The sequence below is a fragment of the Salvia splendens genome, chromosome 2, assembly GCF_004379255.2.
Source record: "Salvia splendens isolate huo1 chromosome 2, SspV2, whole genome shotgun sequence".
NCBI lineage: Eukaryota > Viridiplantae > Streptophyta > Magnoliopsida > Lamiales > Lamiaceae > Salvia > Salvia splendens.
Genome location: NC_056033.1, coordinates 39998462 through 40138690, shown reverse-complemented (window position 1 = coordinate 40138690; position 140229 = coordinate 39998462). Strand labels below are relative to the sequence as shown.

Below are 140229 nucleotides of genomic sequence, written 5' to 3'. Positions count from 1 at the left end.
ATTCGCCGCTTCATTCTTGTAGATCCCGCAAATTTTTTTGACATCTCTGTCGACTCGGACAAAATGACTGCGGAGCATCTTCAAGGTGCGGCGGCGGGCCCCTTTGGCTTATTCTCGTTGTAGGCGTCGGTGACCTTTTCCCAAAAACACTTGCAGGTTAGTTGATTCCCGACGATGAGATCGTACGAGACGCTGACCCAAGCGTTAAATTAATGTACTTTTTAAATTTTAATAGTATTATTCGAATTTCCCGTATTTGTCTCGTAAATTAAATTCCGTATGTTGATACGATTGTAAATTAAATTATATAATTGTTATTAGTGATGTGTATAGGTAGTGGGAAGGCTATGTGAGGGCTATTTGATATCCAGTTGATGTGGCAAGCTGATGTGGCAGGGGAATTTTAGTGCTGATGATGTGGCAGTGTGAAAGCTATGTGAGGGCTATGTGAAGTCCAGTCTCATTGTGGATGCTCTCAAGTAGTATTAAGCAAATTCAAAGATTGAGACATTATTGAAAACTACTTTATATCAAATCCAATTTAGAACAAGGTGCAAAGTTTGGAGTTTAAGTATCTATAATTAAAATAATCTTAAAATTGTTAGTCAGGTTAATCTTTTAATAAATTACTAACCTTCATCACTCTTGTATAAAATCCATTCGATGTGTTAGGTCTCGTAATACTAATCCGGGTCAAGACCCGAACCATATCCATTTGATAATAATTACTCAATAATTAATTAGTAGAAATATAAAGTTAAGAGTAGTGCTAAATGGCCATAATATGCCAGCCATAAACTTAAAATATTAATAAAAAAAATTAGTGTAATTAATGCTAATTCAACAAAATTAATTCACCTAAAAAACAGCAAATATATTAGGACAATTGTACCCTTTTACTTGAAAGGTAGTACTACTTTGATAATATGTGAAGGGTCCGGAGTGTTGCTAACTGTATGATTCTTTTGATGGTGAATTCCTAGGTCCAGATGATTCGCTAGAGCATAGGGTCTAGGAGATCATGAACTTTCAGAATGCAGTCGTTGTCGCAGCAACCTCCGCTTCAAAACCTCAACCCTCTACACTATTGGCTAGTATAGGGAAGTCGGGATCGAATCCACGAGGACGGAAGGGTTAGAATGCATCGAGGGAACCTTTGGATGGTTCGGTTGCTGCCACGTAACATGAGGGTTGGGTTTTAACTACTAGGCCTGGGAAATTTAATCTAATCTATTCTAACTACCAGATCTGGAGAATTGAAAATACGTAGAATATAAGTGCATGCATGGTTCTGAACAAAATTCAACTTAGAATATTCACCAAACTTCCTGGGTCAAGTAACTGAGTTTCCTAAAATAGCTAGGCACAAGACATGCAAAAGTAACGACAAAACAGATTTCCCTAACTGGCTACTGACAGAAAGCTGCAATTAACAAACTAAAGCAAACTCGACTATAACTACTGATCGACTTCATCTTCTTCAACAAGCGGGCACGAAATGAACAAAACAGAACATAAAAACAGAGCATACTTCAAATCAAACAACGAACGCTAAGATTAAACTAAGAACTATTAGATCTAATCTATTGGACCAAGTAAATCAGCGACAACAGAGATTTCCATGCAGATCCAAACTCATGTACTCAGATTCGAACAATCAGAAGAAAATCTAAGCTAGATCTATCAGATTCATCACCAACTAAACCAGATCCATAACGTTCTATACCATTCCGACTCCGATTTAACCTCAATTCAATAGATCAACTCCGATCTCAACTCCGATCAACAATTTAATTGCGAAAAGCATCCAACTCAGTAAACAGAACAGTAAGCATCAGATCCAAAATAAAACTGAAAACGAAACTAGATTAACCATAAACTACAAATCAAGTCACAAAACAGTCGCCGAATTTCCGGCAAGGAAATTGGCGAGAGAGAGTACGTGCGAAAAGTAAATTGTTTCTTCGCTCCTTATCGGAGTGGTGTTACACTTCCAAACTGAACAAAACACCACACTATACTACCCCAGATCTCCCATGGAACCAAGTGCGCGAGCTAAGTGTGTGAATTCAGAGAGCGGGCCGAAATACCCAAGGAAATTTTCTAACTAAGAGTCTCTCTCCGTATCGCAAGCTTCCTTGTATTCATAGACGTGGCTCAAATCCCTAGGGCAACAGACTTCGTGAATGGACAATTGTGCCCTTGAGGATTTGGCTATTTTTCTTCACTTTTTCTCTTCTATTTCATCTGCCCTGGTGATTGCTCTTCCTTACTGGGTCTGGCAGATTTTTCACGCACCTGGACCTATAAATGCACGTTAGCACTGTAGAAAACACAAAATTTATATCTAAAATAGATGAATGAAACGGGTCTTATCAATATGTATACGTGTAGCTGCATTCTTTAAATATATTTAATTATTATAGTTAATATTGGTTTTATTTTATTTTATTTTTAATTTATTTTTTAAACCATTTTATAGTTTGATTCCATTATTCAGTAAATAGTACTCCCTCTATCCCGGATAATTCGTCTCACTTTGACTGGACACGGGTTTTAAGAAATGTAATGAAAAGTGAGTTGAAAAAGTTAGTGAAATGTGGGTTCTACTTTTATATATTATTTTTATAATAAAATGTGAGTAGGAATGAGTTAATGGAATAAGGGGTCCACTACCAAAAATGGTAAAAGTGAAATGAGACAAATTATGTGGGACGGGCCGAAATGGAAAAATGGGACAAATTATCCGGGACGGAGGGAGTACTTAATTTCTTTTATTATAGCATCGTAACATAATTTATTAGTAATAATTAAAAATAAGAATATCTTAAAATCTATTAATGATAAACTAATGCATTTAATCCATGTTTTATACTCCGACCGATAGTGTACTTTAACTTATCTTAAGTTCAAATGAAGGATCAATTTATCTCTGACTTGAGTTTAATAAATGAAAAATTAAATTTGATATTGTATTTATTTAATTAAATAATTTGGGATTTCGGTTGTTATTAGATTCAATATATCTTCGATTTAGTTGAATAATTGAAAATTTTAATTATGTATTAAATTCGATTGGATGATTGGGTAATTCAATATATTTCAATTCAACAACTGGTTCAATTGATTTCAAATTCAGTTGAAGGATTGAAGATTTTAATTCATATTTGATTCAATTTAGGAATTGCAGATTTAAGTTAATCCCTAAATTCAGTTGAGTATTTAATTGATCAATTTGTAGATAAATCAAATCTCTAATGTTTTATTGATAATCATATTTCCAGTTGATACATCCATACTTCAATCATTTGTAAAATTACTCGAATATTTATTAAAATATTATTATTACATTATTTTTATAGCTATTTTTATTCAATAATAATTCGAAATTATAACATTGTACGTATATAATATTACAAACTATAGCTATTTTTTTCTCATTGGTAATTATATTTACTGAACTATTCATCAATCTAATTTACAAAGTATAATATTCGTTTGCCACTATCTAAACATTAAGATGGTTGGTTGCAATTGAAATTATTTAGTAACAACTACCCATGTATAATATTCGTTTGCCACTATTAAAAATTTTGAACTTTACATATAGGCAAAATAATTAACTTCAGTAACAACTACCCATCAACCCATGTATGCCCAAGAATAAAGTAGTGATTCAAGACACTATAAAAGTCCCTTCAAACAAAATTTGATGATGATATTATGTTTTTTTATTTTTAATAAAAAAATGATGTGGTAATTACATAGTTTATTAAGTTAATTTAAATTATTGTGAGATTATAATAATTTAAAATAAAATAATTAAAAATAGAATAAAACCTTAAATTACACTCCATAAAATATAGAGTTAAGTATTTGTTTTGAAATAAATTAAAGTTACTAATTAATTTGATATATGCAAGCACTATAATTTAGTAATAATTGTTTTATAAGTAATTCAATCATCATCATCGGCTAGCAGCTCATTTTGAACATAGGTGACTAATTTATACTATCATCATTGTCATTAGTAAGTATTATTTATCAAAGTAAAGTACAAGTACTAAGCTTATAACTTATACTAGTATATGTCATTATTAATAGTAACTAATACTATTAAGTTATGTGGAGTATAAAGCAATAATAAACTCATAATATTATATACTAGCACATATTGTAATCCATGTTAACAATCATAATATTAGTTGCTATTATTATAAGATAATATCACACCTTATAATTGGAAAATATTTTACTTTGTAAAATATTATGTATAATGTTATATTTTGATACTGTCATTAATTTTTTTTATATGTATTAGTATATTATATGCTACAAGGGAAGGATCTTGATTTAGAGAGTGGGAGATTGCGGCAAGGAATGAAAAATTTCATATTTTTTCAAATAAATTACTCTATTTTGAGATTTTACTGTATAACTTTTATAATAAAATTTAAGTTGGAAACTAATTATCATACTGTGTTTAAAATAATTATGTAAACGCTACTATAATATTCAAAACAATAGTTATAGTATATTGATTTATGAAACTATATTAAAATACACTCTATATTTTTAATATAATTAATAATATTAAAATACTATAACATAATAATAATTTAATAGACTATATGATAGTGTTACAACTTATGAATTATTATTCACTTCAAATTTAGTATAATTGATAATATTAAAATATAATATGATAATATATAGTATCACAACTTATAAATTATTATTGACTTCAACTTTAGTATCATATAATAGTAAAACATTTTTTTAAATAATAGTTAAATCATAAATTAAAAAATCAGTGTAAAATAATTACTGAAAAAATTACTATAAAAAAATAAATCTAGAAAAGAAACATTAAAATTGGATTAGAGAAGTTAAATTAATAAAACAACAATAATTAAATAGAAATGGTAATAGTGTAAAGTTATTAGATCATTAAATGAGAAATTTGAATTATTAATATCTATGATATTTAAATTTACTAAAATAACCTGAAACATCTAAATTTACTAAAGAAACAGCGACGTGACTTCATATCATTATCCTAAAAGTAAACAAACAGCGACGGTCGTAAAAAGAAATTCAGAAAAAGAGAGCATTGATTTCTTGTGCCAATGGCTTCGTCTCACCCAAATTCATTAATCATCATGACCCAAGGGAAAAAACTGGAGAAAATTTGTCGTTGCATGGCTCTGCCCGCACATAAATAGGCAAACAATTTTGTGCTTTTCCATTCTCTTCTGCATTGAATCAGAAAATCGACGGAAAGTGCCCAGTGGTTAATACTTTATGGTCACACCAAACTCGCTAGAGTCCTCCGAAAATCCTCATAAAGGTACAAAAGCTCTCGCACCCAAAAGCAAAAGAAGAGTAATTGAGCTTTGATTTTGAAGGGTTTTCAATTTCGCGATCCCTTATTTTTTTTTGCATCTGATTTTGAGGTTTCAGACGGTGGTGGCGTAGATGGAAGGAGGAGAGAGAAAGGAGGCGGCGGCGTTGCCGTCGGACTACGTTTCGCTGGCTCAACTACAAGAGCGGTGGCTGCAGAAGCAAGAAGAGACGAAGCTGAAGCAGAAGCGGGAAGAAGAGGAGAAGAGAGAGAGGGATGCGTTGGCGCTGAAGCGAAAACAGGAAAGGGAGGAGAGAGAGAGATATGCGCTGGCCCAGAACGGGAGGAGGAGTCGGAGTCGGAATCAGAATCAGAATCAGAATCAGAGAGGGGGGGCGAAAATTGGGGGCGGGTTTGTGAGAACGACTGGTGAGATTCAAGAGAAGGGGAAGGAGATAGTCTGTGGTGGGCCCGGTGATGGAGGAGAAAATAATAAGAACATAGGTAAGAAGGGGGGAAAACGTAAAAAAAAGAAGAATTTCAAAGGGGCTGCTGCGATTGAGGAAAGGGAGAAAGTTGGTGCTGGGGCTGAGGTGTTGAGTGGGGAAGGTGGAAGTGGTGTCGGGTCAAGTGCGGTTGAGCTAGTAGGGTGTGTGTCTGTGGTTGAGGTTTTGCCAAGAAATGGAGAGGTTGCTCATGTGAATAGAAGTGATTTGAGAGGTGGATTCAAGAAAAATGGCAGAGATAAGGGTTCACATAGAGTGAATGAGTTGAAGCAGAGTGAAGAGGAGGATGGTGGTAAGAAGTGTAGTGAGAGTGAGAAAGGTGGAGATGGTGGGAGTGAGAGAGGTGTAGATAGAGTAAGAGGGAGTGAGGAAGAAGGGGAGAGAAGGAGAGGCAGTGAGAGGTGGGGAGATAGAAGGAATGGAGGGGAGAGATGGGGTGAGAGAGGTGTAGATAGAGGGAGAAGGAGTGAGGAAGAAAGAGATACAAGGAGAGGGAGACTAGGATGGGGAAGGAAAAATGGAGGCAATCCAGAGGGGAAGATTAACATTTTGAAGGAGTATAGGCCTGATATTTCAAAGGGTAACGAAGTTGAACTGAAGTTGCAAAACAAGGCTGATCAGGATGAAATTTCCGAGTTTCATAGTGGAATAGCTAGTTTAAGAGTTGGAGATGTAAATGAAACTCGGGGGAGAGACAAAAGGGCGAAAGAGGATGGAGCTGAAGGGGGAGGCTCAAATATGGATAAAGTGGCAGTTGAGTTTGAGAAGAAGGAGGATCGTAAGGTTTTAGCTAGAAAAGGAGAAAACCGGGGGTCTTGGAAGGGGTATCGAGCAATTGGAATCCAGGGCCATGACAACAAGGTAAAAGAGGGCGGAGTTGAAGGGGAATGCTCAAATGGTGAGATAGTGGCAAAGGAGATTGAAAAGAAGGTGGATCATAAGGTTGTATCAAGAAAAGGTGAAAACAGGTGCCATGGGAGGGGATATCGAGAAAATAGAATCTGGGGGCGAGAGAACAAGGCCAAAGAGGATGGAGTTGAAGGTGGAGGCTCAAATGGTGAGGAAGTGGCTGTGGAGATTGAGAAGAATGTGGATCATAAGGTTTTACCAAGAAAAGGTGAAAACAGGAGCTATGGGAGGGGATATCAAGAAAATGAAATATCGGAGCGAGAGAACAAGGCCAAAGAGGATGGATTTGAAGGTAGATGCTTAAATGGTGAGGATGTTGCTGTGGAGATTGAGAAGGAGGTGGATCATAAGGTTTTACCAAGAAAAGGTGAAAACAGGAGCTATGGGAGGGGATATCGAGAAAATGAAATATGGGAGCGAGAGAACAAGGCCAAAGAGGATGGAGTTGAAGGTGGAGGCTCAAGTGGTGAGGAAGTTGCGGTGGAGATTGAGAAGAAGGTGAATCATAAGGTTTTACCAAGAAACGGTGAAAACAGGAGCTATGGGAGGGCATATCAAGAATATGGCATTTGTGGGCCAGAGAACCGGGCCAAAGAGGATGGAGTTGACGGGGGAGGCACAAATAGTGAGACATTGGCAGTGGAGATTGCTAAGAACGTGGATCATAAGGTTTTACCAAGAAAAGGTGAAAACGGGAGCTTTCGATGTGCATATCCAGCAAATGCGAACTGGGGCAGAGCTTTTGGGAGGGGAATGAGCCACACGAGGCCGAGAGAGAGATTATATGATGATTTCAGTATGAAACCGAGAGAGAGAATTAGGATGTGGGTGAAAAAAGAAGACAAGCTGAATGCATGATGCTACTGAACTTGGATTCTTCGGTAACTCTCTCTGATCACTCATTCCATTGTGAATAATTCTGTTGTCAGTTTACCATTTCTGCTTCATTATTTGCTAATTGTGCTATTGCTATTTTGCTATAGCTGCAATTTTTTTCTTTGATTTATCTTTTTAAGATGTAATTTTGTGTATTGAGTATGCTTTAGGGATCATGTACAAGTCAAGTTAGCTGTGTTTCTAAATAGATGTAAGGTGCTGAAAATAGTAGACACAGCTTTTCAATCATATAGTCGAACTTGAGACGAGTTGAACAGCGTTAGCTCTTGAAGAATGTGATCTATAACCGTTCACACTCTGCTTAATTTTGGTTCAGCATCAATATCATGTCTCATCTGTTGCATCATAAATCTTTAGTTTTCCATGATCAAATATATACTAATTCTGCCGAAATAAACAGTTATGCAATACTAAGTAGTGGTCGTTGTTAAGATTCATTTTTCTCCCGAGTGGATTAAAGTGGATGATATTGGTGAATATGGACATTGGAGGTGATCGCTGTTTGCAGAGCTCGTTTATTCATAGAGGTTATAACGATTGAATACTTCTTCCACCCTCACCAAAAATGTTGCATTGTACGGTTATTTTAGTGAAAAGGAAATGCATATTCTGACCAAGACATGCTTACATTAACTGTGGATATTATAGATTGGTTTGTCATGTAAAACTCTTACAATCATATCTTAAATCTTTTTCATTGCAATACCTCGAATGATGTTTCCCGTGTCTGCTTTCAGCCGTGAGGAGCTTCAGTACATACCAATCAGAAGAATGACGATTTCTATCAGTGCGACTGTCGTAGTTCCAAACGGGATGGCTACTTTTTGAGGCTGAATCTGCCTCTTCTATTGTTTCTTAGCACAGTTAGGGTTCCAGTATATTCTTGTAATGCCATTTATGCAGTAATTATACATCTCCTTCTTGATGTATTGTTAAGCTCAAAATTGCCCCCTGATGTACATTAATATGCATTTCTGGTTGTGTGAATTCATTACACTTCCAATGGAATGAAGAAATATTCCTAAAATAGGACACTTTTACATTTTATATGTGCAAATATGTTAACAGTTATTAATATCCTGTCAATAAATTAATGAGGGTAATTGCCACAAATTAAAAACAAAATGTCTTAATGATCAAACTATTCTAACCAAATTGTTTTTTTACACTTTTTTTTTGGAGTTACGCACGGAGAAACGTCTTAATAATCGAGCTACATTGCGCCTCAAGAAATATTTACTGTCTCAAACGTTCATAAAATAAAATCAACAATCTACCAACATATGAAACACAATAAACCCATGAAAATTAAATATTCCACGATAGACTACATAAATGCATAGATCATTCATAAACTTGCTATTCATGTCTCTATTGTAACGGTTTCATGTTTTGATTCCCATAACTATAGTATTCATACCAATTTAAAATTTGTGATAAGTTACATATCATTACCAGATTCTGCCATCACTTCAAATTCTATATACAAGAAACTCAAACACATGATCATCTCCACCTCTTCCCATTTCCCCTCTCATCTCCAAACATGTCAAACACACCCGCCCCCACCGCCACACCCGCCCCCACCACCACTACCGGCGATCAGCATCCGCCTCCTCCGCCTCCGTCCCATCCGCCCCTCGAGCAACTCCCCGGAGTCCAGTTCTGCGTCAACAGCCCACCACCCCTGTGTAAGTTCCCTCATCCATTTTTCTCTTTTCTTGATTTTTATGTAAAATAAAATAAAATAAAATCATCTTCATTTTGTTCATGCAGTGGAATCAATCTTGTTGGCTTTCCAGCATTATATCCTCTCCCTTGGCTCAGCTGTCTTAATCCCAACTTTGTTAGTTCCTCAAATGGGTGGAAGTGATGTAAGATTAATCCCATTTTTTTACATGAACTTCAAACTTTTTTCCCATTTTAATCAGCTTACTAATGAATTAATGTAGAAAGACAAGGCAAAGGTAATACAAACCTTATTATTTGTTTCTGGTGTGAACACTTTGATGCATTCCCTTTTCGGGACGAGGCTGCCTTCAGTCATAGGGGGCTCCTACGCCTTCCTCATCCCCGCGACTTCCATCATCCAGTCCAGGAGATATGCCACGTTGCATCCACCCGAGCTGGTTGGATGCTCTCCTTACTCTCATAGGTTGGTTTTTTTAAATAAATTTTAATTGATTTGGTTTTGTCTCAGAGATTTGTACTAACAATGAGGGGAATCCAAGGTGCTCTGATCATGAGTTCTTGCCTCCAAATGGTATTCGGATTCACTGGCTTGTGGCGAAACATAACAAGGTATACCGCTCGTTGCTGATACTAGATTTCCTCCCGTGTGATGTGTGTTGAAATAACTTCTCGAATCTCATCTTATTAGGCTGCTTACGCCTCTGTCCACCGCACCTCTGGTTACCTTCACGGGGCTCGGGCTCTACTATCTTGGATTCCCACAGGTAAACTTACTTACTATTTTTATCATGTTTTAAGGAAACTAGATAGCTTTTAATACAAAAATAAAAATAAATTAAATTGAACTATAGGAAATTCTTTCTGTGGGATTTAAAATTTTTTTACACTCCTTGGTATTTGACTTTTTTTATTTTTGCAACGTAAACAATATTTTTGACATATAATTCACTTAAAATATTAAAATGATTATATTTATAGTGATTGTTTACCATCATGCATTTTCATTTTCAAGTAATTATTTAAAATTTTTTAAGTGAATTATAATTCAAAGGAAAATGTTATATACTGCAAAAGTACAAATAGTAAGAAATACTAGTGTTATTTTTAAAAAAATATTTTTTCCACACAAAGAATTCCCTACAGTTCACTAGAACTCTTTGTTAAAAATGTTAATTTTTCCTTACAAACATATTGACTGCTTTGTATTATGCTTAATAACATTGTTTGTAGATAGCTAAATGCTTTGAAGTAGGCATACCAGAGCTTGTCTTAATCCTTGTTATCTCTCAGGTAATGAATTCACTAATCAAGCATGAAAAATGTGATACTATAGTATAACACATGATCACTAAAAATGGTACTTGTTTTCAACAGATTCTCCCAAAATACATAAAGCTCAAGAGGCCAGTTTTGGACAGATACTCTCTGCTCATATCCCTTGCATTCGTGTGGATCTACGCAGAGATCCTAACATTAAGCGGCGCATTCAATAAGACGAAGCAATCTAGCTGTCGCACTGATGGCTCCGGCCTCATTAGCTCCGCGCCTTGGTAATTTGAATCATCTTTTTTTTTTCCTCCAACTGCGCCATTAATGGTTTGTACATGAGGCCGTAGTTTGAATTTGGCAGGTTTTACGCGCCATTTCCATTTCAATGGGGGCCTCCAACTTTCAACGGTGGAGAAACCTTTGCAGCGATGATCGCTTCATTTGTAGCTCTCACTGAGGTCTTGAAACACTCCCTTTACATCCTTAATACTTACATTTTTAGCGACGTTTCTCTTCATGTTTTTCATGTGGCTGCAGTCAACTGGCTCGTTCATTGCAGCAGCCAGGTACGGTAGTGCAACGCCTGTTCCCCCTTCAGTGATCAGCCGAGGCGTCGGTTGGCTGGTTAGCTATATATATGTGTGTGTGTGTGTTAATTCATTCATGAAAAAACTCTACATTTTGCTTAATGTGTGTGTATGTTTTAGGGGATTGGAACTCTGCTCAATGCCTTATTTGGAAGCATCACTTGCTCTACAGTATCAGTGTAAGAAAAAAACATATACATAAATTTATTAAACATATGTATAAATTTTAACTATTTCAACATATGTATAATTGAGGGCATGTGTTGTACTTGTATATATGCAGGGAAAATGTTGGCCTTTTAGCCCTCACAAAAGCAGGGAGCAGAAGAATCATTCAATATTCATCCCTCTTCATGATCTTCTTCTCGATTTTCGGTAATTATCCCACATCGACTTGGTAAAATCAGAATAAGATCTTTTAAGGGGGATTATAATTTCTAATGCAGTAGTATATCTAAGTCGATGAGAATTTGTTAATTCTAATCGAACGTGACATTGTTCCAGGGAAATTTGGCGCCGTCTTTGCATCAATGCCCCTACCGATCATCGCAGCATCCTACTGCATCTTCCTAGGCTATGTTTGTAAGTAGATCTTTTCACCATCCGTTATAAAGCAGTGGTGGATTCAAAACATAATTTTGTCGAGATTCATTGAGTGAAAACAGTTTATAATAATGTTGACGCAAAACAATATTTTCTCGACTTTTTTATCTCTCGTTTTATTAGTATTATAAATTTGCAATCAAAGATAACGCAGTCGAAAAAAAAACATTTATTTGTGCATGAATGCAGCATCTGCAGGGTTAGGCTATCTCCAGTTCTGCAATCTCAATAGTTTCCGGACAAAACTGATACTCGGATTCTCCTTCTTCGTTGGAATCTCTCTGCCGCAGTATTTCAGAGAGAATCACGCGACCACGGGTACCGGCCCCCTCCACACCCCTGCACGATGGGTACGTGATAAAACAGAGTTCAAATTTATTTTTTTTTAAGAAAACAAGAAAATATCTCTTAATACAATTTATGTGCAGTTCAATGACATGATCTCTGTGATGCTGATGTCCCATGCGACCGTGGCCGGGTTGGTGGCGCTTGTGCTCGACTGCAGCCTCGATCGTAGCTCTCAGCAGGCGAGGAAAGACAACGGTTCCTTCTGGTGGGATAAGTTCGTTGCGTATGCCAAAGATGTTAGGAATAATGAGTTCTATAAATTGCCTGGCAAACTCAATTCATGCTTCCCATCTTTCTAATTTTTGTTCATGGTTTGTTTAGTCTTTAGATGTTTTTCTAACTTGTCATCTTTTGTTTAGCATAGTTATTACTCTCTCTGTCCTCAATAAAATGTCATATTTTAACTGGCATAAGTTTTAAGAAATATGAAAAAAATCGATAAAAAAACATTGTCACACTTTTATATTAGTGTCAGTTTTATAATGAAATATAAGCAAAATAATTTAATAGAATGCGACATCTATTTATCTCTTTTTGATAAAATTGCACTATATTTTGTGTGGCTTGAATCATCACTATTGTTGGTGGACTTTGCTCGCTGATTTCTAGCTTTGAGCATTATTTAAAAAAAAAAGAAGTTAAAGGTGTCTATCATTTGATAATTTAGTAGGTGTGCCAAAATGTAGGTCACGTGCGTGCATGGATTTATTGAATAATTGTTGCACTAAGTGTTAAGAGAAAATAATAATTGGGGCAATCACCATGGCCAAATTCTTGTTTGTTTATTATGATGTGGACAAATACATCTATCAACGTTTGGCCAAATATTTGACTAATGAAAGCAGTCATGCACTAAAAAGAATTACTACCAATTATTTATATGACATATTTTAACACGATTGGCCTAATTTTGGAACCGAAAGTATATGAACAATATCCCTGTACTACTATTATATTCATCATTGAGTTTGAAATAACCACAAATTCACTAGTAGTATTATTACTATTTGCTTGTACAAGAGAGAATGATTGTACTACCTCATTCCATCATATATGACACATTAATGTCCAAGTGTACAACTAATTATTGAGTTTCTACATGTGAGAATGATTGTTCTATCTTCTTCTGTTATTTATGACACATTTTTTTTTCGGACATGAATATTTGAAAAAGTTAATATATGTGACTATGTGAGTAATAAATAGCTAGTACATATAGAAATGTACTCATATTATATGAGACTCTCTAAAAAAGAATACATGTGATGAATAATGGAAATGAGGGAGTATATATTACTCCACATGGACAGAAATCTATACAAATCATAATGCTACACATGGAGTAAATCTTTATCTAATACTCCATATTCTAATTCTAAATATTAAATTTTATTACACCCCTATGATATTATTCTCAATTATTAGAAGTACCATGTAGTGAGAGATTGAGAAGACTATACATAGATGTGATCTCTTGTCCCTTTCTCAAAATCTCTATCAATTTTTTCTTCAAGATATGGACTTCAAAACTCTCAAGTATGGCAACACTTCATCACATGATTAAAAAGAAAGCCTCCATTAATATTTCACTCTTGTTATGCAATTAATTCGCCTCATACTTCAGTAATATATCTTGCATTTTATTTTACAATATTAGACAGGTCAAGATTTCTCGCCCCGTGTGGGTGAACCGTGAACGTGACATAAACGCACGCACGCACCGTGTTGCTGTCATTAAGTGGTGAGATGTCACTTTTGGAAATTGGTGTAAAGAAAAAATTTGTGGAGAGTTATAACAATTTTTTCTCATTAAAATAAAAAAAAAAACTTTTTTATCTCCATTTTTAATGTTGGGGGAAAGCAAGATTTGTTCAACCTAAATTTGTTCTTGGCTATTCTCTTTGTAGAAATTGAGCTTGATGATTATTTTTCTTATCTCTATCGTCATTATTTTTGTATTTATTAATTTGTCGTCGTGCCCTTTTCATAATTGAGATGTGCCCACACGAGTGCTCAAACAATGTAGCCTACTGTTAAAACAAAATGAGCAAAGAAAATCAGTATGTTGTGTAGAAAAACATCCTTTGATTTTTAGATGTTTCTTTTTCTGTAAAAAAAAAAAGAGTTAATTATTATGTGTAAATTGTAATGCGTGTGCAAGTCTTGAAGCTAATGGAACAATATTTGTTACTACAAATTTTTTTCCTATTTTTTTACATTAATGAGAGCTAGTTGTTCCCTGCTGCATGGACAGGAAATAGTAACCATGGAGTAGAAATTAATTCTATTAAAGAAAAAATAGAAAAGGGGAGATAGAACATAGCCTTTTTATTTGAATTGATTTCTTGAGACATTGAAGCACAGAATAGACATAGAGAGAGAGAGAGGGGGGAAAGAAAAAACATATGGCTTCTTAGTTACTGCCTTTTTCTTCCCAGCAAACTGCCTGCAAAAATGCACAAGCCAAAATCAGCCTAACAAATTTCATGTCACAAATAAAAAAAAATCAACCCAAATTCCCACCTGAGGATTTGAAGAATCCCATCTTAGTTTTTGGCATTCTCTCTTCCTAAACATTGTAAAAAAGAAATCTTTACAAAGAAGTGAAAAAGAAAGGGAAGAAAAAATGAAATGAAATAACAAACAAAGCACCTCAAATTGGGCTGTGGAAAATGAGTGATGTTGATTTTCAGGTGGAACTGCATTGCCCTGAAATTAATCAGATGGAAAATTAAAATTTTTGGGCTTAAATATAAAAAAATGATATAAAAAAGATGTTGGACTTGCCTGCAAGAAAGGGGAGCTGGCAGTGTCATCAAGGCAGAAGCTATGTTGCTGCAGCTTCTTGTTCTTCTTCTCTTTTGTCTTGCTTTTCTGCTTCCTGTCCTGCTGAGGCGGAGGTGGACCGTGTAAATGAGGAGGCCCGGACGAGGCATCCGAGACCATTGAAAGGTCCTCATCAGCTTCTTGATCATGATCATGATCATGCACATAATTGGCTCCTTTGCCTTGGTAGTCTTGGTGTGTGTAGTGTGTGTACGGATTTGTCGAGCTGGAGAGATGATCCAAGTACGTAGTCCACCCGGATTCGCAGCCACTGTTGCACTCAGAAGTGGATGTGTTCATTATTCCTCTAGTGATTGCTTTGTGAAGATGTGTGTGTAGATAGATAGGTGAGAATACATGTGTGTGTGAGATGGAATATTATATATAATGTGTCTTTATATAATGATAGGAATTGTGTGAGACCAAATAAATCACTCTCAAAATCTCAAATCCCTTGACTATATTTCTGGTTGGCTCTATCCCTTTGCCTTAATTTTATACATATGTTGCTGTAGGAATCAAACTTGCCAGTTGTCTAGTCTACTTTGGTGTTTTGTTTTGGGAGATGACAGAGAGAGGTCCATGGACAATGATAGTGTATGGAAGAGCAAAATTATAAGTAACTTGGAGTAAAAAAGTAGGAGTAACTAAAATCAAAAGAGATGTAGAATTCAAACTCAAACGTTTGCAATCATGTATATTTAGTGTTTTTGAGTGAAAACAGGTGAATCTATTGCAATAGAATGTGTTGTGCTATTTACATGTCAAACAAAAAAGAAAAGAAAAAAGAACACATATATGCATATGGCTGATAACATCAACTCACATGTATATACATCATGACAACCATGAATTCTTGAAATCAATAACAAGGAAGGAACAAACCAAGAAACGTGCAATCTTAATTGTCAAGCCTAGTCAAGACATCATTCATTTCAAGTTTTCCAGTCATGAACATGTTATTTTTTTTGCTGAGTTCTTGAAATGTGTAACATATATACATGCTTGATTGGAACAGTTGAATTAGGCCAGCAGAGATGGGAACAGTAGTGTATGATTGATATACATTTAGGCCCATTCATGTGCCTCTGATGACAAACACAGACACATACTAGTACTAGGAAAACACACAACACACACACTCGGAAACCTAATGTGACACCGATGAGTGGCTAATCTTGGATTAGGGCATGCAAGTTGTGTTGAGGGGCTGAGGAGATGGGAAAACACCTCAAAAAGAGGAAACAAACATAGGTGAGTGTGTGGTGTGGAGGAAAGGGTGGTGTTTATAATGTGGCTAAGCATGTATAGGTGCAATTCGACGTTTTAGAGTCTTGCAGCAGAAGTGGTCCTTTCACCCCTTTGCACATGCTGTTTGCAAAGCCATGGACAAGGTTTAGAGGCTCATTCTCTTCCAATCATGGCCTTGGATTTCATTTCTTGCCATGCCTTGATTTGGCAAAATAAAAATCCAGTTCACACTTAATTTGATACCATGTATGGATTGGTTTAAATTGGCCATGTGATTTAGTTTTAACTATGTCACATTTGAGATGATCATGATTCATGTGTAGGTAAAATTTTTGAAATAGTTAATCCATTTCTTGGCTGTCATCTTCCATGAAATTTGTGAAGTATGGGCTTTTCTATGTATAAGTTATACTAGTGGTGGAGTACTACTATTTAATTAGCTTATCGTATTCATATGGTCCCTTTGCAAATGTCAATTTGTCAAAGATGGCAATTGGAAATCACCTTTTTTGAAGAAAAAAAATCTTGAGTTCACTCTTGCTATAGGACAGTTTAACCATCTCTTTCAGTGATGGAGTAGGTTTTAAGATCTTGGAAGTAAATGTCCTTTTTATATCATTATATTTATATACATATGATTTTATACATTTACAATTTGCACACAATTTAGAAGTGTTTCAATAATCTTGCCACCTTTTAATTTCCCGTTGTAAAATATTATTAATATTATACTCCTATTACAACATTTAGAAAGCAAGGCTAAGAATTATTGCAAATCGTACAATTAGAAAAATAATTGAAATCGTGTATTAATTTAACAATTAGCTATTTCACCAATAATAATATAGCACCCAAATGAATCATATGGTACCGCCTCATTTTCAATATTTGTGTGTTAGTAATAATAATAATACACATATAGTGTCTAGTAAATAATTTGGGGATTGATGAAAAATGATTTTCTGAAAAAAAAAATTTAAGTAATTATTAAGTTTTCAATTATGGACGAAAATTGAAAAGGTGAAATGTGGACTAAAATAGAGGTTTTAGCTTCAATGGTCCCTTGCAAATTCAAGAGTCAAAAGGACAGACAGAATCATTTTTAAAATTTTCATAAGAATATGACATTTTTTACCATATTTTTCTTGAAAGTTTTTTACCATCTTTTTCGTTGCTATATTAAATACTTCTAGCGAATAAAACTACCCTTTCACATCAATCGTGTCTACATGTCTCCCTCAAATATTATTTCAAGAATCAATTGGCCCTCATATTTTAGAAATTTTAAGTTCTTGAATCAACACTAAACTTATACTCCATATGTCCCAAAAATCATGTACATATCTAATTCATCAAATTTGTTAAACATAGTACTCTCATTTCGTTGATGGCTTAGTAATGAAGTTTATACACATGGTTTAAAAAACAAATCGATTCGGTTCGTTTCGTTTCGTTTCGATTATGTATCTGGTCCATGTGGCCTTCCCTAAGACGGTACAGTTACAACCAATCTCGACAACTTTTGTGGTTACACTCATGTGAGAGGTTGCATGTTTAACATGATATTAATTGGGATTTTAGGTGGCAATTTTAATATGTTGGCAAATATTAAAAGGTATAGGTCTGTCTTAACAGCTCAACACATACAAGTATTAATTACCAAAGCCTCACTTGATCCTAATTTGTCACAATCAATCACAATCTAATTTCTGTAACTTAAAAGTGATGTTAAGAGGCAGGTCCAACTTCCTTATCCCAATTTAGGTATTTCTAAGTCTTGTCAATGTGACTAAATAGCATTTCAATTCATTGAATGAGACTTAAATATGTTTGTAAACTTAGTGTCAAATCTCTAATAATAATTGGAATGATACTCCCAAAAAAACCTACTATTCTTGCACAGCTTGCATGGTACTTTTGTTTAATTTTAGATTAAGCACATAATAATTTTTTAGCATATATATACTTTTATATAATTGAAAATAGCAATGGGGTTTTGAAATTCTTTTCTTTATGGAAATAACTAATTACATCATTAAATATATATATATATATATATAGGGGAGCGTTATTCTCCTATTCATCCCTTAGATCCTTTATTCTTCTTAATATGGGTCGTTAGATCTCATTCATCTACGGTCCAGATGATCTGCATTATTACACTATAATGGTGCATTATTAGCCGGTGTGCATTATTCAACTGAAAATCTGCATTATTAAATGACACGTGACATCAATCTAACCGTCGGATGGCAAAATCGTGGGGCTGAGATTAAAAAGAACAATAGAACAAAAGATACAAAAAGGAAATGAATACATCCCTATAATGCAAATTTTTCGTCAAATAATGCAGATCATCACAACCATCCAATTCAAGGATCCAAGGGCTGTGATTAAAAAGAACATTGGACTGAAAAGTTGCGAAGGACTTTAACACGCCCCTATATATATATATATATATATATATATATATATATATATATATATATTTGGTTGTGTTAATTTTCTTTGGGGATTTTGTATGCTTCAAACTTTCTTGATTGTCATCTTTGTTGCAATTTATACTTAATTAATCGAAGAAAGAAAAACATAAGTCGTGTTCTTTAGGTTAGTTGAAATCATTTGCCTATTTTTAAAATCCTAAAAATTTCATACTTTTCACTTCTCTTTTTAAAATAAAAAAGATCAGTCTTTCTCATGCAGCTAATTATGTTATAACACTGTCCCTATTCATAAAAGAAGTGATAGGGATTCATCGAAGTGAGTTAATGCCATCTTTCTCACGATTTGTTAATTTTAAGGTGGGCTATAGATTTCTCTTTCAAGTCACATTTCGGCAATCATTCAACTAATACAACTATTGGTATATTTGTGATGTCATATAAATAGTAAAATGTGAAGTAACATAAAATTTTCATATGGAATTTCAATTAGGTAGCTAGTTTCCGACCTAGAAGTAATGTGCAGGAGGGCCCGATTAATAATACTATCCTCGTACAATATTTTTTTCAGCAATGGTCGATATATATTTTAATTTAAAATTGTTAAAATAAGAGAAAATAGAGAAAATAAGTAGTTGAAATATTGTTTGGAACATCTCATTAGAAAGTATAACTTACTATAAATAAAAATGAATATTAATTTTAGTGTACGGATCAAAATGAAAAAAAATAAAAGTGAAGTAATAATTTTAAATGTAGTACGTCATTCAAATTGATAATTTTTGCCTGGTATTCCAAAATTGATAATTATAAGTACTTTTATAAGCTATTCTAAAGTAAAATGTTTCTGGTAGGGGTGGCAAATCGTGTGTGATGTGTCGTTATCTTGTCGACACGATAACGACATGACACGATAACAACAAACACGAACACGACCCGTTAAGAAAACTCCAAGCACGAACACGACCCGCTACTCTCAGACACGAACACAGCACGAACTCATTAACGACACGAACCACTTCGGGTCAACACGACACGATAACAACACATATATGACACGACACAATAACAACACTATAATAATACGAAAAATGAAAAATCTATTTTCACGCTAATACTAAGTGCTCCATTAGACTAAACCTAATTTAAATTTTAAAATAAATAAAACAATAATAATAATATTATAATATATTAATATTATTTCTTAACGCGTAATACGAACACGACACGAACCCAATAAACTTTGACACATACCCATTATTTTCGTGCTGGTTCGTATCGTGTTATCGTGTCGTGCCAAAAATTGTCGGCTCTAGTTTCTTGTAATCAAAACATCCTCACCGGAAGCCAATTTTTCTACCCGGAAGGCACATTGCGGAAAATATATTATAATAGTTATATTTTACGTAAATGGTCACTAAGTGAATACAAACTAACGATGTGAATAAATAAATGTAATTTAATCCCCTAATAACACAACATGTTAGTATATTCACATGATAAAAGTGAAGATATGATATGCCAGAAATATTATTTTCCTTCTTACCTTTAGTGTTAATAGTACTATGTGTTTCTCTTTTGCTTTTCGTTTGTTGTTGATTGTTGGTTATTATTTTTCTTTTTAGTTGCCGTAAACTTTATATAGTTGTTCCTCGCCGCTTGATATGATTCAAGCCTTTCGTCTAATATAAAATGTAAGAAAAGAGAGATACCAAAAACTTCTTATTTTGGTCCCAATCCAGCTTCTATGATATTTCACTAGACAGTCTCTTAGATTCCATCCTATGTAACAAAATCATTAGACATAATTCATCATTTTGTGTTACTCAAACTATAATTTCCAAATTAGTTATAACACAAAGCTCGAGTATAATTAATTTAAATTGGTAATAGTACTGTCCAACTTTATGCCTCCAAATTCTAGACCACAAGTCCACGACCACTTTAATTAATTAGGAGTACAATGTGAAAAATAACATCACCTAATAACATACAAAATTCCAAATGATAGTATCGATAATTCAAAGGAAGGCATCTAAATGTTACAAAGTGGACCTAACATAAACATATCACATAAAAGGGACTATCTTTCTCCCAGTGACAACCAATGTACATCCATATATTAACATTAATTTCCTTTAGTGTTTTTCTTTAAAACAAAAAGAAAAAGAAAAGATGAATGTGTGTGTGTATGTGTGTATTTGAGAAAGAGGTAGATTCAAGTTTTGAGTTTTGATCCATGTTAATTTAAGCTATCAATTATACGTTCAATTATATTCAATTTTAGTTCCATTCTCCACATATTTGAAGTGGTTCACTCATCTTGACTATAGCTTAATTTGTAGTCGGGCTGGGCCGGGCCAGATCGGCTTTGATTTGGGAGTGTTAGAAAAGGAAAGATTGTGATTAGAATCAATTACTCCAATTAGATGATTGACAGAATATTTTGTAATTAAGGATCTTACCATGTACATTGCTTCCTACACCCTATTTAAAGGGTCCTCTATACAATGGAATAATCATCATATTCTACACAAAACAGTTTCTTCCTTTCTTCCTTTCCATAATGTTTTCTGCACCATTTAACAGGGAGACATAGACCTATCCTGATAGATTAATTATTTTTAATTTGTTTAACTAGTTTATTCTTCAAATTAAAAACTCAATCATAGTACGATTTATCAATTTGTCATATTATTCAAAGTAAACCCTCTCTAAAATATAATTTGTTCTAATGTTCTAAGTTATAAGCCTTCATTTATCATGCGTGAACATTTTGTTTAGGGATTGAACTTTTTCACGTTTCGCACGTTTAATTGCTGAGATTATGCACTAGTGTTTCATTTAATTTATTTTCATTATTAACATGTTTGATTTAGTTCTACGTATTTTGGGAAGCTAAATCACGACTATATAATCGAAGATTGAAAATATATTAGAGACAGTGGCTCGGAAAAATTAAAGACATTGATCTTCATAGATTTCTATATCAATAATTGTAGTTATGAAATAATGATGTGTATAATTCGAGTTGTAGTGTTTGGAGAGAAGAGGAAATTTGAATAAATTGTGTGGACCAAGCATTATTCCCAACGTGTGATGTTCCATGCCATGTGATTTAGATTTTTGTCCCCTTTCTTCCTCTATCACTTCACATCCTCGTTAAAGCCACTCCCCATATGAAAAATATAAAGCTTATTAGAGCATCAACAATAGTATAATAAATACACAGCATAATATTTTTTTATCAAACTCAAACACTTCATGCTTACAATTCTAAATCCAACTTGTGACATTCAAACCTGATCACGACTGGTTAGCGACATGATTCGATTCATGTTAACAAGACCAATAACAACACAAACCCGACCTGACATAATAGAAACATAAACCCTTTAGTGACATGATTCAGTTTGTGTTAACACAAATTGATAACAACACGTGTCCGACATGACACAATAGCTATATGAACTTGACACCATAACCTAAGGCGACATACGAAAATTGGGAAAATGATAACCTAATTTTAACTCTAATAAAACTACTAAATAAATAAATAATTAAAACATTCAAAATAATACTATGATTAATTGAGAATTCAGTAACCCATTATGATAAAGCCCATAGATGATAACCCAAGTCTACTAGCCCAGCCCAACTATTCATGTAATGAATGAAAGGCCCAAAGCAATCTCTCTCTCTCTCCCTCTCTCTCTCCTCTCGTCATCTCAGCTCCAGAAAAACCTTCGAAAACCCTACCCCCACATCTCAAAATTTGCTGCAATCCGCTGTCTGTCTTCCGAAATGTACAGCTTATCGAGGCGTTCCGTGCCGGCTATCCTCCGAGGCGGCGCTGCGCGCAATCGCGCCATTTATTCCATCGACCATCAGCTCGTATGCTCCTCTTTCTCCTTCTAAATGTCAGCATTTACTTAGTATTTGACAGTTTTGATTGTGCTTCGATACTACTATGCTGTATGTATATTTTTTAAATTAAAATTTCATGAATTGCATCTTTCTTCTTGAAAATTGAGTTCACGCCCTACGCCATTGTTGTTTGTTGTTGATGATAAGTCCTCATCTTCTATGCTGATTAGTCCGGAGAGAGTGATCCAACAAAGAGATGGTCCTCTGTGCTGACAACCGGCAGCAGCAATGCTATTGGTGGCACCACGTCATTTGATCTGAAAAGGGGGCGTTTTATGGGGTGTCGTTATGAGACAACTGCTGCTTCAGCTAATCCACCTCCGCCACCTGAAAAAAATGAGTACCAAGCAGAGGTGAATATACGTAGAAAGTTATATATTTCTAATTGTTTTATGGAGTAACAATTATGTGTAGCGGGTGAAATTTTTTCTGTTTGTGATGTCACAGAAAAAGAAGAAGACCAAGAGTGTAGTTGGAAGGGATTGGGATTGGGAGCTTACAAATGAGAGGCGGCCAATATGGGTTAGCCTTTTGTATCTGTATTTGTTATGTTTGCTACCAGAGCTGCTATCTTTCAGATTTTAATAGTTCCTTTTGATGCAGCTGCGTAACCCTGATGAAGTTAAAAAGGAGGAGTACAATGAGTTCTACAAGAAAACATTTAACGATTATTTAGAACCCCTTGCCTCTTCACACTTTGAGACAGAGGTTACACATTTTCCTTCTGACAACATTCTCTTTGTTGTTTATAAATCTTCCATCTGATGTCTGTTTTGCACCCCTTTTATTGTGATGCTACTTACTTCTGTTATTTCTCCGGTACAAATTATTGTTTGTGTGGGCTATATTAGTCCGAGACTTGTATAAAATCACAAATACGAGATGTTGTCTTTATTCGATTTAGTTGTTTTCAGGGTGAAGTTGAGTTTAGGTCTATACTATATGTGCCATCCATGAAACCCTCAGGGAAGGATGACATTATCAACCCCAAGACAAAGAATATAGGGCTGTTTGTAAAAGGAGAATTCATTTCTGATGGTTTTGATGGTGAATTGGTGAGAGAAAATTAATTGGTCTTTATATCCGGATTGTTTATTTAAGGTATTTGTAACCCATATATGTTTACGCTCTCTATGTAATAGTTACCACGGTATTTGAGATTCGTCAAGGGTGTTGTTGATTCAAATGATCCTCCTCTAAACGTCTCACGCAAAATCCTTCAAGAAAGCCATATTGTAAGTATGCAGGATTAGTGGTTGTCTTGATGCCGATATAAAATATTATGTTGTGTGTGTAGGTGTGAGTATGAATGACCTAATTCTCAAGTTCATATTGTTTTAGGTTCGCATTATGAAGAAACGTCTGGTGCGCAAGGCCTTATACATGATCCGTGGCATATCTATGAGTGAAGATAGAGAGGTATATATATACTTTCCTGATATACTTTGTGTTTTGATTGTGCTTCATTCAGTTAATATCTAGAGAAGCATAGACAGTTTGCTGCCCAGTAAATTCCCGGACTACTGTATGATGTATCCATTGGTAATTTAACTTCTTATGTGCAGAACTATATGAAACTCTGGAGGAATTTTGGCAAACACTTGAAGTTAGGTTGCATTGAGGATCGTGAGAACCGCAAACGCATTGCTCCATTACTTCGATTTTTTTCTTCTCAAAGCACGGAGGATGTTATCAGCTTGGATGAGTATGTTGAGAACATGAAAGCTGATCAGAATGATATTTATTTCATTGCGGCTGACAGCGTAACTAGTGCAAGGAATACACCCTTGCTGAAGAAACTTGTCAAAAATGGTATTGAGGTATTCTAAATCCGACTATCAATCTTGCATTTGCCTACATTCTTGATGTCCATAATTTTCTTTCTGCTGCAGGTTCTGTTCTTGGTGGACCCTATAGATAAGGTTGCTATCCAAAATCTGAAATCTTACAAAGACAAGAACTTTGTGGACATCACCCAAGAAGGTTTAGATCTTGGTCAGTTATTAGGTAAGCTCATTGTGATTTTTGTCTCCTTTATTCCTGCTATTTCTCTAAAGCTCTCCTGGTTACCTTCACCTTTGTTTGTAAGGAGTTAGATGTAAACAATAGTATGACGACATTTCATTTTGCTGTATGCATCTTTAGCTACTATTGCCTTTTGTGTTTGGATACCTGTCTATTCTATACTATGTTCTGTTGGCTGGTTGGAGATGTATATTCCTTGGTCAGTTGCTAATGTTGTCTCAAACATTAGATCATGTGATTAGTTTGTTTTTGGATTCTCACAGGCAGCAAAGATGATGACAGATATAAAGAGATGAAGCAAGAGTTTGGTACTTGTGACTTGATTAAGAAGGTTGCATTGCCCGACTCACGAGTCTTATATACTGTGCTACGATCACCTCATATTGATAAAAAGTCCAGAGAACAATTTCAAATGATAGTCAAGAAAGAATATTATGTCATAAAAGCACAAAGGCCGTCTGAATTGCGCCAGAAGTTCTTTTGGTTAAAACGCCGTGCAACTTGGAGGACATAAGACTTCTCGATCACTGAATGGATGCTCCTACCCATGCCTGGCCCTTTACCGTACCTTAAGAAGAAATACGAGGTGTGTCAACAGCTTTTTAAGAGAGTTGCCAGTGTTCAAGTCTCAAACCGTCTTATTATTTGTAGTTGCTTGATAGCTAGTTCTCTGCCTCTAGGAATTTTGGTGATTGGGATGGAAATTTTGGAGGAGCTATTTTATTCAGTTTCATATTGATTTTTGTTTTTCTATCATCTTCACTCTTTATCATTTCTGTTGCTCCATATAAACATAATACTAGACTGTATAAGGAGTTCAATCTGTAATCCTTTGATGCCCTTATTTCTTTCTAGAGAAGACATAGTTGCATTGAACCTTTGACATGTCTCTCTTTTCCATGAATGCCTTCTTCATGATTAATAATCCAACTTATTGAAGGTGTCTTCATTCCAATTTGTAACATGCCAAATGAAGTTTCTCTCTCAAATTTGGTTTTGTTTCTCCCTCAATTAATCCAATTTCATCGTACAGCATCAAGAAATAGGAGACCTATTATTACAGGCTCAGTTTCCAAACAAAAAAAATACAAGATTCAAAATGGCAATGCCAGATTTGCTAGAGTGAATTCCAAACAAAACATTTGACGCTCCAAAACGTGCATCCATTTGATGATTCAAAGCTGGTTTTATGGTAACAATCTAGTTCCTATGATGCAATTTCTAGATTTGTGGCTGATGCCTTTTTCTTGCTTAGCAATCTCAGCATGAAGTCTGGGTTGGCTTTGAGTCTTTCTTTCATGTCTGAAACTCGAGCTTCGTGCACCATCTCTTTAGCTTTTCCAGCCTCCTCAATCAAAGCATATAGAGTTCTGAGACAATCTTTTCTATTCTCTTCTCGATGTTCGAATCTAAGTAAAAAATACCATGGTCAAATGTTCATAACACAGTGATGGTATTTGATCTTATTCAGCTGAAATTAAGCAAATGTAGATCAAATATAGATGTTCAGATACCATAAGTTCAGATGGACAAGCAAATGGACATACCTTTCACTGGTTATCATCAGTTCATCTTTCCCTGGATTGTAACGCTTTCCAACCAATTCTCTCAGCCGCACAAGTTGATGCTTAGATAAGCCAAGCTCCTTCACAGTTACAGACAACTTTACTTTTCTATTTTTCGGGTGCCATGAATCACCACCAGGAGATAGGACCACCCGAGATCGCCATCTGAGAATTGCTCCCCTACCTTGTTGGCCATCCTTGTACAATGGCGGATTTACATTGAACTGAGGGAGAACAACTGTACCCCAAAAAAATTATTATAAAAGCCCATTTATCTAAACTTCACAGCCCATTCAAAAGTAGAGGGAGGGAGATGGGAGTAATTCGACTGAGAGTGAGAGATGAAAAGTAGAAGAAAAAAGAAAAAAGAGGTGACACTCACACTGCTGAGAGTACCGAAACTCACACTCCTGCTGCGCTGCGCCACTGCCTGCGAACCAGGTCAAACGCACCCTCATTTCACAATTCATGGATTTGTCACTGTCGTTGTCAAACTGAGGGGGTTCTTTTTCTTTCATACATTCCAAAACCATCTGGTCTTCAAACTCCTTGAAAATCTCGTAACCTTCTTCATCATTAATCTCACCTTTTTCAATCCTATCAGCTATCTCATTAAACTTGACTTCCACCTTCTTTTTTATCTTATCTGAAACAAGTCCATTTTCAAAATCACAGATTGATAAATACATAAAGTAATAATCAATAATTGTTGACCAGTAATGAAAAAGAGCACAGTTCCAATCAACTCATGTTAGTAAGAACAAGACACATAATTTGCGAAGTTAAATCCTGAATTGATATTTAAAATGCAAGGGCTCTAAAAGAAAGTTAGCATGTCTGGAGGTCTGTTTGACAATGAATAACATTTACATCCACACTAATGCAGCTAGAGATTGCCTTTTACATCCCAAGTGTTTGACCACCCTATGTAAAAAGTGAGAGGTCATAGGTTCACTCCCCACTGCTTCTCCCTCCCCAGACTCAAAGAACCCAAAAAAGACGGGCCACTAATTTGCACAATCTAGAATGAGTGCCTCAAGTGACCCGTATCCAGATTCCAGGATGACCAGTGGTTAATAAAATTACTCCCTCCGTCCCTTATAAATATGAACTTTTGGTGAGGCACGAGTTTTAATGCAAAATTGGTAAAGTAAGAGAGGGGAAGAGAAAAGGTAGTGAAAGTAGTGTTAGTGGATATTGGGGTCCACATTATTAGTAGTGTTTATAGTATTTCCTAAATTGGAAAGTTCATAATTTTCAAGGACGGACTAAAAGTTCATATTTATTAGGGATGGAGGGAGTACAATTTTAGGATATTATGTGTTAAAGGTACTAGTTAGCATACACACTAATCTTACTCTATGAAGGGGACAGAAGCATTGCACGCAGATTTATCACATGCCCAAGTTGACAAACTGTAAAAACCATGTTGAAGTTATTCATGCAGACTCCAAGAACAACACGCAGGTATAAATGCAACTTAGCTTCTTAGAAGTATATACGTTAAGGTAATTAGGTAAACAAAATTGGGAGATCTTACTGATTATTATCAACAGTTCATTCCGTCATTTGAATTCATACATAGTCAAATCCTGTAACAGTTTGCATTCAAATAAAGTGGTAAACTATCCAAGAGCATCTAAATGAGAAGATGAATGACCATCATGTCCAGGAACAACTTCATCCGACCATTCAAACTAAGTAAGCACAAAATCCATGATGGAGATAAAATAAAGAATGAAAATTTGCCAGGCAACACTTAATCAAATTATACGATCATACCTGGTAAAAGCTTGTCCCAGTTAAGCATATCCTCTAGTAAGTCTTCACATTCCTTTGTATCCTGAAGATGACCACGCTCAGTAGCCTCCTTGATCATCTCGTTCCATTTCTGGTCAGTCATGTTGAAAAATGGATCAGACGACCTTTTCTCCATCACATAATCCCTAGCATTGCATAGATCATCAATTTCATCATCAGTTTCGAGAGCATCCTCCAAATCTGATTCAAAATCTTCATCAGCTACATTGTCTATTGGTGCTCGACAGAGCTCATCCAGAAATTCATCATCTGTCTCTTCATGCTTATCTGAAAGCCTTCTCTTTAAAATGGACTCGAAGACCTTCGGGATTGCCTCCTCATTAGCGTTTTGTAAATAATCCTCTACCTGCGCTTTCAGTTCTGCAAACCAATTTACAGCCAACGAAGTCGCATAGAATCAGAAAACAAAACCAACCCTAACATCTTACATCGATAATAAGGTTTCAATCGATAATTGGAATAAAACATATCAAAGCAGCTCATAAAACATTTTGCATTTAGCAAATAGATTAGACAAGTAGGAAAATTGATCTCAATAAAATCAATTAATTACTATTTTGCACAAAACAGAAGGAAAGAGCAATGAAAAATGTAACAATTAATCGAATTCAATTTTTCGTGAAAACCACCTTTGTTATCTACGTCTCCTACTTCAACCGCCGCAGTGATCTTCTCCTCAGGTAGGGCGACGGGAGATTCGGATTCTGGATTCGCGTCGGGATCTTGGGTGCCATCTTCGGAAGAGAAAAATCGCATTATGGATGGGAAATGGTTGAAATGTTGCGCATTGTCGGTGGCAACAAGCTTACGATGAAGAGTGGTGCAGGCATTGGAAACGATGGCTGTAGGTCTGTGGTAGAGAGAGAAATGGCGACTGCGAGTGTAGAGAGAGAGATTTCTGAGCAGAGCTCCTCTCATGGTGAAGGTTTCTCTCTAGGGTTTTTGGTTGAAGGGGAGTTAGAGAAATAGAAAGAAAATTATAAATAAATATTGAGATAAATACATAACTCATACAAAATGTGTCACATTTGTTTCATATTAGTATAAAAAGTTTAAGTTGATATAAACCATACAAAAAGTTTTATTCGTGTTTCAGTTTAGTACATTCCGTTATATGTATTTAAACAGCGTTAACTCTTTGTCTATGCAAAGTACAAAATGTTTCATCATTTTTTCATGTTGGTACAAAAAGTTTTATGATTGTTTTGTATTGGTACAAAATATTTTATCTTTATTTTATGGTTTGTACGTCATATAAGTAAAAAGTTAACAAAACACGAATGAAACTTTTTTTTATATGATTTATGTCAACTTCAAACTTTTTATACTAATATGAAACAAATGTGATATATTTCGTAAGAGTCATGTATTTATCCCACAAATATTGCCTTTTCAAATTAAATTAACTATATAATAAAATAAAATTAACAAACCAGACTAACCCATCTTCACAATCTTCTTCTTCCAATTCCGGCGAAGAACTCTGATTCTTCAAATTTCTTCTCAATTCCTTCCCACTAACCATCCTCATCGATCGCCGCTGGCCGCTGCTGCTGCTTTTATCAATTTGGTGGAAAGTGGTAAAATTGCAATTGCTTCTCACAATTCAGCTTTTATTTATGTAAGAGATATAGATATAGACTCGAATTTCATATATTTTTTTTAAAATACGCTATTTTGTCTAATTAACTCTGCAGAAATGGCGAAGTCCTGCAAAGGTCTGGCTACGGAGCTCGTCAAATGTCTCAGCGAATCGGATTGCATTAAGGTATACTTCCACCACCATTCGTTAGCATTGGAGATCATAAAATAAGATTGGGATGTAAAAAGGTTGAATTAATCTTTTTTAGGTGGAGAACCGGCCGTACAGAGAGTGTGCTAAAGAGCAAAGCCCTAATATTTCGAGCGAGTGTGTGGGGCTGAGAGAAACGTATTTCAACTGCAAGAGAGGACAGGCATGTATTCTCTCTCATCAATTATCTAAGTTAGTTGGCTTGCAGATGTGGTTCTTCTGTTCATTTAAAATGACAGGATTTGGGGGAATTTGAATCTGTTTGTTGTGAACTGAGGCTGTTTTGTTTAAGTTTAGTTGATAATTGGTTCTTGTTGATTAACTGTGTTATCTGTCTGGTGAATTTTGTGGAGTTAGTGAGTGGTGGGTGTTTATGGTTAATTAACTTGTACTCTTGTAGTAGTATGATCTTCATTTTCATATGAATTCGGAGAAATAGATCCTCCTACCTATTCTCATTTCCTTATTTCTTTTTTCTGATGTTAAAAAATACTGTAAGTGTTCTATCTTTGAGTTATGGCCATTGGCTGCTGTTTGTGAAGCATGTTAAAGGACTTGTTGATGGCATTTTGTGTTACTGGTCTATGAAAAATCTATGGAGGATTATCTCTCGATTTAGTGTGTCTAGTTTCTTCTAATCCATGTTCTCGGCATCAAGAAATACATTATGGGTAGTTAGTTGCCCTGCACCTGAATATATATGTTTGAGTAGATTGGCCCATGCGATAACAATGCTGCCTTGCTCTAGGTTGTCTTTTTCCATGATACATCAAGATGTAACTATGCTCGTGAACACTAATGGCAGGTTGTTTTCTGTGTAGATTAAATATGAAGATCCACAAAAAATGATTAGGTGCTCTTAAAAGAATTGTATACAGGAAAGGATTAAGTTCTATTTTGGTTGCTTCACTGTCTAGTGCTGTAGTGCAACATTTACACTGGTTTTGCAAAACTAAAGTCAATTTATATACTCTAAAAGTTTCGTCATAAATATGGAACTAATAGATCACATATATGATGATTTGGGGTAAATTGTTCAGTCGCACTTTTAAAATTCTGTGCACCAGTAAACTTGAGGTCTATATTGACAGATTAATACATTAAGCATGAGTAGGGACTATGCAACCCCACACTTGGGAGAAAGTGAAGGGAGTCTTAAAAGCCTTGTTCTGCGTAGAGGAATGTAGCAGGGAAGAGGGAACGGGTAAACTAAAATAGCTCCCAGGATCACTATGTCATTCTTTTATGGAATTCATACTTTAAGTTGGCTTTTGAATAGACTGAGAAGAACTATACAAATCCTTGGCTTTGTCATTCTATGTGCTTAAGGTGTATTTGATTATTTGGCTTATCTCATTTCCATATGCACATGCTATCTTGACTTCACTTCACTGCTGAATGAATGAGCACCACATGAAAGAAAGATTACTTGCAAGTTTTGGGATCAAATTCCTACTCCTCGTAAAGTATGCACATTTTTTTAAAGAATACTATAAATGTGGAAGTTAGTAAAGTTTTGACCCTTTCCTTCAGGTTGATATGAGAGCTCGAATTCGTGGAAACAAGGGTTATTAGCTATAACTGGATTTCACTTGTCTATGTGAAAACAGAGACATTGCTGAAGAAGCAGTAATGGAACTGGATGCTGAAGCCTAACCATCAGTGAGTCCTCCCTGCATTAGCCACAGGAAAAACGGGTGATTGTGTCGAATTAATTGTAATGAGAGAGCAAGTTAGGATTCTTGTTCAAGCCTACTTTTGTTTGAAATTGATTGAATCTATATTCTGGGGTTGAGTTTTGTCATCTTAGTTAAACATCCAGGTACTATAACTTCATAATTTTGTGTCAGTATCTTATTGAACATCTCATCAATTTTTTTGGAGGAAGTCAAATCTGCAGTGTGTCTATTTTGTGTAACAATAAGCCATATGCTTCAATATAGTGTGTATGTATGCACAAGTAATACTATGTACTAATGTATTTGAGGAGCACCATATATCCTGTTTTGAAGTTCAACACCCAATTATAAATTCTTATGATTCTGAAAATTCGATTATCCCCATTCTGTATGTTGTTTTAAATTTAAAGCATTTCCTTTCTCCAATCTATATACCAACACATCTTTTTTGTTACACCAATTATGCAACAATATTTTCCAAACCAATAGAAAATAGAAAAAATTCAAAAGGCTGGCAATCTTCTTGCAGAGACGGCATGGCTTCTGCTTCTTGGAAACTTGGTACTAACAAAATCACTACCATCTTCTTCCCCAAAATAGACACACGCCCTATCTTCATCGATCCTCCCCATCGCAACACTGCTGCTCCTCGGCAGCATCCCATGCGGGCCAGACCGGGCCCCTGCGCCCGGCCCCGCCCTCATCTTCATCTGCTGCTTGATGAACGACTCCACCTCGGCCCGATTACCCATGCTCCGGGTCGACGAGGCCCGAAACAGATCTGGCTCGACCTCAGACCTGCCCGAGCTGACGCTGAAGCTCCTCGGCAGCGTCGTCACTTGCGATGTCACAGGGATCGCCATGGCGCTGCCGTAGTTCATCTTGTCCGCGTAGTCCGAGAGGCTCCTCACGTAGAAATCCCTGGCCCTGCTCAGGGCCCGAACCGGAACCGCGATGATCCTCAAGAACCGGTTCTGCTGGCTCACTTTCGATTTCATCTTCGTCGAAAAGTTGGATTTTTTTTCTTGAAAAGGAGAAATGTTAGCTTAATACTTTTGCTTGGAGAATGAAGTGAAGTAGTAGTATATTGTTAGAGATGAATAAAATAGGATGAGCTGTGTGTATAAATATAAACAAGAGAAAAGAGAGAGGTTGGTTCTATCATCTATGAAGTGATGAAATTGAGAGTCTGAAATGGTGGACTTTTTCAATGGCACACCAGATAAGATTAAGAGGAATCTAAAGGGAAAGCAATGCTTGAAATTCAAACAAAAACATGAATAATAAATGTTTGCTTGACTTCAATTGAATGTTTTTTGCATGCCAGCTTTGTATTATTTAATTCCTGTAGTTTGGAATATTACTTGAAATTTTATGTTATCTATTGTTAGGTGGTTATCTTTGACAATGTACACAATTGTGTAGAAAATAATGTCTCAACAGATTTCAATTTTAAATCCCGAGCCATGGCGTTTCTTGTATTTTACCTCGCTTAGGAGACAATGTATACCCAACATTATTAAGTCGACTATGAATAAAATATAAAATCATGGATGCATTTGGTACCATGAAATTGGAATAGTGTTGAAATAAATATTTATTCAAATTTTATTTTAAATTCTTTGTTTGGTATATAAAAAATCAGCTAAATTTAGACATTAAATTTTGATTGAATATTTTATTTAAATTTCTGTTATTTACATTACGTTTCTCTATTTTTCAATATTCTACATATGAATATGTATTATGTCTATGTGTATTGCGTGTGCGCAGTTTGCATGCGCAATGTGTATTGTGTGTGCAGTGTTTGGGAAGTACCCAATTTTGTAACTATTAATTTCAAATATTTACGTTGGTATGATATTCAAATGTAGACTTCAGATTATTTGAGAATATAAATCAATTTCAAAGATAATATTTTATGGTATTAAATAGTAATTGGCTTGGTTTCTAATCTACTTTCTTAATTTTATGGTACCAAGCGAACCCTATATGAAAAATGACAAATATTTTTTTATAAACAAATGAATATAAATTTAAAGTCTAGCTAGTACCATTTTACCATTAGACTAAGTCACACACATAATAACACAAATGGTGAACTTTCTCGATTATTTATTGAATAAGTTTGTTCGCGTTATAAACTGAGTTAATGTTTATGGTCCTCTTTAGCCCAACTTGAAATAATAATGAATGTCGTCCAAGATGATAAATTTAATTTTCTACTTGGTTTATCGTATGGAAATGTCAAATGTGAAGGTAGATCGCAAAGGAAGTGGGCCTCGGTGTGCATTGTGGGCTTCATTGGAATTGGGTTTAATAAGCCTAACATTTTAAATTAGAATTAACAATGAAAAATAATTAGAGATTATAGTTTAAAAAAATTAAATCACGTGCTAAATTTAACATCAAATCAAATTTGAACAAACAATTTAAGAACTCTTAAATAAATGTTTAGAATAACACTCACGGCTTCATACAGAAAGGGCCGAATAATATAACCCAAAATAGAACGAGATTGACAAATACTGGGATAAGGTGGAAAAAATATTTATAACCCATAGTTGTTCATCTATCTCGTAGTGATTTGAATTTCTGCCTTATCGATTAGAGGGGAAGCAATTGATAGAAATATGCTTCATCGTCTCTATTAACAATTTGGATGATAGTATTTAAATTGTGTGGTCTGATGCGACTTTCTTTTCATCATTTTCGTTTTGTAAGATTATATCTTGAGATTAAATCAGTATTATTTTTGGTTGAATCACATAACTTAATCTTAAATTAATAATCATGTGATAATAATCATAGTCATCTAGCTCTAACTAAAATAATTTCATAATTCAATCTTAGATGAATTCTCATATTAATTAGTCATGACAACCGAATAATACTTAATTTCTTAATTATATTCAATGTGAAATAGGACCATGAAATTAATCTATAGTGTAAACGTTGAACATGCTAAACAATTTACTACTATGAGTCTAAGTTAGTTAAACACGTAACCTTAAAAGTAATTCTTTATTGATTCTAGAATTGCGTGGGACATAAAATCAATTACTTGACGTTCAATTCCTTTGAATAAAATGAAATTAAATAGCTCATCATAACATGGATAATTATTAGGTATGCTAGTGCACCTGATACCCGAATTCTTCACGTGAAGGAACTCGATACCCGCTACCCATTTTGTCACCTTAATGAATGAGTTAGAATTTAAACTTGACGCTAATTTATTTCAATTTCTATAGCCACTTTAATTTCTTTAAAATAATGGATTGAGGTAATAGTAAAGTACATTAAAAATATTTAAAGAAAATAACGTTACGTAGGTTACGTGCTATGTAACGTTATTTATATTTCTATTTGTTAAAATTGTCTAATTTAAATTGACTTCAACCACGTCAACAAGTCTTCCCCACTCAATATGCTTCACCAATACATGTCCTTCGTGATACGGTGCCCTATTGTTCAAAGTTTTTTTTCCAACTTGGTTTATGGAATCCTATTGTTCAAAGTTTATTTTCCAACTTGGTTTATGGAATCATGGTATCTGAAAAAGAAGACAAACAATGTGTTTAAATATTTAAAGAAAATAATGTTACATAGGTTACGTGCTATACTTTAATTAATGCATACTTTAATTCAATTTTGAAAAACAATAGAGAGATAATTCAAATATAAAAATAAAAAATTGAAAATGAGACCAAAGACTAATAAAGTCTTTTTAATTTGTCCACTAACTATATTTATTATTTTAATGTGTAATTAATACATCAAAATTACTAATATAATCTTATTTTGATTGTACAAAATTTGGTTGTTTATCATTACTCTATTAATTTATCTCTTGAGGTATCAAATTACTACTTTCCTATGTCCTATTAAAATTGAAATATTTTCATTTTTGAGTTGACTTATTTAAAATGAAACGTTTATAAAAATAGAAACAATATCATCTCTACTTTTTCATCTTTCTTACTTTATTTTCTCCTTATAAACTCATAAAACAATATTACATAAAATCTAGTGCCGAAAAATAAATGTTGCATTTTTAGTGAGACGGACGAAGGAGTATGTAACCCTATTAATACTTATTTAGGAGTACATTCATGGTGTGAATAGGAAATGAAAATGTGACGTGACCTTCTCTGATACCCTACAAGGCTTAATCCTTGAAAATATGATTCATATACTACTGTACTATTTTGGGGTGTTCGGTTGGCAAGATTAAATTTCATGATTAAATATGTATCATGTTTGGTTCATAAGATTGAACCCTTCAACTTAATCCTAGATGGATAGTCTCATGATAATTAGTCATAGCCTCCCCCTCCAACTAAAATAATCTCACAACTTAATCCTAGATGGATAGTCTCATGCTATTAGTCATGGCAACCGAACGCCACCTTTATAGACAAATAACTAGAAGATCAATTATATAAATTAAAAGCCCCAACGTGAATTCGACGGCCGTGGCTTCTTCACCTATATATATAGTCCACTACAGTAAGAGCTCTTTCATCCTAACCAAACACCAACACTCTTGAAATGGCAGTTAAATTAACCAAACTACTAATCCTACTTGTAACTTTGTTACCACCTTCTTCCCCTTCCACAACCTACACAACCTTAAACCAAGGCTCCTCCCTCTCCTCTCCCGGCGACGTCTTGGTCTCACCATCCCGCATTTTCACCGCCGGCTTCCACCCCGTCGGTGACAACGCCTACTGCCTCTCCATCTGGTTCACCCGCGCCGACACCGTCGTCTGGATGGCCAACCGCGACCACCCCGTCAACGGCAAAGCCACCAAACTCTCCCTCCTCCACTCCGGCAACCTCCTCCTCCTCGACGCCGGCCTCCTCCCCGCCTGGACCACCAACACCTCCTCCTCCGCAGCATCCGTGTCCCTGCGCCTCCTCGACAGCGGCGACCTCGTCCTTCACACCCAAGACAACAACAAAAACAACAACTCCTCCCACGTCATATGGAGAAGCTTCGACTCTCCCACAAACACCCTTCTCCCGGGGCAGCCGCTCACCGCTAACACGAAGCTCACCTCATCGGCAAGCCCCACCAACCACTCCTCCGGCCCCTACAAGCTCTACTTCGACAACGACAACGTCCTCCGCCTCCTCTTCTCCAAATCCGACCTCACCGCCATCTTCTGGCCCACACCCTGGAAGAGCAGCTGGGAGTCGGGGCGCTCCACCTACAACAACAGCAAGACCGCCGTCCTCGATCACAACGGCCGATTCTCTTCCTCCGATAATCTCACATTCAAGACGTCAGACTTCGGCGCCGGGCCACAGAGGAGGATGACGCTGGACGCCGACGGCGTCCTGCGTGTCTACTCGTGGCGGCGAAAGTGGGAGGTGACGTGGCAGCTCCCTGTGCCGTCGTGCAGTGTCAGCGGCGTCTGTGGTGCTAACAGCCTCTGCACTTACAGCTCGACCGGCCTGGGGCGGCGCTGCGCTTGCCTGCCGCGGCACAGGGCTAAGAACAGCGGTGACTGGTCGGAGGGATGCGTGCCGGAATTTGATCGGATCTTGCGGTGTGGCAGTGCCGACGTCTTCCTTTGTATTAGCCATACTGAGTTTTACGGTTACGACATTGGATTCATGCAGAACAAGACGTTGGAAGAGTGCGAGAGCATCTGCTTGAGTTACTGCGACTGTAGAGGGTTTCAGTATAAGTTTGAATGGAGCTCCGGTTTCTACAACTGCTTCCCCAAAACCCTCTTATTCAACGGATATCAATCAACTGGATTTGATTCCCCGTTTTACTTAAGATTGCCACCTGCGTCCTCGAACAAGACGAGGCCTCTCCAACTCCAACTTCAGTGCAACAACTCTGTGGTGAAACTAGAAAGAGTATACACGAGGGAGAGCAAATACGGTTTGTTGAGGTTGAGGTTGAGGTCCCTGGCTTGGTGCGTGGGCGTGCTTGGCGCGGTTGAGGTTGTATGTGTGTTGGTTTTCTTGTACAAAACGCATGCGTCTGGTGAGAAGCTCCGCCACCAAGGTTTCATCCAGGTCAGTGAGGTTTTATGTGCTTACCATGCTTAAAGTTGTCAATGGGCTGGGTCCAGGCTTGGTTTCTGATGGTCCTGGGCCTAGATTGGCCTGAGTTTGACAAATGGCCTAATTGAAGCCCATTTCAGTATATGAGTCTAGCCTAGACTCACTTCATTTTGCTGATGGATCGGGTCTAAGCCGGCCTATGCTGGGCTTGTGCTGGACTGGACTGGGTTGGCCCGACCTAGTTGACAACTCTAATCGTGCTCTAAGGGTGTCATATATAGTTACAATTTATCGCTTTTACTTATTTTTGTGTGTGCTTGGTTTCTTCCAGGTTGCCACCGGGTTCACGAGGTTCACATATGAGGACCTCAAAAAGGCGTCGCGCAATTTTAGTGAGGAGATCGGCAGAGGAGGGAGTGGTGTGGTCTACAAAGGCATGTTGGCAGATAACAGAGTAGCAGCAATCAAGCGCTTGAATGAAGCTAGCTTAGGAGGCGGAGAAGAAGCGTTTCTTGCTGAGGTAAGCCTAATAGGAAGGTTAAACCATGTTAATTTGATCCAGTGTTGGGGCTATTGCGCACAAGGGAGGCATAGATTACTCGTTTACGAGTATATGAGGAATGGATCCTTAGCGGAAAATCTAGGCTCAAACAAACTTGACCGGTCAAAACAGTTCGAAATCGCGCTAGGGACTGCGAAAGGGTTGGCATACTTGCACGATGAGTGCTTGGAGTGGGTTTTGCACTGCGACGTGAAGCCTCACAATATACTTCTTGACGAGAATTACAATCCCAAGGTGGCGGATTTTGGCTTGTCAAAACAACTCAAGAGAAGTGATCGAGTTGCGAATTTGGATATGTCACTAATACGTGGGACAAGAGGGTACATGGCGCCGGAATGGGTTTATAATTTGCCCATAACTGCAAAGGTGGATGTCTATAGCTATGGGGTTGTTGTGCTTGAAATGGTCACCGGATTGAGCCCTAAAGAAATTGATTTTGATGGTGTAGAGGAAGACTCGGAAATTGTTACCAACGAGATTGAGGAGGGTGATGGATTGAGGAATCTAGTGAGAGTGGCATTGCAATGTGCGCAAGAGAAGAGAGATGCAAGTAGGGCTGACAAATCGTGCGGATTGGGTCGTTATCGGGTCAACCTGATAATGACTCAACCCAATAAGGCCTAACCTGAACCCGACCTGTTAAGGAAACTGTAAATCCGAACACGAACCCGACCTGCTACCTTCAAATCCGAACACGACCCGCACCCGACACGAACCCATTATCAACACGATATAATATCGGTTGACACGACACGATAACAACCCGAACCTGATATTACACGATTAAAACCTAATATTACACGATTAAACCTTAATTTTTAACCTAATTTACACAATTAAAATTCGTTTTATACTATTTAAACCTAATTTATAAGAAATTAAAAATTAAAGTAATATATATTTTTTTAAATAATAATAAAAATAATAATATTATTTTTAATGGGTTACCCGTATCCGACCCGCATCCGACCCGAACCCAACCCGAAATTATCGGGTTCTTAATGGGTCAACCCGATAAGGACACGGATCCAATAAGACTTGACCCCAACCCAATAATTTCGTGCGGATTCGTGTCGGATTATCGTGTCGTGTCGAAAATTGCCAGCCCTAGATGCAAGGCCTAGTATGAGAGAGGTCGTTCATATGTTGCTCGCTCATTAGATAAAATTGAGTCTTATGAATTTATTTAGTTGAATATTTGAATAAATATAATTCAGTATATCTTGAATAATTCCGTCACATAGAATTTGGCTAAAATTATGAATTTTTGTCACTAGAAATTAATATGGGAAACATTTCATATAACAATATGAAACTATATGAGCTTCGTGTTTTGCCGATTTATTTTTAGATGAAAAATTGCTAGAAAAATCATGTCAATCACAATAAAAAAAGGACGGATGATATTTTGATTTTGACATTTTTCTTAATCATCCATTGATACGACAAACGTAAAATACTACGTGCACAGAACATGAAATTTGACTACTTGAAAAGAAGTTGTTAAATATACTCAATTAGTCACTTCTTTAATTTTTATGGATGTACGTGTCATATTAATAAATCCATATACTAGCATGCCATAATTTTTCATCATGTAGTATCAGTTAAAGAAAATTTTCAAAATTACAATATTATAATTATTTTAAAATTATGAGATAAACTAAAATTTAACTAAATTAAATTAGAATTTTGGCAAATTGACGTTTTTAAAACTTTTAGCACGTGAGCATTTTTCAAATGGAGAAAGGGACAAAATAATCTCCACGAAAGAAACATTATTATTATCACTTTGCGCGAAAAAAAAACAGCCAATTTCAAAATCGAGGTCGATCCGTCGATATCTCAATCACGAAAAACGACGTCGTAGGAACATGTCTTGGCTGGCTCGCTCCATCGCCGACAGTCTCCGCCTCGACCACGGCGAAGAAGATGCGACGCCGGCGGTGGAGGATGTCAATGAGCCCGTAGCCGACTCCGTTCCACGTCCCACTGAGAACGACGCCGTGCTCCGGGAGGATCAGCCTCGCCACTCCACCTTCTCAATCGATGATCGCCCGCCGGAAAGTGATGGCGGCGCCAGTGACAATCACGGCGTCGACGAAGATTTCGACGCCGATTTCTATCGCCGTGGGGTAAAAGAGGATTTATCGGAATTTCGGGAAAGCCTCACGCGTCAATTTTGGGGCGTTGCTACTTTTCTCGCTCCTCCGCCCCCGCCTCTCCCTCCGCCGCCGTTTGTTAATAAATCGAGCATACGATCGAAATCTGATCCAGCAGGTACGGTCAATGCTGACGATGAGGAGGAACAAGAAGAAGAATTGTCGGATTATGATGAGAGAGGGTCTGGTGAATTGGGGGAATCTGCGGGATTTTCTCCACCGAAGGATGACGATGCATTTCATTTTGAGGATGCAGTAGGGATTACTGAGGAAGTGTAGGCATTTGCGAGGAACATCGCGCTTCATCCAGAAACTTGGTTGGATTTCCCAATAGAGGAAGAGGAGTTTGATGGTAAAGAAACTTAGTTTTGGGGATCCATTTTGTTAATTAATACTATCAAGTTTGATTGACTTCAGTTTGAGCTATCCGTCATTGTTTGCTCTGACTCTGTTTTTTGGGCGTTTGCTATGATTTCGTGTAGAATTGAATTGATTGTGGATGGCTGATAGAATGAGAAAGTTGGACTACCTGTGAATGCTGTATAATCTGGTAAACTATTTTGAGGAGTTGTTAGTAATCATTTCGAAACATTTGGAAGAAATGTCCTTTGTTTCCCTTCAGCTATTCAAGCCAAGAACTATTAGAAGTTATCATATAGCTTTTGGAATTTATCTTTGTAAAAAGGTTTGATATTTTAGAAGAGAATGCACATGACAAAGACAAATTTGGAGCAAGCTCGGTTTATTGAGTTTACCTTGTAGCACTGAACCTGAACTAGGGATGATACATACAGTCAATAAAGAGAAGATTTCGATGACTTGTGATTCACTCAGGGATTGTCACGTACATTATATAGTAGTAAGCTGATTATCTAGCTGACTTAAGTGTATGGATCTATCTTTCTTGAGTAAACGTTTAGTGTCAATCTGCAGACCACATACTTCTGACTGAGCTGTTTCATATCATCATAGCTAAGGTGACTATATTAGAGCGTGTGCTTGATTGTGTTTGAAGCCAATCTGGCTGGTGGTTACTTGGTTTGCTGGTCATTTGCATGCTAGTACAAAAATGAACCATTTATGTGCTGAACTCTGTGAATTTTGGTAGAGGGTTTGGCTGATCTTCATTTATCTCCAGGGGGAAGAAGTACGTTATAATTTGTATATATGGTCTTTGACGGTCTGAATGATTCTCATTCTACATAATAGCAAGTAGACTTTCTCCTTTAAAAGATGCTTCATTTTTGCTTTGAAAATTCTATAAAATTAATTTTCGACTCTTTCTTGTTCCAAGATATTCATTTTGTTGTCGCTATTCAGGACCTCTGTGAAACTTTACCTTCAACTTTTCTTTAGAAAGAACAATATTTTCCTTAATATTTTAATTATAATATATATTTTGTTTGTGTTCATTTTTTGCAGTATAAGCAGTGAACTCATTTCAGAAGATTTCGAGTCTTTTGCTTGTAAACTCATATAATGAAACTGCGTTTGTAAAATGTTGGCACCTTTTATCCGTTTCTCAATAATATAGTGTAGAAGGTCTGTATATGTTCTCATGTGACATAATCTTTCGATGAGTGTGTCCCTGAAAAGAATACTGGTCAAAGGCTCATTATTTGAATGCTTGCACACATGGATACATGACATGTATCATTCAGTGGTTGCTACTGATTATTTCCTATTTTGAGCTGGAAGGGAAGTCTTGATTATGTTTAGTCAACGACTGCAACTACAGCTATTATAATGTGCATAATATTATCCTAAATGTAGATATATTCATAAATTTATATGTTGATGGGCTATCTAATCTAATTATGATATCTCTTTTCATCTTTTACAGATTTTGATGTATCCGAGGCCCAGTACAAGCATTTGTTGGCAATTGAACATTTAGCGCCAAGATTAGCAGCTCTCAGATTTGAACTTTGTCCAGTCCATATGGGTGTGGGCTACTTTTGGATGGTCTATTTCGTTCTTCTACACTCAAGGTTGAATAAACACGATGGTACCCTGCTGTCTTCGCCACAGGTTGGTTGTTACTAATGCATAGAGAGATTAATATATCCAGATATCAGAACTTTGGTTTTTTCGACAAATTGTAAGATGTTTTGACACGATGGTAACCTGCTGTCTTCTACATATCTCATTAATTTTGGAAGTCAAAGTTGGTTTTTGTTGGTAAAGTGTGTCAGAGTGCTACGGCTGGCTTAATGTTATTGCAGATAAATCAAAACATCTGCTATATAAATGAATAATTGAATGCAATTAGTTTGCCTAATTTTTTTATTCATTTGCAGCTTGCGCAAGCTAGGGCCATGTGGATACATGAGCTACAAAAACAAACTAAAGGGGACTCCTATTGGTCAGGAATAAGTAGTTTCCAATCCAAAGGTAGCATGGACTCACCCCTTGAAAATATTGTCTGCACTTATGATGATGTCCAGTATGGAACTGAGACAGACTGGAGGTCAGTTTCTGAATCTTCAACGCATCAAATGACCACTGAGCATGAGATTGAGAAGCATGTACTTGACGAAATTCAGTTTGTTGACAAGTCTGTTATCAAGGAAGATCCACCAGCCATGCTTCTGGATAAGGAGATTGCTGTGGGTTCTTCTGTAGAAATTCCTGTGCCAGTTGTGGTTGTTGTTGTTAATGATGATGACGATGACGATGATGATGATGACTGGCTTAAGGATGACTCGGACTTAATTGGGTATACTGGCACCCAGTGGCGGATCTAGGGGGGGGCAGGAGGGGGCGGTCGCCCCCTCCGTGCGACTATTTTCCCCTTATCGGGACGTAAAATTACCATGTCCGCCCCCTCCGTTTGCCTCCGGCGTCACCCCGAACAACGAAAAGAATAGCCATGTCCTCACTCAATCAAGCTAATACTATATATTCCGCCCCCTCCGATTCCGGATCCTGGATCCGCCACTGCTGGCACCTCACTTAGTTTGAACGAAGATGATATATCATTTAGTGATTTAGAAGACGTTTTAGACTCTACTGTACCATATAAATACAAAACAACCACAGCTGAAAGGAATAGAATAACCAAAACTCCATGAGTCGATCTGCCAGGGGAGATCGCTCTAGAGATCATCTCTCGGGGGGGTGTGAGTGGAATTTGTGCTTGCCTTTCTCAGTTCACACACGTAGCACCCGTATTCATCTGGTTTTCCAGATTGAAGGAGTCATGAGTCGCTTGTGGATCACTCAAATACTGGTTTTCGAGATTGAAGGAGTCGTGAGTCACTTGATCAAGCTTGGTTGGTTGTGCACGATTTACTACACTTCTGGTAAGACCATCCTTGAACCCTAGCTGCTGAAGTTCGCTGCACACGATGAGATTATAGCGGAGGTAAATATTCGATGATGTCATGGATTTAGTATATTGTATGATCGCTAAAAGCAGTGAGCAGGAACGCCCTTTGTGTTAATTGATATCTTGAAAAGCTGAAGCCAACAGTTTTTGGCTTAGCCTTTTGTATTTGTTGTTAGACAACTATAGATTCAAATGTAAGATGTCAAACTACAGCTGTTTGAATGTACATATGACAAGGAAATGCAAAAAATTATAAATGTTTGAATGAGTTTGGTTTGGTCTGTGGTAAATTGATGTGAATATTTTCTTCACAACAACCACCAAGTTAATGTTATAGGCTGTGGTTAGTTGTAATATTCAATATTTTACCAACTGTATCAATTAAATCCCTATATTTCAGTTAAATATTTTTTTTGAAAAATATAGCATAGCTTTGATTTTGTCTTATAGTTGTTGCTTGTTAGTCCTATTTTGTTGTGGGGTAGAATGGTTGGTTTTTATAGTAAACGAAGCCGTACAAATTAATAACTATACATTTAATTCAAAAGTGACCTTACATGTCTAGTTAACCTTTAGATGCCTACCAAATATAATCATGGCTTTGGCCATAATTAGATTAATAGTACAAGATCTTCATTTTCACCATGAAATTAACCACTGATAGCGCACTTTCCAAATTACTTCTGACAATCTGCACGTAACATAGCACTAACTTTTTTTTAATTTATGTAAGATTACAAAATTTAACACATAAAAAACATGTTTCGAATTATTGACGACGCCAGTTCATTTGAGTGTACACACTTGTCTAAGTAAAGTAATCCATCTGTTCCACAATAATAGAGACATTTCATTTTGAGTACTCATTTTGAAAAAATGATAATAAATGGTTAAAGTAGATAAAGAATAAATTAAAATAGAGAATAGGATAGAGAATATTATTATCTATTCTATTCTCTATTTTACTTTACTATTTCTCTACTTTAACTATTTATTATCATTTTTTTTAAAATGAGTGCTCAAAATAAAATGTCTCTATTACTGTGGAACGGAGGGAGTATATTAAAATAAATTAAATATAATTTTTGTACACTCTCTCTAGTAAAGTATCTTAAAATAAATTAAATATAATTTTATACTCAACTTAAAGATAACGTTATGAGTATGTAAACAAATTTCTAGTTGTATGAGAAAATTTGCACCAAAAATGAAATACTACGTGACTATCTAAGCTTACTTTCAACCCATAACAAATCATGCTCAAAGAAGAATGACCATTTGGAGATTCATAGTTACACAGATGCAGACTGGGCGAAAAATTCAGTTGAATAGACAGTCTACCGTTGGGTATTTCACATTTGTTGGTGGAAAGCACAACCCAGTGCAGAGACCGAGTTTAGGGGGATTAAGAGTGAATTGACTAAAGTATTGTGGTTGAAGAGATTGGTGAGGGAATTACATCTGTTGTCACCAAAGACTTGCCAACTCTCTTGTGACACCAAAGTTGTCATTAGTATTTTAGAAATTTCAATTTAATATGATTGAACAAAACACGTGGAGGTTGATCGACACTTCATGAAGGAGAATATTAAAGTTGAAATCGTTGCATTTCCATTTGCTCGATATGAAGATCAACTCGTGGACATCCTAACTAAGGCGATGGACACGAAGAAACTACTAGGTGGTTTTAGTAAGTTGAGTATCAAAAGTCATGTTACTAACTTGAGGGGAGTGTTAAGCAAGGAAGAAGATTATACAAAATATCACATAAAATCATGGAGAATATTTTACCTTGTAGGATAGGTGATATTCTTTTTTTTTGGTTTGACTACAAGTGTACCAAACACGCTTTGCGGAATTCGACTAATCCTGCTCGACTGGATTTGCGGATTAAGGCCGAAAGTCTTCCAGCGGGGAGCGGGGTTTGAACCCCGACCTCAAGGTCACTACAGCTCCGCGCTGCCAACTGCGCTGCGACCCGTTGATAGATAGGTGATATTCTGATAGTACTATTTCTTTCCATTGTAAATAACATCCCATACATTAGGATGGACAATACTATATAGCAAAATATCAAGTAATGAAAAACATTCATTCCTCTCATATTATCTAATTCAACAATATGTACATTATTCATTCGTGATGAAGCATATAATATAAGTATATAACACATTCTATTGTTGAAAATTGGAATACCACATCTAAATAACCAATACACACATACAAATATACAGTATACTACAACAATGAGGGAGACTAATATAAGTATTACAGTAATATTTAGATGAGATAAATAAAATAAATCACGTGATCATCAACGCAGAAGCACGTGGCAAATTTCAACAACCATACAAGACTCGAAGCTATGGATATTGCAAAGTCACCTATCTCTTCATTTTTACAAACAAACAACAAATATGCCAATCTTTCAATCTGAATCCCTAGAATTAAAATTCCTCCCCCTTTTCCCATTGATCTTCCCTCTCTTTCCTCCTTCCCTATTTTATATGCACCACAGTTTTGACTAGCCCAGTTTCTCCCCCTCTCTCTCTCCGACGACTCATCCCCCCAGGTGCGTATGATCAAAACCCATCCCGATTTCTCGTGCATTCTGTTAATACATCGCGTCGAGGTATCGATTACGTGTGCAAAAAGGGGACATATACTGTCAAGTTGCAATTTTTGGGGGGGTTTCTCTGAGTAACCATTAGACCAATCAGAGTTTAGCGAGTACCGAGGACGAGGGTTCTTGGTATTTGCAATTTTTATCCTGATTTTTCGATTGAGGGGAAGAGCTCGGTTTCTTTCTTTTTGGACCCCGGGGTTTGAATTTCGGTGAGCTCTGGGGTTCATATTCATATCTAGTTTGTTTCGAGTTCTTCAATTTAGGTTGTTTTTTATTTGTTTGAAGCTCTATGGATAGTGAGTTGGTAAAAAGGGGTTTTGATTTCACTAGAAGGAAGAAGAAATGGTTGGTCGCGATGGGATTGGTTGGGGTTTCGAGCTACGGTGTGTATAGGGTGTATCACATGTCGTCTGTAGCTAGGAAGAGAAAGAGAATCTTGAAGTTTTTAGGATCCCTGGTTTCAATGGCTGAAATGGTTTCTGATTCCGCGGAGATGATGACAGTGGTGTCTAGGGATTTGAAGGAGTTTTTGGAGTCGGATTCGGACGAAATCCCGAATAGTTTGAGGCAGTTGTCGAAGATTACTCGCTCTGCAGAGTTTTCTGAGTCAGTAGCTCGTCTTTGCCAGTCGATGACGGTAGGCGTTTTGAGGGGTTATAGGGTAGAGAATAGCGCGAGTAACGTTCAAGAAAATGGTGATTCAAGCTTTTCTGATAGGCTTATCGATAAGGTGATGTCGGATGCTGGTGCAGGATTTGTCTCGGTTGTTGTTGGTAGCTTTGCTAGGAATCTGGTGTTGGGATTCTATGCTAGTAGTGAGAATGGCCACTCGGGTGTGATCCATGAGAAGTCAGGTTCCTCATCGTGGTTAAGTGTGGTGTCGGATGATAAATGCAGAGTGTTGGTTGCTGATTGCATCAAGAATTTCGTTAGCTCTGCTGTTACAGTTTACCTCGACAAAACCATGGATGTCAACGTTTATAATGAGATGTTCTCTGGCTTGACTAATCCTAAGCATCATACTAAGATGATTGAGTTCTTCGTCTCCCTTTGTAATGGGGCTGTCGAAACTCTTGTAAAGACCTCTCACCAAGTACTGACAGCTTCTCCTAAAAAGGAATCAAGTGAAGCTTCAAGCTTCGGAAACAAGATAGGATTTGAAGCAGAGACTCATTCTAGAAAGAACTGGAATGGTTCTGTTGATCTTCAGAGTAACGGATGGGTCAGGAGCGTTTCATCAACACTGGCTGTACCGAGCAATAGAAAGTTTGTGCTTGATGTCACCGGGAGAGTGACATTTGAGACAGTCCGATCTGTCATTGAGTTTTTCTTGTGGAAAGCATCCGAGGCCTTGAAAAAGAGTGCTAACGTGGTTCATGAAAATGTTGTGGAACGAGGATATGAAGTTGTGAGATACGTTGGGGCCAAATCCACCCTTATCCTCACCATTTGTCTCTCGTTGTTTCTGCATATCATAGGCAGCAGTAGGGCATTGGTGGCTGCTTAACGTGACCGCGTTCGTCTATCATCTCCAACGTCTTATCTCCTCCCACGTCTCTGCGTACGTGGTCTCAGATCCTCAAGAACTCAAGGAACTTCTTGTTTTACATATTGGTTGTGTGTGAAAGCAATTCTATATACTACTAGTTCTTGGCTACATGGTGAAAATTCATAGTACTTATTTACATGTTTTATAAATTCGTCTATTATATTTACAGTGTAGAATATATATATTTTTTTTAACAATTTGAAGTGCCTTATACTGTCAGTGGACATGAATTTGTACAGAAATATTTGATGACCACTTATGCTTATTTGTAGATATAGTAACGTTAATTTAGAGATTTGATGATGATTTTCCCCTTTTGCCTACAATGACTAATCAGCTGCATTATTGCAACAGCAACCTTTAGTTATGGATTCTGCCAATGTTGCTGCCATATTTATCTGTAAAGAAATAAAGAGCTCCTTCCAATCACACTACTCCTCATATAAAAGGAAATTTGTCTTTAATGATGAAATATAACTTCGTTGCTAAAACATTCTCTTCTCAACCTGTAATAAGTTGGCAATTCGAGTCATTCTAAGATTGTAAATCTCAGAGAAAAGTTAAAACTTACGACTTGTTCCCAATTTCTCAATTGAGTATTTTGGCTATCTATCATAAATATAATTTATCAGATTTCTGAATTTACATTTAATAATAATTTACTACTTTTGTATATCTTTCTTTGTGTGACCAAATGCAATAAATACACCACAAATGATGATAAGATTAATAATTACTTAAACTGTTATACACTTTTTAATAAATTATTTATTTTTCTAATGTGAAATGTCCCTTTGACATAATATTTCTATGTCATAATATCTTTTTTTTTGTAATTATATTTGCATATTGATTAGGAGTACAACTTATAGGTGTTGTTTTGGATAAAGATAACTAATTATGAAAAACAAATTTAATCTGACCTTCTTATCGATCGAAATTGGCTTTTAATAATGAAGTTACTTAGTCACGGGCTTTCAAAAAATTGCTTCGCCATCGAACAAAGTTAAGACGATATTTCATATTCTTCTAAAATAGAGAGTTGGCATATTTTATTTACTCAATAAAAATAGAATTATCGACTAAAATAAATTTATATAAAATAAATAAAATGGTTTATTCACTGTTTTTGCTATACCATCCCTATTAAATTGCTCATATTATATTTAAGAAATATATAATTTTATTTGAAAGATTTACATTAGCTCACACATGATTTTTATAAATCTTTTAATTAGATTTTGAGATAATTATGCAGATATCTATGAAATTTAATTTAAAGTTTAATCTTTTCTTTTATTACTGCACAAAAAAATATGTAATATATTAAATTATAATTAATTTAATTAGTCTTCATAAATTTGTTTTAACTAAAATACCCGAAAGATTAATCATGTATATGTTCTCTTCCTAGTTTTAGTAATAGTAACAAATTACCACAACTGAAAAAACACTAATGTGCATGTACCATAAATAAATTAGACAAAAATTTATGTGTTTAGGAAAATTGTTTTAAATTTCAATTAAAGTATTAAGACCCTTTTCGGAATGGTAGAATGAAATGTGAGTGAAATGACACGAAAATATGAATGAAATGATTATTTTGCATTTTCTTTTGTATTTTCATTTCATTGCATCCATCATTTTACAATACCAAGCAAATCAATAGAATAAAAATAAGAATCACATTCATTTCCATCTTAACAAGAAGAGTGTAAATTCCTATCAACGAGTCCTTCGATTTTCATAATTAACAAGGAGATTTTGGCTAAAAAAAAGAGAGGAAAATCATACATTTCATGATGTAACGTATAAAATCTGTTATTAATTTTAACATTCTACTCTATACTAGCTGAATTTTACAAAGCCAAATCACGGTGATTAGCAATAAAAATGAGTAATTAAACAATTGAAGATGTAGTGAATTCTATTTTACATAAAGAGATTAATATTCTCTCTCGTCGTAGTCGTATTCAAGATATTCACCTTTTTTCTACTGTTGAAAAGAAGAGGAGTGGCTTCATCTTCGTCGTCTCTAAAATCACCTTCGTCTGTTGAGATTCTAATGCACAAGCATATCTCCAATGATGCGAAGAACACATCGGTGATGCCGTTCACGATCCGTGTGGCCACGGCACGGTTGGAGGAGGCCCGGCGGCTCGCTCTGTGCGCGGCGGTGAAGGTGGTGATTGCCATGACGAGTGGAATGCGTTTTGAGTAACTGAAATAGCGCACATATATATATAGAGAGAGAAATAGAGAATATTACTACTATATCATTATGTATGATTGTATTCTCACCTTATATAAGTATAAATGGAGTATTAATTACCATTCATAATAATTTATAAAATGCGAACCCATTTATCATAATTAATAGAGGAGAGCAGAGAGCTCAAGCTGTAATTTGATCATGGATTTATATACACTAATCAAGCGTGGTGTGTTTAATTAAGTGTAAATTGACAGAATAATTATCAAATTTGGTAAATTTTATCGTCATTTTCCACGATCTTATTTTTAACATTTTTTTGTAAATTCCCATAATATGCTATGTAGACAAAATTTTCGGTTTTAAACAACGTCTTTTGGTACACTTATTACTTTTTAACAACGTCTTTTGGTACACTTATTACTTTTTAAATTTATATACATGTACGCACCACAGTCATAATTCAAATGCATAGCTAGCACGTAATATTTTCATCATTAAGACAATTAAAAGATAAAGGTATAATATAATTGATTGATCATAATTCAACCAAATTTTATACTCCTCTTTTTACAATGTACCCCTTATACCATGTTCACCCTTCCAATTTTCAATTTCAAGCAATCTAAAGAAATCAATTCTATAATGAATTGGAGTACTATGGCCCACAGAGTTAAAACTCAAAGTTTTTGTTCTGTTATTTAGTTTTGAGATTAATTTTTAGTCCTATAATTATAATTTTAAACATCAATGAGTTATCTTTCCTACTAAATATGCACATAATTGCAACTTGGGGAGAGAGAGATGACAATTCATGCATATTAAAAGGCCTACTGAGTTTCAATAAAAAAACAAATAAGAAATCAAGAAAGAGAACAATAAAATGAAAAAAAAACGTCAAATTTATTACTACTACAACAAAAAAGAAAATAAGTAGGCGTATAATAATAAAAAAAATTAAAATTAAAAACGGCAATATAGTAGTGAAATTAAATATGGTTAGTCTAATGTAATACCACAAAAATTATAGAATTTTTTCATAGTACGACATATACTATAATTTAGATGGTATTCTTTACATAATTTGAAATATAATAAACAGAATATAATGTCAAGATAAAGAATTATATCTTGACATTTCTATTTGTTTGGTATCTAAGAAAAGCTTAACACAAAGCCCAATAAAAGAGAAAGGCCCGTCTTGGCCCGGCCAAAAGTACCCTGTTATGCTCATTTATGTAACCCACAAAATTGGTGGGTTATGTATCTTTTCTCTCGGGATTTCCGATGCTACCCTTCCTCACGACTTCCCCTCTCCCACCGATCCCCTCCTCCCATGATTCTCCCTCTTCTAGTCCATTAAGTTCATACCAACGGCAAGATCACCCCATTCCTCTGTCACGACGATTGTCCAGATACTCCTGAGGTAGTGTTTACGATCTTAGTGGCCCTTCAAATTTTGGATTGTGTTTCACTCTGCAGCCTCCGCCGGAGCACAACCTTCGGCGCATCGCTGGCCGACGCAGATTCATGGCCTGAATTTCTATAGTGGTTGACCAATTTTTCCATCTGATTTTTTCCGTTCAAATGGTTCAACCGATTCTTCTCTGTGATTCTCCATGGCAGCGATGATGATGTGGTTAATTTGAGACTATTTGATTTTTTAAAAAATTACTTGAATTGTGGAATATATATTATTTTTTTGTTCTTTTGATTATGGATTCTCAATTTTGGGGAGGTAGCTTTATTCTTCAATGAATATGGGTATTATTTTAATCTTTGATGGAGGTAATTATTTACATTATTAGATTAGTAGTAGCTAATTAAGTTATTAAATTTGTTGTATACATATATCAAAATAAGGGTAATTATGTCATTTAATGTATTATCTAATATAAAAATCAAGATAATTAATCATTCACCAAACAACTACGAAAAAAACCTTATTAGAGCATATCTTGATATAAAGCCCGCATTTCTTAACTTATTTTATATATGTTCCTGTATCCCACATTCGTTACCAAACAGGCCCGAAATAAACGTTGAACTACCTATAATTTAGTTAAACCTTCATGAAAAGTTGTAAACAACACCGCAGTAAAATCTGAGAACTCGCAGCACGCCAGGCACTGATTTTTCTATTAAGGAATTCCGGAAATCCCCAAAATTGGCTGTAAAGGCTGGGTGTTAGTGGCCGAATTGAAGTACTTAAATTGTTTCTCGTGAGAGTGATTTTGTTGAATAACGTTACCTCACCGGAACGGTGCCGTTCCGTGCCCACCTTATTTTCATCGAAATCCGAGTGAGTGGGCATGCATTGCATAACTTCCTATGCAAGTGGTGACTACAATTATCATAGAAGATGGACTACAATTCTCCATGGCAGCTCGTAACCTACCGGTTCATCCATAAACATAATCATCTTACCTGAGATGGCAAAAAGAAGATGGACGTCTCTAATTTGCATCCTTTTATAGTCGCTACTTACCATGGCTTCCAATCGCACAGATTTTGAATGCGTAGTGTGAATTTTGGCATCATACATGTTAAATTTTTGCACGTCCTCCACAGATCAGAGCAAGGTGGATATAGATCCTCAATCACCGATTCAGATATCTAAAAGGGGTCTTCGATTAGGAACTATTGTACGCAAAGCAGCGTCTGTAGCATCAGCGGCAGCAAAGCAGGCTTATGCTGCAGCGTCGTCCTTGGATGGCGAGATGTTGCCCCTCAAGTGCTGTTTAATATCCATCTCATTGCCGTGGGAGAATATTGTTCAAGATCTTCTATTCAAGGTGACTGCTTGACCAAGGCTTTATACTCAGAACAGTGAATTATTTAACTAGATTTCACAGTGTGTCTAAATTGTGGCTCTTCATGAAATACAGGCAAGTCCGGCTGTCAACTTGTAACCGTCATATCTAGTTTCGAGTCTTCAGTTCCCGGTGGAAAAAAGGTGGTTGTAATGGAAGAGAAAGTCTGAGGCTCGGTGTAAATCACATGTACTGTATGATGTATCTTAGTAACTCTATTGCAGTAAGTTTAATGCTTAGTAGGCTATTGATTTATGTTTAGTAAAAATAATGGTTAGTTTTGTGTATGTAGTAATTTTATAATTTGAATTTCTTCTATAATGTATATTTTTATTTGAATTTGTCTTGGCCCTACTTTTCCCTGGGTATGAATCTCTATCTACAATCTACAGATGAACATGTAGCAATAATTAATATAGGATTGCTTTGATTAATTTATACAGTACTTAATTAATTAATTCCTTTCCTTAGAGGGATAGTAGACAGGCACACCCTTCATAAATAAGTATAGGGGGGTGAACATTTAAATTTTTACCAAATTTTAACAGATCCAAAAAAAATTGAAAATTTTAGTATAAATTTGCCAATTCGAATATCCAAACCCAAAATTTCAACTTTCTTAACTAATTTCAAACCAAAAAAATTGAAATATACCAAATTTTCTAAAATTTCCAAAATCTGAAATATGTTTTTTTTTTAATTACTATTGTTCCCTCCATCCATCATTAGGACTTTAGGAGTTCTCTTTTTTGGCACAAGTTTTAATAATTATGAAGAAACATGAGTTCAAAAAGTTAATAATATATCTTACTTTTATTTACAAGTAAAATGAGACTCTTATTGGCATATTAAAAAATGATATAATGGGATTGCTATTGCTAGATGGACGTATTAAATAAAAACAATTTTAAACAAAATTATATATATATATATATATATTAAATATAGTTTAGATTTCGTATATTTTTTATTTTTTACAAATCAATCTGAATTAACAAAAAATCAAATAAAATTCAATTCAATTTGAAAATTCGAATCAATTTAATATGTCCTCCTCTCATTTGTTGTCACACTTTGATTTGCACATATTTTAACATATGTGAAACAAAGTAGAAGAAAAAATTTGTGAATTAAGGTCACATTTAAAAAAGAAAAAAAAAGAACGGGCTGATTTCCTTGCAAAAAAATGAACGGGCTGATTTTCCTTGCAACTTTCCCGAGAATTTAGACCCCGGGGTATTTCCTTGCAACTTTCCTTAGTTTCATTCTTAATTTACATTTTTAATAATGAGATAGAAACGTGATTTCCTTATCCTTCTTTCTTTTTATTTGATATATTTATTCTTGTTTTTATTATATCATTCTTCTTCTCTCTTAATTTACCAATTTTATTCTAATTCTAGTGCCATATCCATTGTCTTATTTTTATGAGATGGAGGGAGTATTATAAGAGAAGTATTATAAAAATAAATATTATTCAACATAAAAATAATTACTTAATATTTTCATAATATATTATGAATACTCGAACATATTTATGGCAGTGATAAATACTTTTTAAACATTTTACATTGGAAATTTATTTATAAATATAATTGATTCAAGATAAATTTCATAATAATCATTTTGCATCACTTAAAAAAACTGAAATTTTAATTTAAATATTTGTATATTTAAGTAAAAGTATATACTCCATTTTTTGTACTGAATATTGTATAGTTAATTCGAATCAAGTTCGAAATCATTTTACAATTTCTTATTGCTATATAATAATACAATAAATAATAAAATTAATTTTTAATTAAATTCAGTTAAATTTAAAAATTTAATAATATGAGGCCGACTTCAGTTTATTGAAAATCACCCAAGTGGATGGAATAATTGTATAGAAATCCTATTTCCGTGTCCCCAACAGTTGAGTACCATGATTCATTTGGCCGCCTATATAACGAGTTCACTCACATACTGGTCTACGTATCGAGAACCAACCAAACTTCTTCTTCCGTTATCGGTTATACAGAGTATATCTTCTCTCGAACACATCAAAGCCATGGCAACCAACTTCAACATCATCGCGATTGACGTACACTCTGATGATCAACCCAATCAACAATTGCTTATTGCGTTCGAGGCTCTGCTCAAGGACGATCACCATAAGTTGTCTGAGTTTGCTCACAACTACTATTCGCCCCTGACACTCGACCAAGGTAACTTCTTACCTCCTTTATCATCTCTTCATAAGCAGCACCATATGCTGCGGGAGACTCTACAATCTGTCCGAAAAAACTGCGGTACGAGGCTGGATCACCTAGACACCCACAAGAAGCTGTCTGCCGTCCTTTTCGCCGGCGCTGCCTCCGTCACCGCAGCCGCTGCCGCTGCCAATGCAAAAATGGCCACGGTGGCGGCGGCCGGAGCTTCGGCCGCCATTCTGTTACTGGAGCTCAGGAATTGGATCCATTCACTTCTGGAGAAGCGTGAGGCTGCTGTCAAGAAACACAAGGAGATCACAAGCCTTATGATTATCGGCGTCGAAAGAGCCATCAATGATCTTGACGCAATGATTGCATCTGCAAAATCTATGTCGGAAAACGGTGGTGGCAGGAAGAAACGCGCGGCGATGAGAAAGAGATTACGAGAAAATGCTACGGACTACAACAACAATGTGAAGGGGACTAAAAGTGAAGTTATTCGCTTCCTCGGTCTGTTATAAAACACAAGTTATGGTGTTTATTGCTTTTGTTGTTGTTGGGACTTCGATGCCTTCCCACACTTTCCTTTTTTGTATGATTGTGGATATATTATAAGTTTTTTATTCAATCTTTATTCTATTACTCCGAAATCAGAAAATATCTTATGTGTGCAAGTGTGTTGCTGTACTTAATTAAATAGTTAATTTTTTTAGAAAAGTCATCAAAGATCGTGTTTGTATAAAAATAATACTTCATCCGGTTTTTTATTAATTGACACCGGTTTATAGGGGTGGCAAATCGTGCGCATTGGGTCGTTATCGGACCAACCTGATAACGACCCAACCCAATAAGATTTAACCCGAATCCGACATGTTAAGGAAACTGTCAATCCGAACACGAACCCGACCTGCTACCCTCAAACCCGAACACGATCCGAACCCAACACAAACCCGTTAACGACACGATATAATATGGGTTGACACGACATGATAACGACCTAAACCCGATATTACACGATTAAAACTTGATATTACACAATTTAACCTAATTTTAAACTTGATTTATATGGTAAAAAGCCACTTTCCACGATTTAATCTTGATTTACAAGAATTTTGTAAAGCATTATTTTTTTTTATAAATGATAAAATAATGAAAATAATAATATTATTTCTTAATGGGTTACCCGTATCCAACCCGCATCCAACCCGAATTTTCGGGTTCTTAATGGGTCAACCCAATAAAAACACGAACCCAGTAAGACTTGATCCAAACCCATTATTTTCGTGCGGATACATGTCGGATTAACGTGTCGGGTTAAAAATTGTCAGCCCTACCGGTTGACTTGACACACGCTTTAAGAAATATAGTGAAATATGGATAAAAAAAGTTAATGAAATGTGAGTCTCACATTTAAATACTACTCCCTCCATCCCACATTTGGAGTGCCATTTAGTTATGGCACGGATTTTAATAAATTGATGGAGTGTGCAATTAATGAAGTGAGATGTTGGAGTGTGTAATAAATGAAGTGAGTTGTTGGAAAATGAGATAGGTTGACTTTTGTTTTTTTTTGTGTAGATAATGGCATTTGGGTGTAATTTTGTTGAATAATGGGGTAAAATTTTATGTCCAAATATGGAAAATTCTAAATGTGACTCTAAAACTGGGACGGAGGGGGTATTATTTTTATAATATAATATGAGTTAATTAAGTTAATGAAATGTGTGATCAATTACTAACAGTAAAAAAATACTCCCTTCGTCCCACATAATTTGGGACACTTTGACCGGGCACGGGTTTTAAGAAATGTAATGAAAATTGGGTTGAAAAAGTTAGTGGAATGTGGGTCTTACTTTTATATATTAATTTTATAATTAAATGTGAGTAGGAATGAGTTAGTGGAATGTGGAGTCCACTACCAAAAATGGTAAAATTGAAATGAGTCAAATTATGTGAGACGGTCCAAAATGGAAAACTGGTTCAAATTATGTGGTACGGAGGGAGTAAGTGTTAGTTAGCTGGGACAAATAAAACTCAAATAATGGTGATGTAAACCTGCACCAAAAGCGGTGACCGAAGACTGCCGGTTGTTGAGGACACTTCTGAAGAAGAGGCGGGCGCCGACTATCCAAAAGCCACAGGTCAATTGGAAGGGCAATGTTTGTACTTTTCGCCTGGTTAGTCATAAATAGACCGAATTGTAATTTAAAAATTATTCCCAATTTAACACATCGATCAAGCTCGAACCACTTGGTCTTGCATGCTACAATATCACTGGATGATATTTTTTAATGCATAGTATTTTTTTTGTATATTTATTAAAAAATATAATAAAATTTATAACATCTCATTCTCTTTAAATAGTGACCACATTTATTATAATTTTGCATAAAAATAATCTTAGTTTTCTCCTCATATAATACTTCTTCTTTAGTAGTATAACTAGTATTGCCACCCGTGCTATATACGGGCCATAGAATTTTCACATATTAATTACACATAATAAATCAATGAAAATAAGCTTTTAATAGGTAGTTTTTTGTTCAAAAAAGACTATTTTATTTGACTTTATGACACTGCCACCCTTTTACACAGAATGAATCAATGAAATAGATTTTTGTTTATTTGACTTATAATGAATCAATGAAATAGCTTTTTGTTTAAAGAAGACTATTTTATTTGACTTTATAGCTCTGCCAACCTTTTATCTGTGTTCAAATTGATAAAAGGGCTCTCTTACTATTGCCATATTCCAATACCATAATTCTAATACCATATTCCAAGGCTGTGTTAAGGGCTCTCTTACTATTGCCATATTCCAATACCATAATTCATATTGCCATATTCCAATACCATAATTCATATTGCCATATTCCAATGCCATAATTCTATATCATTATATTAAATAAGATAAATGAAAGATTAATTAATTAAATATAATTTTAAAAAACAAATAGTATTGATTAGAACATTCAAAATTCTAATACAAACAAAGCAATCACAATAAAACACCATCAATGCAAACTAATTAGTGCACAACTTATAGTTAATGAAAAAAGTTCATAATTGAAAAAATATATACATAAATAAGAATATAACTTTACATGATAACAACAAAACAATAGTTCACAAGTTTTTAAAAATGATACCTCAAATGAAAAAATGCCTTAAGGGCATTTTCATCTAAAAAAAGTTCAAAATACCTCAAATGATATTAACTTATAGTTGACGGACCTAAAATGATATTTTCAAAGTTCATGGACCTAAAATGATACTTCTGCAAAGTTCATGGACCTAAAAAGATGTTCATCTTTTAAAAAAAATCCTTATAAACAACATTAACACTAAAATCACAAATACTATCAACATTAATATTATTATTACAAATTAAAATATTCAAATTTTTATAACTCTTCAATCTTGATATACCTAACGCCGACCATGGCATCATCTTTCCTACCGTCGTCTTTTTCTCATTATGATATATTCTTACATTTTTTCCTTAAATCAAAATTAATGATATTATTTCTTCCACAACAACACATAAAGAACCAAGGTATGTATTTTCCACAACAAATATGTAAACAATAATGGACTGGTTTGTAATTTATCATAAACTTTAGCAATATCTTATTATAAACAAGTTTTTACGATATTGAGAAGGGCATTTAAAGAAGAATTTCAAATAAATTTATAAATTAGAAGAAGAATAGCATGGATAAAATTTTTTGAGGAGAGGCATGTGCTCCACCATTCCTCTATGTGGCTTCGCTCATGGTATCGTTCCCAAAGTCCTTATTTTTATGGGATGGATGGAGTAATCCATTAGTCATATACCATTTGTCCCAAGAAAGTTGAGACAATTTTTTTTCACTCGTTTAAAAAAAATCGTACTAATAAATTGTAAAGTGGATAAATGGTATAGTAATAGCAAGAATAATGTAGCGAAAACTCTTATCTACATTACTCTCGCTTTTACTTTACAGTTTACCCACTTTAACTATTACTATTTATTTGCTTAAATTGGATTAGATATTTGAGTGAACTACCCTAATAGTCTCTGATCTTGTCGAAAAATACACCAATAATCCCTAAAAATTTTATAGTCTTTTTGGTCCCCAAGAATCACATTTTTGGTCCCCAAGAATCACATTTTTGGTACCTGTCGGTCTTTTATACTCATTTGCATTAAAAAAATCCCCTAAATGACTTGGAGGGCACTCTTGGTCTTTGGAAATAACATTTTTGGTACCTCTTCAGTCATGTAATTTTTTTGGACATATATAAAAGCACCTTTTCGGGCAGAAAAAATTTACATTTTTGGTACTAGTTGATTTTATATTTTTACAATATAAACATTTCTTTGGAATTATAATTCACTTAAATTTTTTTAATAATTACTTGAATAACATATAGATTGAGCTTTATACAATAAAAAAGTTACTTTATTTTACTTTAATATTTTTATTAAAATGTTACTTGCAAGAGTTCACTTTAATTTAAGTTACATATAATTCACTTAAATTTTAATTATTATACTTAAAAAGAAATACTTCTTCACTATATTATATTTTAATTAACTTAACTAATATATTTATTTTTCACTTAAGTAGCATTTTTTAAGTAAAAAATTACTATAATTCATTATAATATTTTTCCTTCCCAAATAAAAAAAATTAATTAAATTTTGCAAGTAAAAATAAGTCCTACATGCAAAAAGAATTTTCTATATTCACTTTAATATTTTTATTAAAAAATTACTATTAGATTTAATTTTTTCTTTGTATAGAGTGAGTTTTATAATGAATAATAAATAATTTTAAAAATAAATAAATTATAATTAAACTATTTTAAGGCTGTATTTATTTTTAAATATATAATGACAATAACCTATTTTAAGTAATTAAAAATACAAAAATAGTAACTAGTACTAGTATACTAGTAATTATGGTCGAAAATGCTCTCAAACATTAAAAATTCACATTTTTTGTGCCTAGGGTTACTTTAATCTTATCGTATAAAAATACTATAAGATTTTTTTAAAGACTATTGATGTATATTTTGACAAGATCAGAGATTATTATGGTAGTTTCACTCGAATTATTTTTATCTCTAGATATTTTGATCACTAAAGAAGCATGGGTTAAAGATCGTAAGTTATTAATTTGGCCCAAACAAGTGGAGGCCCGCCAGCCCAAAATCAGATGCCCAATTCAATGGCTAATTCAGTAATTCAACACATTTTCAAATTTCAGTCGCCATCCGCCCGTTTGGCTAAACGACACGACAATTTTCAAATTATTAAGTACCCATAAAACACGAAGAAGAATTGAGAAAGAGAGAAACAGATCAGTCTGCGCGATTATTAGCGAGAGAAATGGAGAAGATCTGCGTAGCAGTGAGAGTCAGACCATCTGCGAATGACAAAAATGTTCATGGATTTCACTGGAAGGTCGATAGCAACCGTATTTCTCTCCACAGATCTCACGGCACTCCCATTTCTGGGGTCTCCTATGCTTTTGGTAACCTCAGATCGAGTATCTGTGCTTGCACGAGCTCAATTATTTAGCAAATTCGATGGTAATGCTTTCCATTTTTGTGATTTTATTTTTATGCAGATCATTTGTTCGATCAGGAGTGCAGTAATGGTACAGTGTATAGGCTTCTGATTAAGGACATAATTAATGCTGCTATGGAGGGTTTTAATGGTGAGTTTAGTTTTTTTATTTTCTGGATCGGGTACGAGCTCGTGATGATTTGTTTAAAGGAGTTGATTGATTTTCCCTTCTCCAATTTCTATTCGCTACGGTTGTCCTTTCATGAGCTAAAATTGCATCTCTGTTGAGCATTCTGTTTTATTATCTGTAATAATATCTCACTTAGACGATTAATGGTAATGTAGGAACTGCATTTGCTTATGGACAGACTAGTAGTGGGAAAACTTTTACTATGAATGGTTCAGAAAATGATCCAGGAATTATCCACAGAGCTGTCAGAGACATTTTTGAAAAAACAGAAGAGGTAAGATAGCATTTTTTCGCCAATGATAAATGTTGCAATTTGTATCTAACATGATTCAGTATGGTTTGTGTGTTTTAGACATCAGATAGGGAGTTTCTTATTCGAGTTTCATACATGGAAATTTACAATGAAGAAATCAATGATCTTTTTGCTGTGGAAAATCAAAAACTTCAGATTCATGAGAGTTTGGTGGTGAGTCTTGGTTAAATCCATTATAGCGTGTTTGTTAAAATGTACTTCAAGATTAATGGCATTTGTTTCCTTGTAGCGTGGAGTATTTGTTGCAGGTCTAAGGGAGGAAATTGTAAACAGCGCTGACCAAGTGCTCCAACTTATCCAACTTGGAGAAGGTTTGATCTTGAATCAGAACACAAGTGAAATTCAGTACATTTTTTCTTGGGTTCATATACTTGTAAGTTCTTAGATTTTCTCTGTGGCACTGGCAGCTAATAGGCATTTTGGTGAGACCAACATGAATGCTCGTAGCAGTAGATCACATACTATTTTTAGGATGGTATGTTCTTTCTCTTCTTCTACTTCTCCCTTTCTCTGTCTAATGAGGCACAGAAGTTTATGTCTATTGCTTTAAATGAGTGATTTATGATATATGTACATCTCATTAACTGCAATGCAATGCATTGTTTTTCATGATTAGGTAATCGAAAGCAAATGGAAGGATAACAAATTCAATGATAGTCCTGACGATGCTATCCGTGTCTCTGTCCTGGTTTGTACCTATTTAAGCAAGTCATTCAATGTTAATTTGTTTCTGTCCTTATATTAAGAAGTCAGAACTCAATTTATTGAATCATTTGATCAGACCTAGCCAATATTGTGTAAGCGAAATGTGGGAGCATGTCTAAAGTTGAAGTATTTTATTTGAAATAAAATTGCTTACTAAGAGAACAGTAAAAGGTTAAAAAGACTTGATATACTCACCTAATAATAAGCATGGAAACAAACTCATAATATAATTCTTTTCCCTAGAACTAAGCTCTGATTCTGTTAAACTTTCTCTTTTTCTTACCATAAAGTTATGCTAACATATCTTCTCATTTTGTTATATTTCGATGCTTCTTTAATTTTTGGAAGTAGAATCTAGTTGACTTAGCTGGGTCTGAGAGAGTAGCAAAAACTGGTGCTGGCGGAGTTCGTTTGAAGGAAGGAAAGCACATTAACAAGAGCTTAATGATTCTTGGTAATGTGATCAACAAACTGAGTGAGGGTGGAAAGCAAAGGTAGTAGTAGGTGTCTCTTTGTTATACCAGATATTGAAGTCGATAACTCATCATTATATATTATTTGCAGCTCCCACATTCCTTATCGGGACAGTAAGCTTACTCGCATTCTTCAGCCAGCATTAGGTGGAAATGCAAAAACTTCAATAATTTGTACTGTTGCGCCTGAAGAGGTACTTAGATGAAATGACATTTTCTTTTATTTTTTTTTAAGTTGAAGCTAAATCAATTTCATATCATGTTTATGTTGGTAATAATTAATAATACATACAGATCCACATAGAAGAATCAAAAGGGACTCTTCAGTTTGCTAGCAGAGCAAAGAGGATAACCAACTGTGTTCAAGTGAATGAGGTCTGTTATAAATGTTTGGAAAATCTCATGGACGTCTATCTTGCTTCTTCCTTACTTGACTTCAGATGTGGCATGTGAAGAAATTGCTAATATAACTTTGCATTGTTTAAATTCTCCATTAAGTTTAACTAATGTTTGTGAGGTTATATATACTTTATTGTGTGTGGTTTATGCACCTATTGATTAACGATCTGATGATATATTCTTCTTACTCTTGTATAGTCCAGCATCACTACTTTTATACAGAGAAATTTGAACTTCTTTTGGAACAAAAAATTGAGTTGTTAAGATATCACATTTTAGAGGATATGGCAATAAAATAAAGCATTCCAGACCTTAGTTAGATCGATTCACCAAAATGTTCAGTTCCAATCTTGGAGAGTGATTACTGTTTCCTTCTATGTTTGCTAACCAGATTATCATTTCCTTGCCTTTTCTTTTAAAATAACACTACATTCATAAAATCAAACATCGTTTTCATTCATAAATATTGTTGCTATCTTTGCTGAAAACTGGAGCTTTTCGTTGTCATTGGAACTAAATAAATAGTAAGCTCTTCCATTCGCTGATAAGAACCTGAGTGATTTAATGTTTTCCAGATATTGACGGATGCTGCCCTATTGAAGAGACAAAAATTAGAAATAGAGGATCTTCGGAGTAAACTTCAGGTACTCTATCATTTATTTTCAGGCCAAGTAGACCGAGCACAATCTAATTATATTTCTTCTATAGGGATCTCATGCTGAAGTATTGGAGAAAGAAATCTTGAAACTGAGGAATGACATGCTAAAGGTAACTTCTTCTTCTTTATAAGTAGACTGAAACATCCTAATGCCTTTTATTGCTGTAACAGTATGAATTGGAGCGGGAGAAACTCGCCACAGAACTAGAAGAGGAAAGGAGATCACAAAAAGAGCGGGAACAATGGATTAAGGAGCAGCAAATGAAAATACACAATCTTAGCAATCTGGTTACCTTGACAGACTCTGACAGAAGCTCTTCCAATGTATAACTTTCTCTTCCTGACCTCATTTTTAGACTGCATTTTCCTTTCTAATTTAGATATATTTATTTTGTGTTTTCGTTGACATAACTTGTGGATTATACTTCCGCCATGATTATTATCCAAACTTTCCGGGATCACTCATTTTGCATTTAAATTGTAGTATTCATTTGTACTTTCCTTTTCATATTCATGTAGCATGTCTGATAACCAGTTAACTGAATTTAGTGTCAGACAGTTTATCTGTACCCCCTTCACTATACCCATAACCAAAAAACTGTACCCCTTCACTATACCCATAACCAAAAGTTGTTTCTCAATGGAAGTCTCATGCTTACCATGTTCTTTTCTATATATTTGATTCTGAATTAGGTCATCTAACCAGGTTTTGTGCGAGCAAAAAGTGCTAAAGACTGATATGTTAATTATTATGTTTGGTTTGAAGTCATGTGTGTGTTCTGTTTAAACTCATTATATTCTTCTGATTAGTGTACATATAAAATTGATGCTGCTTGACAGAATGGGGTCAAAGAATGCCTTCCAGATGAAAGTACTAGTGGTCACAGCATGCGCCAAGAGGATGCTTTTAGTACACCATGTCTTAAAACAGTTCCTAATGGCTTTGTTGCTAAGAGATCACATTATTCAAGCCAACCAGAGTGTAGCCCTCTTCCAGATGTGTTTGGTGATTGTGCTGATGAAGACACATGGATGAAAATGAATAAAGGTTACATAGCTGACCTTGATTCACTTCATACGACTCCTTCGAGGAAGGTCCAATCATTTCCATTTAGTGAGGTATTTTAATAACTTTCAACAATTGTTTCTGGCGTACACTAAATTGTTACCTTTTGTTTCGTTATTTTCTGTTACTTGTTAGAAGGACTTGTTCTACTTCATCTCAAAGTAAATTCTCTTCCAGCAATGCTTTTCTAAGGTGGTAGACTGGTAGTTTTATTTGCAATATTTGGCCCCGGAAGTGATGCAATGGGAATTTCATGATATGGGTTATCATTTGTGTTACCATGAGGAGTGATTTCCTTACATGTATTATGGTATCTGAGAAAGTTACTCATCTGATTAAGAATGTGAAATAGGATGTCCTGGCACCCCTAGAAGGCTATATTATTGGGCCTAAGTTATAAAAAAGTGAAACACATTATTTCATATTGAAATGTCATCCCTTTTATTATTCTAGGCACTGTAGAATTTGAGAAGGGAGTAAGAATGGAGACTGTATCTGTTACTACATAAATGATAAATCATGATGTTCCTTGTCTTGCTACAAGGATATTTACTTCTATTTACTTTCGGCATTAACTTCAAATGCTTAATTATGCTGTCCAAGCTGGTCTAAAATTTGTATCTGTATAGGATTGCTCAATGGATAATTCCAATCAAGAAATACAAAACCTCCGCCGACAGCTAGAGTTTGCCATAGAGGAAAGAGATGAATTGAAGGTTAGTTTCTGGTAAATGGTTGTACCTCTGTATGACTAGTACTCTCCAACTTCAGCTTGTTCTTTTATTTACGTTAATAGCATGACCCAACAAGCAAATTCTTCTTCTTTTGCTGCTTGCACGTACTCTAGAGGAAGTATACAGAACAAGTCTCATTCAATGACCAATTGACAAGAGAGAAATCTGAACTTCAACTCGAGATATTGACAGCACGAGAAGTTCCACGAAAGCTCCTTGAGACTGTGACACATTGCAAAGGCATTCACAACGACGTTTTTTCTATTATACAGGTACATCAGTTTTACTGCATTCAGGTAAAGAAAATCTGAACATAGAGAATTTTGCTAAACACTAATATATTTGCGATATATTCCGTAAGCAGAACACTGTAGCTGATGAGAAATCTGAAATTGCTCAAATGCTTGCGACCACAACTGAAGTTGGAACCTCCCTTTTCTCAACTTTAGAATCTCATCTACTGATGGCTGCGGATGGCAAGAGACCCTTGCCATTAAATGATTGCTTTGTACAAGAGCAATACAACACGCTCCATCAAAAGCTGAGTGATGCAGTTTACTCCTTTGGTTCATCAGATGGATCAACTGTGGGGGATGAATATAAGGAGAATTCTTCTAACTGCAGCAATACTAAGGTAGCTGCCTGCTCATATGTATCAAGATCTTACATGCCAATTTTCTTATTTGTCCTCACAATTGGAATGTGTTTCTCCTACTTCAAGCTCATAATCGCAGGTTATACAGACTTCTTTTCTGATGATTAATCTACGTTTTATCTTGTTAAATACTCTGTGAACTTCTTATTTAGCTTACTAATTACTCCCTCCGTTCCATAGTAATGGAGGCGTTTCTTTTCGGCACGGAGATTAAGAAAAATTGTGTTCGGTGAGTTAAGTAAAGGGAGAATAAAGTGGAAAATGAAAAAGGTAGAGAGATTATAATGTAGTAGACGAGGCGAGATTCTGAACTTAGTCGCATATGCAGTCTGGAAGTTTATGACATGCCAAAACCTCAAGCCGGATGTTGGGTCACAGTATATCTATAAACCACCATGTCAGAATCAGAAGGCAGGAATGATAGGAACTGTTGCATTTTAGACTTTGTTAGATGGTATCATGGACCTTAATGTTAATTTCTTCAATCACAGATATATGTGCTGATTAGTTTTTAGATTTGTGATTTTTTAAGCACGAATACATGCATCACCATTCAGATTGAAATTTTTTCTTGATTCCAGTAATTTTTAAGAGTACATTATGTACATGTATGTTGTGTAACATTCTTTGCCAAACCCTTAAAACTAGTGTTTCAATGTGAAGGGCACTTTGGGAGAAGTAATTGCTTGTTGGAAGCAGGCATTGGAAACTGAAGTTGATGAAATCAAGCATAAGTACAATGACTTGGAAAAAGAGCTGGAAGTTAAAAGTCAGCTGCTTGAGGTTTCCGAAGGAAAACTTCATAGCTTGGAAAGGGAGTTCCGACTTGTAAAACAAGGTCGGGATGCAATGCTTCAAAGAACCTCCAGTTCATCTCAAATGCTCCAGGCATTGGAAAATGAAGTCAGAGAAATCAAACATAAGTACAGTGACTTGGAAAAAGAGCTGGAAGATAAAATTGAGCTACTCGAGGTTTCTGAAGGAAAATATCAAAGCATGGAGAGGGAGTTCCGTCTTGTAACAGAAGACCATGATGCAGCGCTGGAAAGAATATGCAGTTCATCCCAAACGCTCCGGGCATTGGAAAATGAAGTTAAAGAAATCAAACAAAAGTGCAGTGACTTAGAAAAAGAGTTGGATGTTAAAAATCAGCTTCTTGAGGTTTCTGAAATGAAATATCAAAGCGTAGAGAGGGAGTTCCATCTTGTAACAGAAGACAGAGATGCAGCGCTTGAAAGAATCTCTAGTTCATCCCAAACGCTCCGGGCATTGGAAAATGAAGTCAGAGAAATCAAACATATGTACAGTGACTTGGAAAAAGAGCTGGAAGATAAAATTGAGCTACTCGAGGTTTCTGAAGAAAAATATCAGAACATGGAGAGGGAGTGTCATCTTGTAACAGAAGAGCGAGATGCAACACTTGAAAGAATCTCAAGTTCGTCTCAAATGCTACAAGCATTGGAAAATGAAGTCAAAGAAATCAAACATAAGCACAATGACTTAGAAAAAGAGTTGGAAGTTAAAAGTCAGCTTCTTGAGTTTTCTGAAGAAAAATATCAGATCATGGAAAGGGAGTTCCGTCTTGTAACCGAAGAACGAGATGCAGCGCTTGAAAGAATCTCTAATTCGTCTCAAGTACTCCAGGCACTGGAAAATGAAGTTGAAGAAATCAAACATAAGCTCAATGACTTAGAAAAAGAGTTGGAAGCTAAAGGTTGCCTTCTTGAGGTTTCCGAAGGAAAATATCAAAGCATGGAAAGGGAGTTCTGTCTTGTAACAGAAGAGCGAGATGCAGCCCTCAAAAGAAGTTCCAGTTCGTCTCAAACGCTCCAGGGATTGGAGAATCAAGTCGAAGAAAGCAAACACAAGTACAATGACTTAAAAAAAGAGTTGGAAGTTACAAACCAGCTTCTTAAGGTCTCTGAAGGGAAACTTCATAGCTTGGAAAGGGAGTTTTGTATTGTAAAAGAAGAGCGAGATACAATGTTCAGTAGAATCTCGAGTTCAGCTCAGATTCTTACACAAGTCACTGGCGAAAAGGACAGAGTTCTAAAGGAGCTTAACACTGAAGTTAGGAGGAGAAAGAAGCTCGAGGAAGAGATCAAGCAGTTTAACGCTGCTTTTGCGTGTCGACAGAGGTCAGTAACGTCATTCCAAAGTGAGTTCAAATCTTTGCTGGAGACCATGAAGACGCAGAATCCAACTTCACTATCCAAATCTCATGGATCTTGAAGGTCTCTAATATCTCTGCTCTGCTACATCTAAACTTATTTAGTTATGTAACAATGATTCAATTATTTTCTGTTTATGTAATGTCATTGAATTGAGGAATTTTGTGATCTCATGCTTTGTGCATGTGTGTGGTTTGTTTGAGATTACAAATTAATGTTACTCCCTATATCTCTTTTGTTTTACTACCATTTTTCATTGTAACAATTTTTAAAAAGATTACTATAAAATTATAGTTACTACTAGTATTGATTAAATTTCAATTTTGACTTTGAATTTTTTTGAAAGAGAAGAGAGTCTTGTGTGCGCACCCACCACCTGCAAGATGAAGCACGATTCCAACACAGTTAAGAATTTTATTTACTTTGATCCTTGTAATCAATATCATATAAACTATAACATTTTTTTTTCTAATTAACGTGTCTAAATTTGCACACTAATTTGTCTTAGGATTTTCTAGAAGAGACAATCTTGCATGCGTGCCACCGACAAGGTGAGCACAGGATTTCGAACATACTATAGTTAACAATTTTATTTAATATTTAATCCTTTTAAGTAATACTATCAGTAACTAGTTTCCTAAGTAATATGCCTAAATTCGCATACACCACCTTTTTTTACAACTAACACAGGCAAAACCTAATATCAACCCTAATATGCCTAATTTGCACGCACCATTTTGTCTCGGAAATATTTAACTCTTTTAATTAATATTGTTATAAAAATCATAATTATTTTCCTAATTAATGTGCCTAAATTCGCATGCACCACCTTGTCTATGATTTTCCGAAAAGACAATCTTGCTTGCGCGTGATGTCCAACACAGTTCAGAATTTTATTCCCAAATTTAAGTAATGTCATAACTATTTTCCTAATTAAGTGCCTAAAGTGGCAAAGGTTAGAGCACATTTTTTGAATTTTCGAAACAGACAATCTTGAGTCCGCGATACTCGGAAGATGTGCCTAAATTCATACCACCTTCTCTTGGTTTTTCTTAAGAGTAATGCTATGTGGCCATAATGTAGCCAGCCACATATTGACATTTTTGTAAATAATTATCAATGCAATAAATTAATAGTAATAGTTAGTGTTAAAATAATTTTACTTAATTACCCTTTTCTCAATTTTTTACTTCAAATTTAAATTTACAACATTCTCTCTCCATAATAATTTATGCACAATTTATTTTGACTTACCTTTTAATTTGTCTATTTCTAATCATTATTATTTAGCATTCTCTCTCCATAATTATTTAGCATTCTCTCTACATTTAGCATCACAATTTACGAGCCCTATCAATAATTTATGTATTAAACACTAAGGTGTATTATAATCTAATAATAATATATTATAGTGTACTATGATATACAATTATTAGATTGTGAAATATTATGACAACATAGTATTGAAACTTAATATTAAGTTATAACTAAATTATGAACTTATGATAGCTTTTTCATCATACTTAATTTATAAAAATAAAAATAATAATAGTAATGATAAAAATATTTCTTAGGATTACAGTATATGTCGAGTAATATTATTTTAAATAAACATCTGAATAAAAAGCAAAAGGATATAAAGTACTCTAATAAAATGTAAATATCTTCTAAAAATAATAAAAACATTGTTGGATGGATGAATATAAAGTACTTACTTTATAAACTAAGGTAGGGGGTAGAGTTGTCTTAAGAGTTTTGATACTTTTAAGGTGAGTTAATTATTAAGTGAACTCATTTAATTTTTAGCTAAAAGACAAATTATGGCTGACCATAATATGACCATTTAACACCACTCTTTTCTTAAATGGACAAGAAGAAAAAGACAAGGTGAGCTTGCGATTTCCTACATTGTTAAAAATTGTATTTTATTTTTAATCCTTTTCCATTAATATCATAAATATCATAACTATTTTTCTAATCAATATACCTAAATTCGCTCAGACACAAGTTTTGTTCTATAAAATTGTCTAGGGTAAATTATTTTGCATAAGTGGAACATAATTCGACCCCATCTCAATTCTCAAGGCATCCAAAGTTTATAAAATTAAGCTACTAATATGAAAAATTCAAACTACATTAATAAATAATTACTCATAAACTCCATTTCTTTGAATTTGAAGCCAAATCAATTTATGACGTAAAACTACGGAACATATGGAAAATTAAATAAATATTTAAAGAGTAAAAGCCAAAATTGGTCCTGAACATATAGCCATTTTACGATTTTGGTCCTAAACATTATCTTTTGGATTTTTTGGTCCTGCACATATGAACATTTGATCATTTTGGTCCTGCACATATGGAAATTTGATCATTTTGGTCCCCCGTCAACATTTTCGTTAAAAACTAACGGTCAACATTATCTTTTGGATTTTTTGGTCCTGCACATATGGATATTTGATCATTTTGGTCCTGCACATATGAAATTTTGATCATTTTGGTCCTCCGTCAACATTTTCGTTAAAAACTAACGGTCAACGGCCGATTTTTAACTAAAACAATGGGTTGGGTTGGGTCGGGTCGTGTTTGGGTCGGGTTTGGGTTACACTTACACGTTAAGAAAAAAAATAATTATTTTTTATTAATTAAAAAAATATAAAACTTTAATTTTTAGTTATTTTTGTTGATTAAAAATATTATAACGACTAAAACATGATGTTATTATACGATTTAAACATGATATTACACAATAAAATAAAATATTACCAAATTAAAATAATCATTTTTTAATCAAAATAATAAAATTAAAGTATATTAATATTAAATCTATATAATAAAATTAAATAATTAAAAAATTATTTTTAATAAAATCTAAGCATAATATTTTCTTCAAATTCATGAAAAAATTAATTAAAAAATACTATACTTTAATTTTATTAATTAAAAAATATTAATTAATTTTTTAAGAATATTATGCTTAGATTTTAACGAAAATATTATGCTTAGATTTTAAGAAAACATTATTTTTTTCTTAACGTATAACCCAAACCCGACCCAAACACGACCCGACCCAACCCATTGTTTTAGTCAAAAATCGGCCGTTGACCGTTAGTTTTTAACGAAAATGTTGACGGAGGACCAAAATGATCAAAATTCCATATGTGCAGGACCAAAATGATCAAATGTCCATATGTGCAGGACCAAAAAATCCAAAAGATAATGTTGACCGTTAGTTTTTAACGGAAATATTGACGGAGGACCAAAATGATCAAATGTCCATATGTGCAGGACCAAAAAATCCAAAAGATAATGTTTAGGACCAAAATCGTAAAATGACTATATGTTCAGGACCAATTTTGGCCTTTACTCATATTTAAATCGTGAGCGAACAAAATTCCAGAAATTTCCATTCCGATATTTACCTAAACAGAAAAATTAATTAATTCATAAATACCTCTGCCGCTTAAAATCTTCATTCAGCAATTGTTCTAACCTTCTCTCTCTCTCTCTCTCTCTCCCCTTTACCGCTGCTGCATTCGTTAATTCATTTTTGTCGATGTGCATCGTATGATCTTCGAGTACTAGCTGCTTTTGATGTTGAGGTTTCTTTTGAATAAATTTAACTTCACCGTTACTCCTTTTTACTCTTTGTTCATCCGCTCTAGTTTTAGACAATTGTAGATTTGTTGATTTGTATCTGACCGGTTTTTTCATAGATTATTGCTTAATAATTTTGCTTAATTATATAATGATTTGCGACTTTGAAAATAAATATAGGTTTGAGTTGGAGTTGCATTCAATCGTAGATTTTGCTTTGCGTTAGACAAACCAAACCCTCAATTTACGATTTAGCCAGTTTTTCTACCAGATAAACGAATTATTCTTCTGTAAATCTCACTCAACAGATTATTTTCATGTCCTTAACGTACGTGTCCTAGTTCACTCGCCAATTATCTATTTGTTTGTTGCTATTTTCAGTTGTTTCCTTGAGGATTAAGAGTAATTAATTTATCACCGGAGAATGGATACCGGAGGCAATTCTCTACCAGGTGGAGCCGATGGGGTCAAGCGGAAAGTAAGCTATTTCTATGACCCTGAGGTGGGGAATTATTACTACGGGCAAGGTCACCCGATGAAGCCTCACAGGATGCGCATGACGCACGCACTTCTTGCCCATTATGGAATGTTGCAGCATATGCACGTTCTCAAGCCGAATCCCGCCAGAGACAAAGATCTCGCCAGATTTCACGCTGATGATTATGTTAATTTTCTGAGGACCATCACACCTGAGACGCAACAGGAACAGCTCCGGCAGCTGAAGAGGTTTAATGTTGGTGAAGACTGTCCTGTATTCGATGGTCTGTACTCGTTCTGCCAGACTTCTGCAGGTGGTTCGGTTGGTGGGGCGGTGAAGCTAAATCATGGTCATTGTGATATAGCAGTGAATTGGGCTGGTGGGTTACATCATGCCAAGAAATGCGAGGCTTCTGGATTTTGTTATGTGAATGACATCGTGCTGGCTATCTTAGAACTCTTAAAAGTTCATGAGGTTGTTTTTTACTTACAAGCCCTCTCTCTGCTTGGTGTTTACAGATTTCTTGGATTACAGGAGCAAGCATCTTGCATGAAATATGTGTATTTGTGAATCTGTTGTTGTTTTTATATGTTGCTACAGCTTGTCTCTGCTAAAACTCATCTTAGAAATTTATTCAAGAACACCAAGTTAATCATTCATAGCATAAATTTCCACTTAGTCAATTTGATGTGGAGTTGAAAAAAAGAACTTAACCATGGACATGCCAAGGCGCTATCTACCACAAAATTAGACTAACGTTCTGACTATAGTCTTTGATTTTAATGATGTTGAACATTAGAGTCCATTTTAAGTTTCTTTATATTACTCATTTTGACAAATTTTTGGTATGATTATTGCTGCCCCAAAGGCCTTTGGTCTATGAATTGCCAATTTTGGTGGTATATGGATGTTCCGTTTTCTTAAGTCTTTAATTTTTAAAAACACTTCTTTGCTGCATACTCACCAAGATTTATCCTGCTGTTATTTAGATGTTTGGTGCATGTTGATTAGACAGTATTTGGTACTGCATTCTCTACGTTGGCATTTTATTGTTTTTAATTAAGTCATTAATTATTTGCAGCGTGTTCTCTATATAGACATTGATATTCACCATGGTGATGGAGTTGAGGAAGCATTTTATACTACAGATAGGGTGATGACTGTTTCTTTTCATAAATTTGGAGATTATTTTCCTGGGACAGGTGATGTACGAGACATTGGATTTGGGAAGGGAAAATATTACTCTCTTAATGTTCCCTTGGATGATGGAATTGATGACGAAAGCTATCAGTCTCTATTTAAGCCAATAATGGGAAAGGTTATGGAGATTTTTAAACCTGGTGCTGTAGTATTACAATGTGGTGCAGACTCGCTGTCTGGAGATCGGTTAGGATGCTTTAATCTCTCCATTAAGGGTCATGCCGAGTGTGTGAGGTTTATGAGATCATTCAACGTGCCTCTCCTGTTGGTGGGTGGTGGTGGTTACACTATACGTAATGTTGCTCGTTGCTGGTGTTATGAGGTAAGCCAATTTTCTAGCCACCTATCACTTTGAACCAAATCATGAAGCCGTTTCATTTTTTTACTGCTTCTGCAGAAAAGTTATTTGGTAACTTGTAATTATATTAGCCCAAGTGTAAAATGAAAAATGCATATCAACTCTTTAATGATTTAAACAAAGTATATTTTGTGTGACTTTAAAATTCCCTGTGGGAAGTGTGTTCTCTCATTAAATGAAACAGTAATGTTGTATAGAACCCCCCCCCCCCCCACCCCTCCCCCAAAGCCCACATCTTAATCTTCATGGAAAATGAGAAGGCTTTGGCATACTTCCTCTAAATTCATCTCTAAGATCTTTTCAATTTCTGCTCCCCACCCCCTTCTCAGTCCGTTGTTTATGACAGTTTCTCTTATTAATGCTTGGCAAATTTGATTTTACAGACAAGTGTAGCACTTGGCATTGAACTTGATGACAAGATACCACAGCATGAATACTATGAATATTTCGGTCCTGATTATACTCTGCATGTTGCTCCAAGTAACATGGAAAATAAGAATTCGCGTCATTTATTAGAAGAGATCAAATCAAAGCTTCTTGAAAACCTCTCAAGGCTTCAGCATGCACCAAGTGTCCAATTTCAGGAGCGGCCACCAGATAGTGAACTGCCACAGGTTACCTTTGCATCTCATAATTAAGTTTATTATACTTGTATGACTTGAGCTATTCATATGGCATGCGACATTTGTACAGAATGCGTATGTTTTAATGCGCCAATAATGAGTATGTTTCATTGCGCCAATAATGAGTAAGCTGCCAGCCTGCCACTTCCAATACAGTTAATGCACCCCTTGCTTGTTTGCTTGTCTTTGAGTTGTTCTCCACTGATGACATTGAAGATCTTATTCACCTAAATATCAGGATATGTAATGAAAAATTGATGCAACTTTTCATCCTTATGAGCACATGGGCTCCTTGTTTCTGGCATTCTATTCCTGACCTTAAAATGCAACTATATAAGAACTGAAGGAGCTCAACAGATTTATTATGCTAATATACGTTCTGCATCATTTCACCCTTTGCTAAATGTGCACTTTTCAAGTTATGGATGGTTTAATCGTGAAAACCATTTTAACGAATTTGATACTGCAGTTTATTCATAGGAATTTTACACGTCTGTTAGATATTTGGATTATTGTACCTCAGTTTTTGTTTCTCAAAAGAACTGAAGAACATGAAAATATTTTATACTGTATAACCTTTTCTGCAAATAAGGACAAGCAACTTTATCGAGGTAGAAAAAACGAAGATACAATTACTATCTCACCTAATGCAGTTACTTTCATCTATCTCCTGAACAGTGCAAATTCCAAGGTCTCAACTTTTGGAACTCTATTCGAACTGTTCTTAACATGTTTTCTATGCAGATGGAAGAAGATCATGACGGAGAGGATGAGAGATATGACCCCGACTCTGATATGGAACTTGATGATGAACGGTACATTTATTTTATCTGTGCGTTTCTTTTGATATATTTGTTCTCTACTCTTGAATGCTTTCGAATATCCTTTTGCGCACAGGAAGCCTCTACCGGGCAGAGTGAAGAGTGAATTGTCTGAACCTGAACCAAAAGACATGGTACTTGAATGCTATTTTGATTTCTTTCATAAAAATAACTGTCGTAGTTTCAAAATCATAGGATGTTTGATTCTATATGTTTACCATGTTAAGTACTTCCACGCAACCTCTGCACTTTTCCAAAAAATTTACATTGTCCCAAATCACCAAACATACAATAGCCAAATGAACTTAGGCTCCGTTCGGTACACTGAATTGAAGGTGGAATTGGAATTGGAGCCTTTAATTCCAAATCCAGTGTTTGGTATCATAAAAATTCTTGGATTTGGAATTGAATTACAATTCCAAATCCTTCAATTCCATAATTTGAATTCCATATCAAAAGTAGTGGAATTCCAAATATTTATTAAATTACACACTCTACACACACACGCACTCACACACGCACACATTTCACACTCACACACGCACACACACACACTTCACACACATTCGCACTCACACACGCACACACTTCACACACATTCGCACTCACACACGCACACACTTCACACACATTCGCACACACACACACACACTTCACACATTTCACACACTAAACACGCTACACACACTACACACATTTCACACACTACACACATTTCACCCACTACACACATTTCACACACTACACAAATTTCACACACTTCACCCACTACACCCATTTCACACACTTCACAAATTTCACACACTACAATATAGTATTTTGTGTCTGTGTGTGTAGTGTGTGTATTTTGTGTAAAGTGTGTGTGAGTGTGAATTTTGTGTATAATGTGTGCGCACAAATTCTTCAAATTCAATTCCATACCAATTACTTCATTTTACCAAACAAAGGATTTGGAATTTAATTAGAATTCAATTTCATAGAATTTGAATTCAATTCCAATTCCAATTCCAATTCCAATTCCGTGTACCAAACGGAGCCTTATAAACGTTAGTTTTATTCTTGATATCTTTATAGCTATAGATAGGATAGGACTTATTATACGGAGTACTCACTAAATAGTGTACTACTACAGATCACTAAATAGTGTACTACTACAGACTTGTGTATAGTTGATTGTTGAGTTCTCATATTCTACCGAGTATATTACTTACTATACACGAACTGGAAACTACATTTGCTCATTCGTCTCTTTGCCATATACAAAATACCTGAGAAATGTTACAAATTTGCTGTAATCATCAATAACAATGCCATACTTTTTCTTGTTTTAGGATGTTGTCAAAGAGGATGAACCGGATCGGGAAGTTGACCTGAAATGCTCTGAACCCCCTGCCTAAGGCTATTGCACCAACTCCAGAAGTGTAAGTAATTTTTGGTGAAATTCTCAAAATGTGCGTAAATTTACAGACGACGTCGAGGATTCAGACATGAATTTGCAGATGTATAACTATGATCAATTGTAAATTTCTGCAAGCATAGCAAACCCTCATCTTGAGCTGCTGAGAAAAGACTGCATGAGATAATTATTATGTTAAAGTATTATTAGTATTTTGCTGTCTTGCTTAAATTCATTTATTTTCTCTGGAGTAATGAAACTTTACATCTTCGTATATATATGTGTGCTGAGAGAGTGATCAGTTGCTAACCCACTCTTTAGTTGCTAACTATAACCAATTTAAGACCTTAGGATTTTAGAAATCTAGTGGTCTAAAATTTGTCGCATTTTTATTAATTAAATCGAAAAAAGATAAAAAAAACTATCAAATTAGGATTTTGAATGAAAATGTCAATATAGTGTTTTAAAAATATTAACACAATGTTTTGAGAATGTCAAGACATTGCTTATGTCAAACACATTGTTTTAAGAATGACATTCTACATATTATATTGACATATTTTATATACTATGTTGACATTTGTTGTATGAAAAAATTAAAAAAAAATTGATTTTTTTTCAAATTTTGACATCGGAACATATGCAAGTGAGATCTCGTTAGAATCCTTATGAGATTATCTTTAATTTGATATATGTTGTGTGAAAAAATAATTTAAATCTAGAAAGTTATATGCGTTTTAAAATTATATGATATTTTTCAAAAGTTAGTTACAACTAATTTTTGTAAATTGATCTTAATACACTTATTGAAGTTTTTTTATTGATAGTATTGACATTTCGGGGCTGATGATCTAAGCTCTTTATTTGAATATCTAAGGACTATTATTTAATTATAGTTAGCAATTAAGTATTGGGTTAGCAATATAACACTCCACTATGTGTATTGTATCAGTATGTAATTACAATTACTTTATGGGCCAAATCCCCTCGAAAAACAATTTGGGCCAAAGCCTGTCTTGGCCCACACCAAAGTCTCCACCTAATTTTCCATATTTCTCATTTCTTATTTCTTATTCTTTTTCTTATTCTTATTCTTATTTTTCAATCCCAATTAAGTTGACTTGTATTCCTTTTTGCGACGTTTAAATAAAGTTGAGTCATTTCCTTTATTGATAAAAAAATAAAACATTTAATTACCAATTTTACTCTCTCTTATCTATCCTACTTTTTCCCTCTTTCTTATTTTACTTTATTTTCATTTATCAATTAAACATTATTTTTATACTCTGTGTTCAAAAGTTTTGACCCAATTTAACTGGACTATTTTTTAGTACTTTTTTTAAACATTCAATTTTAAATTATTTTATGAATAACAAAAAATGGAGCACTAAAATTTATTAAAAAAATTATTTCCTCCATGCCACAAAAGTAGCCCCTTTCTATTTTTGTCAAATATTTTCTCTTTTATAAGATAAATCTCATTCTCCACTAATAATACTTCTATATCTTTTTCTTTATTTCTCCTACTTTACTAAATTCATATTAAAATATGCGTGTTTCCAAAGTCTCTATTTTTATGGGAATGAGGGAGTATAAATTATAATAAAGCAAAATTAACCTAACTAAACACTAAAATAAAAAAAATGAAATTAGGAAATAATTGTATTTATAGATAAAAAGAAGAATAAAAAATAAACCAAAATCTGGTTTTTGTGAATTACTTAAAAACTACTCCTATCAATATAATATACTCGTTTGTCCTAAAAGAATATGCACTTTGGGTTTGACACGAGTTATAATGCAAAATTAGTATAGTAAGAGAGAGGTAGAGAGAAAAAGTAATTAAAGTATTGTTAGTGGAGAATGAGTCTCACTTCATTAGAAAGAAAAGAGTTTGTAAAATTGGAAAGTGCATATTCTTGTGAGACAGACTGAATATGAAAAAATGTATATTCTTGTAGGAAGGTTGGAATAACAAATAGTGGGCTCTATTTGGGAAACGAAACCTGTGCTCCTATAGGAAATTTAAATTAGTTTTGCAAGCACACTGTGCTCAACGACTTGCAACACCAGCAGAGCACGACAATGTATGCTTAAGAGGTGGAAAACACGCTAATGTTTATGCTCTTGTTCAGCTAATCCGAATTTAATTATATGTCTCGACTTATAGGATTAATCCGAATTTGACCAAACTTTTATAATTTAAACAATTATTATTGCTAAAAAAATTAATACTTATTTTATAATTGTGTAATTTCTAATACTGAATGATTCATTATTGAAATACCAAAGAACACAACAATAGCAAAGAAATCCTAGTGTTCTTTTCGTTTGTGCACTCTTCTTATGTTGTTTTGGTAGCATATATAGTTTCAATGGTTTTCCACTAACTTTTAAGTACTACTCATCACTTTGCATTACTACATTTTATTAAAATCCGAATTAAATCAACTTATGCATTTTATTTCACTTATTGAGCTAATATTGGAGGCAGACGTTAACGAAATTGCATCTATAGAATATTGAATTAATCTTATATTTAAATTTTTTCCTGACCTAATTAGTACCAATTCGAGATCATATATGTGTACAAGTTCTTTCACAGAAAAGGCCACTCTCTAATCATACAATAATAGTGTATAATAAATCTTGTGTTATACATGAAATTGGTAAATGATGGTGTATCTGATTCTCTATCATCTATTTCAATACTCCAAATAAATAAATAATTGGAGGTGGAATGAATAATGAAAACGAGATCCATGCACATGGAGTTGGCTGTATTTTAGCTCCATATCAATGTTCAATTAGACCATATGTTCTTTTCATTAAATCAAGGTTGGTAACATTGAACGTGCAATGCCGGAGCACAAGCACAAACAAGGAGCGACTTCGACTTCCACGGATATGCATGTATAAGACTATATATTCGACTACGGATATGCATGTATAAGACTATATATTCGACTAATTCGAGGAGAGCTTAACAGATTTGATAGGCTCTACTCTCTTATCAACTAGGGTACATCTTTTTTTGTGTCTATCTCAAAAAAACATTAAGACTTAAGCGGGTGTAGCATGAGTGAGGAGTAATAAGATGGTTGATACATAGGGAGTGTGTGGGTTAGGACAAAGTATCCCGAGACAAAGCAACCTAAATGGGACCCACAGAAATCTAAGGCGATTAAAAATCAAGATTATGTTATTGAAGTTGGTTCAAATAGATTGAATTTAGTCGATGAGATTTAATTAAATTCTGGCATTTCCATGATTCTAAGGCCATCCACAACGCTGTTGCTATACCGTTCCTTAAACTACTATTTGCGGGCCCCACTGTACTTTTTAACTCCATTTCTTAACTAAGGAACGGAACCTGCAACCCTCCGTTCCTTATCCATCCCTTAACCGTTCCTTAAATTACTATTCATTCAATTTCATTTTTAATTTTATTTCCAACCAAATTCAATTAATAAAAAACACACTTCATTAAATAAAATAAACTTACCACATAAAATTAGTAAAAAAAACATAATTTAATAATTTCCTAAAAAATAAAACTACACAATTTAATAATTTCATCCTCCCGGTTACGATGGATGTATGTACGAGAGCGTCGTTGGGGCGGCGCGGCTTCCTCCGCCTCCCATCGTCGATCTTCTTCAAGTGATTGTTCCATTATTTGACGCATTTGTTCAAAAGGATCCATTTAAATTTAGGAGAAGAAAAATAGAGTTGGTTTGAGATGAAAATTGGGGTGGAAATAGAGAGGATTTGAGAGGAATAGATGTGTGTTTGTGAGTGAAATGAGTATGAAATAGGAGTATTTATAGAGTTTAGGGATTAAAAAAGTAAAATTAAAAATTAAAAAGGAAAAAAAACGGTAACATTACCGTTGCAATTTGTTTTAAAAAAATGAATTATTGCGTCACCGTGACGAAACCCACTCGCGGGCCAGCGAGTGGGCGTCACGCATGGCCTGGGAGCTCGCCACGTCGCCTCGGCGCGTGGCGAGACGTCACGTGCCGCGTCTCGCGGTCGCGGTCCACGGGACGAGCTGAGAACGGAATGGGGACGGAACGGCCGGCTGCAACGCGTTTCTCCGCGGTTTCGTTCCTGAGGAACGAAACGCGGGCCGGCCACGCCCAATTTTCATCTCAAATCAACTCTGTTTTTCTTCTCCCAAATTTAAATGGATTCTTTTGAACAAATGCGTCAAATAATGGAACAATCACTTGAAGAAGATCGACGACGGGAGGCAGAGGAAGCCGCACCGCCCCAACGATGCTCCCGTACGTACATCCATCGTAACCGGGAGGATGAAATTATTAAATTGTGTACTTTTATTTTTTAGGAAATTATTAAATTATATTTTTTTATGAATTTTATGTTGTAAGTTTATTTTATTTAATGAAGTGTGTTTTTTATTAATTGAATTTGGTTGGAAATAAAATTAAAAAATGAAATTGAATGAATAGTAATTTAAGGAACGGTTAAGGGACGGATAAGGAACAGAGGGTTGCCCTTAGTTAAGAAATTGAGTTAAAAAATACAGTAGGGCCCGCAAATAGTAGTTTAAGGAACGGTATAGCAACAACGTTGTGGATGACCTTAATGTCAACTGTCAAGTTATGTTTCCATGAAAAGAAGACACCCAAATCACTGCGAGTCTGGGACCATCCAAGAAAACAACAAACAAAAGATTATGTTTGCATTTACTCTTTCTTTGAGAATTTTTTCGTTACAACAATAATTTTCTTGTATAATACTCCCTTCATCCCACGTTAACAGCCCCATTAATTTTTCTGCACTCGTTTTATAAAAATGATAATAAATAGTTAAAGTGGAGAAGCGATAAAGTAAGTGAGAGAATAATATAGAGATCTTACTTTATCATTTTTCTACTTTAACTATTTATTATCACTTTATAAAACGAGTGCAAAAAAGTCAACGGGACTCCTAATTTGGGACGGAGTGAGTAAATATTTTCTTTATTTTTCTTCTTCTCGTACAAGTATACAACAATAATTTTAAAAAAAAGACTTGATGATGAGTGACCGTGAAGCAATATTTGTTTGAGCAAACTGATGTTGTAGCACAACTTCCATTTACTCCACTTTTCTTTTTTTAGCAAACTGAAGTTACACCTTAACTTTTATCCACTTTGTTTAATGCTTTAATGCATATTTTTGGTTACTTTTATCCTAAGATACATTGATCCCTCCAACACAAATTCCCAACGTTTAATAATTGTAATTAAATTCACAAACTACTACATAATGACACCTTTTCTTCTTTTTTTCTATTGTCGAAATTGTCAAAAATTATCTTCAATTTTTACTAAGAGCATCTTCAAGGGACAAATGACAAAGGTATATTGAGAAGGTATATTTCTCATTTACCTTCTAAAAAAGGTTATTATACCTTATTAAAAAGTAATGAACTCCAAGGATAGAAAGATAAATTAAAAATACAAACAAAATAACTAACTTTTTACATTTTCTATCAAGAAGAGGTAAAGACACATTCCCAAAATGAAAAAAATATAATACCTCCTCAAATACCATTTCTTTTGGAGCATGAAATTTTATAAAGAATGGGTAAATATGATAGTTATTTCTCTTTACCTCTCCATTTACCCTCTCCCTTGGAGATGCTCTAAGATGACCAAATTGATGGTGGTGGGAAGATTAAAAAGGACTGAAATTGCATAAAGAAAGAGAGAAAAAAAAACTTCGCTATAAAAATGAGTTTGAGAGAAGAGGTTCCTATATATATATATAAAGAAAATAAGTTTAACGAAAGTTCAGACCAACATTTTTTTCTGCGTGCGTCGGTTCCAAAAACATCATAACTATATATGTATAAAGAGTCCATGCCCATCCCTCCATATTTAAGCCTCAAACAAATCAATAGTATCCCATAATTCATTCACAAATTGAAGAGAAAAAAATCCATTGTCTACACTCATTTATTACACAAGCAACAAACATCATCTTCTTCGAACTTTCCATCCCCCAAAATCAGAGCCCATGCCTAAATTGCTGGGAGAATTTCTGCAAGAGCAACAAGAGCCATTCGCTCTAGAAGTTTACCTTCTTGAACGAGGCTTTGCGCGTTGCAGCCTCAAGAAGACACGGCGCCAAGCCATCCCAAACTGCTCGGAAGTAGTCCGAGCAGTTTTCAGCAGAATTCTGCTGCATAACAACAGAAAGAAAATCAAGAATCCCAGAAAAAATGATGACAAAAAATATGAAGATGAGTTCTCTTCCACAACTTTCTACAGTTCTTGCTCAGATTTGGAAGATGAGGTACGTATAACGTATTAGATCATTGTTTCGTTACAAATTTAATAAATGTGACAAATTATATATGTTTGATGTTTCGTTGAAGCTAGAGATCAGTGGAAGAAGATTTTGATAAACAGCTCAGCCCAATCTCAGTTCTTAAAGAAACAGAATCCAAAGCCTCACCACTTCACCAGAGTATGTATAATCTAATTACATTATTAAAAAAAATACATGAACTTTCAATTTTTTCTATGATATCTGGTGCAATTATTTCATCGTTTAACCTTTATGTTAAAAATCAAAGCTGACGTGACAACGGTGTGACTATTTGAAGTACTTGAGTATATATTGTATAAAAACTAAGGGCTAAACGATGTCGTTTTGTATTTTAGAAACTCAACGCGACATGTTTTTTTGTTGAATTAAGTGCTAAGTGACGACATCGTTTAGCGATTAAATCCTATTTTGGATTATACACAGCGTGATTTTGAATAGTGACGGACACAGAAAACAATATTGGTAAAAAATTTATCACTAATTTTATTGTATTTTTTGCTCACAAATTATATTATATATATTAATAAATAGGTAAAACCTCAAATAAATCATATAAGATGGTCAAATTCTATTTCTAGAAAAATGTTTTTGGCGATCATTCTTTTTCCTTTTTCTCGTCCCTCTTCTTCAATTTCCGACAATTTGGTTTTCAGACCGCTGAAGAGATTTTCGTCAATTTCCAAAAAATTAAGTGAAATCGAGAGGAAACCGCAATAAACATAGAGTTCGTGTGCAAAACCAGAATCAGACAAAAGTTAACAACTGATCACAGCAGAACTCCCTCATTCCAGCTTGTGTAGGGCAATACAAATTCAAGAAAACAAAAGGGGAATCATCAAATTCAATTTCTCAACGCAAATCAAAGCATAAAACTGCCCCAAAATCTAAAGAATGCATGGAACATTCTCATGATTATCACTACAGCATAAACAAGAGGGCACTGCAGCACTCGAAGAAGCTTCTAGTCGACTGCGTGAGAGAAGTGATCGAGAACGAGAGGAGGCACGATGGCGAAGGCGGAGGCGGGAAGCAACTGAAGAAGATCTTGGGAGCTGAGGAGCTTTGGAAGGCTGTGTGTGAGAATGTATGGCAATGGAGCCAAGAATCAATACATGAAAACAACATATCTCACTTGGTGAAATGTGATTTCATGGCTACTTTGGGAGAGTGGGGATTTGATTCTCAACAACGTAAAGATGAGGTTTCCATAGAGATTGGTGATGCTATTTTGGAGGATATTATTAATGAGATTGTTACTCCATGCTAGTGAATTGGTTATTGTGTTGTTACCAACTTTTGTAGGTTAGTAGATATAGTAAGACAAAAAACTTGTACTCCGTCCCACATAGTTTGTCCAATTTTACCATTTTTGTCTGTTTTGTCCCACTTAGAATCTTACCAAAAATAGACATTAAATACACTCCTCTATCTCTTCAATGTGGGGCCCTATTCCACTACAACCTCAATTTAATACAAAGTCAAATCATTTCTTAAAACCCGTGCCGGCTCAAATTGGGACAAACTTTGTGGGACAAAAGGAGTACTTAGTTATAGTATAGATGAAAATTGGCGTTATACAATTTATATTTATTTTAAATACATCATTTGTTATAGAATTATTTGAGGTCTTGTGGTTAAGGTGTTCTATATTTTGTCCATAGATCAAGGGATCAAATCCATTAAGCACAATTTTTTTTAAATGTTAGTAGTATAGTTTTCCTAAAAAAATCGGGTCAACCGGTCAACGATTCACAGAAGAACCGATCAATTTTCCCGATTTTAGATCGGATCAAACAAGGCACTGCATCCAAATCGACCAAATTGTTCAGTCCGATCCGGTTTTTAATATAGTTTTGTCATGACTCAAGAGTAGTAGGTCGTTGGGACCAGTACAACATATGCAAAGTTTATGCATGTGAGTTAGGAATTGTACATTAATTTCACCCATTCTATTTATGTGAGTTCCGTGAATACGTTTCAATTCTAATAAATGTATGTTTTATAATTTTACCCCTTTTCACAAGCCAGTCACATTTCATTCAACAATTATTGTTGTTGAAACAGACGTATTCAGTTACAAAGATTTAATGTTTTATATATATATTATACAAAATGATATTTAGAACAATAATGTTTTTTTCTGCTATAAAAGAAGAAAGATTTATGCTTTTCTCATGAAACCCATAAAGCATAGAAAAATTATTGGTATATTGGTTTCTTGTTCTATGCTAGAAAATATACGATCCACGAGGGTAATATAGAGCTAATTTCTCCTGAATGAACTATATTTATTCCATAATTTCAAGAATTTTACATACTAATTTTTTTAATATTAATTTATTAAATTAAGTATATAATAATAGTAATAATTATTACTATTATATTTATATTATTATGCTATCAATTAATTATATATATTAAGAAAATTTTATTATTTTTAAAAATTATGGATCATACTTCATAATAATAATAATAATATAAATTCTCGAGTAATAACACAAAATACTAATGTAATTTTTAAATTATGGATCAGACTTTATGTCGTATTTATTACTCCATTATTATTATTATTTAATTAATAATATTATCATAAAATTTAGTTTTAATTATTACAACCATTAGTTAATTGAATAAATAAAATCAAACTTAAAATCGATATATTACAGTAGTAGTTCATATATTTAGTTAATTATTAATAATAGTCCAAAGAGTTTTTTTTTCACTTATAATTCAAATGTGCATGGATGAACAAGTGGGCTCTCAATACATGAATATTTTTTAGAGCCCAATTCTTTAGTCGAATTAGACCAATGTAGGAGTACAGTGACACCCATAATCAAATGGTCGGCCTAACTTTAAATGGACAAAATTAAGACTTCCATAATCATAACCGATGCAGGTTCTAACTAAGAAAAAAAACAAAACATACTTTTCTGCCTAAAACCTGTATCATTTGACAAAGTGGGTTATATACTTATATATATAGCTTAAAAGTTTAATAATAGTTGCCACTTTTCTTTAATTTTTCTCGAAATGGACAAATAGCCACAAACAAATTACACACAAACAAACAAAATCCTCCAAACTATCTCTATCTTTGGGTAATAAATTAGTTCAAACTTTAGCCCCAATTTTAAAAAATTATTTTTAAAACGGAATTGTGCTAATTTTCCAATTTTACTCTTTAAAGAGTGAGTTTAATGCACTAATTTATAGGTGACTAGGTGTGTTGCAGTACTACTAGTTATAGTGCACAAATACAATTAATGGGTATCAATATTGCAATTATAGGATCATAATGTAATACACATAATTACTTAAATCATCATGTAGATACATATAATATTGCACTAGTAATTAATTATTCAAGGTCTCAAATTAGTCGGAAACTATCAAAAAACCCGAATCATATTCTATAGTCTACTATAAATATCATTCTCACTTACTTCGTTAGCATGGCTTGTTATGTTTTATATATTAACTTTAATTTTAATACCTCAAAAATTATCATTAACGCTATTAATTTTATAATTTACATAGAAAACAAATCATCCATCGATTTTTATGTACACTGTAAAATTAATGACCTAATAATGATTTTGAGGCAGTTGAAAAACAAAACAAAAAATAGTACTAATCTGAACTAAACAAGAATGATGATCCTCACATAAAAACGATCGATATATAGAATTAGAACAAGTGATTGTTGAGATTCGCGCAGGAACATCGACTTCGAAAGATGGGATGACGATGACCGACCACCTAATTTCCAAATCGAAAGAAGAAGATTTTTGTCTCGTCGTAGCTTGCTCAATCCCCTTACAAAACCTTGTTTTATTGGGTTAGCCATAACAGAACATTCAATATCTGTCTATATACATTCATCTAAAAGAAATGAAGTTTTCAATCTCTGCGTGATCTTGAAAGAGGAAGGCGTGACAATCTAACTACATTATCACCGGCGACGCCACAAGATGATTGTTTGCATGAAAAAATGGAGATATTCTTCTTCATCACTCCAAACCCAAACCCTTGAGACTTACCCTTTTTCGTGCTCTTCGTCACCTCTTTGTAGGCTATAAGGAAAGGATCATCCATCCTCGAAGAATTCTTCTTCGCTCCCTTCTTCATCGATGAATTTGCACACGGTGGGAGAGGGATTTGCAACGAATCCCTAGACTTCTCCGGTTTTGGCGGTGGTGGCGCCACCGCCTTGCTAACGCCAGGCGCGTTTTCCCATGAGAAGGGAATGTTTCTTTGTGAGTGAATGTTGCTATTCATCATCTCAAAACACAAAATTTTTGGTGTGTGTGTGTATGTTAATTAGGGTGTGTTAGGTTTTGATATATATTGGCTTAATTAAGGTGTTTTTGTCACGTAGTTTACACTGCTCTTGAATGGCAAATCTAATTAACAACAAAATCAACTTTTCAACGAAAGAAAGGATCAAAAATTGGAAAAATGAGTGAGAAATAACACGTTGATGATGGAAGAAAGGGCAACGAATTGAAATAATAAACGGAGATTTGAGAGGTATTTGTGTCTGCGTCAGACTTGACGCCTCGCCGATTATTTTGTTGATTTTTATTGTTAATGTGGTTAATATCTAACTAATATTCTTAATTAATTGTTATTTTGTTTTATTCTATAACTTTATTATATGTACCATGCCCTAATTAATTAAAGACATGCGTGTGATCTCCTGTGCTTGTTGTCATATTCCAAATATTTATCCGACTCAATCCGAAGGATTCTATCGGATTGGGGTTCACTTCTGTTTCGTACTTTATTCAACCACATAAATTCATTCAATAAATAAGTTATTCAACTTAATTCTGAAATAAGAATGCATATATATTCAAGTTTAAAATACAATTAATGTTATACAATATGCATTTGAAATGAGAGGCCAGAACAACTTTTTTAAGATCAAAATAAAAATTAAATTTAATGTACACTTTTAAAAAATTCCAAAAATTATATTTCTATTGCAATTTTTTTATTACTAATCTTTGATAAGAACAAAAAAATATAAATAAATTAGTTAGCTATAGAACTAAAGGTTCGACCTTGGATAATTTTTTATTCTCAAATTTAACTAATTAAATATTTTTAAAAAGTATAAATACATAAAATTATTGCATAGAGACATCTGTGTCAATAAATTTTTGCCAATTTTGTGCAATCAGTGCTTTTTGGATATTAAAGATAAACATTGGATTTGCTGAAATGCTGGGCGATTTTATTCCGTATATGCTCTACTACATTAGGTTACCATTAAATTTAGAAGTATGTCTGGACAAAAGAAATACAAGTCTGTATTCATAAATAAATGAGATACTATAAAAATGCGATGTCGTTCATGGTATAGTTTGTCTAATATGACACCTATATATGTATGATATGAAATTGAAAATGATAGTTTTTGATAGACATCATATTTATGGGTGATTAATCTAAAAAAAGCTTATGATAAATTTGTAAGCAATTGATAACTTCCAAATCATTCAAATTTGAAACGTATGTAGTTTACTTTAGCAGCCTACGGTTTGTTTGATTAATCTACAAGAAAATAAAAAAATTCCAAATTCAGAAACAATTTTAAGACTTTTCATATACTCTTTTCTATTTTATTTCTGTAGTTTAAATAAATTAATTTTTACAACAATGACACTAATCACCAATTAGCCATTACGTCCATTTTCACGTCCTTAAAAAATGTTTATCTTTGATATCAAACAATCAAAATATGACAACAATTTAATATATAAATGACAACTAACAGATTAATTAGCCTAACTTTGTTTGGTTGTGATAACTATTTTTTTCTTCAGATTAATTAAATAAATAAATATCTTACAAATTTCCAATGCACAACTGCAGAAATTTATTTTTAAAATTATTAATCTTCTCCCATATGAAAACAGAAACCGCAACTCATTTTGACCTTGTATCGTTTATATCTACCAATCAAGAATAGGTTGATCGATCATCTCTCTCACAAAACAATGTATATACAAATCACAAATTTTTAATAACCTTGTTAAATTGCTAGGTAATGACGTTATGTATTTCCTTGTGTGTACAGAGATAGAGATCATAATACAAAGCTCACCGATTTCGTTTTTAGTTCATGTTAGATCAATTTTCATTTTATGGATTTATTTGATTCTAAGTTACGTTGAAAAATCACTATTGATATCATTCACTTACTGATTAAATAAGAATCAAAGTTTAATTTGTCAATTTTCTATAAAACTTCAAATAAATAAAATAGCAAATCAGGATTTGATTTTCATATAATTTGTAAAAATTAATGACATTTTAAGCTTAACATTTTTATATACATCTCACTAGAGATGTCAGCAAAATCGAGTTCATCCAGCACCGGACCACAAAATCTGCCAAGCTACCATTAGCACTAAAAAAACATTTACAGCTGATGGCTTCAAAAGAAAACAAAACATTTACAACTAAACACTATCTGCAAGCAGAAAGTAGTCACAAAAAAGGCAACATCATCTTCCTTAATTGATACTCAGCCGATCAGAGCTTCTAGTAACCCTCTTTGTTTTCGACATAGTAGCAGAAGTCAGAGAAGAATCATCGCCTGTGTCATCGATGTCAGCATTAGCTTCTCGGTTTGATCTGCGACTCCTCTTTCTAGAAGATTCTGTCCGTTGCGAGTACTGTAAATGGACATCTGCATTAGTTATTTCTTCCACGAGTTCTGCTTTAACTGTTGAGCCTTGCAACTGCGTACCACAACCCGAGCAAACTCTTTCGCCCTGAAAAGTGTTGTTCCTACATTAATTCACAGCCTAAACAACAATATTGTTGATATACAACTTTGATGCAGATGTAACACAGAAAGATCTTGGTACCCTTTGTCCGGAAAACTTCTTCTTCAGACAGTAGGAGTGAAGGCGGACGTTGCAAGCTTCATTTGGGCAGAGTTGAGCCTGCTCATGGCAAACAGTGCGGAGATATCATTTCCAAATTCCAAAGTCCAGATTCAAAAGCAAGTACACATCTATTTCATTATAAGTGACCGAAGGCAATTATTCTGAGAGACAGACAAGTACTAAAACTGGGCTCATAATACTTGGTGATTAATCTGATAATAAAGATTGTTAAAGGCAAGTTCTACAACATAAGTGTTTCCATCTAAGATGATGAGTTGTGACCTTCAACAGAGAACCTGCCAGTCCACATAATCTAGACCCGAAAAACAGATGTCCCTTACTGTAAACCCGATACAAGGGCAGTGTTAACATACCAATGACCGGCAGCTTTCAAAAAAGGAAAAAGGGTGATTTATGGTGTTTAATTAACAAATGCATAGTTTGTTTCATAGAAAAACAGTACTATAATTCAAAATCTAGAGAGATTTATGTATGTCCAACACATTTGACATTACCTAAACAGAAGATGTCCACATTACAATGCAAAGCTTTTTAAATGCATGATTTATAAGTATATCATTTTAAAGGATGAAAATGAAGGAAGAATACATGTAAATCAGGGTACCTTGATGGCAGCCTCATTGCAAACTTCACATGAGGGGACCTCATTAGTCCGAAACCAACTACGCAGATCCAGAAAGGATCTAACTCCAATACCAATTTTTCCTTCAGGCGTTGAACAAAGCCACTGGTCATTCACTAGTTGATCTAGAGTTTTTTCCTTTTGTGACATGGAGAAATTCTTAAAGGCAGGGGGTATCTGGACAGCACCTCCCTGAGATTGCGAATCAGTTGCCCCATGAACCTGCGATTATACAAGAAATGGCCAAAAGATGGTACTTTGTTTTGAAAACTAATACATATTATCCAGAATCTTGTTCCGACCGCATCATTGATCACTCAAAATCTAGGACTTAAATGTCCTGCTCTATTTTAACAAACAATTTTATTTTAATCAACAAATCTATTTTAATCAATATGACCAAATACTTCGAGCACGAGCATGGATTGCTAACTGGAACTTGCTCCTCAAGAATAAAGCCATTATTAGACAAAAAAGGGTATACATCAAGCTGCAAACCTGTGATTCCAGCCTTATGTTTAGAGCAGCCGTATTATAAATGCAGCCTTCACCTTCAGCATCGCGTATAATATCTTCAACCTAATATCAATTTCCAATATAAACCAAGCATCAACAGAAAGGATAGCACTCAATTTCACTATAGGTATGCAAATTTAGCATATAATAAGTCATTTCACAAACATAGGAAGATAATATTTCAGATCTGACCACCTAATATTCTAAGTGAAGAATTTGATAGTAAATCCATCAGAAGCAGAAACAATATTTTAACTTTGTAGCTTTTATCACAAGTTTCATCTTACATGATTCTAATTTTTTTTCATGGCTAGTGGTTCACTGCAACAAATCACAATTACATACGCAAGCTATCATTACAAAGTTATTTCAGTTATTTTATGTATAAGCAGATTGTCACTGCAGCCTCATCTAATACTACATGGAAATTATATCCCTAATTCTATCAAAACTCAAGGATGAATTGTCTCAGTTTAATAAAGTAGCGCGGGTGGAAGTGTCAATGTCATATATGATACACAAACTATTCCACAATGAGCAACGAAAGAAAAAGCAGACTGAAATCAAAGAAAGGATAATTATTCTTTGCTCAGTCCATCAACTGCAATTTCTCATAAGAAAATGTTCACCACAATCCCCCCTACTTTCTTGAACAAGATTCCTGATTTCTTTACTTATCTTTTATGATTCCTTATTTTTAAGCGGCCAATAAAACAAATTACAGCTGAACACCCTGCAGTATAATGAAAGCATGAACAAGGATAGCGAGAGAACATAAAGAAGCTCACAATGCCTTTGTAGAAAGCAATCTGCGGAACTGTGTATTTTGTCCCAAGCTTGGACTGGTCATCCTCGACATTGTTGACAACGCCATAATAAACATGACCATCATATTGGTTCCGGCATGCTCGCAGCTCTAACTGTACACAGCTTAACTCTGCATTTATCTTCTTGAGATACTCATTGAATAACTTCCGCTCCTGTTGCCGCCGTGACCCTAAAAAGCAAGTGCTCCATAGGATGAAATTTTCCTATGTTGAAGTTCAAGTCTAGAGGTAAATCTATACCCCAAATCAATTAAAGTTTACTATTCTTATAGATGTCTAGTTTTATAGAGAAGGCAATAAGCCACCAAATACCTCAAAATTCAAATATGAGCAGATTGAACAATAGCAAGCCAAGCTGAATAAAAAGGGGTAAAGTTGCACAATTCATCAAAACCATGTATTGATATACCCCCAAATTAGTTAAATTTTAATATTCTTATAGTAGTTTTATAGAGAAGGCAATACACCACCAACTAACTCAAAATTCAAATATGAGCAGAATTAAACAATAATAAGCCAAACTGGATCAAAAGGGGCAAACTTGCAAACGAAATACTCAGAATGAACAAAAATAGTAGTAGTAATAATAGTCCTACAAGTTTATTATCAATCACGGTGAAATATTCGAAAGAGGGCTGAATCCAACAAAATAATAAGCGACGGAAACACATATTAACCTGAATTTTTCACAGTGAGTTGCAAAAAAATAGAAGCGAAATCGTCTTCCTTGAGCGTGCCTCGCGACAGCAGCGACTGTATTAGGGTGTGGTGCCGCCAACTCAGAGCCGCCATTTTTCTTCGAATTCTATATCGATTCGCACAGTAAATGGCTTCGCGGATTAAAAATACAACTAGAAATGTTTACAAAACGATTAAAAATAAATATGGAGATGCGGGGGATCGAACCCCGTGCCTCTCGCATGCAAAGCGAGCGCTCTACCATTTGAGCTGCATCCCCTATTGTTTTAAGCTTCAGATTATGTTTATTAAATATCCTGGTTATCTAACTTTAACTACGCTATTATTAAAGTGTTAAAGATCCTTGTTGGGCCAGCAAGAATAGTGAAGCCCATTGAAATGAGGAATGAGTAAACCCTAGATTTCTCATCACTCCTTTATATGCTACCGTCAAATCACGAATTCGATTATCACTATTCAGTTTTTTGTGGTGTAAATTGATTTTCCAGTTACCGCTCATCTCTGTAGACTGTAGCTGTTTATTTAAATTCCAATTCATTTTTAATTTTTTATTCTTCCCGAATTTTTTTCCGCAGCTCTTCCTATTTTGATTTCATTGAATCTTTTATTTTATCGCGATGACGACTCGGAAAATTCAAGCTCAACAGACCGTATTGCAGGTCTGTCTCTCAAGAGATTGCCACTTGCATGTCGATAATCCCGCTGAACTGAGCGATTCTGTTTATTTCTCTTTATCATGCTCAAATTTAATTTGTTGTTTTTGTGCAAATTACAGATTTTTTTTCAAGAGATTTGTGGCGATGAGGATAGAAAAGCTTTGGTATTTAATTTAGTGACAATATCATTTCTAGATATGTGAATGCATTCATGCAACATTACAACTATACAGCCACCTACATAAATAGCGGCCGAAACTAAACACAAAGAAGGAAACCACATATTTCGATGCGACAAGATTGGAAATCAAAGATATGAAAAATACTCCCTTCAAGAAAATGGGGTCGACGCTATGAGGTTGAGCGCCTTGCATTGACCCGAGCTGTTGCCCGTTGTGTGCAATGCCTCGCCCAACGGCCCACCTCCCCAGCTGTCTTCACTAGCAACGCCGAGTCCCATCGAGAGCTCAGTCCTCTCTAAGGGGTCGAGCAATGAATAGGCGTGTTGCTTGTCTTTCAAACATGTTTTCCGAGTTTCCTTGTCCATAGGGCATCTGATGATAAAAATTAGACAAAGGTCACATAAATATGTAATCAGTGTCGGATGCAAAAATACTTTAAAGAATAATTAATTGGTGAGGGTCCCTGCCTATTTCCGGATCCACCTTCCACAGGCTTTCTTGAACGGTGGCGGCCTCGGTTGACATGGCGCTCGCAGTACTTGTGATCAGCGATTGCTTCCCGTGAGCACCGCCATTTCTTTCCGTCTGTCCTTCGACACCTACCTGGCTCGGTATCGGTCTTGTTGGAAACACGCCATCCCACTGTTTCAAACCCAATTAGTATAGGATAGAAAGATAAATGTACTCCATGGTTATGGAATAAAGGGATAAGAGAATGAAGGGCTCACGAGTATTTGGTCGTAGGAAGGAGAGACAAGAGAATCGAGAATGTTCGAGAGCTTTCCTGATTGGATTAAGTAGATAGGAAGGTATGGGAACATTTGCAGTGATGTATTTGTAGATCAATGCTTGGTGTTCTAGCTCCATCCATTGTGAAGTGGTGAAGGGGACATGCATACTTGTACACTCATAGCCTGTTTAATATTTCAAAATATGTCAATTATTAATGAAAGAAGGAAGGGGAGATTAGTATCAACATAACCTTTCCCATTTATTGGATAAGAATGAGTCTTATAATTTGAAGATCATGAGATGATATATATAGAGGAATTTATTCTTTTAATTTTGTACTTTTTGTATTTAAGACGATGCCGTCCATGTTGTCACATTAATACACGTTTGCGCTAGTATTATCCATGTTGAAACAATTCGAATTTTTGAAACTTGATTACTTAGGAGTATGAAAATTTAGAAATACATGAGATTTGTACCAAATTTTATCAAGTTCTGTGAATTCACATGTAGCAATAAAGACATAATCACTATTGTTGTTTGGTTGTAAGGGCAAGATATAAAAGATGGGGCACCAAATATTTATAAGACAAGACCATACAACTAGAACAGCACAGCATGACCCCACCATATCACCAAACAACAATCCCAAAATCACAAGTCTATATATGCTTCACTTAAATTGATTCTCAACTCTACATAAGTAACTGATACAAATGACAAACGTTATTTATTACCTTCCTTTTGGAAATTCTATAGATACATGTCATCAATTTTTCTTTTGGCAATATATGTCATCAATTTGTGCACAAGAATTGCAAAATTAACTATTGAGTTCTATCTACATAGTTCAACGATATTTGTTAGACACAAGTATAATATAATACTCACTTCATCCGTCCCCTACTAAATTTCCTATCTTTCAGTCAATGTCTTATTCTCCTTTTAATATTCGTCACTGGCCTATATTCTAGTAACTTAGTTATGTCCAAGTAGTATAGTATTTAAATGTAGAGGTAACATTTCACTAAACTTTTTTATCAATCTTTATTTTACGTTTTTTAAATTTATGTTGAATATTTAATTTCAAAAACATATGGAATACATAAAAAGTGAACATAACATATTATTAAGACATGACACGAGCTGGTCCATTCCATACATAAAAACTGAATCACTACCGATAATTTCTTTGATTTGTTTACAGATCCAGTAATTTTTAAAATAATGAGTAAAATGTATACTTAATTTATTCATACATTGGTACCAAATTGCATCATCACTACACACAATTCATGCACACCACATGTTTTAGAAAAGGTGGAAAGGAAGAAAGCTACGGACCGGATGAGCTCCTGAGAAACGGGAAGGCGGCGGAGAAGCCGAGCATTTGGTGAGTGGCACCGCCGCTTCTGTTGCATTCCGGCAAGGAAATCCTGGGCAGTTTAGGCGCCGGCAGGTCATGTTCAGCGTCAGTAAATGCAGATCCGGCATTGTTGGAAGCTGAGAGTGAAGAGATCAAATTATCTAGCAACCGAAAATCCATGAAGAAAAGAAGTGGTGGAGTTTATGAAGAGATGAAATGGAGAAGTTGGTCGTTGCAGAAGGAGACAGATTTGGGGAGAAGGATCATTGTGTGTGTGAAGTGCTACGTTTGGCTAGGAATTAGGATAGGAATATAGGTGTAAAGGAGAGAGGATGTTTGAAAGGTTTGGTACAAGTACAAGCCATTTTCTAGAAGAAGAATGATACATACATTTGTATGTATGTGCAGAATGATACATACAAGCCATATATATTCTGCACATACATACATTTGTATGTATGTGCAGAATATATATATGTATATACTCCACATGTATAAATTTAATTTAATATGAATACTGACATCTCATGAATGGAAGTAGGGATGTCAACGTAGCCCGTAATCTGTGGGCTGGCCCGAATAGCCCGTCAAATTTATAGGGTTAGGGTTGGAAATTTGTAGCCCGATAAAATCAAAACCCGATTAGCCTGCACCCGATTAACCCGCAACCCATTAGGGCCAGACCAGAAAACCCGATGGGCTGGCCCGAAAATCCGATAAAGTTTCTATTATTCTATTTTTTTTACTCCTAATTCGACATTTTATTGATTAATTTTAACTAAAAAAATAACTTTCAATTTTATATTATATATACAAATTATATATTGAATTTTTAATAATATAATAATTGATAAATAAATTAAAAACTTCAAATTCACAAGAAAAATATTTAAATTTCTAAAACATGCATTAAAATTCTACGAAATATCTCAAATATTAGTATTTGATCATGTTTATGATTGAGTTTAAGCATATATCTCAAATATATCATAATTAAATGTTTTACATTGCATGAATATTAGTAATTTTAATAATTATTTATTGGATTGATCGCATGTTAATATTATCAGTAGCAACCTGATTAACCCGCTGGGATAGCCCGAAACCCTAGCTTTTAGGGTTAGGGCTGAGTTTTTATAACCCGAAAGAAATCACAACCCGATTAGCCCGCACCCGATTGACCCGCAACCCGAGTAGGGTTGGCCCGAAACCCGACGGACCGGCCCGATTGACATCCCTAAATGGAAGCATAGTATTTTGTCATAATTGGTTGTTTTTTTCGGACATTGCTTTAGTTAGTTACCCATAAGATTTAATTAGAAGTTATTGCTAGGAGAAAGAAGGCAAGTGGGTAAATGTACTGTAGAGTTACGAGTTGAAATCAAGATGATAAAATGATATAAATCCACCTCTTCTATCTTAAAATCAATTTGTGATACGAAAAGAGGCTTATGATACTTATATAGATATAGTTCTCTTTTTATAATTGCGTGGGATAATTTTATTTTATCTTTATTTTCAATTGTCAATACCAAAAAAATATTAATTTTGCTCAATTTTTTAAAATAATAAATTATGTTATAATTTAAATTTGGGGAAAATTATGACTTGATATGGTAGACGAAAAACACACCTAGTCAAAATCATATCTTTATTTTTGTAAATTTAAATGATAATATCATTTAATACCCCTTGTTAATTGCGTCTTCAACTTTTAGACTTGTACCGTCACGCTAATTAATAGTAAGAGCATTAGCAATGGGGCGCCCTAAGGCGCGCCCTATGGCGCGCCACGTCAGCAGTTTTATCCTCCTACCTCCCCACCTACAGTGGGGCGCCCTATGGCGCGCCACATCATCATTTTATTGTTTTGTTTAATTAATTTAACTGTTTTCAAATAACAAGTAACGAGTAAATAAAAAACGGTCTAAATAACAAACGACGAAGTTTTAATAAAAAAAGTTACATCATTGAACTAATAAAAAAAAACTAAGTCGGACCAATTCCCAACTTCCGACGCAGCTCATCGAGTAACGCCCGGAGATATTCGGCTTCGTCGGGGTCGGTACACTTCTTGAGGGCCCTGTGCGTCTGCAACATCGTCCTTGCCATCGACGCTGTTGCTAACGACTCAAACGCGGTGGCCGTCTGGGTCGGGAGCTCTGCCGGGGCCGGAGCTTGGGTTGCAGCGGTCGACGATGAGGTCGCGGTCGCCTTCCCCTTGGCCTTCGCAGCCTTGACGCCGGGAGGACGCCGGAAGGACACCGGTGTGCCGGAACTCCCTTCATTCACGTACGTCCGGTTGAGGTCAACCGGGTGACTGCCGCTGCAGCTACTCGTGTAGTCACCAACTTCGGTCACCTTCGTCCTCTTCGGCGCACCAGTGTGCAGAATTCCACCTTGGAACTTCTGCTTCTCCCTAAAGAGCGCCCAGATGGCCTCATGCTTGAAATCGCCGAACATCGACCGGTACGACAACATCGCTTTAGTGCGCACGTCGCTCGCGCTCTCGCCGCTCACCTGTGACCGCGTGAACTTCTCGAACTCCGCCGCGTACAAGTTCACTTGCTTCTTGACTTGATCCCAGTGCTTGCGGAGTTGCTCACGCTTGCGCTTGTACGCGGTCGGCGGCTTGACCGAATTGTAGAGGTCCGCGATGCGTTCCCAGTACGCGATATGTCGCTGGTTGTTCGCGAATATCGGATCTTCCGATATATCTACCCAACACCGGGCCAAAGTGAGAGTTTCGTCGTCGTTGTAGTTCGTACGGCCGGGGGCGTACTCATCGCAATCACCGGGAGGCGGCAACTTCTGCGCCCGATGTCGGTTCCGCTTCTTTCTGGCTGGGGCGGAAGCGGTCGCGGCGGTTGGGCGGTGCGGAGACGGCTCCATGTTAGACAACCCATACAATTCCGTACTGAAATCGGGATCGTAATGGGTGTTGGTGTCGAACGAACGATAATCGCCGGGTTTTGTACCAGGCCAATGCGCCCCTGCGCTAAACGTAGGACTATTGTGGCTTGAATCCATTTCGTAGTAATTATGTAAATGTAAGTTTCGAAAATGAAATCGCGTGAAATGAAATGTTACAAATGAACGGTATTTATAAAAAAATGAAACCGCGTGCCATCGTCCGCGGTCGATCGTCCGCGACCTCCACATTGGGGCGGACGATGGCCATCGTCCGCACTATCCTCCGCGACCGAAGTATAGGGCGCGACTATCGTCCGCGCCCTATGGCGCGCACCCGCAATGGGTGCGGACGATGGATGGCGCGGACGATGCGCGCCATCGGGCGTGCCATCGTCCGCCCATTGCGGATGCTCTAAGACACGCTGAATGTCAAAAGTTTACACAAAGTGATAATTGAAAAAAAAAAAATGTCAAATTTATTAATACTCATTGTTAAAATACTAGGGGTGTTCGGTTTGCAAGATTGTATCCGGGATTAAATTTGTAGTGTGTTTGGTTCATGAGATTCATTCTCACAGCTCAATCTTAAATGGATAATCATGGGATAATTAGTTATAGCTAACCCCCTATGACTAAAATAATCTCACAACTCAATCCTAGATTATATGTTAGTATTATTTTATCTTGGCAACCGAACCCCACCTAAAAATTGTATTTTCATCCTTATAGTATTTTTGTTATTTTATTTGTATAAAGATTGTTATATTCATGCCAAAATTTGAAAATGTAAAATTGCTTATTTTTGGGGTTTTGTAAATAATGTGCTACTACCTTGATATGGACATAACAGTGATGTTCCGAGTACTATTAGAGACACTATCTTATTTCATTCTTGTGTTTTGATTTTTTTTTGCATTTTTCTAATCGCCTAATGTTAGGTGTCACAAATATTTAGTAATTATATTTTCAACCATAATGATTTTACAACAATCAATTCCCTTTTAAGAAATAAATAATGTGACCTAACATTCAGCCAAAAAAATAAAAAGTAAATTAAACGCTAGAAGGAGGGGTAGAACCTCCGACCTTGTGGTTAACAGCCACACGCTCTAACCAACTGAGCTATTCCAGCTATTTGGCATTTAGTAATAGTATTCTTTCTATTATATTGTGTTTAGTAAAAGTATCATTAATCACTAGACACTAGTACTTATCTACATATAGTAAGCGTATTTGAATAATTTCACATTATACGCATAGTAACCAAGTCTAGAGAATAAATATATCATTGTACTTTGAGATGCAACTTTATTTCTATTTTTTGAGAGTGATACTTTGAGATGTAATTTTATTAGTATCTACTAGACAAATTCAATAGTCAACATCATAATAATTTACAATGTTGGTGAACTAATTATTAAAGTTCAGATGCATCTTTATTTCTTTTTTTTAGAGGGGTACTTAGATATGTAACTTGTTAATTAGTACTATCTCACTAGAGAAATTCAATAGTCAACATCATAATAATTTCAAATGATGATGAACTAATCCGTTTGTATAAATATAAATTAATGCAAAATTCACACAAGTGTGGATAGAAGGGAGCTGGCTTCCCCATTGCCGACAGAGGTTATTGGATTTCTTTGCCCCATTCCTAATTATTTCTACTTTTCATTATTTATGCACCCATTCTTCTCATCTTATTATTTTATTTCTTTATGTACCTATATAAGGAAATTAAAGGGGAGAAAAGCTACCTGATCATAATACCAGCTACATTATTTTAGAGTGATATATTTAAAATAATACTCCCCCGTCCACTAAAAAATAGAGCACATTTACCATTTTTTGTTGTCTACAAAAAAATAGAGCATATTTAAAAAAAAATTCAACAACTACTTTCTTACTTTTTTTCCCTTCTCTCTTACTAATAATATAGACCTCACATTCCAATAACACTATTTCTCTTTTAATTTTTTTCACTTCCCTCTTTCTAATAATGTGGACTTCATATTCCACTAACACTACTTCTCTCTTACTTTACCTATTCTACATTAAAACTCGTGCTATTCACAATGTGTCCTATTTTTCATGGACGGAGGGAGTAATAAATTTGAGCTAGGGTAGTAATTTTCAGCATATTCTTATTAATTTAGTGAGATAATAGTTTATGGAGAAATGATATGCTACATACCTTACGTGAGCTACTTATGTGAGCATCACTCTCGTTTAACGCATATTTAACGATGTTCGTTTCGATTTATATATTTAGTTTGATTCTAATGCATTAAAAATGTTATTGGAATTTTTAATTTTACAAAATTCATAAAAATCAAAACTTAATTTGTTAGTTTATTAATTTATTTGAATTTATAAAGAAAATGAGCAAATTGAGCTTTTATTTTTATGAATTTTGTGAAATTAAAAATTCCAATAATATTTTTAATGCATTAGAATCAAATTAAATATATAAATCGAAACGAACATCGTTAAATATGCGTTAAACGAGAGTGATGCTCATATAAGAAGCTCACATAAAATATGTAGCATATCATTTCTCATTGTTTATGATAACTCATAATATGACTAAATAAAACCATTCAAAGAGAAAATGTATAAGGCTTTAGTAATTATATGGAAAGCAATCTAATCTGTGAGGAATATCAATGCTTAATGGAAAAGATTAAGACTTAATTATAACCTTTTCAAGTCTTAGCTTTATGGGCAAATTTTAAAATATTTGAAATGTAAATGAATATTACTCCCTCAGTCCTTGAAATGTATGAACAATTTCATTTTTTATGCGTTCTTAAAAAGTATGAACATTCTAATTTTGAAAACTATTATCTCTGAAAATAAGGTGGGGTCTATTATCAACTAACAATACTTTAATTACTTTTTATTTCTATCTCTCTTATTTTATCAATTATGCATTAAAACTCGTGCCTGAATCAAATGTTCATATTCATCAAGGACGAAGAGAGTTTATGCATAATCAAATTCAATATAGATATAGGGATGGATTTGGTGGAAGCAAGAGCACATCGTGTGGGCAAAAATGAATGAAGAAATTATTCTGTTAGGTAAGTAATAATAATGCCCCATCAACTTTCTAACTTTAAAAGGACATTCCAATTAATTAGAGATCCTTCAAAAAATATTGACCGACAAATACCAAATAATTGAGTCTTCACGGGAACTACAAGACTATAATTATTGTAGTAGTACATGAGTGTTATATATGTACTACTACTATATGTGAAGGAAAATTGCCACCAAAAGATTGAGCATTTTGGCAAGGCAATAATATAATATCGGTATTTAAACGTGTATTTTCGGCTACCATAACAATATAATTGTCGAAAAAACTGCGCGGTACATTTTAATATTTTATTCTCAATAATGAAATGATGGATATGAATACTTACTTAATACTTAATACAGTGGGAGATTTGGTAAACACACCAAATAGGACAAAATTCGCATCTCTATACACTATTAAAAAGTCTAATTTAAGATCCATAAAATTAAAATGAAACATGAACACGTTTCGATAGGTAATTTTAGACTGAACTTCAAATTATATGTCCCTGGAAAATAGTTGCATCTTTTAGGTCCCATAACTCAAAAAAATATCGTACTAATTAAAGTTTAAAATTTATTCGCACTATCAAAATTTATTATTTGCATTTATTTATATATTTTTAGATGTATATGCATTTCATTTAATTATTATTATTATTGTTACTCTTATTATTATATAAAAATCATGTACTTAGTGTATCATTTATTTATTATCTGCACATTATATTGCTTTGTATGTTTTAAAAATTGTAGGAGTACGTGCAAACAGTGGCGGACGCAGGAATAAATTATGGGAGGGGCTTCATAGTAAATTTTTTTATCGATATATTCCCTTCATCCTAATAAAGATGACCTCCATTTTAGCGTAATGGAATTTTATAAAGTGTTGTTTTATGTATTTAGTGAAGAAAGAGAATGAAGCAGATATAAAAGTACTTCTTTTATACAAGTTTGAATGCAGAACGTAGACTAAACGCAAAAGGTCATTTTTAAATAATACGGAGCTCATGATTAGATTGTTTCTCAGTCTTCTTCCCAGATACACTTTCTCCGTCGGCTGCCTTTGTTTTAAGTTTTTCTCTGCAATTTTAAATCTCAGCCCCTCCTTCTCATTAATCTCTCCACAATTTAGACTTCAAAGGCCTTAAACTGGAGAGGGCTAAAGACACATTCGGAAAATTTTTTAGAATTTTGAAATAGAAATATTTAAAAAAAACAATCTGGGAGGGGCTTAAGCCCCCATGGGTTGTTACTAGGTCCGCCACTGCATGCAAACTTCAAAATGCTAGATTTGAATTCAGAAAATAAAAATGAATTTAGATTAATTATGTTCTTAAAGGTTTAGGAGAAAAATAGGAAAGAAAAAGTTGGAAAATAATCTGAAATGTGATTAATGATTTTATAGAGGTATTGTGGTGATATTCTTTTAAGAGAAATGATTTATAGACATAATGGCATTGCCATAATAGGTCTAAAGTAGTAATTTTATATTATATTGTATTTATTATTAAATTAATGCTTTGCATGTATACTATTTTACCCTTAATGGTATAAAACGTATGTATGACTTCAATTAAGGAAGGTGGGTGTCTTAATGAAATTTGTGCCTAGCAATTAATTAAATTTCAAAGATTTGTAATTCATTTTTTTATTAAGTTCTCTCTCCTCTTCTCTAATTATATGTCTATCAATAAATTCTCTCTTTTTTCTCAAATTATAATTCTCCATCAATAAATTTCATTTTCTTTTTCTCCAATTATAGTTTTACATCAACAAATTATCCTTTTCCAATTTGCTCATTTATAATTTTCTATAACAATAAAAAAATTATTTATATCATTTTATCACATACAGATTACAATACGCATTTGATTAATTCCCTTTGCATTGTCTCTTCACAAAATTAATACTACTAACTTTTTATTCATTAGAACAAAATTATATATTTATGAGAATAGTAACTTTATTTCCAAAATAGTAACTTTTATTTGCAATAATAGTAACTTTTATTCCCAAAACATTAACTTTTATTTACAAGGATAATAAATTTTATTCATAAGAATAATAACTTTTATTTATTGGAACAATAATTTTATTTAACTAGAACTATAACTATTATTTGTTGCAATAATGCTTTTATTGATTATATTAATAATATTTTATTTATTAAAATTATGTATTTTTAACAATTATAATAACTCTTGTAAAATAGCAAAAATAAATAACTTTTTTCTGCAATAAATAACTTTTATTTGCAACAAACTATATTAGAGGAATAAATTTATATATTAAACACTAATTTTTGAGTTATTATAGAAACCTATTATTGATCCTTTTAAAATAATAAATTTTATTCGAAAAACAATAACTTTTCTTGAAAATATCAACACATAATGTGAACACAGTATATTGAAATGTCAATAAAATTATGTGTTGACATTTTAATGTCACTGTATTGACATTTTTAATTCACTGCATTGATGAGTTAGCAGAGTTAAAAACTTAAGAAAGTTAGCAACGGATCACTCCCATATAACAAAAGCTATAGAAAATAACACAAAAATAAGATAACGCAAAAAAATGCCTCATCATAATAACTATATTATTTTATTATAAAATTCAAATTTGAAGAAGAAATATGTTTTAATTTTAAATTTTTATTTTTTTTCATATATTAAAATAAATGATTTCATTGTTGTGTATTTTAGAATATTTTAAAAAAAGAACAAGATATTAAAGAATAGTAGTACTATATTAAGTTATCAAATTATTTTGTAATTAAATATAACATTTTAGTTATGTAGTGTGTTAATTAATACTACTATAATGGTAAATTTATAATCTGAATTAATATTTTTTAAATAAGTATTAAATTAACATGACATAAGTATATATATACATATGATTTTTTTGAAATCCATTTATAACTTTAATGCATGATTCACGTTTATCTCTAATAAATGAGCATGCATTTAGATAAATGTATTTAATTTGATTTAATTTTCCTTAACTGGATATATATCCATTTAATGTGATATTAGGTTAGATTAGTCACAATATAAAATATTATTATGGCAAAGTAACATACGGGCATTATATCTCTAAATCATTACCCTTCTTTTAAATAGTAGTAGAGTATATAACTTTAACAAAAATTCCATAATTCATGTAATAATAAAGTGCAGCGCCGCCTAATTAGTTGATGAGCAATGAATAAACACATGTATTTATTGTGTCCCACAGTTTTTAATAATTCTAATGAAATTAAAGCATTCATGTCTTGCTTCAAGGGAACCAAAGATACCACATTATATTTACGCCCTATGCATGGTAATACCCCTGTATTCGCCAAATATTTATATATTTGGTGAAAGTAGGTATATTTAGATTAATTATCCTTTTAAAATGATGGCATGCCATGTTTTTCGAAATTTTTGTGATTGGCTAGAAATTAGTTCTATACAGTCCGATTCTCAATCACATGGTCCATGAAAGAATCGACAAAGAAGGCCAGAAACGACTTTACTTAACACTTAACTATGTTACTTACAAAATCTTGGAGACAAAAGTGTAATAAATTGTGGGTATAAAATTCAGTCAAAACTGGTAGCCCTCAGGGTAGTAATAATTTTTTCACCTACAAATTTTGGATAATAAATTTAGACATGCTATATGAGATCCTTACCTTAGTCATCTATAAATGTGATATCTTGACTCATATATTCACACGTGGGAATTGGGTTATAAATTCAAAATAACTACTCCCTTCATCCACCAATAACTGTCTCATTTTTGTCATTTTTATTCATTATTCAATAAATATCTCATTTATTTTGTACTCCCTTCATCTTTCACTAAGTGAGACATTTTTTTTCAACACGAAATTTAAGAAAGTAGAGTTTTGTTATATTAATTAAATAGAAAGAATAAATAAAGTAAGATAAATAAAAAAGTAAGAAAGAGAATGGCAAAAAAGAAGGAGAAATGCTATGTGGCCATATTATGGCTGGTCATAAAATGACATTTAAGTAAATATAAATCCCGTGAATAGAAATCATTTAATTACCTTATTTAATGCTCAAAGAATGTTTACACTATTACCCTTTTACTTAAGAGTGATGCTAAATGGCCATAATGTGGCCGGCCATAAAGAGTTAATTTAGTCCATTTACATGTATAAAAAAATTAGAATTACCGATATAAACTTATATGTGTGTGAATGGACTTGTGAGTTGATACTTATCTTTGAATTCCATTACGTAAAACACATTAATATCACGAATTACTGTATACGTTGAGCAACAATCAAGAAATGACAGTAGTAATAAGTTGAGCAAAAACTACGAAAGAGCAACACTAACATGTTGAGCAACATATAATGAAGATGATATAAAAGTAAAATCAAGTAGTATTAAACCAAAAATTTGAAAAAAAATCAATTTTTTTTGTTATTTAATTAATTTATGGCTGGCCATAATGTGGCCGCGTAGCATTATTCTTTACTTAATTGCATTAGTAAATTTCAATTCCACAATCCGTTATTTATATTTCTTTTGTTTTCAAGTTCTTTCAATTTTTATTTTTATTATTTTTACCAAAAAAATTTATATATGATATATTATTTATTTAAATATAACGTGTATAACAGTAACAATAGGATTGATGCCGATAACAAAAGAAAGGCAATAATAACCATTTAAGAATAGATGGAACATCTTTTTTGGTCCACGAACTTTGCCAAAGTATCATTTTAGGTCCGTAAACCTTGAAAATATCATTTGAGGTCCACCAACTATGAGTTAGTATCATTTGAAGTATATTTTACTATTTCCAAATTTTTTTGGACGAAAATACCCTAAATACCTTAAATTATATATTTTTAATAAATTTATCATATACTCATATTTTTTATAAATATCTTTACAATATATTTTTGAAAAATTTTCTAAATATAATTTGACCTTAAATATTATCACTTAATTTTGTGACATGCAAGTAAAATTGCTTCTTCAATTTTTTATATTAATTTTTTTTGAATTGAATAAAGAACTTTTCTTTAATAATAAAAAATTGAATAAAGATCTTTTCTTGCATGTCACAAAATTAAATGATAATATTAAAGGTTAAATTATATTTAGAAAATTTGTCAAAAATATATTGTAAAGATATTTATAAAAAAATATGAGTATATGATAAATTTATTAAAAATATACACCCTTTAAGGTATTGAGGGTATTTTCGTCCAAAAAAACTTGGAAATAGTAAAAAATACTTCAAATGATACTAACTCATAGTTCACGGACCTAAAATGATACTTTGGTAAAGTTCGTGGACCAAAAAAAATGTTCCCTCTTAAGAATAAACGTGATAAACGTACATATGCAAATATAATAAAATAAATAAGCATTATTTGTTACAGGCCTATAATCAAGCATAGCTATTAGCTAGTAATCGGCCTATAATCAAGCCTAGCTAGTAATCAAGTTTAAATAAAGGATTTTTCTCATTTTCGACTAATTAAAATTTTTTAATATATTAAACTGATTATAAACTATATGAGTCTTTGTCATAACTTACCTTTATAAATTATCTAAGATTCTAATTTATTTAATGGATTTCAATTAAGTAATTTCCAATGGTCTAATTTATGTTTCTAGAATAAGATATTTTCTATGTATACTTTTTTTAAAAAATTAACTCCTATATAAGGGACGAAATTACAAATAAACTCTTATACTATAGATAGGAGGAAATTACAACTAATGTCAAGAGGGCTCGAACTCGGCACCTCATGCAATAATGTCTAAGCTCCTTGCCGCTAATATTGAAACATTGTCCCTCTAAAAAACTGAATTACTTTTTTTATAAATGCATTATATACTAAGTATAATATTTACATATATTTTGTTATAATTATGTAGATTATAATTATTAATAATTGACTTATTTTATATAAAGGAGAACAAAAATTATTAGTAACAATTGAATTATAATATCATTAGATATTTATATTCTAACTTTATAATTAATTTCACACAAAATTTAAATAATAATACAAAAATAATAAATAAAAGTATAAAAAGTGATACAAAATCAACATAAAAGAATTGAAAAGAGGGTTACATTTCTCTTTGTTGTGTTAGTGTTCAAGGATAATATAGTCAAAAATAGATAGTTGCTTTCTAGATGAAATAAATTAAAGTGAAACAGCAATAAATGTACAACTTTTTATTAATATTTTAAGTTTATGGATGGCCATAATATGGCCATTTCGCAATACTCAAAAAGAAATGACTCACTTAACGTGGGACGTCCCCAAAAGGAATATGAATCACTTAACAAATGACAAATGGGGTACTACTTTTGGTAATAGATCTTACAGTTAAAAGTATGACTCATTTCCCACTATCTTTTACGATTTATTTTTCATTACATTTCTTAAAATTTGTACCCTATCAAATTAGGCCTTCATTGGTGGAGAAACTGAGTACAATTACTCCATCCGTCTCAGCTAAGATAACACATTTCCTAACCGACACAAGATTTTATTAGTTGTTAATGCGGTTAATTGGAAAGAGAAAGAATTTGTGTAAATATAAAATGAAGAGAGTAAGAGAGTTGAATATTTAATTGGAGTGAGAAAAAAATTGGTTAGATGCATTAATTGGAAAAAAGAAAGGTACCAAAATTAGAAATGTCATCTTGGTTGAGATAAATTAAAAAGTAAAGTATGTCATATGTGATCTTACTTGGGACACATGGATATTTGTTTTGTGGTTGCCTTCCTTTTTTCTTATTAAAAATATGTTAATCTTCAATCAATAACACAATATTCAATAGCTATGGTAGATACATAGCAAAAATCTTTATCCAAATCCCATCTTAATCTCATGGTTTAGTTTCCAATTATCTCATCCAAACACAAATAGGGAGAAGATATAAGGATTTAGGGACATATCAAGAGACAATACAGATTACTTACAACCACTATATATGCCTCTTGCCTTAATGATGGAAGTGATGATCTCAACTTCTTTGTAAAATTGAAAGGAGAGTAGCCCTTCTCCAACAATTCAAGTTATGTTGGAACAGCTTTCTCTAAGCTCGCCATGTACGTCAAATATATGCTCCACAAGAACGCGCATGAACTATTCATTAAGGGCTGCACAAATCAGATGAAAAAGTGTCTTAGAGTTTCCCATACGTGGGGAAGAAAATGCGAGACGAGACCCAATTAAACTGTGTATCCTCCACGCCATGTACCCGTAATAGAGAATTAATAACCATTTTAAGATGAAGAGGAGTACCTGTAGATGGACAGGGACGACTCTGTATGTCAAGAAGTCACACATAGGCCAGTACATAAGGCCGTTTAGCAAAGTTGGAAACAGGTCTCGCTTCAATCTCGCAGCGATCTCATTCCCGTTTTCTCCTAAACATGGAAAAACAGTCATATCTCTCAAACATGCAAATTTAGTACACAGAGAAAGTGAGCAAGCAACAACTCAAAAGCCACACAAAGATTCTCGAGAACAAGGATCCCTGTGAATATGACAAAGTACATGTTAAAAATGTAAAGAATCGCATTTGGAAAGATCGACTTAAAGTGTACATAAAATAAATCCATAACAACAGTCCAATGAGGTAGATAGGGTGAGTTCATTCTATGATGGATCTGAAACCTGTCACTCAACACAGCACATATGAACTTTTTTCCACTGTCTGTTGTACAAAGAAAAAAAAATTGCATGTGGACTGAAGGATTTAGATGACAGACTGGAAATCCATTATTGGGATTTCATTAGGTAGCTTGAATGTTCATCCTACAATAAAATTGAATCCATTTAAGCCTCAGCTAAAAAGATCATTGAGTGATGGATTCGGCTTAAGGTTTCAATCTTACTACAAAAGTAAAAAAACTAAGCTAGCGAATAACCTAGGAAGATTTTAGACTACATAACCAGCATTTGCATCAGTGTTCTGTTCTTCAACTGTAGTCACCAAACAAAGGCAATCAAACATCAACAAACCCATTATCCAACTAGGTTATGGCATTTAACTGAAGCTAGCAAACAAGTATGACTGCTGCATTTAAGTCAATTTTCCTGGGCCATGGCACAGAACCTTAGAACATCAAGAAAGCTATCTTGTAAAGCAAAAAAAGGCTAAAATTTTCCAAATGAAGGAGCCTCAAATCTAAATATGGTTTGGACTTTGATAATTTTTTTTATCTGGAAAGCGAGATGTTAAGATGTTTGCTTATAAACAATGTTATGGCACCATGAAGAAGGGGAAAAATGCCAAGATCTTTGCTCCATCACCTACTTCAAGTTTCCAATTCTTGTTTTGTGATCAATATTACCTGACATTCTTTCTTCATTCTCATTTCCTTCCATGTCATGTGATGTGTTAATGTCAAAACTTGATAAACTTCCAAATTTTTCTAATTTTTGTACCTCACTAAGGAGAAATCATCAAGTATGGCTCGTCATAGAAATATCAATATAACTGTGTGAACAATTAAGAAGTTGAGGACACTACCTCATAGATAGTGATGTATCAAAATGTGACACTAACTAAAAAATAGATAATTTAGATAACAACTTAATGGGAAACTAGCATGGCAACATTAGGGTCAGAATTAACAATACATTTCAGTGTGTTCTCGAATGATATGTGCATGTCTATACAGCAACAGCTTCTTAGGAATTAGCATTTGATTACAAGATTTCAATAACTATAATTTCAAACTGCAGATACTGAAGCAAGAGTGTCACAATTCGAAGCATAAAAAGAACAGCATACCTTGAGCAGCTGCATTATAAGAAAAGAAAATGCCATTGATCACTGGCGAATAAGCAATCTGTCCCATTGCTAGTTTCTTCAATGTAGATATCATATCACGGTTTGGCAATACTCTTGCAACAAAGTTAAACCAATAATGCTGTGATGGACCTAACATAAACAGCCCGAACCCAGCAATCCTCAGTGTCCTTATTGGATCCCAAGCACCATTGGGATCCATTGTAAATAGCTGATCAATTTCAAAATAAATAGCTTACTCATATAACCAACAAAAAAGAGTGATGCTAAATGGTCATAATGTGGCTGGCCATAAAACTAGTTCATTAAAGGTATCAATATTAAACTAATATACTTGAAATTCTAATTTACTTGAAATTAGTTCATCTTAAAGGTATCAATATTTCTTAGACTAATATACCCTTATGCACAAATAACAAACTAAGTCATTAAATATCTTGGAAAAATTGATATCCTACATGTAAATCCTTTTCGTTTCTTTTATGTTTGCTTTCTTCTTCTATTTTTTTTATACTACTATTTATTATTTTAATTGCTTAGTATGTATAGTTACTTTTGAAGTCCGAATATAAATACGTTTCTTTATGTTTGCTTACTTTTCAATTTTTCTTTTTTTACAGTTATTTGTTTTCTAGTATATATTATTATTTTAATTGTTTAATATGTATAAATTACTTTTGAAATTAGAATATAAATATCTTCATGACATTAAAATTCTATAAATATTTAAAGTATACTACTATACTTAACATTAACATTTAAATAACTTATAAATAAAATAGATGTAAACATTAAACTGTACAATTATTTTTAGGTAGATATTTTCAATATTAAAAGTATATATAGAAAAACATAGTATTATTCTTAATTAAAATATAAAATTTATGGTGGAGATAAATAGGCCAAAACATAAGCAATTGGGCTTTATATAAGTACCTTTTTGCTAGTGCGCACTCTCACTCTATGTTGGACAACTTTTAAGACATTTGGAAATCAAATTCTTAAACACAAAAACCAAAACAAATATATAAAATTTTGTTTAAAAAAATATTATTAAAAATAAATAAACTATACCAAATAAGTTGTTACTATGTACGAGGTATTACATTTATAAATATTAGTAGTATAAAGTATGATACTTTAGACTCCTTCAAAGCAATGAATCTTTATTGTAGTGTAAACAAAAGTAATTTAAAACTACAATATTATATCAATCGAATTTTTATTTTTTAAATTGAATCTCCAATATATTTTTCGGATTCAAATTCTGTTAAAGGGTCGGTGAAATAAGAAGGCAAAATTACAATATGACATAATGTGAAAAATAATATTTTATAGTTCAATAGTACACAAAAATATAATGATCATTTAGTATAATAATTTATATTCATAGCATAAGTTGTGTTATGTACGAGTCTCAGTTGATATTGAAATTTGAAGTAAAAAATTGAGCAAAGGATAATTAAGTAAAATTATATTAGCACTAACTATTACTATTAATTTATTGCACTGACTTTTCTAATTATTTACAAAAATGTCATTGTGTGGCTGGCCACGTTATGGCTGCATAGCATTATTCAACAAAAGAGTAATGGCAAGCCATCAATTACCAATGTATGACAGGATATGGTAAAGGCAATACATCAGACAATCTTGTAAACTTGGAGGTGCAAGAAACATCGTTTATGTTCCACAAAATAAATTAGTCCTTGGTCCATCGAGATATTGACATATTTACTTCTCTAGCTGAAAGTGGAGTAGTAAAATTTAGCTATATCCATTTCAAAACACCCATACCTAAAGTCAATAGTTCTATCGCCATAACTGGTTAATATTCAATTGATCCAAAATTAGGGATTTGATTCATTCATTGATACTGCCAGTGAATCTTGGACTTAATCACTATAGCTAAAAAACGGAAACCTAGTGATTGTGTTCGTATCATACACACCAATTCCAAAAGCAAGACAAATTCAAAAAGCCTCAACGAAAATGCAATTTCCACACGACAAATTAAATGAATTACGTAAACTAAAATTTGTAAAATCGAAGGTGAATATAATTGCCTGTGAAGTAGTGTCAGCCGCCGCATAAATAAGGCCGGAAGACAGACTCTTGGTCAAAATCGGACGCGACTCCAACATCCCCAAATACCAGCCTAGCAATCCCATACGAGAACCCGAGGATTTGGATGAGCAAAACCGGCGGAATATGGACAGGGAAATGCGATTCGAAGACTCAGGAAGTGAGGGTTTTTTGGTGAAGTTGAGGGGGCGGCGGAATGGAGCGTACGCTCTGCATTGCTGATTGTACGTTGCAGCAAAACGGCGGCGGAGGGTATGGCCAATGGAATCGTTAGCGAAGTGAAATCTCATGGTTGGTGTTAGGCTTACCAGAGTTTGTTTGCTTAATGATTTGCTGCAGGTGCGGGGAAAGAGGAATGGTGGGAGAGTGGGATTATCAGTCGAATAGGCTGCAAGAAATTAGGTTGGCGGTTGCAACAGAACAAATTATTTTTGGCGAAGACGACGTCCTCCTGAACTACACTTTTTTTATTTGCCGGCAAATTCCCAAAATTTACAAACATGTCCATGAAGTGTGCACTATTTCCTTTTTCGTTCATACCCAAAGAATATAAACATTTCAATTTTGATAACGGTATTCAAAGTGAGACACATTCTCCACTAACAATACTTAAAAAACTTTTTCTATCTATCCCTTTCATATTTTACCAATAATGCATTAAAACTCATGCCGAACCCAAAGTTCACACTCTTTGAGGATGGAGGGGGTATAAAAATTTACATCTAATCAAAACATGGCACCTTAAACGATGGTAACATTTATCACGACAAATATTGTAATAATGCACGAGGTAGTGATAAAATGCAAACTCTGAGTATTATACAAATTTCAAACTATGATATGGATCGTTAGAAAATGTCAACATATGACAAAATAATAGCAACAAAAAATCAATACAGTTTCTACACAATGTCAACACAACATCAACCATTATTGTGTTAACATTTTTTGTTACTATTATTTTATCAGGAATGTAATCAAATGCAAACTCTAAATAGTGTACAAACTTCAAACTATGATCTGGAGCGTTAGAGTTTGGAAAATGTGTTGACAATTTGTTGAAAATGTGTTTACATTTTTTGTTGCTACTATTTGATTATTTGTTGATATTTTTTAACGGTTCAGATCATAGTTTGAGGTTTGTACAATATTTAGAGTTTGCATTTTATCACTGCCCTATTTTATTATCTGTTGACATTTTCTAATGATCCAGATTATAGTTTGGAGTTTGTACAATATATAGAGTTTGCATTTGATTACATCCCATATGTATATAGAGATAGTACATTATGGTGGTGTTCGGTTTTTCAAGATATAATCTATGGTTGAATGGTGAGATTAATTTAATCATAGAGGGTTAGTTATGACTAATTATCCCATGATTATCCATCTATGATTGAGTTGTAAGATTGAATCTCATGAACCAAACACACCACAAATTTAATCTTGAATACGATCTTGCAAATCGAACACCCCATACAAATAAATTATACATGACTAGTGTGTATAATGTACGTTTTATATGTATAAACAATTAATTGCTCAAATAAATAATTATATATTTTTTAATCACACTTAATTTAATTTGGTTATAAATAATTAATTGGTCAAAGAAAATAAATAAATTTGTTAAATCATAGAAGTAGAAGTCCATATGTTAGAATAGTGAATTTTTCAAAAATATTTTGCTATGATTTGAATTTATTGTTCAGATTAGTATTTATGGTATATTAAAAGACCTCTTTTGCAAACTTGCATTCCTCTGTTATGAACAAATGTTGTAAAATTGTTGATTAAAATTAAATACTGTAGACATATATAATCATGACAAAATATTACTATTATGCAGATATTATTAAACTAGCTTTCATTTCCTTGTTACAAAAATATAATAAAATAACTAATCACAATTATTATTATCAATGAAATAGAAATATAAAAAGGAAGAAAAGAGACCCATAAAAAAATGCAGCGTCTTTTATTAATTATAGTTATTAAGAATCGCTAATTAACTAGTACTAGTAATAAGTACTACTCCATATAGAACTAAACCCTTAAAAAGGAATAAAGCGCAGCAAGAAGGTGTGGAAACGGCGTCGTCCCTTTGCAGCTGTGATTAGGCAATTAGTAAAAATCCGTTCATCTTCAAAGCCCGCAGAAGGATACGAGCTCGGAAATTCAGAGTCAGAGTGAAAGAGGCGTCGTTTTCTGAATTTATACCCGATAATGTCCGATTAGAAGGCTGGATTTTCGAAATCGGAGCGTTTTTCGATTGAAAATCAGTTTCCAAGATCTTCGTTTTCAAATTTGTTGTCAATTTTTTATTGTTTGGTCGAGCCTTTTCCTCCTTCCTAATTTCTTCACCAAATTGCGAATCAAAAGGAATTTCTGCAGAGAACAGCTCGGAATCAGTTCTTATGGACCCTAATATCATGAAATTCCTCGAAGAAGACGAGGTTAGTTCCCCGCCGTAATGGTACATACTCGCACAGTCTTTACCAATTTATGCCCTCTGAATTTGGGCATCTTCAGTGTATTAACATTATTTTGCGTTTATTGAGTTTTTGATGCAACAACATAATTATTTGGCAGGATGAAACTATGCATTCGGGCGCAGACGTGGAGGCTTTCACAGCGGAATTGAACAGAGACATTGAAGGGAATACTTCGATGCAGGAGGATCCCTCTGATTCCAATGCCGGTAATTCTTAGTTTGAGTCACTTTAATTATGGTTCCAGTTTTTTGTACTTCTGTTATGTCTTGCTACCTTAGGTATTTTATGAAGTTCCTCCTTTTACTGCTTAGACAAAGCATAAGGGCCGGGATGGTGTTTGGTATTTTGGAAAAAAGAAAGGAAGAGGTGTACTTGGCATAGACTTCAATTTTATGGTTTAGATGGGTTTGAAGAAATTGAAAAGCTAGGGTCTTTAGCATGGCATTGAAGAGAAAATAGGTTTAGGGTATCTAATTGAGATAAATTGTGAAAAGTTGAGGTAAGCTTTTCCAAAGAAACCTATGTTATTGCATGAAAAAGATTTAGCTGTACCATGAAATGCTTTGGAGTAAATTTTAGATGGATTAGAAGGTGTGGATAGCATGAAAGTTGAGATGTTTGAAGATCCGATCCATGATAATTTTGTGGTCAAAAGTAGTACTCCTATTTATTTTCTTTCATTCACTTTTGAGGCTTACATATGTGTTCACCTCTGATATCTGATGATGTTCTTTCTCTTGGATTGAGTGGATTCACAAATTATGTGGAGCACTTCACTAAAGTGATTTTCGTCATTTCTGAACAGAACAATGTGTTTCTCTTAACTTCTTTAATGAGTCAAATACTCAAAATATTCTGAATGAACCGTATATCACTCATTTCCAAATTTATCATGTGGTTATAGAAAGTTTGTTTTTTTTATTACCTCACCTATATAAGGTTTTCGCAAGCTACTTCTGTCGATTTATAACTAAGCATGAAGGATTATTGTGAATTACTCCCTCCGTCCACGAAAAATAGGACTCATTGTGAATGGCACGGGTTTTAATGTGGAATTGGTAAAGTAAGAGAGAAGTAGTGTTAGTAGAATGTGGGGTCCATATTATTAGTAAGAGAGAAGGGAAAAAAGTAAGAGAGAAGTTGTTGAAAACTTTCCTTTTTTAAATGTGCTCTATTTTTCGTGGACAACCAAAAATAACAAATGTGCTCTATTTTTCGTGGACGGAGTGAGTATGACTGAAGAGATAGGTGCCTGTTAGTTCAGTTCAAAAATCTGTGGTATGAGACTGTTAGTTTTAGTTACTTATGTTACCATTTTCCTCTTCCATGCAATTCAACTATCCCAGCAGCCTTATCTCCAGGAAGCAGTCACATGACAAGTCAGTTTAATCCTCAGTGGCACACATCCAGTCATGACGGGACTGCTAAATTCCAGAGTGGGCAGGATATTGCAAACGTGAGAGAAAAAGACCAGCTTTCTTCTGAACTGGAGCTGCAAAGACAGGACTCCGGCTCTCAGAACAGAAAAGAGGACGATAACACCTCCCATGAGCCTAATCCCAACCAGCAGGATGAACGGAACACCTTCCCTTTACCCCAACCAGTGGGCGGGCAATTATCCGGAGAACAACCCATCAATGCACAAGTTCTGGGTCATGAAACAAAGCCAGACAAAGAATTGCAGATGAACAAATTACAAAATGTTACCCATCATCCGTCAATGACAGTGGGATCAAATGAGCAACAGACAAGTATGGGAATCAATAATGACCAAGTCATGCCTCCATTGAGTCAGCAAACTACAGGAATGTCAACTAGTAATCAACAGGCAATATCCCCAGGGATGAGTAATCCACAGACCATGACAAGCAGTAGTCAACAGTCTGTTAGTGCATTGAAATTGAACAAACAAGTTCCTTTTGGCATGTTGCTTCCTATCATACAACCCCAACTTGACAAGGACAGAGCTATGCAACTGCACACTCTTTACTTTAAATTAAAGGTAGACTTATTGCTCTTTACTGGCGAAGAAATGTTTATCCTTCTAGAATGACCAAATCATACTTATTAGCTTTATCCTGACAATCTGCTTCCAGAAAAATGAAATCTCTAAAGATGGATTTGTCCGGCATATGAGAAGTATTGTTGGAGACCAGATGTTAAAAATGGCTGTGTACAAACTGCAGACTCAGGTATGTTATGAGCATCATGTCATTTAATGCATTTATGGTTGTTTTGAATCATTGAAATGCAGTCTGATCAACTGCAAAATGATATTCAGGCTGCTAGGAACACACAAGCTGCTCCTAATCAATTTCAACCACAGCCTCAGGCCTCTGGACGACAAATGCCTTCAGGTGGTGCAATTCTCTTCAAAACCTAACCAGTCAAAAAGTTTCTTCGACGCCACATCTAATGCTAAATCTGCTAATTGCTTGTTTGTATCACAACTGCCAGCAGATTTGAGCAATTCAGTAAGTGACAGTAATGCAGCAAAACCACGTGAGATGGAGAGGCAAGCAGATTCACATGGAGCACAAGTAGGCCAGATGTCAACTTCCACTTCAGGTTTAGGTCATGAGACGAAGCATCCTGCATTTCCAGCACAGGGGCTTAATAAACAGCAGCATATGCAATTCTCACAGACATCTTTTCCACCATATGGAAGTGCTGGGAGTGGTTACCCACCTTTCCAGACAACTAGTGCTGCATCTTCTGCACCTATCCGGCCACAACCTCATGATTCTCAGATGAGGCAGGCTCCATCTCATCCTAATATGGCTGTTAATCACTTGGGACCAGCATCCCGGCCCATGAATGTGACAAACATGTCTTCATTTGATAGGTCTCATTCTCTTACTGATCCAAAGAAAATTCCAGCTGGAAGTTTGTCTCACATGAATAGCAAACCAGCGCTGCAACAAAATCAAGTCCAGTGGCCACCATCCACCAGCAAAGAACAGAAAAGTTCTATTACGTCATCCATGACTCATGTAAAACAGGAACCATCGGATCAGTTAAATGAACACCAAAGATTGGGCAGTGCTGCTTCTGGGAATCTGAATTTGAAGGATGAATCTTTTGATATACAATCATCAAGAACGGGTCTCACAGCGCCCGCTACTCTGATGCCATCGAGCTCAGTTTCCTCTCCAAGTCCCAGCCTGATGGAGACCAACATTATGGTATTTGAGACACTGGTTTTTATGTTGTGTCATCCTCATGATTGGCTTCAGGCTAGAATAATGCAATTCCTATTTTGTGCACATGCTTGTATAAGAAATCGATAAACTTATATACTTGGGAGCTATGAACTTCTGATGTGCATGCTATATGGTTCAAGACCACCCTCATTGCATGCTATATGGGGGGGGGGTGTCCTTGTTCTCTTATTTTGTTTACCAAACTCTTGTACTTAACATTTTAGGCTTGTTATATGTTTTTTTTCTTAAGTGGTCATATAGTATCTTTTATATTTTTTCTTTCTCATCTTGTCAGTCAAGCTCTCGGATTCCTTCTCTAACAACTTCTGTTGGTCTTGGAAATAATTCCAAGGCTCCCCCCAAAAAGCCTATGGCTGGCCAGAAGAAGCCAATGGAAGCACCTGGGCCTTCACCTCCATCAAGGTGCAATTTATTATCATGGATCTACAAATTCGTTGATTACAAACATATTGTTCTCAAGTTACTGATGGATTCTCATAAACTTGTTCCAACAGTAAGAAGCAAAAAGTGTCTGGATCCTTTGTTGATCAAAGCATCGAGCATCTCAATGATGTGACTGCAGTGAGCGGAGTCAACCTCAGGGTAACCCTCCTTCAACCTCAACATTATACTTGAAACATGATTATGTTTTTATTCGTCACTCTGCCTTGTTTTTGCTTGTATTCCTTATACATTAAGTTGGTGGATAGTATCAAGAAATGAAATTTGGTAGGAATAAAATGAGTTTGGGATGGAGTGATGAAGGAAAAAGGATAAAATGATTCCCATATTTGGTATCTATACAAAATGCAGTATGAATGAAATTATAATTTTTTTTTCTTTTGAGATCAATAGATCGTAATTTCTTAATTGATTTCATTACCACAACTGATATTTAGTAAATGTAGATATTGAATAAAATACACTTTGCTACTTACATGACGTAAAATACATAAACAGGAGGAGGAGGAACAACTCTTTTCTGGATCCAAGGAAGACAGCCGGGTTTCAGAGGCATCACGACGGGTTGTTCAAGAAGAAGAAGAGAAGTTGATATTGCAGAAGATACCACTTCAGAAAATGATGGTGGAGATAAGTTAGTATTACCTAACTGACCATACTTTACTTGTTTTCATGAGCTTCGTCCTCATTTTTTGAATTTAATTTGTGATCTGTATGCTTCCTGACAGTGGCAAAATGTGGTTTAAAGAATATGAGTAGTGATGTGGAGCGATGCTTGTCCTTGGTAAGAATGTGATGGCTTTAGTTGTGCTGTAAATGTGAATTTCCTATATCTTCTCTACCTACCATGTGGCACACTAAAGATACTCCATTTTACGATGTCGAAATATATTTCCTAGGCAGTCTATAACAAATTTCCCTCAAGTTTTACACAAGCATCAGTAAACTATCTAATTTATTTTTTTGGCATATTTCCTTTAGTGCACAGAAGAGAGAATGCGTGGAATCCTATCTAATGTAATCAGACTTTCAAAACAGGTTACTTTCTAAGATTCACTTTCTATAATGTGCTCATTTTTCTTATGATATGTCTGTAGTGATCAGCGAAGTATGCAACTTCATAATAATTACTTACGTTTATCTGTCTGATTTCTTGTAAATTTTGCAGCGAGTTGATGTGGAGAAGTCAAGGCACAAAACTGTTATCACCTCTGATGTTCGACAACAGATTATGGCCATAAATTCTAAAGCTCGTGAAGATTGGGAGAAAAAGCAGGCTGAAACTGAAAAGTCGCAGAAACTCAGTGAAGTAATTATCATGTCCTACCATTTTCAGTTCATGTGACCTCTGTAGAAACTGTGTGAACTTTGTATCTTGATTTTGTTAATTTGCAGTCGGAAAGTAGTACAGGAGCTGATGGTGATAAGGATGACGGTCATGGAAAATCGGTGAAGGTATTGATACTAAAATTTCTGCAATGCTGCATATGATGTGGAAATAGCATTAAATGAAGCCCTTTGTTATCATTCAGGTTAATAAAGAGGAAGATGATAAAATGCGCGCAACAGCTGCAAACGTTGCTGTTCGAGCTGCTACTGGAGTGGGTGATATCACATCAAGATGGCAATTAATGATCGAGGCCAAGCAGAAACAGGGAGGGTCTGACACATCATCTGCTCCACAGACTAACAAAGACGCGGGACGAAAGCCTTTAGCAACCTCTACAAGAAACACAAGGGAAAATCAAGATTCCGAAAAGCGGGATCCTTCTGCTGTTCTCACAACTCCTGGTAAGTTGGTAATATTGCTAGTAGTTAAAACATAATTGCCCAAAACCCCCAAAAATTGCAAAATGTCTATACTACTCTAGCAGGACCTATAACGTTAACTACACGCTCCATAATCTAAGCTTACAATTCACACAAGCATTGTCATTTTATTTTTATCTTGTTAAAACGAAGAGGCAAGGTTCGCGTAGCACTCAGGAAACATATGTGCGACCTAGATATGTTCTCGAACTGGTGTTATTAGGGAAGCTGTGTAAGCTTGTTGATCTTCTTGTCATTGTCCATAAAAATTCAGTGTATCAGATACCTTTATGTTGTATTCAACTTGATCCCATACATTACCTGTCATGTTGGAGACTTGCTGACTTGTCGTAATGCATACAGCGTCAATCAGAAAAGTGGCACGAAATCAAGTTGTTGTACCACGGGTGGCTAGGAGCGTTTCAGTCAAGGACGTGATTGCTGTATTAGAAAGAGAACCTCAAATGGCAAAATCCACATTGCTCTACCGCTTATATAACAGGGTTAGTGCCGATGCTCCCAGCGCATAATTCAACGGGCCCGTTTGGTTGTCAAGAAAAAGACATTACTGTTTGGCAATCAATCTGAGAGTGTCATTTGCATTAGAGTTGGCGATGATGCTCCTTACTCCATAGATTAGCAGTTCTTGTTGTTTCCGATCGATTTGTCTAGAACCTTAATTATATAGAATTGAAAGAATAAATTAATTTTAGATTTGATTTTGGGTCTTTTAACCATATACTGTACTTGTACTTATTATGTTCAGATATACTAGTTATAATTGTTTAAGCCAATGTTTGGTTAAATGCAAATATTGCTCCATTCGTCTTAAAAAATTGTCCCCTTTATTCATTTTTAGTCCAAAAATGTTCACTTTTTATTTTTGAAAACATTTTTACCATACATTACACATTAAATAAAATAGATTGACTATTCACTAACATTCTTGCAATTGTTTTTCTCTTTCTCTTATATTTTACTAATTTATCATTGAAACTCATATTGTCCTAAAATTTCCTACTTTTAAGAGATAAAAGAAGTAATAAGCAGTACAAAAATTTCTTGTTGCCCCATCAAACACATGATTGTTGATAAAATTTTGCCGCCGAAAACAAGGAGATACAATCAACAATTATCTACCTGTTTTAGTGTTTTAACAATATGAGAGAAAATAATAGAGTAAATTGTCAAATAAATCACAAGATTAAATTGTGATCCGTCCTATGAAAGATGAATTTTTTGCAATTATCCCATCCTTTTCTTTTTCTGCAAGATTATGCATTGACGTAGCAACTAGTTTAAAACAAGTGGACAAAACATTGTTCTGAACTTAATTAGATGTTGTCATTTTGCTCAACACCGTTTTATTAACGTGTTTTAAACCGGGTGTCACACCAGATTTATAATCGCCGAAAAATGGAAAAATGAGATTATTGCAAAATTTCATGTTTCGTGATAAGCTAAAAAACACCATAATTATAAAATTACAAAAATGATCAGTTTAAAGTTTAAACTATAATTTTCATTGCCATTGCTTTCACTCATTCAAACTCAATAAGAAAGAAGATGCGCAGAAGCGTTGTTGATCTGATATGTTTCAGAGTTTTTGCTTCTTCAAGGTCGCACAAATCGGGCGGCATTCTCATTCCCCCACCCTCTCTCCCCTCCTCCTACTTCCACAGCGATAGGCACTGTCCTTTCCCGCCGAAGCAGCCTAGAATAGATTTCAGTTGCGTCTGAGAATTAAACGATGCCATCCGCTTGTTTCACGCGATGTTACGAATTCGTCTCACCTTCAGTCGTTGATTTCACGAAACTGTTGAATTCTGTGGTGAAAATGAAGCACTACTCCGTCGCCCTCAACCTGTTCGACGAAATGCGCCTGAGGGGTGCCCCTGTGAATGAGTACACATTGAGCATCGCTATCAATAGCTATTGCCTTCTTCGACGTGTCGACTTCGGTTTTGCTATAATGGGCGTCTTCTTCAAGAGCTCCTACGAACCAAATGTGGCAACATTCTGCATCCTCATTAAAGGTCTCTTCTTGGATGGTAAGCCTGATGAGGCCATGAAATTGTTCGAGAAGCTTTTGCGTTTCCGAATATGCGAGCCTAATGATGTGATGATTCTCACTGTGATAGATGGGCTTTGCAAAGCTGATGAAATTGGTGCAGCTGGTGATTTGCTTAGCGGACTTGAAAGAACTAGTTGGAGACCTAATGTTAAGGTGTATAACGCGTTGCTTGACGGCTTGTGCAAGGCCGGAATGGTGGATGACGCTCTCCACCTTTTGTCGAGGATGGTTGAAAAGCGTGTTTTGATTGATGTTTTCACGTATAATTCGATGATTAAGGGGTTGTGCGATGCTGGTAGGACGAAGGATGCGAGGGGTTTGTTGAATGATATAGCGAATGCTAATGTATCTTTGGATGTTGTTACGTTTGGTATAGTGATAGACGCGTTATGTAGGAAAGGAAAGATGAAAGCGGCCAAGGATGAACTTAAAGTTATGCTGGGATGGAATATCCATCCCGATGTGTTTATTTATAGTGCATTGATAGATGGATATTGTTTCGAGGGGAAATGAAAAGAGCACGAGAGGTTTTTGATTCCATAGTAGAGAAGGGGCTTAAACCCGATATTATATGCTATAGCACCTTAATAAACGGATACTGCAAGATGGGACGAGTGGATGAAGCTTGGCTTCTTTTCCACGACGTGTCTTGCAAAGGTTTGGAGCATAATACGCATACGTACAATACCACGATACATGGATTATTTAGTAAAGACAGATTTGTTGACGGGTGGAAGCTTTTCAAGGATATGGAAGCTCAGCGAGTGAATCATAGCTTCTATACTTTTAATATCTTGTTGGATGGGTTGTGCAGGAACGGGGAAACTAATAAAGCTCTTATGCTACTACGCATGATGGAAGTGAAAGGAGTTGATCCCGATATAGTCTCGTATGGGGACGGATTATGCAAGAATGGAAAATTTGACGTTGCAAGAGAACTTTTCGACAAGCTTCCTTCTAGAGGTTTGCACCCCGATGTTCGTATGTATAATATGATCATTGGTTCACTTTGTCGCGAAGGGTCTTTGGAGGAAGTAAAACATTTGCTCGTAGAGATGAAGAACCGTGGTTGTGCACGCCCAATACGGTGACATACAACATTATTGTGGAGAGTTTGTTAAGGAGAAATGAGGTTCACATGATTGAACCTTTCTTAGAAAATATCCATTGGAAGGAATCCTCAACAGATTTGTTAAAGGAAAATGTATCATACTGTAGTAGTTAGTTTCGTATCATCTTTTACACTCCTGCCGTCTCAATTTTGAAATTCGAATTTAAAACACGAAATATATTTTTGTAAATAAAAAGTTGGGAATTGTGACGCCCGACTTTTCCTATTCCTTTAAATTGTTTTTGGATTAATGTCGAATTTTTTTTTAGCCAATTATCGTTCCGTTTTATTTTGAGAGCCTATGGAATTTATTTTTTTTTAAGAACCCGAAATATTAAAAAATTATTTAATTCCTCCTGCAGTCAAATAAATATCTCTCAATCCCATTACTATGGGGTTTTCTCCATATCTCCTTCTCTCCTTAAAAATCTCCAACCAAATACTCCGTTAACTCTATTCATACATCTCCTTCCACAATCTAGCAAAACCGCCGTTCCACAGTTTTCTTCCTTTCATTGGAGTTTGAAGGAGAAACTAAGAGAGTTGCAATTTTTTCAATACCTTCTCTTCTGCAAGTTTGCCTCTTCCGGAAGGTATATACACAATTCCTGGAGAAAATCGCGTATATAGGCCACTTGGCCTTTAAAATAACGCAAATGTACCCATATTGTTATCAATTCCATTTATGGGAAAAACGCCGATGAAGTTGGCGTGTTTATAAGTAAAAACGCCAGTGAGATTGGCGTGTCTATACGCAAAAACGCCAACATAGTTGGCGTTTTACAATGGCACCGTATCTTGCTCGTATTTTTAATCAAAATACTTAAATTTAAACACGCCAATCTTGATGGCGTCTTTACTAAATAAAACGCCAAGGTCATTGGCGTGTTTAACGTAAAAAACGCCAACCTGATCGGCGTTTTTACTAAAAGACGCCAACACCATTGGCGTCTTTGTTCAGAAACATATACTAGCAGCAGACAGTCGCGAAAAATTCACACCACAGACCCACTTCGCGATTTTCTCTAGCAGCGGCCAAATCCTTCGCAAATTCGTCCGTGTCTTTGTGATTTCGCCCTCCATTCATCAATCGGTGCTAGTTTTCCCCAAATTCGTCCAATTTATTCGGTTAGTATGCTTATCTTTTACATTATTAGAGTAATTGTTGGATATTTAGCTAGGGTTTGTAATGTGTTGCGATTTGAGTTGAAATATTGTGCATATGGATTATTTGTATGACGTTAGTGTTGATTATTATGTTGGATTGTTTGGGTTAAGTGAATTTGTGTATAAATTTGATTATAAACCAAAATCGTAGGGTTTGATAGCTTAAAAATTGGGCAAATTGATTTGGTTTATGTGGGTTTTGGTTAATGTCTTTTTTTAGTTTGAAATGTTAATTTTGTGTACATTGTTAGGTTGAAATTGAAATTGTTAGGTTGGTTAAACTAAAATTGGGTAAGTTGAATTGGTGGAAAATTGATGTATATTGTTTATTTGAACTGTTACTTTTGTGTAGGTGAATTGTGTTATGATGTTGAAGTTGTGTATTGTGAATTGTTTGATATAGGTGTTCCATTTTGTGATATTGTATTAAATTGTTTGTAATTATTGAATTTGTTTAGGTTTGTTTGTTGTTTAATTTGGAATATGAATGTTGTGTAGGTGATTTATGGCATCTTCTTCAACTTCTCGTCGTCGGCTCTTATGTGGTCCTGAGGACCCCTCCGTATTATATCTGCAGAGACAACACGTCTCTAATAACATATGGGCAGGAGTGCCATCGGAAGACGTACGGTGTAGAAGATACGAAGGAATCATATGGGATGTTCCCATAAATCCTCGTGTTTTGGCGGTTATAGATGAGATGGGGTTCGGCGGGATGTTGAGGTGTGGTCAACCGAAAGACATTGACCACCATCTTATCACCGCTTTGATTGAACGTTGGAGGCCAGAGACTCACACGTTTCACTTTCCAGTCGGTGAAGCGACTGTGAGCTTAGAGGACGTGGAGGTCTTATGGGGCCTCAAAACTGACGGTGAGCCTCTGACGGGTTACATCCCCACTAAGGATGTCAACTATTGGAAGGATGTTTGTCTGGGTTTTCTTGGCTTTATTCCAGATGCAGTTGATCTAAAAGAATTGAACTGGAAGCAGACAAGCTTATCAAATCAACTGCGGATTGAGTTGAGTGATGACCACGAGCAATACATGTACAATCAACGTGCTCGTGTGTATTGTCTGCTGTTACTGGGTGGTCTACTGATCCCGAACGCTACCGGTAATAAAATTCCCTTCTTCTACCTTCAGTTTTTCATGGATATAGAACAATGTGCTAGCTATAGCTGGGGAGGTGCGACTCTTGCCTGCTTGTACCACAATCTATGTGAAGCTGCACTTGGTAAGAGGACCGATGTCGGGGGAGCTCTTACATTGTTACAGCTGTGGGCTTGGGAAAGAATCCCAATTATTAGACCGCAGATGCTGAACCCCGCGCCCGTAGACTACTTACCATGTGCAGTCGCGTAAGTTGTCCACTAATTACTCTTTTAAGCATAATTTTTATTGATTTTTGTGTTGTTCGCTCATAATTTAATTTTTGTAGATGGACTGGTCGGGCCTCTTATGTAAAAGCACCGGGGCATTGCATTGAAACTTTCAGAGATCAGTTCTCAACAATGCATGTCAATCAGGTAATTTACGTAAACTAAATTGTTGCTAGTGTGTTGTTTTGATTGAACTTGTTTTGACTAAATAAGTTTCATATTTAGTTTATTTGGAGGCCGTATGAATCGCGAAATCTGCCGGATGTTTGTGTTGCCGGTCGTCCTATATGGACGTCGATGACAACACTAATCTGCTGGAATATGGTTGAGCCACACATGCCACAGCGGGTGTTGCGACAATTTGGGATTGTCCAACCTTATATCCCGATTGTCGACCGGTTCCACGGATCTGATTTTACGAAACAGGATCGACGTGGCAAAGCAGGTCGGAACTGGGTTCAGTGGCACGCCAATCATATACAAGATTGGCATAATAGGCACGACACGGTGTATGTTGATTTGGAGTACTCAATGGTGCCTGTTGCTACTGATGAGTACATGGATTGGTTTCGCCGGATAACCGTAGTGTACTAACAAAACCTGGGGTGCATTCTCATGAGGGCTTCCATGAAACGGCGGCCTCTCATCACTACGCGGTAGATTTCAACAACTTTTCTTTGTTTAATTTCATAAGATGAAATGTAATTAACACTGAAAATTGTAGGTGGAGACCCTTCACAAAATACGCCACTTTCTTAGGGAGCAAGACATGTCAGGACGGCCGGATTTATTCACCATTTCGAGAATGGTTGAAGATGGCCTCCAGATATGTGGGGAAGCTGAGACGATGGACCACCGTCCTTCACAGCGCTCTGAGCTGGACCTTGACATGCCCGTGCGGCAAAAAGCGAAGCGGCGTGGAAAGAAGAAAGTTGGTGGAGAGTCGTCATCATCAAGGATGGATACTCAGTTGGTTGATGATTCTGATGACGATTTTGTGGCTCCACCTCCACCAAGATCTGCCGTGCGGGGTCGTCACTCAGTCAGCCACACGGGTGGTACAGGAGAAGATTTCGGTCTCAGCGATCAACAATCTCCACCTCGGTCTTCTGCGAGAGACGACATTGATTTAGAGAATGCCGTCGTTGAAGATACTCCTCCGTCTAGAATCCCTAAGACCAGCATCGGGAAGGGAATCCGTAGTCTGTTTATGCGTAAAAGGCGAGACGAGTGAACGTTGCCCGAACTTTTTATATTGGTGTTTTTACATTGATTTGAACGCTTTATATAAGTAATTTGATATATTGTATTGATATTGGTGTTTTTTCATTCATTTGGCGTATGTATATTAGTAATTTGATAAATCCGCTTTTTATACGTGTGTATGTTGATAATTTGAACTCGTATAAGCTGGATTGGTACATTTTTTTGAAATACGCCACTCACGATGGCGTTTTTAACTTGAAACATTTTTCCAATCTTTTGCCACGCCAAGGCTGAGTTTCTGAACAAACACGCCAAGCTTACTAGGCGTTTTTTAAAGCACGCCAACTTCGATGGCGTTTTTCCTATAAAACGCCAACTTAGATGGCGTTTTTTTAAACACGCCACTCAAGATGGCGTGTCTAAGTCCGAAAATTTTTTTGCAATTTTCTGCCACACCGAGGTTAAGGTTCTGAACAAACACGCCAAGCTTACTAGGCGTTTTTTAAAACACGCCAACGACGATGGCATTTTTTCGATAAAACGCCATATTCAGTGGCGTTTTTTTAAACACGCCACTCAAGATGGCGTGTCTAAGTCCGAATTTTTTTTTGCAATTTTCTGCCACACCGAGGTTGAGGTTCTGAACAAACACGCCAATCGGCGTCTTTAAAACACGCCAACGAAATAGGCGTTTCTAGATAAAAACGCCAACTTAGATGGCGTTTTTAACACAAACCCGCCAACTTAGATGGCGTTTTTAGGAAAAACGCCATCTTGAGTGGCGTTTTTAATAAACTAAATTTTACGTTTTGCATATTCTATGACTCGCCAAAATATTAGTAAAACAGAACAATTTTCTATTCAATAAATAACTACGACGCCGCCAAAATATAAGTAAAACAGAACAAACAGAACAATGTTCAATTCAGCTAAATAGTTGTTACACATTCAATTGTCTCGCCTTCTCCGGGTAAAGAAGCTACGGATACCCTTCCCGATTCTGGCGGTGGAGAGTCTAGACGGAGGAGTATCTTGCACAACGACATTCTCTAAATCCACCCCGAAATAATCGTCTCGCACAGAAGACCTAGGTGGAGAATGTGGGATATCACTGAGACCGATGTCTTCGCCTGTACCACCAGTGTGGCTGACAGAATGCCGACCTCGAACTACAGATCTTGGTGGAGGTGGAGGCATAACATCATGATCGGCATCATCAGTGTGGCTGATAGAATGACGACCTCGAACTGCAGATCTTGATGGAGGTGGAGGCATAAAATCGTCAGCGGCATCATCTACCAACTGAGTATCCATCCTTGAAGAAGCATTCGGGCAGTTGCGTCTGTCGTGCCCTGGTTGACGGCAATGTTTACATCGGCGTCGGGCGCGTGGCTGGTCAGCTTCACGGACATCCATCTGATTAGGAATCCTAGTAGTACGATATCGACCTCGACTTTTAGGCATTAACTGGGCTCGTGAACATTGCAAAGTCCATTCAGGTACAGCCCAATAATCTTGGTGTCTGATTGGATTGAACACCGTAGAATACTGGTGTACCCAAACACTTGTGCGGTATACGTTATCAACAAGCGACAGCATGGGCTCGTTTCTAAACCGCGCAACTGCCGCTGCATGTGAACATGGAAGCCTCCACATCTGCCACTTTTGACATTTGCAGTTCGACTCCAAGTACTTTACCTTCCACTTATTACCGCCCTTTCCACCAATTCGACGCTTTGTTCGAACCACGTAAAGCCCTGCAATTGTGTTTGGGACTCTCACATTATGTAATTGACCTTTTACATCATTTTTGCACACCTTTGCATGGGCCCACGGGGTAAGTGGTGTGGCACACTGTGTTGATGCAATTGACCGCTCATTAAACCATTCTATTGTCCTCCAAAATATCAGATCAATGCAAGCTTTAATTGGGAGTTGTCTTGCGCCTCTCAACACATTGTTGTAAGATTCAACCATATTAGTGGTCATCTCACCCCATCTTTTGTGTTTGTCATACGCCAAACTCCATTTTTCTAACTCCACGGCATCAAGGTACTGCACAGCCTCGTTGTTGATGGTTCGAAGTAAACGACGTCTGATCTTAAACTTGCGTTTCTTTGTAGCAATACCAATTTTCCAAACAAGTTTTTTTACCATGATGCCTTTGTGATTCTGCAAAACATTTTTTCTAACATATACCAAGCAAAATCTGTGATGCCCCACATTGGGTTCTTCTTTCCATATGGGAGAATTCATTGCATCTATGATTCCCACATGCCTATCAGATATTACACATATTTCATGCTTGGCTACGTGAATTCTAATACGTTCCATAAACCAATTCCAACTTTGTATGGTTTCCTCATCAACAATGGCATATGCAATAGGCAAACATTTCTTATTAGCATCAAATCCAACGGCAATAAGAATTTTACCTCGATATCGTCCACGTAGATGAGTTCCATCAACGGTTAAAACTGGTTTGCATAGTTGAAAAGCCTCCACAGCTGGACCAAAAGCCCAAAATACGTACTTGAAAACCTTGTTCATACCGTTGCTTAATCTTTCATCATGTAACCATTCGACAATTGTGCCAGGATTTTGTCTTTGCAACACATTCAAATAACCTGGTAAAACTTTGAAATTCCACGCCCACGAACCATACACAAGCTCAATAGCTGTCCTCCGAGCATACCATGCTTTCTTGTAACTAACTTTCACATGAAATCTATTTTCAATATCCGCCACAATTGCTTTTACCTTGTAGCAAGGATCGTTTTCTATCTGATGTCGAACACTCAACGCTATCATACCCGACGAAAGATTAGCGTGCCCATTATAATTACGATCCCCCATGCAAGTATGAGCAGTGCTAAACACTCTAATTTGCCAGTGTTCATCATGCTTCCTCAATGTTGCTCGGCACTCCCACAAACATGGCGGTAAGGACTTATCTTTCGGATTTCCTTGTGGCCACTTACAAACTGCATGCCATCTCTTTCCTTTACTTTCAACAACTGTATATTGTCGGATTTTTTCCAAATGCCAAAAAGTCACAGCTGACTTCAATTCCAATTTGGTTTTAAATTTAGTATGCAAACCGACATTGCTCGGATCTTTTTCACTCCAATAATGCACATTGAGATCATCAGACTCAAAGTTTTTTGGATCAAAACTATCATATGGACCTGGTAAGGTGCGAAAATAGTTCATACCAGGCTGTGGGAACTGTGGAACTACTCTTTCTCGTACTGCTCTTCCTCCAATTGATGTTTCGCCAACCACTGTTTCTCCAACCGGAATGGATGTTCTTGGAGCAACAAATTGGTCCTCATCCGACGAAGCACCATCTGAATCTGTACTATCCGGATCGACATCTTCAGAATCATAAGGTGATTGTGGATCAAGAAAGTCGGCTTTATCAATACCAATTATGTCCTCAACCACAGCTGGGTTGTCACTGTCCCCTAAATGCACGCCTCCAATATCAAAATCTTGTGTTGTATCGAAGCATGGTTCTTGGCCTCTCGTAGACGTACCAACATCAAAATCCTGTGTTGCAGCGAAATATGGTTCTCGGCCTCTCGTAGACGTACCAACATCATTACTCATGAGATGATGACTATGTTGTTGAGTAATTGACGAATACTCAACATACAATTCAATTTGACCTCCTGTAGTCATACTCTCACTAAACATTAGTGGCATGTATACTTCTTCTAGTAAAATACCTATATACGTGATTGAAGATCCATAGAATATATGACGTTTCCATACTATTTGAAGTTTGTTTTCAAATCTGTTTATCCCCATTTTTTCACAAATTGTTTCCACAAGCTTATCGTAGGAAATACTTTCATCCAACATAATCAATCCTTTTGCAAAAGGAGGATCATATGAAATAACTGTTCCGGGAATTATATTTCCACCCCAATATAAATGGACACACCACGTCATACTATCTGCATTAATGTCAAACACAAATATTGGTCAAAAATATTTCTTTACAGTGCACTACAATATATACTATCATAACAACCTATCAAATATGGGTAAAAAATTAGATATACTACAACATATAATACCATAACAATTGGTCAAAATATTTCTATTAATTATAATACAATTTATAATACTATAACAATCCATCAAATAATTATATAAATTACACTACAATATATACTATCATAATAATCCATCAAATATTGATATTGGTAGACTAATGTTGGAAGAATGAGTTAAAAATTAGTTATACTAACCGATTGCGAGTACTAATATTTGGAAGAAATGAGCCAAAATAGAAATCTACACGCTTCAATCCACCACCGGGTTAACCCGACCAAGGCAAGCGTTTTCGCGTTTTTCAGCTTTGGGAAGGTTTTTCGCGTTTTGGGGAGGGAGGAAATGTGATTAGGGTCTGCGATTTTGGGGGAGATCTGAGATATATGGTTCAACCGAAAAACGCCGATCAGGTTGTCGTTTTTTACGTTAAACACGCCAATGACCTTGGCGTTTTATTTAGTAAAGACGCCATCAAGATTGGCGTGTTCAAATTTAAGTATTTTGGTTAAAAATACGAGCAAGATACGGTGCCATTGTAAAACGCCAACTATGTTGGCGTTTTTGCGTATAGACACGCCAATCTCACTGGCGTTTTTACTTATAAACACGCCAACTTCATCGGCGTTTTTCCCATAAATGGAATTGATAACAAAATGGGTACATTTGCGTTATTTTAAAGGCAAAATCGCCTATAAACGCGTTTTTCTCCAATTCCTGATAGTCTCTGCATTCAATTCTATGATTTAGTTTCACATAATCACACACGGGAATAAATCCCTTTTGAAATTCTCGAAACTGTTGAATGATGGATTCGTGTGAAAGCCTCGATCTTTAACACTATTAGAAGCTGCCCTTTTGTTTTCCCTTCAATTCAATTCTTGGAAAATATTTCTGTCTACCTACTAAAAATTGGAATCGGATAATCAGAAATTTAATAAAGGTGAGAATGGGGAAAAGGGGATGGAACTTACCTGTTGTGCGAACGGTGCTGCTCGGCGACGAAGGAGCGGTGACGGCTGCGAATTGCAGCGGCTATGGACGGCGGCTGCTGGTACAGCAGCGAGTGAGAGGGAGAGAATTTGTTTTAGGGGGTTTTGTGTATACTTGGATATAGAGACGAGAACCTGAGCTTGTTGTGAGGGAATTGTTGTGGTGAATTTTTGGAAGAATGGCGGAAGGAGAGAGAGACGTGAGATTGAGAGAGATAGGAATTTTAATAAAATTGAATGAAGAAGAAAGAGGCCGGGAGACGTGTTTGGAGGCTGGGAGTATTTTAGTTCATTTGTTTAAAGGCTTGGCCCATTTAATTCATTTACAAATTTTGGACCTCTAATTAAATCTTTGTTTTTGTTTAATAGGCCTACTGGGCTTTGTGTAGTAGAAAACCTTTAGTAGGAATACATCATTTCTTTTTACTCTCATTTCTCTCTGTTAACACGTGTTTTAGATTAAAAATATTAGACCTTAATTATGGATAATTTTCTGAAATCTTCAAAATATTTCTTTATGCAGATGTTATATGGTTCAAATAATTAAATGATGAATGTTTAGTTCTCTGCCCATTTTTTGTCGATGTTGTTTAATTTGATTGATAAATCTGATTGATTATATGAAGTTGTGGTAGAAAGGATGAATGAATAAGTTGAGCACACACTTAGGATTCATGCATTGTTAAATTTATTTATTTTGCAAAGTCTGATTTTTACATATTGTATTATGTCGAAAAGGGTGAGCTTGTGCACATTGTTCACCGTGGGAACAGAAAGTGATTGAGAAGTAAGCATTTGAGGTGAGCTTTCTTTTTAAATAAGGGCAATGCCATAAGTATATTTTTATGTGAAAATAATATGAATATTTGTCATGTCGTGTTTTGTTTTATCTATGGAACCTATCTGATGTGGCTTTTGCCATCAATGGATAATCGAATTCGGGTCTGTTTAGGGAGTGAGTCCCTATTCAGGCTAGTGTACACCTATGGAGATCGTGAGCCGTCTTTTGGGTCGGCCGGTCTAGTGACTTGGAATGTGGCCACTTTCCTTGTCATCAATGGATCAGATATGGTAGATATCTATGGGAAAATGACTGCAGTCACGAGTTTTACGATGGAAATGATTTTAGTGTCTTGGGGCGATTTCTAAAGTTAAAACCCCAAGTTCACTCAATGGTGGCATGATAAATACTTTTTATAAAATGTTTTCGGCATGAGTCCACTGAGTGCATCAAGTACTCAGCCCTGCATTTTCTTTTTAAAAATGTGCAGGTTGAGCGTGACGGGTGCGGTGGGCGTTGAGCAAGACCGTTGAAGAAATTTAAGTGTGTAGAATGTGTCATGTCTTCACACGTGGAATATTCCTTCTCTCAAATGCTTCCGCTAAGTTGTTCTTCTTCTTTTGAGTTCTTGTATCGTTGAGATAGTATTCATTTTTGAGTTGTTGATTGTTGAGATACTCTGATTTTATTCGAGCTATTCCTATTTGTTTCGGGCTATGGTTGAGTTATGTTGTTTTCCCCTTTCTTCCCTGCTTCTTTAATCCTCCTAGTCGCGATCAACCGTATTTTCTATCCTTAGAAAATGCGGGCGTGACAGGAATATACAAAAAACAATTCAAATGTAGATATGGGCCTCTCCCGAGCAATTCAAAAATTCGGCCTCCAGTCCTGCCTATTACTTATATGAAGGCTTTGGCGGCAAGCCCATATAAAGTTCCTTATCATTTGTACAAGGGTGGTTCTAATCGTAGCTCCATTTTTATATACTACTAGCTTTTTTTAAAGATTCAATTCTGGTATTAGCCTATAAATACATAAAGTTTTTGTCAAAATCATAAATTGTAAGAATAAAAACTAAATTTGAAGTTGAAGTGGATACTGAGATTTGTCTGCCACAAATCACTATATAACACAACTAAACTACCCCTCCATAATTTCTTGTAAAATTCAATTAAAATTTCAATACGAAAACAATGGTAGTGGAAAGAAGGAATATTAAATTAGATTCCTTAATAAAACCAACAAGGAGAAAATAGATTCCTACATAGAATATGATAAAAAAAACTCTCCAACGTGTAGCCCTTTGAACACACCACCAATTCAGATTCACTCTCCTCACTTTTGGGATCCCTTTTTCTCTCTCTCATCATACTTCTAACAAACAATTCTCTCTCTCTCTCTCACACACACACACTCCCCCGCCTTTCCCTTTCTCTCTTTCCCCCCAATTTTTTCCTTCCGCGCTCCACCCCAGAAAAAACCCTAGTTTCCTCCCCCTCCCAAGCTCTCGTTCCGAATTCCCCACCTCTCCCTCTCCCTGGCTAATTCACCCGCGCAAATTGGAATTCAGGTGAAATCATGGACGATTCGGAGCAGAATAAGCTGTTTGTCGGGGGCATTTCGTGGGACACGACGGACGATGTGCTCAGGGACCATTTTGGCAAGTACGGCGTCGTTTTGGGCTCCGTGATTGCTCGGGATCGGGATTCCGGTCGCCCCAGGGGCTTCGCTTTCGTCACCTTTTCGGAATCTTCCGCCGTCGACCGCACTCTGCAGGATTCCCATCAAATTCTCAGCAGAACGGTCTGCTCCTTGTTAATTTTACTTTTTATATATATTATGCTCTCGTTTGCTTTATTTTTAGGGCTTTTTTTGTCGGCTGATTTTATACTCTTTAAAATTATCTCTTTTTCGCGCTTGTGTGTCTGTCAATTAGTGTATATTTTTCCTTTTTTTTTCTCTCTTTTCTTTTGTTTTTTTTCCAGTGCATGTCTGGATAACACAGTCGTGGTCAATGGGATTCTACATTCTCGCTGCTCTATTTTCATACTAGTGTTTTGTTTTCGAAGTTGGGAGATTCTGCTTCCGCGCATGCAGGTCTTATGCACTGTAGTTTTGTTTCTGATCGGAAGTTTTTTGGGCTGTTATATTCTGCTATAAATATTCTACTACTACTACTACTACTCCTATTTTCGGCCTTTTCCCATTTTTGGTATTTTTTCATTTACTGTGTTCCCTTGTGTTTGCAAATGGAGTAGTGCCTGTTTGCAGGTTTTTGTCATGAGTTTCCTTTTTTTGTAATTATCTTTTGGTCTTGTTTTGTCAAGGGTTTCCTTTCCTTTTTCATGTTAAAATGTTTTACTTTTCTGGTTTACTGAAAACTTGATATTCTTCATTGGCTGGAGTTGTTTAACCTTTCAAGCTTTTGTATGACTTATTCTTATAGGTCGAAGTCAAAAGGGCCATTCCCAGAAGCGAACAACAAAGTCAACAACAGAATAACAAGGGATTGAGTAGGAATAATAGTAGGGCTAACAGTAGGAGCAACGAGCAGTTTAGGACGAAGAAGATATTTGTAGGGGGTTTATCGGCTAACTTGACTGAAGAAGAATTCAGAGGTTACTTTGAGAACTTTGGTAGGATTACTGATGTAGTTGTGATGCATGATAATCTGACTCATAGGCCGAGGGGATTTGGTTTTATTACCTTTGACTCAGAGGATTCTGTAGAGGAAGTTATGCAGAAGAATTTCCACGAATTGACTGGAAAGCTTGTCGAGGTTAAAAGGGCTGTGCCAAAGGATGGACTTGGTAGTGGTAGCGTTGGTTATAATGGAAGATTAGGTGGCGGAAGAAGCCCTACTAGCTTCAGTTCTTATCAGCAGGGGAGTTACACACCTTATAGTTCTAGATTTGGGTATTTCCCTGGGTATGGTGGTAATGTGGCTGGCTACCCATATGGAGCTGGGATATTTGGTGGTGGATATCCTCCTTCTGGAGGGTATGGGGGAATTAGTTACGGTCTGACTCCAATTGCTCCGAGGAGTCCTTGGAATCCAGCGATGGTTGGTGTCAGGGGAAGTTTCCTGCCTTATGGAAGCTGTGCTCCTGTGTATCCGTCCTATGTGAATGGGATGGGACTGTCTATTAACGGATATGGTGGGATCTTGGGTGGAGATGCTCAACACACGGCTGAATCAACACCCCCTCAGACTAGTATAAATAATGTAGAGGCCAATTCTTTTGGTTCTGGAAGAAACTTTGGAGGTGTGGCTAGCAAACAGAGTCACAGAGCTGCTAACTCAAGCTGACTGCTTGACGTCTTGATTGTGGATATTGACATGTTAGAAGTTTCTCCCACTGGTGGAGTTGGTCATCATTCTTCCAATGTCCATGTGCTAGATCTCATTCTAATTCTTATAAAGATATGGTGTGTTTTCCTGTTTTTCAATGGAATCTGGATTCAGTTATTGTAATATAATTTATTCATAAATTTATTTTTTTCATACAGTATTTCTGATCTGTTTGACACAGTTTGGTTTGATCAAGCTAGCCCTGACTCGCTGTTGCTTGGATGATGCTTGCTAGGATGGTTCTTGTTTATTACGTTCAGTCTTGTTTTGAAGTGGGTTCCGTAAATGTCTTGAACTGATTTTCTGAGTCAGCTGTGTAATAATCTTTGGTGGTCATCTCTATCTACTTTATCCAATGCTTATGATAAATAAATCTGAGTTCCTCTTTAAACTGTCAAGTGAAATGAATATATGCTACTCGGATTCATGTAACATACAACACTCCGCATTCTTAAATCATTTTGTCACCATGAGTAGCCTTTGTGTTTCATACTATTAGCTATTGAAGAACAGAGGAAGCAGAGCTTGTGGGAGTTGTTTTGTGGTGATAAGTGTTGTATAGAATTAATGTGAACCTAATTGACATGCTATGATAGAATTATAAAGTAAGTAATTTGTCTGGAATCTGCTGTTTTTAGTTTCCTACGGAAAGGTTATATGGTTGATAAATGATGTTAGCTGATGATAAGTTTGGAACAGCATGTGGGAAGTAAGCAGTGTGACAGGTTGCTTGTTCATATATCCTTATTCTTGTGCATTGAAAATAAAATTCGCTTTGTCGTCTAATCCTGTCGTGTTCTCATGTGTTGCCTGTGAAAATAAGAGCACTATCAGTTGGCCATCCGCCGCCAACGAATTTCCTCTGCTGGTTACTATACTATGGGAAGCACGATTGATAGAACAACCAACAATTTTATTTTTTGCAGTTGCTTACACATCAGTCAGTCTAACATCGATCATATTTCCTTCTTGGAGTTAACTTTTTGTGATTCCTTCTTTTTTAAAGAGATGAGAAGAAAATGTGAATGTGAATTTGATAGTATTGGTACACATAATACTTGAGAAGATAGATGTAAACTTGTCAAACACACATGATTCCTCTTACTTTAAAACCATTTGATCATCTAAAATATTTTCTGATAGAAATCCAAAATCATTTGAAACCATTCATTTGCTAACATTTGCACATGACGTTGAACTAGGTTTGAATAATTTAGATGACGATTTATGCTTATGAAAGAGGACTTTGCTATCATCGTAGAATGAGTCCCATGCTTGTTTTGAACGACGAGGACTGCTTGTATCGTATGTTGGCTCCAGGATGAATGGATGCAGGGTCGGGTTGGGTCGAATGACCCCAACGTCAGCCCACTAGCACTAGAAAATTCTATCCAAGTCATAGAATTTATGAGTTCTATTTCCCGGATATGTCATTGTATACGCTCTATGAATAAGGAAAGTTTGAAGTCGCTACATTACATTTTCTTTAAAAAACACTATTAACAATAGGTGATTAAGAGATGAGGTTATTAGAGCATCCTTACCGCGGGCGGGTCGGACCGCACCTGGGTCCCAGACCGCATCCTGCGCGTTGGAGGTGGGGAAGTCGCGCAGCCCAGGACGCGCCGGGTGCCGCAGTTGAGGCCCGGGGCCACTACCCGTTGCGGCCCAGCTCAGGGTTGGAGGATGCGGGGCCGTGCCCCGGTGCGTCCCGACCCGACACTCTTGCTCCATTCCTACTCCAATACTTGTGTTGTAAGTGTTGGGGTAGAACTGAAATAGGAGTGTTGGAGTAGGAGATCCTTTTCGAAAGAAGAGGGAGGAAGAGGAAGAATTGGGAGAGGGGCGACGGAAGAGGGAGCTGATTTTTTTTTGTTTTTATTTATTTATAGTGTAATTTGTAATTATTTGTTGGAAATTTGAAAGTGGAGCTCTCATTTTGATATTCTTATTTTGATCAATTTTTTAATTTCTAGTTTATAATTTATTATTTTTGAATTAAAAGTGAATTTGTCGTGTTATAATTGCTCGATGTTTTCAATTTTTACAAGTAAAATAGATTGGAGTCGTGAATAGTGCAATTTAATAGTTGGGGCCTGCAGAATTAGATGAGTTGTGGTTTGGGACTGAAATTTAGGAGAATAATGACGTAGAGGGAACTTGGGGCCTGAATCCGGGCCGGGGTTGTGGATGCCCTTGCAACGTGGAGTAGTATTAAACGTGTGTTCGATAATACAAATGCATCTCAATTTAATGAGGTTTGTGATTCACATAGAAAAACATGTCCTTTGGAAATCAGAGATATGCATTGAAGAGAAAGGCACATCTAAATTTTGTAATAGCATCACACGAACAGTGTTATTTATTACACACTGACAGCCAAGTCACCCATGCCTTTGGCTTCTACCACAAATATTTAATTTTAAAAGTTCTCCGATTAAATTTTCACTATAATTATAAAAAATCCAACGTATATGCGAATGCATTTGTAGAGTCCTCGGCCTCATAATTTAAAATAAAGACCAAATCTTCACTCTTAGATTTTAAAATGAGTGGATTAAATTAAATCTTACGAATTTAAATAAATAGTGGACAAAATATCAACAAAAGTGTAAGATCGTCATTCTGTTATCATATCATAATTTTTCGTGTTTTTTTATATCAACATAGTGTATTACAAATATCAACACAATGACATGAGTATTTCACCAAAGTACACGAAAATATCAACACAATTTTATTGAGCTTTTAGATGCATTACATTGAGATTTTATATGCATTATATTGAGATTTTTTGATGTAGTTGATGATAAAAAATCTGTCTATCAACATATACGAAAACTGAAAAAAAAAATCATCAAATTTCATCATCCGAACGTCGTCGGAACATATGCAATTGAGATCTCGTTAGAATCCTTATAAAATTACCTTTAATTTGATACTTCATCTGTCCCTGAAGAGTATGCACTATTTCCTTTTTTCGTCCGTCCACAAAGTGTATGAACATTTCAATTTTCGAAGTTTCTTATCTCTAATGAGATGTGACTCATTTTCCACTAACAATACTTAAAAACCTTTTCTACCTACATCTCTCTTACTTTACCAATAATGCATTAAAACCTGTGACGAACTCAAAGTTCATACTCTTTGAGGACGGATGGAGTATATTTTTTGCGAAAAAATAATTTAAATCGAGAGAATTACGTAAATTTAAAGTTTTAGAATAATTTTAGTAAGAGAGGATTGACATTAATACCCTTTAATTTTATTTAACAATTATTTAAATTTAAAATATAATCCCCTTGGCATTATATCAACTACTAGATCTCCTAATCTAATGGTTAAAAATTGGTCTTAATTTTGGATTACTAATTAGTTTGCAATTGATCACATCCATGCATTAGTATATATGTATATATTTATCCCATTTTTATTTGAAATAATTATTTTAATAAAATTAAATTATTTAAATAAATTAATTACTTTTTAAAAGGATATTTTGCATGTAACTTTTCTCAAATTCTGATTTTGTATCCAAGATGATGATCTCTTTTGATTTACAATCAATCAAGATTTTGCAAGCAAAATTAGCTTGATAATTTATTTGTGTGATATTATCAAACGTCAATCATAATCATATCATGTGTTAGCAGCAAAATAATATCGTACTATTATATTAAATTAAATGTTTCATTTGTTGAATTATATTCCTTAGTATCACATTAAGAGCTCGTTTTCCATTTTAGTCTGTCCTTAGTAGTACTCCAGGTTCATTTTTTCCATAAATGCTACTCTCTCTAGTTCAATGTAGTAGAGTCATTTCTTTTCGGCATAGAGATTAAGAAAAAGATATATAGTGTATTAAATAAATAATAAATAAAGTAGAAGAGAGTGAATAGTAGATGGAATAAAGTAAGAGCGAGAGATTAGTTACTTTTTGCTAAAAGAGTAAATGACCCAACTACCATAGAACGTCCCAAAATAGGAAAATGACTCAACTGTGAGGAATAGAG

The 140229-nt window shown here is 35.0% G+C and overlaps 19 protein-coding genes, 1 long non-coding RNA gene, 3 other non-coding genes and 1 pseudogene across 32 annotated transcripts; 15 read left to right on the top strand and 9 right to left on the bottom strand.

The window, feature by feature from the left end:
- The first annotated feature begins 5075 nt into the window (after positions 1-5075).
- LOC121792809 (uncharacterized protein DDB_G0290685-like) lies at positions 5076-8683 on the top strand. Of its 2 annotated transcripts, none has more exons than XM_042190909.1 (3): positions 5076-5350; positions 5464-7640; positions 8394-8683. In XM_042190909.1, the coding sequence occupies exon 2, from the start codon at positions 5479-5481 to the stop codon at positions 7615-7617; it is 2139 nt and encodes a 712-aa protein (XP_042046843.1). In that variant the 5' UTR covers positions 5076-5350; positions 5464-5478; the 3' UTR covers positions 7618-7640; positions 8394-8683. The 2 variants fall into 2 exon arrangements, with proteins under 2 accessions (XP_042046843.1, XP_042046844.1); XM_042190910.1 differs by having other exon boundaries at positions 5457-7640.
- Positions 8684-9202: 519 nt separating this feature from the next.
- On the top strand, positions 9203-12513 carry LOC121779829 (nucleobase-ascorbate transporter 6-like). Its single transcript, XM_042177275.1, has 14 exons — positions 9203-9347; positions 9433-9530; positions 9609-9785; positions 9857-9957; positions 10037-10112; positions 10579-10638; positions 10723-10898; positions 10979-11075; positions 11155-11241; positions 11325-11383; positions 11488-11579; positions 11709-11786; positions 11997-12157; positions 12236-12513. Exons 1-14 carry the CDS (start codon positions 9203-9205, stop codon positions 12452-12454), a joined length of 1626 nt encoding a protein of 541 aa, XP_042033209.1. The 3' UTR covers positions 12455-12513.
- Positions 12514-14466: 1953 nt separating this feature from the next.
- On the bottom strand, positions 14467-15716 carry LOC121769433 (protein SOB FIVE-LIKE 5-like). The gene is made up of 4 exons (XM_042166236.1): positions 14943-15716; positions 14808-14864; positions 14679-14724; positions 14467-14601 (listed from the first exon to the last, which is right to left on the bottom strand). Exons 1-4 carry the CDS (start codon positions 15279-15281, stop codon positions 14573-14575), a joined length of 471 nt encoding a protein of 156 aa, XP_042022170.1. The 5' UTR covers positions 15282-15716; the 3' UTR covers positions 14467-14572.
- Positions 15717-22365: 6649 nt separating this feature from the next.
- Positions 22366-25508, top strand: LOC121792808 (heat shock protein 90-6, mitochondrial-like). Its single transcript, XM_042190908.1, has 10 exons — positions 22366-22567; positions 22771-22953; positions 23048-23122; positions 23204-23308; positions 23515-23655; positions 23743-23835; positions 23942-24019; positions 24166-24420; positions 24493-24607; positions 24889-25508. Exons 1-10 carry the CDS (start codon positions 22478-22480, stop codon positions 25137-25139), a joined length of 1386 nt encoding a protein of 461 aa, XP_042046842.1. The 5' UTR covers positions 22366-22477; the 3' UTR covers positions 25140-25508.
- Positions 25509-25601: 93 nt separating this feature from the next.
- On the bottom strand, positions 25602-28979 carry LOC121792807. The gene is made up of 5 exons (XM_042190907.1): positions 28641-28979; positions 27973-28371; positions 26573-26836; positions 26173-26428; positions 25602-26034 (listed from the first exon to the last, which is right to left on the bottom strand). The coding sequence occupies exons 1-5, from the start codon at positions 28927-28929 to the stop codon at positions 25833-25835; spliced, it is 1410 nt and encodes a 469-aa protein (XP_042046841.1). The 5' UTR covers positions 28930-28979; the 3' UTR covers positions 25602-25832.
- Positions 28980-31985: 3006 nt separating this feature from the next.
- LOC121779819 lies at positions 31986-32480 on the bottom strand. Its single transcript, XM_042177266.1, has one exon. It carries the CDS (start codon positions 32478-32480, stop codon positions 31986-31988), a length of 495 nt encoding a protein of 164 aa, XP_042033200.1.
- Positions 32481-36036: 3556 nt separating this feature from the next.
- On the top strand, positions 36037-38699 carry LOC121779812 (putative receptor protein kinase ZmPK1). The gene is made up of 2 exons (XM_042177253.1): positions 36037-37521; positions 37841-38699. The coding sequence occupies exons 1-2, from the start codon at positions 36037-36039 to the stop codon at positions 38693-38695; spliced, it is 2340 nt and encodes a 779-aa protein (XP_042033187.1). The 3' UTR covers positions 38696-38699.
- A 1182-nt stretch (positions 38700-39881) lies between these two features.
- LOC121766340 lies at positions 39882-43832 on the top strand. 3 transcript variants are annotated; one of them, XM_042162616.1, is made up of 4 exons: positions 39882-40585; positions 40716-40783; positions 42077-42264; positions 42534-43832. In XM_042162616.1, the coding sequence occupies exons 3-4, from the start codon at positions 42175-42177 to the stop codon at positions 42978-42980; spliced, it is 537 nt and encodes a 178-aa protein (XP_042018550.1). In that variant the 5' UTR covers positions 39882-40585; positions 40716-40783; positions 42077-42174; the 3' UTR covers positions 42981-43832. The 3 variants fall into 3 exon arrangements, with proteins under 3 accessions (XP_042018550.1, XP_042018543.1, XP_042018558.1); XM_042162609.1 differs by lacking the exon at positions 40716-40783; XM_042162624.1 differs by lacking the exons at positions 39882-40585; positions 40716-40783 and adding an exon at positions 40817-41210.
- Positions 43833-45945: 2113 nt separating this feature from the next.
- Positions 45946-48047, top strand: LOC121766330 (protein PHLOEM PROTEIN 2-LIKE A10-like). The gene has a single exon (XM_042162599.1). The coding sequence runs from the start codon at positions 46480-46482 to the stop codon at positions 47695-47697; it is 1218 nt and encodes a 405-aa protein (XP_042018533.1). The 5' UTR covers positions 45946-46479; the 3' UTR covers positions 47698-48047.
- A 12248-nt stretch (positions 48048-60295) lies between these two features.
- LOC121792806 (kinesin-like protein KIN-7N) lies at positions 60296-68120 on the top strand. Its single transcript, XM_042190905.1, has 18 exons — positions 60296-60478; positions 60575-60664; positions 60859-60977; positions 61056-61169; positions 61246-61327; positions 61424-61491; positions 61633-61704; positions 62073-62215; positions 62286-62388; positions 62489-62569; positions 63169-63237; positions 63302-63361; positions 63423-63575; positions 64092-64370; positions 64947-65033; positions 65165-65323; positions 65416-65685; positions 66370-68120. Exons 1-18 carry the CDS (start codon positions 60334-60336, stop codon positions 67936-67938), a joined length of 3663 nt encoding a protein of 1220 aa, XP_042046839.1. The 5' UTR covers positions 60296-60333; the 3' UTR covers positions 67939-68120.
- A 3226-nt stretch (positions 68121-71346) lies between these two features.
- On the top strand, positions 71347-76562 carry LOC121792805 (histone deacetylase 19-like). The gene is made up of 7 exons (XM_042190904.1): positions 71347-71479; positions 71856-72426; positions 73034-73474; positions 73894-74124; positions 74878-74948; positions 75031-75088; positions 76286-76562. The coding sequence occupies exons 2-7, from the start codon at positions 71899-71901 to the stop codon at positions 76349-76351; spliced, it is 1395 nt and encodes a 464-aa protein (XP_042046838.1). The 5' UTR covers positions 71347-71479; positions 71856-71898; the 3' UTR covers positions 76352-76562.
- A 5586-nt stretch (positions 76563-82148) lies between these two features.
- Positions 82149-84313, top strand: LOC121766315. 4 transcript variants are annotated; one of them, XR_006042974.1, is made up of 3 exons: positions 82149-82658; positions 82741-82832; positions 83348-84313. XR_006042974.1 is itself a non-coding variant. In XM_042162575.1 (3 exons), exons 1-3 carry the CDS (start codon positions 82380-82382, stop codon positions 83959-83961), a joined length of 843 nt encoding a protein of 280 aa, XP_042018509.1. In that variant the 5' UTR covers positions 82149-82379; the 3' UTR covers positions 83962-84313. The 4 variants fall into 4 exon arrangements, 1 of the variants encoding a protein (XP_042018509.1); XM_042162575.1 differs by having other exon boundaries at positions 82745-82832; positions 83486-84313; XR_006042973.1 differs by having other exon boundaries at positions 82741-84313.
- A 4698-nt stretch (positions 84314-89011) lies between these two features.
- On the bottom strand, positions 89012-92497 carry LOC121766308 (non-structural maintenance of chromosomes element 1 homolog). Its single transcript, XM_042162564.1, has 6 exons — positions 92263-92497; positions 91547-91755; positions 90741-90821; positions 90225-90464; positions 89579-89656; positions 89012-89482 (listed from the first exon to the last, which is right to left on the bottom strand). Exons 1-6 carry the CDS (start codon positions 92375-92377, stop codon positions 89222-89224), a joined length of 984 nt encoding a protein of 327 aa, XP_042018498.1. The 5' UTR covers positions 92378-92497; the 3' UTR covers positions 89012-89221.
- Positions 92471-92543, bottom strand: TRNAA-UGC. The gene has a single exon. It is a non-coding gene; the product is annotated as a tRNA-Ala (tRNA).
- Positions 92544-92894: 351 nt separating this feature from the next.
- On the top strand, positions 92895-93001 carry LOC121793225. Its single transcript, XR_006049061.1, has one exon. It is a non-coding gene; the product is annotated as a small nucleolar RNA Z107/R87 (small nucleolar RNA).
- An 84-nt stretch (positions 93002-93085) lies between these two features.
- Positions 93086-95604, bottom strand: LOC121769481 (growth-regulating factor 2-like). The gene is made up of 4 exons (XM_042166302.1): positions 95199-95604; positions 93851-94036; positions 93590-93764; positions 93086-93494 (listed from the first exon to the last, which is right to left on the bottom strand). Exons 1-4 carry the CDS (start codon positions 95398-95400, stop codon positions 93272-93274), a joined length of 786 nt encoding a protein of 261 aa, XP_042022236.1. The 5' UTR covers positions 95401-95604; the 3' UTR covers positions 93086-93271.
- A 3587-nt stretch (positions 95605-99191) lies between these two features.
- Positions 99192-99265, bottom strand: TRNAN-GUU. Its single transcript has one exon. It is a non-coding gene; the product is annotated as a tRNA-Asn (tRNA).
- An 8817-nt stretch (positions 99266-108082) lies between these two features.
- Positions 108083-112549, bottom strand: LOC121770340 (PXMP2/4 family protein 4-like). The gene is made up of 4 exons (XM_042167086.1): positions 112107-112549; positions 110023-110251; positions 108525-108649; positions 108083-108379 (listed from the first exon to the last, which is right to left on the bottom strand). The coding sequence occupies exons 1-4, from the start codon at positions 112413-112415 to the stop codon at positions 108296-108298; spliced, it is 747 nt and encodes a 248-aa protein (XP_042023020.1). The 5' UTR covers positions 112416-112549; the 3' UTR covers positions 108083-108295.
- A 1628-nt stretch (positions 112550-114177) lies between these two features.
- On the top strand, positions 114178-120888 carry LOC121792803 (transcription initiation factor TFIID subunit 4b-like). 4 transcript variants are annotated; one of them, XM_042190903.1, is made up of 16 exons: positions 114178-114581; positions 114718-114826; positions 115967-116622; positions 116717-116812; positions 116902-116977; positions 117078-117375; positions 117466-117805; positions 118119-118246; positions 118339-118426; positions 118784-118919; positions 119014-119069; positions 119267-119323; positions 119454-119594; positions 119681-119740; positions 119818-120076; positions 120458-120888. In XM_042190903.1, exons 1-16 carry the CDS (start codon positions 114543-114545, stop codon positions 120622-120624), a joined length of 2706 nt encoding a protein of 901 aa, XP_042046837.1. In that variant the 5' UTR covers positions 114178-114542; the 3' UTR covers positions 120625-120888. The 4 variants fall into 4 exon arrangements, with proteins under 4 accessions (XP_042046837.1, XP_042046836.1, XP_042046835.1 ...); XM_042190902.1 differs by having other exon boundaries at positions 115970-116622; positions 117078-117805; XM_042190901.1 differs by having other exon boundaries at positions 117081-117805.
- Positions 120889-121511: 623 nt separating this feature from the next.
- LOC121768251 lies at positions 121512-123455 on the top strand (annotated as a pseudogene).
- A 765-nt stretch (positions 123456-124220) lies between these two features.
- LOC121766288 (protein MAIN-LIKE 1-like) lies at positions 124221-126403 on the top strand. The gene is made up of 3 exons (XM_042162544.1): positions 124221-124407; positions 124945-125805; positions 125886-126403. Exons 2-3 carry the CDS (start codon positions 124952-124954, stop codon positions 125989-125991), a joined length of 960 nt encoding a protein of 319 aa, XP_042018478.1. The 5' UTR covers positions 124221-124407; positions 124945-124951; the 3' UTR covers positions 125992-126403.
- Positions 126404-126422: 19 nt separating this feature from the next.
- LOC121766302 lies at positions 126423-127190 on the top strand. The gene is made up of 2 exons (XM_042162552.1): positions 126423-126482; positions 126551-127190. Exon 2 carries the CDS (start codon positions 126596-126598, stop codon positions 127058-127060), a length of 465 nt encoding a protein of 154 aa, XP_042018486.1. The 5' UTR covers positions 126423-126482; positions 126551-126595; the 3' UTR covers positions 127061-127190.
- A 4550-nt stretch (positions 127191-131740) lies between these two features.
- LOC121770780 lies at positions 131741-132320 on the bottom strand. Its single transcript, XR_006043852.1, has 2 exons — positions 132066-132320; positions 131741-131996 (listed from the first exon to the last, which is right to left on the bottom strand). It is a non-coding gene; the product is annotated as an uncharacterized LOC121770780 (long non-coding RNA).
- Positions 132321-134189: 1869 nt separating this feature from the next.
- LOC121766272 (heterogeneous nuclear ribonucleoprotein 1-like) lies at positions 134190-136369 on the top strand. Its single transcript, XM_042162543.1, has 2 exons — positions 134190-134667; positions 135311-136369. The coding sequence occupies exons 1-2, from the start codon at positions 134443-134445 to the stop codon at positions 136172-136174; spliced, it is 1089 nt and encodes a 362-aa protein (XP_042018477.1). The 5' UTR covers positions 134190-134442; the 3' UTR covers positions 136175-136369.
- The last annotated feature ends 3860 nt before the right edge of the window (positions 136370-140229 follow it).

Coding starts and splice junctions, on each gene's coding strand:
- LOC121766330 (XM_042162599.1), top strand. CDS start 46,480: ATGGATAGTGAGTTGGTAAAAAGGGGTTTTGATTTCACTAGAAGGAAG.
- LOC121779829 (XM_042177275.1), top strand. CDS start 9,203: ATGTCAAACACACCCGCCCCCACCGCCACACCCGCCCCCACCACCACT. Junction 9,531..9,608: donor CTCAAATGGGTGGAAGTGAT/GTAAGATTAATC, acceptor GAATTAATGTAG/AAAGACAAGGCAAAGGTAAT. Junction 11,384..11,487: donor ACTTGCTCTACAGTATCAGT/GTAAGAAAAAAA, acceptor GTATATATGCAG/GGAAAATGTTGGCCTTTTAG.
- LOC121769433 (XM_042166236.1), bottom strand. CDS start 15,281: ATGAACACATCCACTTCTGAGTGCAACAGTGGCTGCGAATCCGGGTGG. Junction 14,725..14,807: donor TTTCCACAGCCCAATTTGAG/GTGCTTTGTTTG, acceptor TACAATGTTTAG/GAAGAGAGAATGCCAAAAAC. Junction 14,602..14,678: donor GGGATTCTTCAAATCCTCAG/GTGGGAATTTGG, acceptor GCATTTTTGCAG/GCAGTTTGCTGGGAAGAAAA.
- LOC121792805 (XM_042190904.1), top strand. CDS start 71,899: ATGGATACCGGAGGCAATTCTCTACCAGGTGGAGCCGATGGGGTCAAG. Junction 73,475..73,893: donor CTCGTTGCTGGTGTTATGAG/GTAAGCCAATTT, acceptor TTGATTTTACAG/ACAAGTGTAGCACTTGGCAT. Junction 74,125..74,877: donor CAGATAGTGAACTGCCACAG/GTTACCTTTGCA, acceptor TTTTCTATGCAG/ATGGAAGAAGATCATGACGG.
- LOC121766308 (XM_042162564.1), bottom strand. CDS start 92,377: ATGGCGGCTCTGAGTTGGCGGCACCACACCCTAATACAGTCGCTGCTG. Junction 90,822..91,546: donor TTGCTTTCTACAAAGGCATT/GTGAGCTTCTTT, acceptor AATTGATATTAG/GTTGAAGATATTATACGCGA. Junction 89,657..90,224: donor GCAATGAGGCTGCCATCAAG/GTACCCTGATTT, acceptor TGCCATGAGCAG/GCTCAACTCTGCCCAAATGA.
- LOC121779812 (XM_042177253.1), top strand. CDS start 36,037: ATGGCAGTTAAATTAACCAAACTACTAATCCTACTTGTAACTTTGTTA. Junction 37,522..37,840: donor GCCACCAAGGTTTCATCCAG/GTCAGTGAGGTT, acceptor GGTTTCTTCCAG/GTTGCCACCGGGTTCACGAG.
- LOC121792803 (XM_042190900.1), top strand. CDS start 114,543: ATGGACCCTAATATCATGAAATTCCTCGAAGAAGACGAG. Junction 117,806..118,118: donor TGATGGAGACCAACATTATG/GTATTTGAGACA, acceptor TCATCTTGTCAG/TCAAGCTCTCGGATTCCTTC. Junction 118,427..118,783: donor TGAGCGGAGTCAACCTCAGG/GTAACCCTCCTT, acceptor ATACATAAACAG/GAGGAGGAGGAACAACTCTT.
- LOC121769481 (XM_042166302.1), bottom strand. CDS start 95,400: ATGGATTTTCGGTTGCTAGATAATTTGATCTCTTCACTCTCAGCTTCC. Junction 93,765..93,850: donor CTTCCTACGACCAAATACTC/GTGAGCCCTTCA, acceptor GGTTTGAAACAG/TGGGATGGCGTGTTTCCAAC. Junction 93,495..93,589: donor GAAGGTGGATCCGGAAATAG/GCAGGGACCCTC, acceptor TTTTATCATCAG/ATGCCCTATGGACAAGGAAA.
- LOC121792809 (XM_042190909.1), top strand. CDS start 5,479: ATGGAAGGAGGAGAGAGAAAGGAGGCGGCGGCGTTGCCGTCGGACTAC.
- LOC121766315 (XM_042162575.1), top strand. CDS start 82,380: ATGCCTAAATTGCTGGGAGAATTTCTGCAAGAGCAACAAGAGCCATTC. Junction 82,659..82,744: donor GCTCAGATTTGGAAGATGAG/GTACGTATAACG, acceptor CGTTGAAGCTAG/AGATCAGTGGAAGAAGATTT. Junction 82,833..83,485: donor AGCCTCACCACTTCACCAGA/GTATGTATAATC, acceptor CCCTCATTCCAG/CTTGTGTAGGGCAATACAAA.
- LOC121779819 (XM_042177266.1), bottom strand. CDS start 32,480: ATGAAATCGAAAGTGAGCCAGCAGAACCGGTTCTTGAGGATCATCGCG.
- LOC121792808 (XM_042190908.1), top strand. CDS start 22,478: ATGTACAGCTTATCGAGGCGTTCCGTGCCGGCTATCCTCCGAGGCGGC. Junction 24,020..24,165: donor CTATGAGTGAAGATAGAGAG/GTATATATATAC, acceptor TCTTATGTGCAG/AACTATATGAAACTCTGGAG. Junction 24,608..24,888: donor AGATCTTGGTCAGTTATTAG/GTAAGCTCATTG, acceptor GGATTCTCACAG/GCAGCAAAGATGATGACAGA.
- LOC121766288 (XM_042162544.1), top strand. CDS start 124,952: ATGGCATCTTCTTCAACTTCTCGTCGTCGGCTCTTATGTGGTCCTGAG. Junction 125,806..125,885: donor TACTTACCATGTGCAGTCGC/GTAAGTTGTCCA, acceptor TAATTTTTGTAG/ATGGACTGGTCGGGCCTCTT.
- LOC121766272 (XM_042162543.1), top strand. CDS start 134,443: ATGGACGATTCGGAGCAGAATAAGCTGTTTGTCGGGGGCATTTCGTGG. Junction 134,668..135,310: donor ATCAAATTCTCAGCAGAACG/GTCTGCTCCTTG, acceptor TTATTCTTATAG/GTCGAAGTCAAAAGGGCCAT.
- LOC121766340 (XM_042162609.1), top strand. CDS start 42,175: ATGGGTGTGGGCTACTTTTGGATGGTCTATTTCGTTCTTCTACACTCA. Junction 42,265..42,533: donor CCCTGCTGTCTTCGCCACAG/GTTGGTTGTTAC, acceptor ATTCATTTGCAG/CTTGCGCAAGCTAGGGCCAT.
- LOC121770340 (XM_042167086.1), bottom strand. CDS start 112,415: ATGAGATTTCACTTCGCTAACGATTCCATTGGCCATACCCTCCGCCGC. Junction 110,252..112,106: donor CGGCTGACACTACTTCACAG/GCAATTATATTC, acceptor GAAATTGATCAG/CTATTTACAATGGATCCCAA. Junction 108,650..110,022: donor TTATAATGCAGCTGCTCAAG/GTATGCTGTTCT, acceptor TTCCATGTTTAG/GAGAAAACGGGAATGAGATC.
- LOC121766302 (XM_042162552.1), top strand. CDS start 126,596: ATGTCAGGACGGCCGGATTTATTCACCATTTCGAGAATGGTTGAAGAT.
- LOC121792806 (XM_042190905.1), top strand. CDS start 60,334: ATGGAGAAGATCTGCGTAGCAGTGAGAGTCAGACCATCTGCGAATGAC. Junction 60,665..60,858: donor TGCTATGGAGGGTTTTAATG/GTGAGTTTAGTT, acceptor ATGGTAATGTAG/GAACTGCATTTGCTTATGGA. Junction 62,216..62,285: donor AGTGAGGGTGGAAAGCAAAG/GTAGTAGTAGGT, acceptor TATTATTTGCAG/CTCCCACATTCCTTATCGGG.
- LOC121792807 (XM_042190907.1), bottom strand. CDS start 28,929: ATGAGAGGAGCTCTGCTCAGAAATCTCTCTCTCTACACTCGCAGTCGC. Junction 28,372..28,640: donor AGGAGACGTAGATAACAAAG/GTGGTTTTCACG, acceptor ATTGGTTTGCAG/AACTGAAAGCGCAGGTAGAG. Junction 26,837..27,972: donor CTGGGACAAGCTTTTACCAG/GTATGATCGTAT, acceptor GACTTGTTTCAG/ATAAGATAAAAAAGAAGGTG.